The sequence below is a fragment of the Carcharhinus amblyrhynchos genome, chromosome 32 (genome assembly GCF_965287045.1).
Source record: "Carcharhinus amblyrhynchos chromosome 32, sCarAmb.v2.hapA, whole genome shotgun sequence".
NCBI classification, from domain to species: domain Eukaryota; kingdom Metazoa; phylum Chordata; class Chondrichthyes; order Carcharhiniformes; family Carcharhinidae; genus Carcharhinus; species Carcharhinus amblyrhynchos.
Window position 1 is genome coordinate 8,338,413 of NC_137355.1, and position 119,618 is coordinate 8,458,030.

At 48.9% G+C, this 119,618-nt stretch overlaps 2 protein-coding genes across 5 annotated transcripts; both read left to right on the forward strand.

Annotated features, from left to right (window-relative positions):
* Positions 1 to 239: 239 nt before the first annotated feature.
* Positions 240 to 63,519, forward strand: LOC145360736 (GRAM domain-containing protein 2A-like). 3 transcript variants are annotated; one of them, XM_080216118.1, is made up of 12 exons: positions 240 to 348; positions 37,042 to 37,158; positions 41,921 to 41,981; positions 46,197 to 46,269; positions 49,069 to 49,172; positions 51,893 to 51,991; positions 52,960 to 53,031; positions 54,985 to 55,044; positions 56,307 to 56,466; positions 57,297 to 57,390; positions 60,224 to 60,331; positions 62,264 to 63,519. In XM_080216118.1, the coding sequence occupies exons 1-12, from the start codon at positions 335 to 337 to the stop codon at positions 62,265 to 62,267; spliced, it is 966 nt and encodes a 321-aa protein (XP_080072244.1). In that variant the 5' UTR covers positions 240 to 334; the 3' UTR covers positions 62,268 to 63,519. The 3 variants fall into 3 exon arrangements, with proteins under 3 accessions (XP_080072244.1, XP_080072242.1, XP_080072241.1); XM_080216116.1 differs by lacking the exon at positions 240 to 348 and adding an exon at positions 30,993 to 31,071; XM_080216115.1 differs by lacking the exon at positions 240 to 348 and adding an exon at positions 31,081 to 31,562.
* Positions 63,520 to 97,277: 33,758 nt separating this feature from the next.
* On the forward strand, positions 97,278 to 103,791 carry ctxn2 (cortexin 2). Of its 2 annotated transcripts, none has more exons than XM_080216097.1 (2): positions 97,278 to 97,348; positions 102,966 to 103,791. In XM_080216097.1, the coding sequence occupies exon 2, from the start codon at positions 102,977 to 102,979 to the stop codon at positions 103,265 to 103,267; it is 291 nt and encodes a 96-aa protein (XP_080072223.1). In that variant the 5' UTR covers positions 97,278 to 97,348; positions 102,966 to 102,976; the 3' UTR covers positions 103,268 to 103,791. The 2 variants fall into 2 exon arrangements, with proteins under 2 accessions (XP_080072223.1, XP_080072222.1); XM_080216096.1 differs by lacking the exon at positions 97,278 to 97,348 and adding an exon at positions 100,668 to 100,711.
* Positions 103,792 to 119,618: the final 15,827 nt, after the last annotated feature.

The following is a 119,618-nucleotide window of genomic DNA, read 5'->3' on the forward strand; positions in this document are numbered from 1 at the left end:
GTGTGTGTGTGCGTGTGTATGTCTGTGTGTGTGTGTGTGTATGTCTGTGTCTGTGTGTGTATGTCTGTGTCTGTGTGTGTATGTCTGTGTCTGTGTGTGTGTGTGTGTGTATGTCTGTGTGTGTGTGTGTGTATGTCTGTGTCTGTGTGTATGTCTGTGCGTGTGTGTGTAGGAGCAGGGTGGGAGAGGTTCACTGAAGTATGTCTGAATATTTTCTTTAACCACACCCAGCTCCCGCTTCCTACAGCCCTCCCCTCCCCGTGACCGAGCTGTGGTGTCACACCATGCTATCGCTGGACTGACTTGGATCTGTGTGCAAGGTGCTGTAACCAGGATGAGCAGCCACAGGTGAGTAGCTGCCTCCTGCCTGACTTTGTGTATTTTGTGGTATGCCATCCCCACCCCCCGGCTCCCCACTCCCCCCTCTCCCACCGCCCGAGTTTGTCTGTCAGCTGGGCCATTTTCACGCCTCTCCATTCTGCGAACGGTTGCTGAGAGACTGCGGGTGGGGAAGGTAGTTACAGCCAACCTGCAGGGACTGGGAGGAACTTGTTTCAAAAGCACTGTGCCCCTACTCAAACAAACAAGCAATAACTCTTTCCCCACTTTGAACAAACAGAAAGCTCGCAGGCTGTAACCATCCCTACGGCTAAGATTGTTTTTGGTGCCCATGTGTTGGTCAGGCTGTTTTTAAGATGATCTGTCAGAATGTTAATCCGGTCACTGTTTAAAGAAGTTTATTTATTATTGTCACAAGATGGCTTACATTAACACTGCAATGAAGTTACTGTGAAAATCCCCTAGTCGCCACACTCTGGCGCCCGTTCGGGTTCACTGAGGGAGAATTTAGCACCTAACCAGCACGTCTTTTGGACTGTGAGGGGAAACTGGAGCACCTGCAGGAAACCCACGCAGACACGGGGAGAATGTGCAGACTCCGCACAGACAGTGACCCCAAGCTGGGAATCGAACCCGGGTCCCTGGCGCTGAGAGGCGGCAGTGCTAACCCACTGTGCCACCGTGTTGCTTTAAGTGGGAACGTTCCAGGGCACTTGCTGAACATTTTAATCACGGGAAAAGGGCCTGCATTCCGGAACATTCCTTGGGTATGGTGGGGGGAGGGGGTGGGAGGAGTGACTGACCACAGAAAAGGACCTCGGTAAATTCCTGCAACCGTAGAGCTGTCAGCCGCCTCACCGCACTCCGACAGGGGCACCTCGCACTGGGCCCTTTAAGAGGCACTTTAATCGAGAGATTATTCTGTCAGTCAGGAGCAGCTGTATAAGAGCAACATGTGAGTGAACAGAACCTGAACGGTAAACAAGAACACTGACCTTCCACACACAGTGAAGGGTGGCAGCTAATCACTTAAACCCCGCTAACCCGAGAGACTGAATCCCGCTACCCTGAGAGACTGAATCCTACTACCCAGAGAGACTGAATCCCGCTACCTCGAGAGACTGAATCCCGCTACCCCGAGAGACTGAATCCCGCTACCCCGAGAGACTGAATCCCGCTACCCCGAGAGACTGAATCCCGCTACCCCGAGAGACTGAATTCCACTACCCCGAGAGACTGAATCCCGCTACCCCGAGAGACTGAATCCCGCTACCCCGAGAGACTGAATCCCGCTACCCTGAGAGACTGAATCCTGCTACCCAGAGAGACTGAATCCCGCTACCCCGAGAGACTGAATCCCGCTACCCCGAGAGACTGAATCCCGCTACCCCGAGAGACTGAATCCCGCTACCCCGAGAGACTGAATCCCGCTACCCCGAGAGACTGAATCCCGCTACCCCGAGAGACTGAATCCCGCTACCTCGAGAGACTGAATCCCGCTACCCCGAGAGACTGAATCCCGCTACCCCGAGAGACTGAATCCCGCTACTCCGAGAGACTGAATCCCGCTACTCCGAGAGACTAAACCCCACTACCCCGAGAGACTGAATCCCGCTACCCAGAGGGACTGAATCCCGCTACCCAGAGAGACTGAATCCCGCTACCCCGAGAGACTGAATCCCACTACCCCGAGAGACTGAATCCCACTACCCAGAGAGACTGAATCCCACTACCCAGAGGGACTGAATCCCAATATTGAGAGAGACTTTGGAACATGGGAATTCTGACAGATTTGGTCAAAGGGGTATTATTACCCGGCAATCTCTTGGTGAACCTGATAGAAGCCTTTGTTTCTGATGGAATTAGCCTTCTGTCCTGGATGCTGACTGAATGATATCTCGGTTCAAAGGCTGTGTTGCTGGGTTTGAAACAGAGGAATGAATTATACCCCTAAAATATACCCCTGGATCCAGCCGTAAGGAATTCTTTCCATGGAATTGGTTTCCTCCGGGTTCTCCAGTTTCCTCCCACACTCCATAGAATCCCTACAGCGCAGAAAGAGGCCATTCAGCCCATCGAGTCTGCACCGATCACAATCCCACCCAGGCCCTATCCCCATAAGCCCTCATATTTGCCCTGCTGTTCCCCTGACACTAAAGGACAATTTAGCATTGCTAAAAGTCAACCTAACCCGCAGATCTCTGGACTGTGGGAGGGACTGTGGATTGGGTTGCAGTGACAGAGACTTGGTTAAGAGAAGGACAGGACTGGCAGCTGAATATTGCGGGGTGTAAGTGTTTTAGGTGAGACCGGGGAGGGGCTAGAAGAGATGAGGGAGTGGCCATACTGGTTAGGGAGCAGCGGTACAGAGGGTGGACAATTTGCAAGGATCATGTAACAAGACACTGTGGGTAGAGCTCAGAAACAGGAGTCACCATTCTGGGGGTGTACTACAGGCCTCCCAACAGCCCACGGGAAGTGGAGGAACGGGTACGTAAGGAGATTCTGGACAGCTGTAGAAAAAATAGGATTGTTGTAGTGGGAGACTTTCGTTTCCCTCATATAGTGTGGAAATCCCTCAGGGCTGGGGGTCCAGACAGGGAGGAGTTTGTAAAATGTGTCCAGGAAGGTTCTTTGGAACAATATGTTGATAGCCCAACCAGAGAGGGGGCTATACCGGACTTAGTACTGGGGAAGAAGTCCACTCAGATCATCAAAGTTTCAGTGGGGGAACATGTGGCAAACAGTGACCACAATTCTGTAAACTTTCAGATAGTCACGGAAAAGGATGAGTGTTGTCCTATGGTTAAGGTGCTGGATTGGGGGAAGGATAACTACAGCCGGATTAGGCAGGAATTGGTGGCTGTTGATTGGGAGAGGCTGTTCGAGGGTAAATCCACATCTGGCGTGTGGGAGTCTTTTAAGGAGCAGTTAATAGGAGTGAAGGACAGGCATGTGCCTGGAAAAGGAAGGACAGGATTCGAGAGCCGTGGATAACCAGGGAAATTGTGGATCTAGGCAGCTAAAAACAAATGAAGCACTGGAGAAATACAGAGAAAGGAGAAAAGAACTCAAACAGGGAGTGAGAGGGGCAAAAAGGGGTCACAAAATGTCCTTGTTAGACAGGATTAAAGAGAATCCCAAGGCATCTTATTACATATGTTAGGAACAAGAGGGGTTTCAGAGAAAGAGTCAGACCTCTCAAGAACAAAGGAGGGGAATTATGCTTAAAACCCAAGGAAGTAGGTGAGATCCTAAATGAACACTTTGCATCAGTATTCATAAAGGAGAGGGACACATTGATCAGTAGTTTCTCAGAGGGATGTGTAGATCTGTTAGAATAAATCGCAATTACAAGGGAGGAAGCGTTAGTGTTTTAGTGCACAATAAAATGGACAAATCCCCAGGGCCAGATGGCATCTGTCCTAGATTACCGAGAGAGTCAAGGGATGAAATTGCTGGGCCTCTAACAGAAATCTTTGTTTCTTCATTGGACACAAGTGAGGTCCCAGAGGATTGGAGGATAGCAAATGTGGTCCCGTTATTTAAGAAGGGCAGCAAGGATAACCTGGGTAGTTATAGGCCGGTGAGCTTGATATCCATGGTAGGGAAATTGTTGGAGAAGATTCTTAGAGATAGGATCTATATGCATTTAGAACTGAATAGTCTCATTAGCGATAGATAACATGGTTTTGTATGAGGGAGGTCATGCCTTACAAATTTGGTTGAGTTTTTTGAGGAGATGATAAAAATGATGGGTGAGGGGAGGGCCCTGGATGTCGTCTACATGGAGTTTAGTAAAGCATTTGACAAGGTCCCTCATGCAGGCTCTGGTTCAAAAGGTTAAATCTCACAGGATCAAAGGTGAACTAGCTAGGTGGCTACAGAACTGGCTTGGCCATAGCAGACAGAGAGTGGAGGGGTCTGTGACTAGTGGTGTTCCACAGGGCTCTGTACTGGGACCTCTGCTGTCTGTGATATATATATAAATGATTTGGAAGAAGGTGTAGCTGGTCTGATCAGTAAGTTTGCGGATGACACAAAGATTGCTGGAGTTGCTGATAGTGATGAACATTGTCAGACAATACAGCAGGATATAGATAGGCTGGAAAATTGGCAGAGAAATGTCAGATGGAATTTAACCCAGATAAATGCAAAGTGATGCATTTTGGTAGATCTAATGCAGGAGGGAGCTTTACAATAAATGGCAGGAGCATAGACACACAGAGGGATCTGGGGGTGCAAGTCCACAGATCCTTAAAGGTGGCAGCACAGGTGGAAAAGGTGGTGAAGAAGGCATATGGCATGCTTGCCTTTATTGGACAGGGCATAGGGTATAAAAGTTGGCATACGATGTGGCAGTTATATAGAATGTTTGTTAGGTTACATTTGGAATACTGCATCCAGTTCTGGTCTCCGCACTAACAGAAGGATGCGGAGGCTTTGGAGAGAGGGCAGAAAAGGTTTACCAGGATGTTGCCTGGTATGGATGGTGTTAGCTATGAGGAGAGGTTGAATAAACTAGGGTTGTTCTCCCTGGAAAGAGAGAGGTTCAGGGGCGACCTGATAGGAGTTTATAAAATTATGAAGGGCGTAGATAGGGTGAGCAGTTGGAAACTTTTTCCCAGGTCGGAAATGGCAAACACAAGGGGTCACAAGTTCAAAGTAAGGGGTGGGCAAGGTTCCATACAGGTATGTGGGGGACAGAGGGGAGTGGGGGCCTGGAATGCACTACCAAGGTGCTTGAGGCAGACACACTAAGATCATTTAAGACTTATCTAGATAGCCACATGAACAGGCAGGGAATAGAGGGATACAAACGGATGGTCTAGTTAGGAACACGTGATCGGTGCCGGCTCGGAGGGCCGAAGGGCCTGTTCCTGTGCTGTACTGTTCTTTGTTCCTTGTTCTATGTGGGTACAAGGGGGAGAGAATGTGAAAACTCCACACGGACAGTGACCCAAGCTGGGAATTGAACCCGGGTCGCTGTGAGGCAGCAGTGTTAACCACTGTGTCACCGTGCTGCCCCTAAGTGTGCAGGTTGGATGGGTTGGCCATGCTAAATTGCCCCTTAGTGTCAGGGGGACTAGCTAGGGTAAATACATGGGGATAGGATTGTTGTCAGTATAGGCTCGATGGGCTGAATGGCTCCTTCTGCATTGTGTGGATTCAATGATTGTGTGGAATGTGAGTGGTATTGGTCAAGATAATGCTCCTAATTCTCCCCCCCAACCCCCCGAGCTGACTGCCCACTTTTACTGCAGTCCCTGAGGTGTAGGTGCACCCACGGTGCTGAGCGGATACCGAGCTTCACCCTGTAGCTTCACCCTGCCCTCCCCACACCCACACACTATTGGATCTGCTGGAACAAGATCAACCAGATTTTAACTTGTAAAACAGAGGCTGCCAAGCGTTACTGGAGAGTATTTAAATTCCTAAACCATGTCAGATGCTATCTCTAATCCTGTGTCCATTCAACCCAGAGGCTGGGAGTGGCTTTGAGCTTTTTAAAATATCGATATCTGATTTGGATGGGCAGATGAACAGGCGGGGGTGCAGAGGGTTGGTCTAGGGTGTGATCGGCGCAGGCTAGGTGCTCCTGTGCAATGCTGTTCTTTAACCTTTCTCTGTCCATTGAGCAGAAGCAGAACCGGGCTATCCTTATAAACGCTGGGACTAACCAGAGGGAATATTTTGGTTCAGCAACAGTGAAGGGATTTCCAAGTCAGGGTGGTGAGAGGCTCGGAGGGAAATTTCCTAGTGGCGCAGTGGTTAGCACTGCTGCCTCACAGCACCAGGGACCTGGGTTCAATTCCCGTCTCGGTCTGTGTAGGGTTTGCACGTTCTCCCCATGGCTTTCCTCCGTTCCCTTCCACAGCCCAGAGATGTGTGGGTTAGGGTGGATTGGCCGTGCTAAATTGACTCTAGTGTCAGGGGATTAGCAGGGTAAATATGCGGGGTTACGGGGATAGGGTCTGGATGGTACAGACTCGATGGACCGAATGCCTCCTTCCGCACTGTAGGGGATTCTCTGATTCTATGTTCCCCGTGTGTCTGCTGTCCTTGTCCTAGATGGTAAAGGTCACAGGTTTGGAAGGAACAGTTGCAGGAACATTGGTGCAGTGCATCTTGTAGATGGTTTACACTGCTGGCAGTGGAGGGAATGGATGTTTAAGTTGGTAAATGGAGCTTGTTGTTGGAGCTACACCCATCCAGGCAAGTGGGGAGTATTCCATCACACTCCTGAATTAACCCTTGTGGATAGTGGTCAGGCTTTGGGGAGTCAGGAGGTGAGTTACTCTCCGCAGGATTCCCAGCCTCTGATCTGCTCTTGTAGTCACAGTGTTTATTCAGATATTCCAGTCCGGTTTCTGGTCAATGCGCAGATGCTAATATCTCTAAAAAATCTCAACGACAACGCCAGCCTGTGGGTTTAATGGAGGCAGGATTTGAGATAGCACTCAGCTGATTGCCAGGATGTGGTTTAATCATTTGAATATTTCAGTAACCTCTGTTTTAATGTGGAGATGCCGGCGTTGGACTGGGGTAAACACAGTAAGAAGTCTCACAACACCAGGTTAAAGCCCAACAACTTTATTTGATAGTAAACGCCACAAACTTTTGGAACGCTGTTCCTTCGTCACCTAATTTCTGCCCCCCTTCTGTCTGGAGTAGTGGCCACCACACCTCAGGAAGGACATACTGAGGGAGCAGTGCAAGTTCCTCAGAATGAAACTGGAGTGTAAAGGATTAAAATTCACTCAAATTTCCTCGCGTTTAGAAGGTGATCTAACTAGAGATCCTACGACATGACAAGATAGTTGACAGAATAGTTTCTGGCTACGCGGAGAATTTGTTAAGTGTAAAGAAAAGATTAAAACTGAACAAAGACTAGTTTACATATTGTTACAGACATCACTTCCTGTTTTGACTGTGATCTTGCTAGCTGGTCTTCTCTGGTTTTGCATGTTATCAGGGTGTGTTATGTGGTATACTCTCTCTACTCTACCAGCACTTTTGCCTCACTCCATTTATACAAAATACAGCAGGCCATTCGGCCCTCCAAGCCTGTGCCAATCATGATGCCCTAACTAAACTTAATGAAAATCCCCCTGCCCTTACCCAGTCTCTCTATTCCTGCTATCATTTTAGTAATTATTCTTTGGGGCTTTAACATCTTCCCTTAAATGAGGTGCCCAGAACCGAACACAATATTCCACATGTGGCCTGACCAATGATTTGTAAAGATCACTTTCTTGCTTTTATACTTTGTGCCTCTATTTATAAACCCCAGGATCCTTTCAGCCTTTTTAACAACTGTTTCCCTTGGCAGGGAACGATACGCTTGAACCCTGAGATCCTCTGCTCCTGTCCTCCCCTCAGAGTTGTCCCATTGAGCCTGTCCCATTGCCTCTCGCTGTTTCTCCGACCAAAACACATCAACGCACATTTCACTGCACTGGAATTCATCTGCCAGATATCTGCCCACCTGGCCATGCCCCTCTGAAGTCTGTCTGCATCAGCATCACAACTCACTCTCCTCCCTGGCTTAGTATCATCTGCAAGTTGAGAGATTTTGCCCTCTCCCATCTCCAAATCCTTCATATAAATCGGAACAAGCAAGGGTCCCAGACTGACCCCTGGGGAACACCACTTTCAACTCATCTCCAATATGTACTTACCCTCTCATAGAATCTACAGTACAGAAAGAGGCCATTCGGCCCATTGAGTCTGCACTGACCACAATCCCACCCAGGCCCTACCCCCCTATCCCTACATATTTACCCACTAATCCCTCTAACCTACACATCTCAGGACACTAAGGGGCAGTTTAGCAATGGCCAATCAACCTAACCCGCACATCTTTGGAGTGTGGGAGGAAACCAGATCACCTGGGGGAAACCCACGCAGACACGAGGAGAATGTGCAAACTCCACACAGACAGTGACCCGAGCCGGGAATCGAACCTGGCTCACTGGAGCTGTGAAGCAGCAGTGCTGACCACTGTGCTACCGTGACACCACCCTCTGTTTCCTATCTCTTAGCCAAGCTCTAATCCATGCTGCCAAGGATCTATCAATCCCAAACTTTACTAACTTACTCACCAACCTGCCGCAGGGATTTAGATTTTTGGATCATTGGGATAGTTTCTGGGGAAGGATTGATCTGTTGGAGAGGGATGGGTTACATTTGAACTGGAGGGGACTAACATCCTGGAGGGGAGATTTGTTAGAGCCACTCGGGGGGGGGGGGGGGGGGTGGGGTTTAAACTAGTTTGGCGGGGGGGGTGGGATACAAAGCAGTAGGGAGACAGAAGAGAAATTTGAGGACAGCACAGAAGTTAAAGAGAGCACATTAATTAGTAAAGGCAAAGAGCAAAGAACAACCCAGCACGGGAAACAGGCCCTTCGGCCCAACGAGCCTGCGCAGTCTCAGTAATCCTAGTATCAGACAGAGAGTGAGGGAAATCCAGATTAAACTGCATTTATTTCAATGTAAGAGACCTGACGGGCAAGGCAGATGAACTCCGGGCACTGATGGGTACGTGGGACTGGGATATTATAGCAATTCCTGAAACATGGCTAAGGGAGGGACAGGACTGGCAGCTCAATGTTCCAGGGTACAGATGCTATAGGAAAGATAGAACAGGAGGGAAGAGAGGAGGGGGACTTACACTTTTGATTAGGGAAAGCATCACGGCCGTACTGAGAGGGGAAATATCCGAGGGTTCGGATATTTCGGATATCCGAGTTTATATGGGTAGGACTGAAAGGGGGAAATCACTTTGATTAGATTGTACTGTAGGCCCCCAAATAGTCAGTGGGAAATTGAGGAGGAAATTTGTAAGGAGATTACAGATAGCTCCAAGAAAAACAGGGTGGTAATAGTCAGAGATTTTAATTTTCCCAACACTGACTGGGACAGCTATAATATTAGAGGGTAGATTTGGAGAGAAATTTGTTGAGTGTATTCAGGAGGAATTTCTCATTCAGTCCGACCAGGGAGGGGGCAAAATCTGATCTCCTCTTGGGAAATGAGGAAGAGGAGGTGACAGAAATGTTAGTGAGGGATTGCTTTGGGACCAGTGACCATAATTCTGTTAGCGGGATGAATATATGAGGTTACGGGGATAGGGCCTGGGTGGGATTGTAGTTGGTGCAGACTTGATGGGCTGAATGGTCTCTCCTGCAGTGTGGGGATTCTATCAAACCTTTGGTTGTTCAGCTTCCATTTCCAATGGTCTGTTCAGCCGATCCACTGCACCGTGAGCCACAGACCATGCGGGACTCTCGATCTCTGCTGCAAACTAGACTGTCTATCCCTACTCCCGCCTTTCTAATCGGCCTCCTCTTTTCCCAGAGCAGCCTCGGATACCATGGCAGTGTGGCTTTCCCTCGAGACATCCACCCCAGACATTACTCACTTCGTCGGCATCTAACATTTCACACCTGATGTGAACAAAGCTCCAAGGATTCCTGCCTTACCTCGTTCCCTTTCAACCAATGATCACCCACTCTCCTAAACATCCTTACATTCCCTATCGTCTACTCGCCACAATCTATTTGATTTGATTTATTATTATCACATGTACTGGGATACAGTCAGACAAACCATACCATTCATAGAGAAGGAAAGGAGAGGGTGCAGAATGTAGTGTTACAGTCATAGCGAGGGTGTAGAGAAAGATCAACTTAATGCGAGGTAGGTCCATTCAAAAGTCTGAAGAAGCTGTTCTTGAGTCGGTTGGTCCGTGACCTCAGACTTTTGTATCTTTTTCCCGATGGAAGAAGGTGGAAGAGAGACTGTCCGGGGTGCTTGCATTCCTTAATTATACTGACTGCTTTTCCGAGGCAGCGGGAAGTGTAGACAGAGTCAATGGGTGGGAGGCTGGTTTGAGTGATGGACTGGGCTTCATTCATCACCCTTTGTAGTTTCTTGCGGTCTTGGTCAGAGCAGGAGCCCATACCAAGCTGTGATACAACCGGAAAGAATGCTTTCTGTAGTGTATCTGTAGAAGTTGGTGAGAGTCATAGGGATATGCTAAATTTCCTTAACCTCCTGAGAAAGTAGAGGCGTTGGTGGGGCTCTCTTAACTACAGTGTCAGCATGGGGGGACCAGGACAGGTTGTTAGTGATCTGGACACCTACAAACTTGAAGCTCTCGACCATTTCCACTTCATTCCCGTTGATGTGGACAGGGACATGTTCTCCATTATGCTTCCTGAAGTCGATGACAATCTCCTTCACTTTGTTGACATCGAGGGAGAGATTATTGTCTTTGCATCAGTTTGCCAGGTTCTCTATCTCATTCCTGCACTCCTGTGGAGTGACCACCCTCTGGTACGACTGTTCCAGAATCTTCTCGTTCTTTACGATGCACAATGAAGAGAGTCCCTGCTCCAGATCAGCCAGATGTTGTCCAAGGACTGCCAACCTCTGGCACTCCATGCAGATGTGACTGTCCTGGATGTCTTGTGGTTAGTGAGGTTTGCAGTCAGACTTTACCTGAGTTCATTACACAGACACAAAGAGTTTAAAATGCCAAAAAAAACCCACAAGGACTTTTAGCAATCTCCGTGGTTACAAAATGGAATGTTAACTTGATTAAACGATGGCTGTAATCGAACATCATTCCTTTGAATGTTAATTTTGAGTGAAAACATCTGGAATGAAAAGGCAGAGGGAAGGAGCTGGGTAAGATGCTCTTTTGGAGATCAGTGCAGGCTTGATGGGCTGAATGGCCTCTTTCTGCACCTTAGTGATGGTATGGTTCTGTGGTATGGCACTGGAGTGCCAGTGGAGATGATAAACAGCAGCACCCAAGTTTAGTTGGGAAATTTCCCCCTGGTTTTGATGAGGTAATATCTCGGGCAGTTCCTTCCCCGCTGTGATTCCCAGGACTCTGAGCCAGAATCCCACTCTGAGATTTACAGTAAGTATTCAGTGCAGTGCTGAGGGGGAGCTGCGCTGTCAGAGGTGCTGTCTTTTGGGTATGACGTGAAGCCTAGTCTGATGGAGGTAAATAATTCCATGAAGTTGCGTCCTGACCTACACCGCTCCCTCGACCAGAATCGAAACAGAATAATTAGCCACTAATCTCCTTTGATTGCCTCCTCGTTCACTTAAACACCACAGACCACAACTTATTGGCTGTTCGGGGCCTTGGCTTGTTCAGGCCTGTGGTTATAACAAGGTGCTATATCAATGCAAATGTTGTTCTTCTAACTGCGTGGCAACTGGAGGGAGCAATCCAGTGATGTCCTCTTGGGGCAGAAGGCTGCTATGTCCCAGTAATAGGCACATTTTACAATGAAAACAACACTTCAACCGAGTGTTTGATTTGATTTATTTTAGTTTGATTGATTTGATTTATTATTGTCACATGGATTGGGATACGGTCAAAACTATTGTTTCTTGCGCTATACAGATAAAGCATACCGTTCATAGAGAAGGAAAGGAGAGGGTGTAGAATGTAGTGTTACAGTCGCAGCGAGGGCGGAGAGAAAGATCAACTCAATGTGAGGTAGGTCCATTCAAAAGTCTGACAGCAGCAGGGAAGAAGCTGTTCTTGAGTCGGTTGGTATGTGACCTCAGACTTTTGTATCGTTTTCCCGATGGAATAAGGTGGAAGAGAGAATGTCCGGGGTGTGTGGGGTCCTTGATTATGCCGGCTGCTTTTCCAAGGCAGCGGGAAGTGTAGACAGAGTCAATGGATGGGAGGCTGGTTTGCCTGATGGACTGGGCTTCATTCACCACCCTTTGCATTTCCTTGTGGTCTTGGGCAGAGCAGGAGCCCAGACCAAGCTGTGATACAACCAGAAAGAGTGCTTCCCATGGTGTATCTGTAAAAGTTGGTGAGAGTCATAGCTGACATGCCGAATTTCCGTCACCTCCTGAGAAAGTAGAGGTGTTGATGGGCTTTCTTAACTATAGTGTGGACAGCGGGGGGGGGGGGGAACCAGGACAGGTTGTTGGTGATCTGGACACCAAGAAGATTGAAGCTCTCGTCCATTTCTGAGTGGTTAGTTTGGTTTTGAAGACAATGATTGTGACATGGAGGGGGAGTGGAGCTACCTGGGGTATATATACACAAACCAGTGAAGGTGTTTGGGTAGAGTGAGGAAGTGGTTAATAAAGCGTAAGGATGCTGGGCTTTCTAGATAGAGGCGCAGAGGAAGAAGCAGGGAAGTTACGGAAAACGCTGTATAAAATACTGGCTGGGCCTCAAGTGGGGTACAGCATCCAGCTCTGGGTACCAGACTGCAGCCGAGAGAGAGAGAATGGGGAAAAGATTAATAAGATCAGCTCCAGGAGTGAAGAGCTTTCAGTCACAGGGGTAGATTGGAGCGGTTGGAGGAAATTTGATGTATTTAAAATCAGGAGGGGTTTGGATAGAGTAGACACGGGGAGAAACGGCTCCCATCGGTGGAAGGGTCAGGAATCAGTGAGCAGTTTTAGGGTTACTGGTGAAAGGGGCAATGGAGACATGAGGAGAAAGTTTTTCAATCAGTGAGAGGTTGGGATGTGGGAATGTGTTTCCCCAGAGGGTGGCAGGTTCAATCATAGCTTCCCAAATGAAAGATCAGTCATTTATCCCAGGGGAATGTATTTGTCAGAATGTGAGGAAAAGGGAGGGGACTGGGACTGGGAGCCAGCACGAGCACAATGGGCTGAAAGGCCTCCTTCTGTGTAATGGAGATTTACAGCTGGGGAAAAGCCCATTGTGTCTGTGCCGTGCTGTAACCACCCTGTGAATAGACAGCAGTGTTTTTACCACAGTGACGGTGGCACAGTGGGTTAGCACTGCGCCCCCCCCCCCCAGTGCCAGGGACCCAGGTTCAATCCCTGGCTCGGGTCACTGTCTGTGTGGTTAGCCTGCACATTCTCCCCGTGTCTGCGTGGGTTTCCTCCCACAGTCAGAAAGACCTGCTGGTTAGAAGCATTGTCCGTGTTAAATTCTCCCTCAGTGTCCCTGAACAGACTAGGGGATTTTCACAGTAACTTCATTGCAGTGTTAATGTAAGCCTACTTGTGGCACTGATAAATAAACTTCACGTTGTTTCAGTACGGCCAGGGAGGCGAGATTCTGTTTCACCATTTCCTGATCCGCTATGAGCTTTCACCAATCGCTTCACTCACTCTCTATCACATGGTGACAACGAGGAGGAAGTGATGTCAGAGGGTGGACAGACCAGTAAAATTATTGGGAAGAGCAATTTGGGTTTGACACAACGGACAACATCAAAGTATTCACTCTGGGCAGCGCGGACCCTCACAGCGCCAGGTTCGATCCCCCGGCTCGGGTCACTGTCTGTGTGGAGTCTGCACCGTCTTTCAGACTGTGGGAGGAAACTGGAGCAACCAGAGGAAACCCACGCAGACACGGGGAGAATGTGCAGGCTAACCACACAGACAGTGACCCGAGCCAGGGATTGAACCTGGGTCCCTGGCACTGGGGGGGGGGCGGGGGGGGGGTGCAGTGCTAACCCACTGTGCCACCGTCACTGTGATAAAAACACTGCTGTCTATTCACAGGGTGGTTACAGCACGGCACAGACACAATGGGCTTTTTCCGTGCTGTAAATCTCCATTACACAGGAGGAGGCCTTTCAGCCCATTGTGCTCGTGCTGGCTCCCAGTCCCAGTCCCCTCCCTTTTCCTCACATTCTGACAAATACATTCCCCTGGGATAAGTGACTGATCTTTCATTTGGGAAGCTATGATTGAACCTGCCACCCTCTGGGGAAACACATTCCCACATCCCAACCTCTCACTGATTGAAAAACTTTCTCCTCATGTCTCCATTGCCCCTTTCACCAGTAACCCTAAAACCGCTCACTGATTCCTGACCCTTCCACCGATGGGAGCCGTTTCTCCCCGTGTCTACTCTATCCAAAACCCCCCCTGATTTTAAATACCTCGAATCTCCTCTCCACTTTCTCTCCTCTGGGTGCTCCGGTTTCCTCCCACAGTCTGAAAGACCTGCTGGTTAGGGTGCATTGTCCGTGTTAAATTCTCCCTCAGTGTAACCCGAACAGGAGCCGGACGACTAAGGGATTTTCACAGTAACTTCATTGCCGTGACACTAATACTGAAACTTATAGCACCTATTTTACTCTGCACAAAGCGCGATATAAGTGCAGAGAGTTGATGGTGGTTTAGATCCTGTCTTTTCTGACCTCTTACTGCTCTTCAGTAAGTTTCGTTTCTGCTCAGTTGTGATTTATTGCTTTTTAGGGATCTGAATATTTGAGCAATGGTGTGATCGTGCCACACAACGACAAAACAGCGTGTTGCCTGAAGCAGTTTGGATTGTCAGATGTATAAATACATAAACTCATAAACCTCCTTTCAGATTGTTAGAACAGGATGTCCAGACCCAGACTAGTCCACAGCGACTGCTAACAGACAATTAAACCAGCGCACACAGACATAACTTAGTCCAACTTGAAAATGCCAAATTCTGTTCTTATTTCTTTTTAATATTTTGATTTATAGGGTGGAATTCCTACCCCACCACCCCCCCAGTGCCAGGGACCCAGGTTCAATCCCCGGGTGGAATTCCTACCCCCCCCCCCCCCCGCCAGCCTTCCACGGGAGTGGTAGTGGGGAGGAGCTGTGTAAAGATCCATTGATCACTTTGGAGCGAGTGGGGCTGGAAAATCCTGTCCATAATTTACAGTTAAAAATCAAAACTCTAGGGAAAACAGTTGTAGCAGCTGAAGATCAGAGTTTTCTTGGTCGTACAGATGGAAGATGCAATACTGTACTCCAGGGCCACCCACGCTGGGGTTCCACAGAATTCTGAGGCTCCATTGAATACATTCAAGGCTTCTGTGCTAAGTCAGGCTTCTGTGCTAAGTCAGGCTGCTGTGTTTGATTTGATTTGATTTATTGCTGTCTCATGGATGAGTGTACAGTGAGAAGTATTGTTCCTTGCACGCTATACAGACCATATATAGAAAAGGGAAGGAGAGAGTGCAGAATGTAGTGTTACAGTCATAGCTAGGGTGTAGAGAAAGATCAACTTAGTGCCAGATAGCTCCATTTAAAAGTCTGACGGCAGCAGGGAAGAAGCTGTTCTTGAGTCGGTTGGTGCGTGACCTCAGACTTTTGGATCATTTTTTTCCCAACAAAAGAAGGTGGAAGAGAGAATATCCGGGGTGCGTGGGGGTCCTTGATTATGCTGGCTGCTTTGCCGAGGCAGAGGGAAGTGTAGACAGAGTCAATGGATGGGAGGCTGGTTTGTGTGATGGATTGGGCTGCATTCATGACCCTTTGTAGTTCCTTGCGGTCTTGGGCAGAGCAGGAGCCCATACCAAGGTGTGATACAACCAGAAAGAATGCTTTCTATGGTGCATCTGTAAAAGTTGGTGAGAGTCATAACGGACATGCCAAATTTCCTTAGTCTTCTGAGAAAGTAGAGGCGTTGGTGGGGCTTTCTTAACTATAGTGTCGGCATTGAGGGGAGTAAGACAGACTTTTGGTGATCGAGAAAAGCCATCTGGTCCATGAATATCCTTTAGGGAAGGCAATGGCCTGGTGTTATTGCTGGATTATTAATCCAGAAACTTAGCTAATGTTCCGGGTTCGAATCCCACCAAAGCAGATGGTGGAATTCAATTAAAAAAATCTGGAATTAAGAATCTACTGACGACCATTGTCAGAAAAACCCATCTGGTTCACTAATGTCCTTCAGCGAAGGAAACCTGCTGTCCTTACCTGGTCTGGTGTGACTCCAGAGACACAGCAATGTGGTTGACCCTGAAATGTCCTCAGCGATGGGCAATAGATGCTGGTCCAGCCAGCGAAACCCACATCCCATCAACCAATAATAAAACAAATGCAAGCGATAGAAACCACATTTGTTCTTGTACGTTTGCACCTATTTCACAAAAACAATCTATATTAACCCTTCAAAATAATATTTCTCTGTCAGCACGCTTAGGGGAGGGGGCAAATGGCTAGAAAGATTTCAGAACCCTGGGATACAGAGCCTGATAAATTACCCTGTGACATGTTTATATCGGGAATCCACATTACATGTAACATTTTTAAGAAGTTATTGACACAGAGAGATTCTGGTATTAAGGTTGTGCTGTTAGTTGTGATCTAAATGAGCTACTGGGTATTTCTCCATAGGGGGGATGGTGTGTCGGATAATTAACCGGTTTTTCAGTTGCTGTGGCAACCTGCCCTTTCACCACTTGTTTAAAGTTCAAAGTTTATTCATTAGTGTCACAAGTCGGCTTACATTAACACTGCAATGAAGTCACTCCAGTGCCTGTTTGGGTACACTGAGGGAGAATTTAGCACAGCCAATGAACCTAACCAGCACGTCTTTCGGACTGCGGGAGGAAACTGGAGCACCCGGAGGAAACCCACGCAGACACAGGGAGAATGTGCAGTCTCTGCAGAGACAACGAACCGAGCCGGGAATCGAACCGGGTGCCTACTGCTGTGAATCAGTGTTAACCATTGAGCCACTGTGCTGCCCTGGTTGATTCTCAATGTTGGCCAGCCAGCGATGGTCATGTCCCACAAGTGAATGAGAAAAGTTTTAGTGTTGTGGGGGTTCTCACTATTGCTCGTTATTTACTTTCCCCTTCAGCCTCGGGGTTCACATTTTGAAGCTTTTGGCTCCTAAATGGGCTGATCTGAGGAAGGTCGCTCTGCTGGTGGTGTGTAATGTGGAACTGTGTCTAATTCTGGGCACCAATCTTTCAGAAAGATGTTGGAGGGGGTGCAGTGGAGATTGACAGTGGCATGAAGGACATTGGTTATTTAAAGAGTGGCATTGTTCTCCGTACAGGTTAGAGGAGATTTAAGAGAGGCATTCTGGATCGTAAAGAGTTTTGATAAATTGGATGGGAAGAATGGGGCGAGTGGTATATCACTGGTTCTATTAATCCAGAAACTCAGCTAATGTTCTGGGGACCCGGTTCGAATCCCGCCACGGCAGATGGTGGAATTTGAATTCAATAAAAATTGAGAATTAAAAGTCTAATGATGACCATTGTCGATTGTTGGAAAAACCCATCTGGTTTACTCATGTCCTTTAGGGAAGGAAATCTGCCATCCTTACCCGGTCTGGCCTACATATGATTCCAGAGCCTCAGCAATGTGATTACCCTTAAGTGACCTCTGAAAAGGCTAGCAAGGGGTGAATGGACCTACCCTTGCATTAAGTTGGTCTTTCTCTACACCCCAGCTATGACTGTGACACTACATTCTGCACTCTCTCCTTTTCTGTGAATGATATGCTTTGTCTATATAGCACACAAGAAACAGTACTGTATGTTAATACATATGACAATAATAAATCAAATCAAAATTAGGGATGGGCACTAAATGCTGGCCAGCCAGCGACGCCCATGTCCCACAAATGAATAAAAATATCGTATCCACAAGCATTTTTTTTCAAGACTACATTGTTGTAATCTAGAATGCACTGCCCAAAATACTGATGGAAACAGATTCAACAAAAACTTCTAAAAAGAAAATTGGATAAATATTGAGGGAAGCATTTGCAGACCCCAGAGGAAAGAGTGAGGGGGGGGCGTCATTGGATAGTTTGTTCAATAAACCAGTATAGGTAATCCTCAGTCTCTGCTTATGAACAGTTCATGATACAGTGAGAAACACAACATCAATAAACACCTTCCTATGCGCTGTTTAATTCCACAATAAAGATATTTTATAGTAAATTATTGTGGAGTTGGTCTCGTGGCACTGTGTCGTGATGGGATTCGAACCCAGGTCCCCAGAACATTAGCTGAGTTTCTGGATTAATAGACTAGTGATAATGCCACTAAGCCATCATATCTCCATGCTTCCCTGTCTCTGAGCCAGAAGCTCCGGGTTCGAGTCCCACCCCAAGGTTTGACGGCCAAGGAAGGTCCGTTAGTAATGCAGCCAAACAGGTCAATCTGCAAAGTCCTTCCGTGCTACATGCCGTAGCCTGGGGCTACGGACAGTGACGGTAGAAACTCCAGTGTGTTAGTTCCATCGCATGGCCAGGAGTCTCTCCCGCCCTCACAGCCAGCCATTGGAAGGATTTTGCGTTGAGTGGTTTGCCATTTCAGAGGGCAGCTGAGACTTAGCCACATCGCTGTGGCTCTGGAGTCACACGTAGGCCAGACCGGGTAAAGACGGCAGATTTCCTTCCCTAAAGGGAACCAGACAGATTTTTCCCACATCTTAATGGATTCTTAATTCCAGATTTTTTTTATTGAGTTCAAATTCCACCATCTGCCGTGGCGGGATTCAAACCCGGGTCCCCAGAACATTAGCTGAGTTTTTCGACTCATGGTCTGGCGTTAATACCTCTTGGCCATCGGCTCCCATCGATGGAAAGCTCTTTCCCACGGAGTTGGGCTAAGAAGATTGAACACTCTGATCCAATCGCAAAGCAGTGAGGGATGCCATGGGAAAGAGGGTGAGGCATTGTATAATGTTCATTAAACATCCAGTTCTCCTCTGGATTCACTGCATGACTTTACCTACTCTGCGAAAGAACTGTTACACCCTTTGTACAAATGAGCTTTGTCTGCGCCTGGACAAGTTGAATGAAGAATAAATATTATACTTAGAAGCAGGTACTAAATTGTTGAACAGATTTGAACTTTGTCACACTTGTTATGTAAGACGCATTAAGTCATCTATAATCTGCTGAGGCTCTGGATTTACTTTGTGGTTGTAAATTAGTTCAGAACAGCCTGACATCAGGAAAGGTGTTGTAGGTACTCAGATCTCCCTGCGAGGTCACACTGATACCTCCTCAACATCACTCAAATCCTCCTTAACAGCGCGGTGTGTACACCTACACCGCACAGACCACAGCCGTCCAGGAATGCAGCTCACCAACACCTTCACAAGGGCAATTAGGGATGGGCAATAAATGCTGGCCCAGCCACCAATTCCAACATCCAATCCCCACAGTGCAGAAGGAGGCCATTCAGCCCATCGAGTCTGTACCGACCACAATCCCATCCACTACCTATCCCCATAGCCCCCTGTATTTACCCTAGCTAGTTCCCCCTGACACTAAGGGGCAATTTAACATGGCCAATCCCCCTAACCCGCACATCTTTGGTTCACTAGCTTGATCGCCAGGGAGAGGCTGAGGAGACTGGGCCTGTACTGAATGGGGTTTAGAAGAATGAGAGGCAACCTTACTGAGACTTATCGGATTCTCAGGAGTGTCCCCAGGGGAGATGCTGAGAGGTTGTTTTCCCTTGTGGGAGACTCTGGGACCAGAGGGCACAGTCTCAGAGTAAGGGAGTGGTGTATTTCAGAGATGGGGAGGGATTCCTTCTCTCAGAGGAGCCCTTTACCGCAGACAGTGATAGAGCCTGGGTCGTTCAGTATGTTCAAAGCTGAGACAAGTTTTTAATCAGTAAGGGAGTCGAGGTTTATGAGGATAAGGCAGGAAAGTGGAGTTACAGCAGATTGATCATAATCTCATTGAATAGCAGAGCAGATACAATGGGCCGAATGGCCTACTTCCACTCTCATAACTGATGGCTTTCTGTGTAATATCAGTGATTTCTGGCTGAGAATGCCAGAGGCCTTTCAATGCAAGAGTGTGAGTGTGAGTATGTGCGTGTGTGAGAGTGAGAGTGTCTGTGTGACAGTGAGAGTGTCTGTGTGACAGTGAGCGTGTGTGTGTGTGTTTGTGAGAGAGTATCAGTGTGTGTGTGAGTGTGAGAGTGTGTGTGAATGAGTGTGTGTGTGTATGTGAGAGAGAGTGAGTTTGTGAGAGAGTATCAGTGTGAGTGTGTGTGTGTGTGAGTGTGAGAGTGTGTGTGAATGTGTGTGTGTGTGTGTATGTGAGAGAGAGTGAGTTTGTGAGAGAGTATCAGTGTGAGTGTGTGTGTGTGTGAGTGTGAGAGAGCGTGAGTGTGTGTGTGTGAGAGAGAGAGAGTAAGTGTGTGAATGTGTGTGTGTGTGTATGTGAGAGAGAGTGAGTTTGTGAGAGAGTATCAGTGTGAGTGTGTGTGTGTGTGAGTGTGAGAGAGCGTGAGTGTGTGTGTGTGAGAGAGAGAGAGTAAGTGTGTGAATGTGTGTGTGTGTGTATGTGAGAGAGAGTGAGTTTGTGAGAGAGTATCAGTGTGAGTGTGTGTGTGTGTGAGTGTGAGAGAGCGTGAGTGTGTGTGTGTGAGAGAGAGAGAGTAAGTGTGTGAATGTGTGTGTGTGTGTATGTGAGAGAGAGTGAGTTTGTGAGAGAGTATCAGTGTGTGTGTGTGTGAGAGTGTGAGTGTGTGTGTGTGAGAGAGCATGAGTGTGTGTGAATGTGTGTGTGAGAGAGAGAGAGAGAGTAAGTGTGTGAATGTGAGTGTGTGTGTGTGCATGAGTATGTGAGCGAGCATGAGTGTGTGTGTGTGTGTGTGAGACAGTGAATGTGAGTGTTTGTGAAAATGAGTGTGTGAGTGTCTGTGTGACAGTGAGTGTGAGTGTGTGAGAGTGAGTGTGTGTGAGAGACAGTGAGTGTCAGTGTGTGTGTGTATGGGTGTGTGAGAGAGAGTGAGTGTGTGTGTGTGAGAGAGCGTGTATGTGCGAGAGTGAGTGTGTGAGTGTGTGAGTGAGTGTGTGTGTGTGAGAGACAGTGAGTGTCAGTGTGTGTGTGTATGGGTGTGTGAGAGAGAGTGAGTGTGTGTGTGAGAGAGCGTGTATGTGCGAGAGTGAGTGTGTGAGTGTGTGTGTGTGAGAGACAGTGAGTGTCAGTGTGTGTGTGTGTATGGGTGTGTGAGAGAGAGTGAGTGTGTGTGTGTGAGAGAGCGTGTATGTACGAGAGTGAGTGTGTGAGTGTGTGTGTGTGAGTGAGTGTGTGTGTGTGTGTGTGAGAGACAGTGAGTGTCAGTGTGTGTGTGTATGGGTGTGTGAGAGAGAGTGAGTGTGTGTGTGTGAGAGTGAGTGTGTGAGCGTCTGTGTGACACTGAGTGTGTGTGTGCGCGTGCATGTGTGACTCTAGGTTGGGGCCATTAGATCTCAGTTAATTGCGACTCACACGAGAATGTAAAACAGTGGTGTTAGGTATAGAAGCCAGTTGCCAGTGTGATCAGAGCGTGTATGTAATGGAAACGAACTGACGCAATACATTCAGCAGTGTAGAGATAAGCAAGCAGGATAGGGGCAGACTGCCTCCAGGAATTAGCTCTCGCTGGTTAACATGTTCCTATTGGGAGGTATAGACTCCCAGTTTGTCCTTCTTGGAAATGAGTTGAGAATAGTAACCGGCATTCCCAGAAAGGAGGCAGACTCAGTACAAGACTGGGGTGGACACACGGTACCACACTCTGTAACTAACAGCCTAGTATTCAGGTATATAAATCAGCTGGAGCTCAGAATTCATGCCTTTGAATCTGAAGATCCCAAAGGCAGCACGGCTGGCACAGTGCTTAGCACCGCTGCCTCTCAGTGCCAGGGACCCGGGTTCGATTCCCGGCTTGGGTAACTGTGCGGAGTCTGCATGTTGCCCCCGTGTCTGCGTGGGTTTCCTCCGGGTGCTCCGGTTTCCTGCCAGTCAGAAAGACATGGCAGGAGTCGGCCATCTGACCCCTCGAGCCTGCTCTGCTGTTCAATAAAATCATGGCTGATCTTTTTATGGACTCAGCTCCACTCACCCACCCGCTCACCGTAACCTTTAATTCCTTTACTGTTCAAAAATCTACCTATCCTGTGCGTTGGCCGGGCGAACGTCTCCCTCAGTCTCCCCAAACAGGCGCCGGAGTGTAGTGACTCACAGTAACTTCATTGCAGTGTTAATGTAAACCCACTTGTGATACTAATAAAAGAATAGAAATAGCGGAAATATCAAGAGAGGAACTTGGTGCGGAGCTGAGGGAGGTGCAGTGAGGGAGGTGCAGTGAGGGAGGTGCAGTGAGGGAGGTGCAGTGAGGGAGGTGCAGTGAGGGAGGTGCGGAGCTGAGGGAGGTGCAGTGAGGGAGGTGCAGTGAGGGAGGTACGGTACTTAGGGAGGTGCAGTGAGGGAGGTACGGTACTTAGGGAGGTGCAGTGAGGGAGGTGCAGTGAGGGAGGTGCAGTGAGGGAGGTGCGGTACTTAGGGAGGTGCAGTGAGGGAGGTGCAGTGAGGGAGGTGCAGTGAGGGAGGTGCGGTACTTAGGGAGGTGCAGTGAGGGAGGTACGGTACTTAGGGAGGTGCAGTGAGGGAGGTGCAGTGAGGGAGGTGCGGTACTTAGGGAGGTGCAGTGAGGGAGGTGCAGTGAGGGAGGTGCAGTGAGGGAGGTGCGGTACTTAGGGAGGTGCAGTGAGGGAGGTGCAGTGAGGGAGGTGCAGTGAGGGAGGTGCGGTACTTAGGGAGGTGCAGTGAGGGAGGTGCAGTGAGGGGGGTACGGTACTTAGGGAGGTGCAGTGAGGGAGGTGCAGTGAGGGAGGTGCAGTGAGGGGGGTGCAGTGAGGGAGGTGCGGTACTTAGGGAGGTGCAGTGAGGGAGGTACGGTACTTAGGGAGGTGCAGTGAGGGAGGTGCAGTGAGGGAGGTGCAGTGAGGGAGGTGCGGTACTTAGGGAGGTGCAGTGAGGGAGGTGCAGTGAGGGAGGTGCAGTGAGGGAGGTGCGGTACTTAGGGAGGTGCAGTGAGGGAGGTGCAGTGAGGGGGGTACGGTACTTAGGGAGGTGCAGTGAGGGAGGTGCAGTGAGGGAGGTGCAGTGAGGGGGGTACGGTACTTAGGGAGGTGCAGTGAGGGAGGTGCAGTGAGGGAGGTGCGGTACTGAGGGAGGTGCAGTGAGGGAGGTGCGGTACTTAGGGAGGTGCAGTGAGGGAGGTGCAGTGAGGGAGGTGCAGTGAGGGAGGTGCAGTGAGGGAGGTACGGTACTTAGGGAGGTGCAGTGAGGGAGGTGCAGTGAGGGAGGTGCAGTGAGGGAGGTACGGTACTTAGGGAGGTGCAGTGAGGGAGGTGCAGTGAGGGAGGTGCAGTGAGGGAGGTGCGGTACTTAGGGAGGTGCAGTGAGGGAGGTGCAGTGAGGGAGGTGCAGTGAGGGAGGTGCAGTGAGGGAGGTGCAGTGAGGGAGGTGCGGTACTTAGGGAGGTGCAGTGAGGGAGGTGCAGTGAGGGAGGTGCAGTGAGGGAGGTGCGGTACTTAGGGAGGTGCAGTGAGGGAGGTGCAGTGAGGGGGGTGCAGTGAGGGAGGTGCAGTGAGGGAGGTGCGGTACTTAGGGAGGTGCAGTGAGGGAGGTGCAGTGAGGGAGGTGCAGTGAGGGGGGTACGGTACTTAGGGAGGTGCAGTGAGGGAGGTGCAGTGAGGGAGGTGCAGTGAGGGAGGTGCAGTGAGGGAGGTGCGGTACTTAGGGAGGTGCAGTGAGGGAGGTGCAGTGAGGGAGGTGCAGTGAGGGAGGTGCAGTGAGGGAGGTGCGGTACTTAGGGAGGTGCAGTGAGGGAGGTGCAGTGAGGGAGGTGCAGTGAGGGGGGTACGGTACTTAGGGAGGTGCAGTGAGGGAGGTGCAGTGAGGGAGGTGCAGTGAGGGAGGTGCAGTGAGGGAGGTGCGGTACTTAGGGAGGTGCAGTGAGGGAGGTGCAGTGAGGGAGGTGCGGTACTTAGGGAGGTGCAGTGAGGGAGGTGCAGTGAGGGAGGTGCGGTACTTAGGGAGGTGCAGTGAGGGAGGTGCGGTACTTAGGGAGGTGCAGTGAGGGAGGTGCGGTACTTAGGGAGGTGCAGTGAGGGAGGTGCAGTGAGGGAGGTGCGGTACTGAGGGAGGTGCAGTGAGGGAGGTGCGGTACTTAGGGAGGTGCAGTGAGGGAGGTGCAGTGAGGGAGGTGCAGTGAGGGAGGTGCAGTGAGGGAGGTGCAGTGAGGGAGGTGCGGTACTTAGGGAGGTGCAGTGAGGGAGGTGCAGTGAGGGAGGTGCAGTGAGGGAGGTGCAGTGAGGGAGGTGCAGTGAGGGAGGTACGGTACTTAGGGAGGTGCAGTGAGGGAGGTGCAGTGAGGGGGGTGCAGTGAGGGAGGTGCAGTGAGGGAGGTGCGGTACTGAGGGAGGTGCAGTGAGGGAGGTGCGGTACTTAGGGAGGTGCAGTGAGGGAGGTGCAGTGAGGGAGGTGCGGTACTTAGGGAGGTGCAGTGAGGGAGGTGCAGTGAGGGAGGTGCAGTGAGGGAGGTGCGGTACTGAGGGAGGTGCAGTGAGGGAGGTGCAGTGAGGGAGGTGCGGTACTTAGGGAGGTGCAGTGAGGGAGGTGCAGTGAGGGAGGTGCAGTGAGGGAGGTGCGGTACTGAGGGAGGTGCAGTGAGGGAGGTGCAGTGAGGGAGGTGCGGTACTGAGGGAGGTGCAGTGAGGGAGGTGCAGTGAGGGAGGTGCAGTGAGGGAGGTGCGGTACTGAGGGAGGTGCAGTGAGGGAGGTGCAGTGAGGGAGGTGCAGTGAGGGAGGTGCGGTACTTAGGGAGTTGCAGTGAGGGAGGTGCAGTGAGGGAGGTGCAGTGAGGGAGGTGCGGTACTTAGGGAGGTGCAGTGAGGGAGGTGCAGTGAGGGAGGTGCGGTACTTAGGGAGGTGCAGTGAGGGGGGTGCAGTGAGGGAGGTGCGGTACTTAGGGAGGTGCAGTGAGGGAGGTGCAGTGAGGGAGGTGCAGTGAGGGAGGTGCGGTACTTAGGGAGGTGCAGTGAGGGAGGTGCGGTACTTAGGGAGGTGCAGTGAGGGAGGTGCGGTACTTAGGGAGGTGCAGTGAGGGAGGTGAGTGAGGGAGGTGCAGTGAGGGAGGTGCGGTACTTAGGGAGGTGCAGTGAGGGAGGTGCAGTGAGGGAGGTGCAGTGAGGGAGGTGCAGTGAGGGAGGTGCAGTGAGGGAGGTGCGGTGAGGGAGGTGCAGTGAGGGAGGTGCGGTACTTAGGGAGGTGCAGTGAGGGAGGTGCAGTGAGGGAGGTGCGGTACTTAGGGAGGTGCAGTGAGGGAGGTGCAGTGAGGGAGGTACGGTACTTAGGGAGGTGCAGTGAGGGAGGTGCGGTACTTAGGGAGGTGCAGTGAGGGAGGTGAGTGAGGGAGGTGCAGTGAGGGAGGTGCGGTACTTAGGGAGGTGCAGTGAGGGAGGTGCAGTGAGGGAGGTGCAGTGAGGGAGGTGCGGTACTTAGGGAGGTGCAGTGAGGGAGGTGCGGTACTTAGGGAGGTGCAGTGAGGGAGGTGAGTGAGGGAGGTGCAGTGAGGGAGGTGCGGTACTTAGGGAGGTGCAGTGAGGGAGGTGCAGTGAGGGAGGTGCGGTACTTAGGGAGGTGCAGTGAGGGAGGTGCAGTGAGGGAGGTGCGGTACTTAGGGAGGTGCAGTGAGGGGGGTGCAGTGAGGGAGGTGCGGTACTTAGGGAGGTGCAGTGAGGGAGGTGCAGTGAGGGAGGTGCGGTACTTAGGGAGGTGCAGTGAGGGAGGTGCGGTACTTAGGGAGGTGCAGTGAGGGAGGTGCGGTACTTAGGGAGGTGCAGTGAGGGAGGTGAGTGAGGGAGGTGCAGTGAGGGAGGTGCGGTACTTAGGGAGGTGCAGTGAGGGAGGTGCAGTGAGGGAGGTGCAGTGAGGGAGGTGCAGTGAGGGAGGTGCAGTGAGGGAGGTGCGGTGAGGGAGGTGCAGTGAGGGAGGTGCGGTACTTAGGGAGGTGCAGTGAGGGAGGTGCAGTGAGGGAGGTGCGGTACTTAGGGAGGTGCAGTGAGGGAGGTGCAGTGAGGGAGGTACGGTACTTAGGGAGGTGCAGTGAGGGAGGTGCGGTACTTAGGGAGGTGCAGTGAGGGAGGTGAGTGAGGGAGGTGCAGTGAGGGAGGTGCGGTACTTAGGGAGGTGCAGTGAGGGAGGTGCAGTGAGGGAGGTGCAGTGAGGGAGGTGCGGTACTTAGGGAGGTGCAGTGAGGGAGGTGCAGTGAGGGGGGTGCAGTGAGGGAGGTGCGGTACTTAGGGAGGTGCAGTGAGGGAGGTACGGTACTTAGGGAGGTGCAGTGAGGGAGGTGCAGTGAGGGAGGTGCAGTGAGGGAGGTGCGGTACTTAGGGAGGTGCAGTGAGGGAGGTGCAGTGAGGGAGGTGCGGTGAGGGAGGTGCAGTGAGGGAGGTGCGGTACTTAGGGAGGTGCAGTGAGGGAGGTGCAGTGAGGGAGGTACGGTACTTAGGGAGGTGCAGTGAGGGAGGTGCGGTACTTAGGGAGGTGCAGTGAGGGAGGTGAGTGAGGGAGGTGCAGTGAGGGAGGTGCGGTACTTAGGGAGGTGCAGTGAGGGAGGTGCGGTACTTAGGGAGGTGCAGTGAGGGGGGTGCAGTGAGGGAGGTGCGGTACTTAGGGAGGTGCAGTGAGGGAGGTACGGTACTTAGGGAGGTGCAGTGAGGGGGGTGCGGTACTGAGGGAGGTGCAGTGAGGGAGGTACGGTACTTAGGGAGGTGCGTGCTCTCTCAGAGGTGCTGCCTTCCAGATGAAATTGGAAGCTGCCCTCTAAGGCAGATATAAAGTTATCTTGAAGAAGAGCAGAGAGTTCTCCCCCGTATCCTGCCCAATATTTAACCCTCAATCAGCCTCATAAAGATAGGTTATCTGGTCATTATCACACCACTGTTTGTGGGAGCTTGCTGTGCACACATAGAGACATGCTGTCGAAGCTTTTTGCCTTGCACTCATCAGGACAGCTGCAAGAATACCAAATTTCAATGGGCAATTTTTACTGCTGATTGGTTGGCTCATTGGTCTGCTCTGATTGGTCAAAATTTTGCCATGGTAAATGCACCAATGAGCTATTGCCCAAACACTATATAAACTCTATTCCTGACTTTACTTTTATTTATTTATCAGTGTCACAAGTTGATTTCCATTAACACTGCAATGAATTTACTGTGAAAATCCTCTAGTCACCACATCCCGGTGCCTGTTTGGGCACACTGAGGGAGAATTTAGCACGGCCAATGCACCCTAAATAAACAGCACGTCTTTCAGACTGTGGGAGGAAACTGGAGCACCCGGAGAAAACCCACGCAGACACGGCAAGAATGTGCAAACTCCACACAGACAGGGACCCAAGCCGGGAATCGAACCCGGGCTCCTGGCGCTGTGAGGCAGCAGTGTTAACCACCGTGCCAGCCTGGCAAGACTCTGAGGCCGAACCAGTTTGGTCACAGCCTTGGCATCATATCACAAAGAATTTCTGACTGCACAACAGCACCCGTTGTACTGATCAAACAGATTGTGCTCATTGTAAACATCATTTCAGCATCATTTGTAACGTTAACTCGTTTAATATTCCATCACAGACTCTGAACTGTCTATTTAACTCAGCGCTGAAACAAATAGATTCATAGCTTAAGAAGAGAACTTGTATTTATTTAGCATTTCTCTTTATTTAAGGACTTGTTAAAGTGTATCAGGCAATAAATGATTTCTGAAGTAGTCGCTGCAGTAACCTAGAGAAATGAGACAACTAGTTCAACATTCATACATACGCTGGGTCCATCCTGGGGGTTACAGCTGAGGGGAAACTGAACTGAACCCAGCCACATAAATACTGCGGCTACCAGAACAGGTCAGAGGCTGGGAATACTGCGGTGACAAACTCACCTCCTGACTCCCCAAAGCCTGTCCACCATCTACAAGGCACAGGTCAGGAGTGTGGTGGAATACTCCCCACTCGCCTGAATGGGGGCAGACCCAAAAAGCTCGATACCATCCAGGACAGCGCTTGATCAGTATCCTACTCAAATATTTGAAATCATACACCGCAGCAACTTACCAACGCTTCTTTAACCAGCAACTTAAGTTTATTTATTAATGTCACAAGTCGGCTTACATTAACACTGCAATGAAGTTACTGTGTAAATCCCCTAGTCACCACACTCTGGCGCCTGTTCAGGTACACTGAGGGAGAATTTAGCACCTAACCAGCTCATCTTTCGGACTTGGGGGGGCGGGGAGGGTGGAAACCCACGCAGACACGGGGAGAATGTGCAGACTCCACACAGACAGTGACCCAAAGCCGGGAATCGAACCCGGGTCCCTGTGAGGCAGCACTGCTAACCCACTGTGCCACCCTCCACCAGCTCCCGAGAAGGTTCTGGAACAGAGACCCCGAGCTCACCAGGGGGATCTCCCAGTCTGCTTCTCTGATTGGTTCCCTGGGTCATGTGGTCTGGCAGACGGATCCTTAAAGGGACAGTCACCACAGTAGGAAAATCAGAAATAAATATACCAATATTAAAAGAAATGCATTTAGCACAGCACAAACTCTTGAATTAAGTAAATAAGCTGAATAGGTGTCAAGAAAAAGTCTCTCACTGTCCTCTAAAGAACACAGCAAAGAGAAACAGGAGCAGGCCGTTCAGCCCCTCCAATCAACACCACCATTCAACTCGATCATGGCCAATAGAACCATAGAACATTACAGCTCAGAAACAGGCCTTTTGGCCCTTCTTGTCTGTGCTGAACCATTTTTTGCCTCGTCCCACTGACCTGCACTTGGACCATATCCCTCCACACCCCTCTCATCCATGAACCCATCCGAGTTTTCCTTAAATGTTAAAAGTGACCCCGCGTTTACCACTTTATCCAGCAGCTCATTCCACACTCCCACCACTCTCTGAGTGAAGAAGCTCCCCCTAATATTCCCTTTAAACTTTTCACCCTTAACCCATGCCCTCTGGTTTTTTTCTCCCCTCGCCTCAGTGGGAAAAGCCTGCTTGCATTCCCTCTATCTATACCCATCAAAATCTTATACACCTCTATCAAATCTCCCCTCATTCTCCAGGGAATAAAGTCCGAACCTATTCAATCTCTCTCTCTGTAACTCAGCTTCTCAAGTCCTGGCAACATCCTTCTCTGCGCTCTTTCAACCTTATTTACATCCTTCCTGTAACTAGGTGACCAAAACTGTGCACAATACTCTAAATTCAGCCTCACCAATGCTTTATATAACTCGATACTCGATAGATCGTGGCTAATCTTTTATCTACATCAGTGCCATTTACCCACGTGATCCCTGTATCCTTTAATATTTTTAATAGCTCAAAATCTATCCAGCTTGAATACCCTCCGAGGTCAAAAATATAAGAACAGGAATAAGATAGAGGAGCCAAGAGACGCAGGCGAACAAGGATGTGCAAGTTGGCCTAAATGGCCAGGCTAAATTGTCCCCTGGTGTCAGGGGATTAGTGGGGTGAATGTATGGGGTTACAGTGTGGGGCCTGGGTGGGATCGTGGCCAGTACAGACCAAATGGGCCGAATGGCCTCCTGCTCACTGTAGGGATTCTATGATTCAATGAAACCATTGTGGACCATGAAGGAAAAGGTTAGCCAAGCAGAGGGATTTATTTCCAGGGGATTAAACTCGAAAGCAGTGAAGTTAGGTTAAAACAGTTTAAAACTCTTGTGAGGCTGTGGGTAGGAGTAGCATATGCAGCTCTGATCGCAATGTTATAAAAAGGACAAAGGCTCACTGGGGAAAGGCTGGTACCAGAATGGAGAGATTGAGGTTATCAGGGAAGATTAAACAGGCTGGGTCATTTCTATTTAGCACGGGGAAGGAGGCGGCTTTGACAAACACCAGTGGGAGTGGTTCCAATTCGAAAAGCAGAGAGAATATTTGCTGCTGCTGCTGGGAGAATCATCGAATCCCTTCTGTGGAGAAGGAGGCCATTCAGCCCATTGAGTCTGTACTGACCTCAACCCCACCCAGGCCCCATTCCCCACATATTTACCCTGATAACCCCCACACACCAGGATCAATTTGGCACAGCCAATCAACCTAATCCACACATTTTTGCACCCGGAGGAAACCCATGCCGACATGGGGAGAACATGCAGACTCTGCACAGACAGTGACCCAAGCTGGGAATTGAACCCAGGTCCCTGGCGCTGTGAGGCAGCAGTGCTAACCACTGTGTCACTGTGCTACTCGTGTGTGTGAGAGAGAGAGAGAGTGTGTGTGTGTGTGTGTGTGTGTGTGTGTGTGTGTGAGAGAGAGAATGTGTGCATGTACATGTGTGTTTGTGTGTGAGAATGTGTGTGTGTGTGTGAGTGTGTGTGTATGTGAAAGTGTGTGTTTGTGTGTGTAACTGTGTGAGTGTGTGTTGGGGTGTGTGTATGTGAGCGTGTGTTTGTGTGAGTGTCTGCGAGGGTGTGTGTGTGTGTCTGTGTGTGTGTGTTGGGGTGAGTGTGTGCTGGCGTGCATGTGTGTTGGGGTGACTGTATATGTGAGCTTTGGGGTGAGCGTGTGTGAGTGTGTGTTGGGGGTGAGTGTGTGTGTGTGTGAGTGTGTCTTGGGGGGTCAGTGTGTGTTGAATAAGTGTGTGTGAGTGTGTGTTGAGTGAGTGTGTGTGTGTAGCTTGGGGGGTGAGTGTGTGTGTGTGTGTGTCTTGGGGGGGGGGGTGAGTGTGTGTTTGCATTAATTTACAGAGAGATCTGAATGGAATATTATTTGAATCTTTATAAATGCACAACGTCACTGGCTAAATTATTGGGAGGTGGATCGGAACATCACTTCCACAGCACGCTGGTGTGTGTGTGGTGTTCCTCACTGACACCCCCCCACCCCACCCCCACCCCAGCAAAGAGGAAACTCTTTCTAACTTCATCACCTTACAGATAGTGAATAAAAAGCCTCCTCTCTGAGACTCAGTGGGTCCGTCCACCCCACCCCCACCAAGTAGTGAAAGATTCCTTATTCTGTGCACTCTGATTGGAGCGTTGAAGGGACCCGGGGCTCTGGGGGGGGGTGAACACTGGATTGATTGTACAGCAGCGCTGGATCATGTATAATGGGGCCAATTCCCTCCGTTGTTACTCAGAGGTACGCCGAGAGAGAGAGAGAGGGATTTAGCTGCGAGTTCGTAACTGTTACTTGGCTACTGCTGTCCTTGTCGTAACTCGATTCGAGTTGCTTGGTTATTTTGCGCGGGCACTTCTTAAGGAGAGAGCTGCCTTGGTTAAGAAGTGTTTAGTTAACCCCTTCCTGTGCGTGCCAGATGCTGGGGTGAATGTGTGACTGTGTTTCTCGCTGTCTGTGCTGTAAGAGCCGCTGTGATATTGTTAGCCTGGTGAAGTCAGTTTGGAACGATCCGTCTGTGGGGCAGTGTTACAGGAAGGAATGAGTCGGTTTCCTGGTGAACTTTGCGGTGGGCGCAGGCACAGTAAACGCTCACAGAGTGACATTTCTGGCCTCACATGCACCGAACTCATGCAAAACAATGTCTCCTTTAAAAGGATTGCTGAAACGATTGATCCCTTACTGGGAAGTATCGGTGTGTTTACAACACATTCTCTGTGTCCATCAGCACAGGGGTAAGTTACCAGAACTTCTTGGTTGATTCAAAGAATCCCTGCAGTGCAGAAAGAGGTCATTCGGCCCATCGAGTCTGCACTGACCACCCAGACCCTATCCCCGTAACCCCACGCATTTAACCTCCCGAGTCCCTGCTGAAACTAAGGGGCAATTTATCATGGCCAAATCTACCTAACCAGCATCTCCTTCAGACATTGGGAGGAAACCCACGCAGACACGGGGAGAATGTGCAGACTGCACACAGACAGTGACCCAAGCCGGGAATCAAACCTGGGTCCCTGGCACTGTGAGGCAGCAATGTTAACCACTGTGCCACCTGTGATTTGTGATTGATATCAGTCTCTCTAACCAGTCGCAGGACTTACATTTTAATTGTCCGTTTGATTCACAGCAGAATATTACATCTGGTAATTAAGAGGGTAAGTGCAATGTGATAGTGCAGTGTGATTTTTGTTCTCATTTATTCATTTTATGGGATGTGGATGTGGCTGGCTGGGTCATCCATATTTATCTGACCCAGAAAGGGAACAATTTAAAACTGTATGTAGTGAATTGTTGCTCCCTAGTGTGGTAACTAGTGTTGGATTAAAAATGTGGTTGGCTTCGAATCCAACCACTGCCAGCAGGATTTTACCCTGCGGTGAACAGTCCCATGGTTATCCGGACCAGAAATAGAGATACGCTCGAGACACAAATCCCTTCCCAGTAAGGTTCACAGCCCAGGGAGTGATAATTAAAAGTAAATTGCTGTTTGTGACTTTTTTTTAAACAAATGGCAAGTTTAAAGTTTTCATATTTCCCTTTCCTAGCGAGAATAACAGGCGGCAGAGGGAGTGAGAGAGAGAATAACAGGCGTCAGAAGGAGCGATAGGGAGAGAATAACAGGCGTCAGAGGGAGCGAGAGAGAGAATAACAGGCGTCAGAGGGAGTGAGAGAGAGAATAACAGGCATCAGAAGGAGCGAGAGAGAGAATAACAGGCGTCAGAGGGAGCGAGAGAGAGAATAACAGGCGTCAGAGGGAGCGAGAGAGAGAATAACAGGCGTCAGAGGGAGTGAGAGAGAGAATAATAGGCATCAGAAGGAGCGATAGGGAGAGAATAACAGGCGGCAGAGGGAGTGTAGAGAGAATAACAGGCATCAGAGGTAGCGAGAGAGAGAATAACAGGCGGCAGAGGGAGTGGTAGAGAGAATAACGGGCGGCAGAGGGAGTGGTAGAGAGAATAACGGGCGGCAGAGGGAGCGAGAGAGAGAATAACAGGCGGCAGAGGGAGTGGTAGAGAGAATAACAGGCGGCAGAGGGAGTGGTAGAGAGAATAACGGGCGGCAGAGGGAGCGAGAGAGAGAATAACAGGAGTCAGAGGAAGTGAGAGAGAGAATAACAGGCATCAGAAGGAGCGATAGGGAGAGAATAACAGGCGGCAGAGGGAGTGTAGAGAGAATAACAGGCATCAGAGGGAGTGTAGAGAGAATAACAGGCATCAGAGGTAGCGAGAGAGAGAATAACAGGCGGCAGAGGGAGTGGTGGAGAGAATAACAGGCATCAGAGGGAGTGGTAGAGAGAATAACAGGCATCAGAGGGAGTGGTAGAGAGAATAACAGGCAACAGAGGGAGTGGTAGAGAGAATAACAGGCATCAGAGGGAGTGGTAGAGAGAATAACAGGCATCAGAGGGAGTGGTAGAGAGAATAACAGGCGTCAGAGGGAGCGAGAGAGAGAATAACAGGCATCAGAGGGAGTGGTAGAGAGAATAACAGGCAACAGAGGGAGTGGTAGAGAGAATAACAGGCATCAGAGGGAGTGGTAGAGAGAATAACAGGCGTCAGAGGGAGCGAGAGAGAGAATAACAGGCGGCAGAGGGAGTGGTAGAGAGAATAACAGGCGGCAGAGGGATTGTGAAGGATTTGTTGTATACGGTTGGAGCTGTTGAATATGGAGTCTAAGACCTGGGAGTTGGGTACTGCACAGTTCGGAAGTGTCCGCTGCAGTGGGGCTTTCCCTGGGGATATTTGGATATATTTCCAGGTTGTGCCAGGGTTAAAATGGGGGCTGGTCCATGTTGTAACATCAGTTAAATTTGAAGGGAGTGTTTGAGATTTCAGGCAGCTCCTGGCCTGCTGTTTGTTTTGATTCTGTGGATAATCTGCTGTCTGTTTAATGTGAGTGGATTCTCTGTGATGGGAGATCCTGGGTTAAACTGGAAGGGGTTAGACTCTTGTTTTCTGTGAGTGCCTCTCTGCTTTGTGACTCCTGCCACCACAAGTTGATTGCTTAGGTTACCTGAGCCTGTTGTGAGTTAGTGGGTAGGTCTCCCATTTCTATATCAGGTGGTTGTGGGTTCAATTCCTGCTCCAGGAACACAAAGTCCAGGCTAATGCAGCACTGAGCGAGCAACATTAAACTGCCCTAATCCCTTAACTAACTAACTAAAGTAGATTATCATCTTAACAGTTATCTCTCAAATGAACAGCACAGTGGTTAGCAACGGATTAAAGCAAATTACTGCAGATGCTGAAAATCTGAAACCAAAAGGGAAGATGCTGGAAAATCTCAGCAGGTCTGGCAGCATCTGTAAGGAGAGAAAAGAGCTGATGTTTCAACCTTTGTCAAAGCTTTTCTCTCCTTACAGATGCTGCCAGACCTGCTGAGATTTTACAGCATTTTCTCGCAGTGGTTAGTGCTGCTGCCTCACAACGCCAGGGACCCGGGTTCGATTCCCAGCTTGGGTCACTGTCTGTGCTGAGTCTGCACATTCTCCCCATGTCTGCGTGGGTTACCTCCCTCAGTCCGAAAGACGTGCTGGTTAGGGTGCATTGGCCCTGCTAAATTCTCCCTCAGTGTATCCGAACAGGCGCCGGAGTGTGGTGACTAGGGGAATTTCACAGGAACTTCATTGCAGCGTTAATGTAAGCCTTACTTGTGACTAATAAATAAACTTTAAACTCTGGTGCAATTTACACGGGTGATATTTTTTGTTATGTGACTTTATGGTGGATTGACTTTTGTTGCTTGCCCCTTTTAACAAAGTTTTATTGAGTATTGTCCCCCAGGATTAATTCTGGACCATGTGCATTATTTTTATTTTTGTCTAAGAGAGAGTTGACACATTGATTAAGAATGTGAATTAGACCGTATACAGTTAGAGAAGCACTGAGTGAAATTGGAGATTGCAGGAAGGACATTATGTACTTTATTTATAACCACTGACTGAATCAGTTCTATTTCAGTCTGTTGGGAACAGCAAACAGCTCAGTAGCCAGGAGACTGCTAATCTGACCAAGCACTACATGAACTGATTAGTTATCTTTCCAATAAGGAGTACTTCATTTATATTCCATCAATCTGTCTGTAATATTGCAGTGTGGGGCAGCACGGTGGAACAACGGTTAGCGCTGCTGCCTCACAGCGACAGGGACCCGGGTTCGATTCCCGGCTTGGATCACTGTCTGTGTGGAGTTTGCACATTCTCCCCATGTCCGTGTGGGTTTCCTCCCACACTCCAAAGATGTGCGGGTTAGGTTGATTGGTCATGCTAAATTGCCTCTTAGTGTCAGGGGGATCAGCAGGGTAAATATGTGGGGTTACGGGGATAGAGGCTGGCTGGGATTGTGGTTGGTACAGATTTGATGGGCTGAATGGCCTCCTTCTGTACTGTAGGGATTCTATGAAAAGGACAGATACAAAATGAGACACCATCCCTGCTGTCCACAATTCTATACATTGCATTCTGCTCCCTCTGTGTGGGGTGGTTTCGATTCCCAGCTTGGGTTACTGTCTGTGTGGAGTTTGCACATTCTCCCCGTGTCTGCCTGGGTTTCCTCCGGGTGCTCCGGTTTCCTCCCGCAGTCAGAAAGATGTGCTTGTTAGGTGCATTGGCCGTGCTAAATTCTCCCTCGGTGTACCCAAACAGGTGCCAGAGTACAGCTACTAGGGGATTTTCACAGTAACTTCATTGCAGTGTTAATATAAGCCTATTGGTGACACTGATAAATAAACTGTGGGACCCACATCCCTGTAAATTTTGATCAGAGAATCATAATTGAAAGTTACTGAAAAGTACTGCTATGTTTGAACTTGTATTGTTTTGCAGTGTTTTTTTCCCTATGTAAATCAAATGTTCTTTCTTCTATGCGCTATCTTACCTCTAAATAAATGTGACTATTCGTTTTAACCTGAACAAAATACTTTGTGAGTATTTGCCACTCTACTTATCTTTACCTCCTTCAGCCTTACAAGTTTCTGAGATCTTTGCATTCCTTTACCTCTTGTTCATCTCCTGGATTTTTTGCACAGCTTTTAGCCGTCATCCTTTCAGCTACCCAGTCTTAAAGCCTGGAATCTTCTCCCTAAATCGCTCCATCTCTCTCTCTCTCCTTTCCTTTAAGGTTCTCCTCAAAATCCATCTCTTTGATTAACCTTTCGTCCTATTATCTCCCTGTGTGACTCAGTATTAAATTTGGTGGGTAACTCTCATGTGAAGCATCTCGGGGTAGTTTATTTTATTCACTTTTTAACGGGATGTGAGTGTCAGTGGCTGGACCAACATTTTTTTGCCTTTCCCTAACTGCCTTCCGTTTCAGAGGACAGAGAGTCAACCACATTGCTGTGGCTCTGGAGTTACATGTAGGCCAGACTGGGTAAGGATGGCAGATTTCCTTCTCTAAAGGACATGAGTGAACCAGATGGGTTTTTAGCCCATCAGGCTATATGATATAGGAGCAGAGTTAGGCCATTCGGCCCATTGAGTCAGTTCCGCCATTCAATCATGGCCGATAAGTTCCTCAACTCCACTCATTGAATCCCTACATTGCAGAAGGAGGCCACTCGATTCTGTACCGACCACAATCCCACCCAAGCCCTATTCCCATAACCCCACACATCAACCCTGCTAATCCTGCTGACACTAGGGTCAACTTATCGTGGTCAATCAACCTAACCCGCACATCTTTGAACTGTGGGAGGAAACCCACGCAGACACGAGGAGAATGTGCAAACTCAACACAGACAGTGACCTGAGGCTGGAATTGAACCTGGGTCCCTGACACTGTGAGGCAGCAGTGCTAACCACTGCCATCTTTTCCCCATAACCTTTGATCCCCTTACCAATCAAGGACTATGTATCTCTGACTTCCACTCAAAGACCTGATCTCCACACCCGCCTGTGAATAGATTCGCCACCCTCTGGCTGAAGAAACTCCCCCTCATCTCGGTTCTAAAGAGTGCCCTCGGATCCTAGTCTCAGTTGACAATGGTTTTATGGTCATCGTTAGATTTATAATTCCAGATTTTTATTGAATTCAGATTACACCGTCTGTTGTGGTGGGATTCGAACCCAGATCCCCAGGGCTGGGTCTCTGGATTGCTAATCCAGTAATAATCCCACTGTGCCACAGCCACTGCACATTGAAATCCAATATATTAGTGCAAGCTTTTGATTTTGAAAGTGGATGGAATGTCATTTAGATATTTCCGTTGTTACAGATTAAAGTCCCCATCTGAAATGGGACCTCCGCAGAACGATCGCAGTCCCTCGCCCAACCTGGACGTGTTCGAGACCTCGATGGAAGAGGACAGCTTTGAGTCCCGTTTACGCTACAGGTAACTTCCACTGCACTGATCAGTTTCAGTTCTTATTCTGGGACCCAGCTGTTAGAACCAGAGAAAACTTTATATTGGATGTAATGTGACCAATGGGAGGAAGATACAAGGATCAGCTGACCATGGAACCAATTACAGAGGGGTGTAACAGTCAGCTGACCAGCTGATTCACTATAAATAAGGAAATATGTAGAATTGTAGGAAGCTTGGAGTGGCCCAGGATAGGGCTGCAAGTTTGGAGTAAAGATGTTTCTTTATTAAACCCTTCCTTTGATCTATAAGTTGGAGTAAGTTTTGTTGTATTTTCATTAGCTGCATTTTGAAGATTTCCTTCTGAGGGAAACACCAGAGGGTTAGATTGTGTTGGGCAAGTTGTTTAAACTTGGCTTGATAGAAAATTGAGTGGTGATATGATGACGGAGCATTTGTACATTTAGATCTTATAGGAACAAATCAGATGATGAAGGGAAAAGACAAGATAGGAGCAGGGAGGTTGTTTCCATTGGTGGGTGAAACCAGAACTCGGGGGCATGGCATCAAAATAAGGAGAAGCAGATTTAAGACAGAATTGAGGAGGAATTTCTTCACACAAAGGGTTATGAATCTGTGGAATTCCCTGCCCAGCGAAGCAGTTGAGACTACCTCATTGAATGTTTTTAAGGCAAGGATAGATCTTTGAATAGTAAAGGAATTAAAGGGTTATGGTGAGCGGGCAGGGTCCACGAAAAGATCAGCCATGATCTTATTGAATGGCGGAGCAGGCTTGAGGGGCCAGATGGCCAACTCCTACTCCTGCTCCCAGTTCTTATGAGCTATAAGGAGAGACTAGATGGGGTTGGATTGTTTTCTGTCGAGCAGAGAAGGCTGAGGGGGGGGACATGATTGAGGTGTATCAGATTATGAGGGGTATGGACAGGGTGAGTAGGGAGCAGCTGTTCCTCTTGGTTCAGGGATCAATCGCAAGGAGGCATAGTTTTAGAGTGAGGGGCAGGAGGTTCAGAGGCTATTTGAGAAAAAACCTTTTCACTCAGAGGGTCGTGGGCAGACCCCGGACATTCTGTCTTCCACCTTCTTCCATCGGGGAAAAAGATACAAAAGGCTGAGGTCACGTACCAACCGACTCAAGAACAGCTTCTTCCCTGCTGTCACCAGACTCTTGAATGGACCGACCTCACATTAAGTTGATCTTTCTCTACAGCCTCGCTATAACTGTAACATATTCTGCATTCTTTCCTTTCCTTCCCTATGAACGGTATGCTTTGTATAGCGGGCGAGAAACAATACTTTTCACGCTAATCTGTGTGACAATAATAAATCAAACTCAGAGCTCAAATAACCTACCCATGCTTCTAAATCATTGAATCCCTCCAGTGCAGAAGGAGGCCACTCAGCCCATCGAGTTAGCTCTGGTAACAATTCCACCCAGGCCCTATCCCTGTCACCCCACAAATTTACCCCGTTAATCCCTCTAACCTACACACCCTGGGAAACTAAGAGGCAATTTAGCATGGCCAATCAACCTAACCTGCACATCTTTAAAGTGTGGGAGGAAACCGGAGCACCCGGAGGAAACCCACACAAACACGGGGATGTGGGTGTCACTGGCTGGGCATTCGAGAGTCAACCACATCGCTGTGTCTCTGGAGTCACATGTAGGCCAGATCAGGTAAGGACATTAGTGAACCGGATGGGTTTTCCCGACAATCGACCATGGTTTCATGGCCATCTTTGAACTTCCAATTCCAGATTTTTATTAAATTCAAATTTCACCATCTGCCGTGGTGGGATTCGATCCTGGGTCCCCAGAGTATTTCCATGGATCTCTGGATTACTAGCCCAGTGACAGTACCAGCATTGCTTCCACCCCCGGCTCGGGTCACTGTCTGTGTGGAGTTTGCACGTTCTCCCCGTGTCTGCGTGGGTTTCCTCCGGGTGCTCCGGTTTCCTCCATAAGACGTGCTGGTTAGGGTGCACTGGCCGTGCTAAATTCTCCCTCAGTGTACCCAAACAGGCGCCGGAGTGTGGCAACTGGGAGATTTTCACAGTAACTTCATTGCAGTGTTAATGTAAGCCTACTTGTGACCTAATAAATAAACTTTACCCCAATGCCTCCCCATGTGGTGCAGGAACACCCACAGTGCTGTTAGGTTGGGAGTGCCAGGATTTTGACCTTTGACCTCAACCTCCCCCCCCCACCTTATTTGCCTATTTTATCACCCAATGAGGTAAAACGCAGCCTGTTCCAAACATCTTGTTCCACAGAAAGCAAACAGGGTAAATCACAAAGTAAATAGAATGAGTGTTAGCGGAGCTGTGTTGGCAAGGACTGGATTGACGGTGTAGTTCAGGGCAGGTTTGATGTATACGTACAGAAGGGAATGGAGGGGGTGAGGTTGAGGGGGAGGAGGGCAAGAGGTAACTAGTGCTGGACGGGGGCTCGAGTGAGCCAGTAACCGTAACTGTGCTGTCCGCTCTAATGTGACAAGTCTCGAGGGCCACTACGGCACAGGAAGGGACATTGTTTGACCATTCCTGCCCTGGATAACACGGGTGTAGAAGGAGGTTAGCTGACAGATCAGGGAGGTTGTTATAGTCAAAGCCCTGGTACATCAAAAGATGTGGTGAGGCAAGTAAATAAGAAGGCGAATGGAACGTTACCCTTTATTACCAGAGGAATTGAACATAAAAAAAGGATGTTACACAGGGCGTTGGCGAGACCACATCTCCATTACTGTGCGCACTTTTGGTCTCTTTATTTAATGAGAGGATGTAAGTGTGTGGGAGATGGATCAGAGGAGGTTCACTTGTTGTGTATCCTGTGTACGGTTTGTTTCATTTGTGCAAAGACTTCATTTTCAGATATTCCTGCCGATGTAACTAACCGCACTAAGCGTCAAAAATTAACTTGGCCACATTTTGAACTCGGCAAGCGTGCGGGGATCAGCTTGGAAAATTGACTATTCCTCATCAGCCAAAACAAGGTTTTTCACAGCCACGGCTGCAAACTGTTTATGAGAGTTAGAGACACAGTTTGTGCCAAGCGATTTCACCACGAGATAATGGAAAAGTTATAATTCTGTGTACAGCTGTACGTGTTCAGTGCGAGGTTTGGGTCAGGTCTGTGTCAGTATTGGCTTTTGCTAGTATCTCATTCTCTCTCTGTTTTGTTTGTAATGTGCTAATTTTAAATTCTATTCAATGAAAGAAATTCAACGTCCAATGTTAACTTTGTCTATTCTGAGGGATGAACAGACTGGACAACTAGACTGATACAGGAATGAGTTAGTCTTATGAGGCTAGGCTGGACCTGTTGATGACAGGCTGAGGGGCAGGTTCACGAGGACATCCACCCACTCCCTCCCCACCCTCCCGTCCACACCTGGCAAACTTTTACATCTTCACGTTAACCGTGGCCTGGTTAGTTCAATGAGGATGATGGTCTGAGGGCAAAGGTCAGCAGGTCATTGCCAACACCTCAAACCGTCAGACATTGACAAGGTTCAAGGTGAGGTCCTGCCAGTCACTCAAAGACATCATAACATTAAGAAAGAATGTAGAACATCAAATAAACCCATCGTGGAGCTTAACAGAGCAGGAGGCACATGGGAACAGCACTACCCTCCGAGTCATTCACATTCCTGACTGGGAACTTCCTGACAGAGTGGCACAGTGGTTAGCTCTGCTGTCTCACAGTACCAGGGATCCAGGTTCGATTCCCGGCTTGGGTCACTGTCTGCGCAGAGTCTGCACATTCTCCCCATGTCTGTGTGGGTTTTCTCCGGATGCTCCATTCTCCTCCCACAGTCCAAAAGACGTGCTGGTTAGGGTGCATTGGCTGTGCTAAATTCTCCCTCAGTGTACCCGGACAGGCGCCGTATTGTAGCGACTAGGGGATTTTCACAGTAACTTCATTGCAGTGTTAATGTAAACCTTACGCATGACTAGTAAATAAACTTTAAGATTTTTTTACTTTAAATATATTGGCCGTTCCTTCACTGTTGCTGGGTCAAAATCCTGGATCTCCCTCCCTATCAGCACTGTGGGTGTACCTACAACACACGGACTGCTGGGGTTCAAGAAAGCAGCTCACCACCACCTTCTCAAGGGGCAACTAGGGATGGGAACAGACACTGGCCTCTGTCTCCAGGGAAAAGCCCCGGGGGAGGGAATCCCACCCAGGGCCTGTGACAATGAAACACTCCCCAAATCACCAGAGCGCGGAGCCAGCCTTGATTATCTGCTCAAATCTTGGGCTGGGGCTTGAAGCTCGCAGTGCCAGAACCGAGCGCTGACCACTGGACCCGAGAGAACAAACTACCACCAGACTTTTGAATGGACCTACTTCACACTAAGTTGATCTTACTCTAGCTGTGACTGTAACACTACATTCTGCACCCTCTCCTTTCCTTCTCTATGAAGAGTACGCTGTGTCAGTACAGCGCACAAGAAACAATACTTTTCACTTTATACTGATAAATGTGACAATAATAAATCACAAAGGCTGAATTCACAGAATGATTTATTTTAATTTACAGAGAGAAGAATGTACAAATAAAGCACAAACCCAATTTGTTGTGTTGACTGCTCAGCGTAATGTGAAACTCTTTCTGATGTGTAAACCCTCAGCGGTGTACAGCTTGATACAGGTGTACAGGACTCACACAGGCAAATTAAACCCTACTGTCGGAATGAATGAAAAGCAAACATTAGGGACGATGTGTTCCAATTGATTGACTAACGTTCTGCTTTACCTGTTTCTCAGAGACCAGAAGTTAAACGAGTCGCTGAACTCTGAAGACTTCAAGAAGTTTCACCGCGGCTCGGTGAGTACTCGCTCCGATCTCCCACCCTCTCCGAGTAAGAAGCTCCTTCCTGGGTCCCCAACCCTCCTGGTGTGTCCCGCACTCTCTGGGAGCTCGAGCTGACCCACCAGATCACCAGTGTGGGCAATGCCCAGGAGGAAGACCATAGGAACATTTCAAAAAACAGAATTGTGTGTATTTATCAGCCTCAGTTGCTAGGGGATGGCACGGTGACACAGTGGTTAGTGCTGCTGCCTCACAGCGCCAAGGACCCAGGTTCAATTCCCGGCTTGGGTCACTGTGTATGTGGAGTTTGCACATCCTCCCTGTGTCTGCGTGGGTTTTCTCTGGGTGCTCAGGTTTCCTCCCACAATCCAAAATTGGATTAGGTGGATTGGCCATGCTAAATTGCCCCTTAGTGTCCAAAGATATGCAGGTTAGGTGGATTGGCCATGCTAAATTGCCCCTTAGTGTCCAAAGATATGTAGGTTAGGTGGATTGGCCATGCTAAATTGCCCCTTAGTGTCCAAAGATATGTAGGTTAGGTGGATTGGCCATGCTAAATTGCCCCTTAGTGTCCAAAGATATGTAGGTTAGGTGGATTGGCCATGCTAAATTGCCCCTTAGTGTCCAAAGATATGTAGGTTAGGTGGATTGGCCATGCTAAATTGCCCCTTAGTGTCCAAAGATATGCAGGTTAGGTGGATTGGCCATGCTAAATTGCCCCTTAGTGTCCAAAGATATGTAGGTTAGGTGGATTGGCTGTGCTAAATTGCCCCTTAGTGTCCAAAGATATGTAGGTTAGGTGGATTGGCCATGCTAAATTGCCCCTTAGTGTCCAAAGATATGCAGGTTAGGTGGATTGGCCGTGCTAAATTGCCCCTTAGTGTCCAAAGATATGCAGGTTAGGTGGATTGGCCGTGCTAAATTGCCCCTTAGTGTCCAAAGATATGCAGGTTAGGTGGATTGGCCGTGCTAAATTGCCCCTTAGTGTCCAAAGATATGTGGGTTAGGTGGATTGGCCATGCTAAATTGCCCCTTAGTGTCCAAAGATATGTGGGTTAGGTGGATTGGCCGTGCTAAATTGCCCCTTAGTGTCCAAAGATATGCAGGTTAGGTGGATTGGCCATGCTAAATTGCCCCTTAGTGTCCAAAGATTTGTGGGTTATTGCAATTTGCGGGATCGAAAGGTTTATAAAATGTTGAGAGGAATACATAGGGTGGATTCTCAGAGGCTATTTCCCAGGGCTGAAATGGTCACTACGAGAGGACACAGGTTTAAGGTGCTGGGGAGCAGGTACAGAGGAGATGTCAGGGGTAAGTTTTTCACTCAGAGGGTGGTGAGTGAGTGGAATCGGCTGCCATCGGTGGTGGTAGAGGTGAACTCGCTGGGGTCTTTTAAAAGACTTCTGGATGAGCGCATGAGATTTAATGGGATTGGGAGTTATAGATAGTTCTATGGCCTGGTAGGTATGGATATGATCGGCGTAACTTGTGGGCCGAAGGGCCTGTTTGTGCTGTAGTGTTCTGTGTTCTAAATATTTGGGGTTATGAGGATTGGATCTGGTTGGGATGCTGTATCAGAGAGTCAGTGCAGACCCGATGGGCTGAATGGCGCTGTAAGGATTCTGTGATTGTAGAAGATGGAAAAAGCATGTTTAAATGGTTGAAGGAGGAAGGTGATTTGATGAGGCAGAGTTGGCAATCCAAGTTCCTACAGTTACCGTCTGCCAGTGAAAACCTGGGGGTTAAACCTGTGGGCGCCAGTTGGTTCACGTTTCCAGAGAATGCCGGAGCCAAAGAGGGCATTCCGGATATATTACCGTGGGCAGTGTGGACGTCACAGTGAAGTGTTGGATTCCCCTATCACCTTTCTAAAACTCTGGGTGACCCCCCAAGCTGAATATTAACCTTTGACCCTGATGATCCAATCCCAGAGCCTCCAGCGCTCTTGAGAGAATTGGCTGAAGGCGTTTGTTACGGGGTGGATATTTCTATGTTTTCTTTTATTCATTTATTTGGGACATGGGCATCGCTGGCTGGCCACCATTTATTTCCCATCCCTAGTCACCCTGGCACTGAGTGGTTTGCTAGGCCATTTCAGAGTCAACCACATTGCTGTGTCTCTGGAGTCACATGTAGGCCAGACCAGGTGAGGACGGCAGATTTCCTTCCCTTTAGGTGAGCAGCTGAAACGCTGTAGCCCACAAAGGTCAGGGAGTGAGGGCTGGAAAATGGGATTAGAATGGAGAGGTGCTTGATGGCTGGGGCACACATGATGGGCTGAAGGGCCTCTTTCAGTGCTGTTAGACTCTCCAATGCTATAAACATCTGGAATTGTGTATGACCCTCTGAGAAAGCCAGATGTGAGAATGAGTCAGGCGGAAGCAGGTTCCTTGTCTGAGTGGTCACCGGAGAGAGCCCTGGGAAGGTGTCTTACTCTCTGGGGGTGAAAGCTGGGCTCAGCCCCGGGGGGGGAAGCTCAGCCCCGGGGGGGAAGCTCAGTCCGGGGGGGGGGTGGGCTTGGGGGGGGGGGGGGGGGGGCGGGCTTGCGGGGGGGGGGGGAGGCTCAATCCATCTCTCTGGGTCAATTGAGAAAGTGAACTTTCACCCCACGGCCTCCCTGTCTCCACCTGCTGGAGAATCAGAGTTATAACTGTTTGGGTAACCAGTCAGTGACCCTTTCACGTACGATGCTGCCCTTTGACCCCCCCAACACCTTCCAACTTAGAGCTCTCTGACCCGTGACCCTCCCCAATGTTGACCTCTGACTAACACAAAGCATGGACCACAAACCCACCCCCCCACGTACTAGAGTGACCCTGACCCTCTCCATAGTAGGGTGCTGACCTATTACAGAGCACCGGACCATAAACTCACCCTCACACACTTGAGTGACCCCCCCCTACACTCAAGAACGTAGTCATGACCCCTTCTGTCCCCCCCATTCCCACCCCGCCCCACACACACTTGAGAAGATAGTCATGGCCCCTTCTGCACCCCTCATTCCCACTCCAACTCCCTCCAAGATCCCTGAGACTCTAACCCTCTCCCCCACAACCCCTGTCCCTCCCAACTCCTGAACCCCCTGATCAAGAGTGCCTCACCTAACCCACAGATCACGATGTGGGGCAGGATTTTCCAGTCCCGTGCACAATGATGCCTGCCAACAGTGGGTCTGGAAAATCTCAGCTGTAGTAATTGTCACCATCTGCCAAAATATTGTATTTCTGTCCAGCTTCACTCACCAATAATTGATGCCAATGGTCTGGTCTCCTGGATAAAATTACTGAGACGAAATGCCCCATTCACATGTTTATATCATTTTGATGACAGTAGGAGGAACCAATGGGGAGGCCATGGCCTAGTGGTATTATCGCTAGACTGTTAATCCAGAAACTCAGCTAATGTTCTGGGTGACCCGGGTTCGAATCCCACCACGGCAGATGGTGGAATTTGAATACAATAAAAATATCTGGAATTAAGAATCTACTGGTGACCATGAAACCGTTGTCAGAAGAACCCATCTGGTTCACTAATCCCTTTAGGGAAGGAAATCTGCCCTCCCTACCCGGTCTGACCTACATGTGACTCCAGAACCACAGCAATGTTGGCTCTCCATTGCCCTCTGAAATGGCCTAGCAAACCACTCAGTTGTCAAGAAGGCAGCTCACCACCACCTTCTCAAGGGGCAACTAGAGATGGGCAATAAATGCCTAACCAGCCAGCGACACCCATGTCCCACGAATGAATAAAAAGCGGGTGGTGATAGAGAGTTGCTTTTCAGGCCTGAGGCCTGTGACCAGCGATGTGCCACAGGGATCAGTGCTGAATCCACTGTTGTTTGTCATTTATATAAATGAGAATAAAGGAGGCATTGATAGTAAGTTTGCAGAAGACAACAAAACTGGTGGACTGGAAGGAAGGTGGGTTGGCATGGATGGGTTGGGCCAAAGGGCCTGTTTCTCTGCTGTATTGCTCTATGATTCTATTGGCAGGATTTTATGGCCTTGCTCATCCTGAAACCGTAAAGTCAACGGAGCTTCCCGTGTTTCCCTCCCCGCCCGCTCCGATTCCCCTGTTCCCCCCTCGCCTGCTCTGATTCCCGCGTTCCCCCCTTTCCCATTCCGATTCCCGTGGGGGCAGGGTGGTATAAATCCAGCTGATGACTCTATAATATTTGAGCAGATTTATGAAGTTATGAGAGGCGTGAAATAAAATCTTTGTTTATTTCAGACCATAAAGAAACACAATTCTCAATATCACAAACTCTTCAAGGAAGTTCCTGAACAAGAAACATTGAGAAAAGGTGAGTCACTGGGACACAGAGCGGGCCAGTCACTGGGACACAGAGCGGGCCAGTCACTGGGACACAGAGCGGGCCAGTCACTGGGACACAGAGCGGGCCAGTCACTGGGACACAGAGCGGGCCAGTCACTGGGACACAGAGCGGGCCACTCACTGGGACACAGAGCGGGCCACTCACTGGGACACAGAGCGGGCCAGTCACTGGGACACAGAGCGGGCCACTCACTGGGACACAGAGCGGGCCAGTCACTGGGACACAGAGCGGGCCAGTCACTGGGGCACAGAGCGGGCCACTCACCGGGACACAGAGCGGGCCACTCACCGGGACACAGAGCGGGCCACTCACCGGGACACAGAGCGGGCCAGTCACTGGGACACAGAGCGGGCCAGTCACTGGGACACAGAGCGGGCCAGTCACTGGGACACAGAGCGGGCCAGTCACTGGGACACAGAGCGGGCCAGTCACCGGGACACAGAGCGGGCCACTCACTGGGACACAATAAATTTGTTCAAAAGAAATAATGTGCAGACACACATGGGTAGGAATTATTGTTAGCATATTTAAAATAAATTTTGTCCAATGATTACACTGGAAGCTTCCTTAGAAAAAAGACAATCCGACTCTCCGGGTTTATCCATGGTGGAACCTACTGCGGGCGAGAATGGAAAATTTGGCATTCCAGCCAAAACTCCATCTTTCTCTGCACCCTGGCTATGACTGTAACACTACATTCTGCACTCTCTCCTTTCCTTCTCTATGAACGGTATGTATAGCATGCAAGAACCAATACTTTTCACCGTATGCTAATACATGTGACAATAATAAATCAAATCAAATCACAGTAATTCACCTCGGAAAAGTGTCCATTGCAATCCGGAATCTCCCACTTTTCCCACCACATACAATGATCCAAAGTAATTTTCCTGATTTAGTAAGAATTGTTACTGAATCACATACTTGATCCATTCCTATTGGCCACCAGGCTGCTGATATAAACCAATCACACTCACAGCTTGTGGGATGACTTCCATCTCACCCAATCAGGATAGATTCAAACATGTGACCCACAGATGTTCCGCCATCTTTCTAACCCCTGGAATGAAGCACTGTGGGTCTGATTGGAGGGTATATCTGTGTCAGAGTTTCCCACAGGATACCTCTGAATTATCCAGCTGGCTGATCTGAATACCCAGAGGGTATTTTTTAACTTTATTTATGAGATTTGGGCTAGGCCAGCATTTGTTGTCCATCCTTAATTGCCCCTTGAGAAGGTGGTGGTGAGCTGCTGCAGTTCCTGAGGTGTAGGTACACCCACTGTGCTGTTAGGGAGGGAGCTCCAGGATTTTGACCCAGTGACAGTGAAGGAATTATTTCCAAGTCAGGGTGTGGTGTTCCCAGGTACCTGTGCTCTTGCCCTTCTAGATGATAATGGTTTGGAAGGTGCTGTCTAAGGAGCCTTGGTGAGTCACTGCATCTTGTAGCTAGTACATACTGGGCGCCAGTGGTGGAGGGAGTGGATGTTGTAGATGGGGTGCCAATCATACTGGGCTGCTTTGTCCTGGATGGTGTTGAGCTTCCTGAGTGTTGTTGGAGCTGCCCCCATCTAGACACGTGGGGAGAATTCCATCACACTCCTGTCTTGTGCCTTGTAGATGGTGGACAGGCTTGGTGGGACCAGGAGGTGAGTTACTGCAGGATTCCTAGTGTTCTTGTAGCCGCTGTATTTATACGGCTGGGTCCAGTTCAGTTTCTGATCAATTGTAACCCCCAGAGGGTCCAGTGAGGGTAATATCATCGAAGGGGCAATAGTTAGATTTCCTCTGCCAATGCCAGGCACCACTGTGGCATGAATGTCACTTGTCAGCCCAAGCCTGGATATTGTCCAGCTCTTGCTGCATTTGGACATGGACTGTTTCGGTATCTGAGGAGTCGCGAATAGTGCTGAACATTGCACAGTCATCGGTGACCATCCCCGCTTACGATGGGAGAAAGGTCATTGGTGAAGCAGCTGAAGATGGTTGGGCCCAGGTCGCTCCCCTGAGGGACTCCTGCAGAGACGTCCTGGATGGTTGGCCTCCATCTGCCACAACCATCTCCCTTTGTGCCAGGTATGACTCCAGCCAGGGGAGAGTTTGCCCCCCGATACCCATTGACTCCAGTTTTGCTGGGGCTCCTTGATGCCACGCTCAGTCAAATGCTGCCTTGATGTCAAGGGCAGTGACTCTCGCATCATCTCTGGATGTCTATGTTTGAACCAAGGCTGTAATGAGGTCAGGAGCTGAGTGACCCTGGCCGAACACAAACTGGGCGTCACTCAGCAGGTTATTGCTGAACAGGCGCTGCACTGTTGACAATCCCTTCCATCAATTTACTGATGATCGAGAGTGGACTGACTTGGGGGGGTAATTGGCTGAGTTAGATTTGTCTGGCTGTATACAGGGCAACTTCCACATTGCCGGATAGATGCCAGTGTTGTAGCTGTACTGGAAGAGCTTGGTTAGGGGAGAGGCCAGTTCTGGAGCACAGGTCTTCAGGATTATTGCTGGAATACTGTCAGGGCCTTCAGTCAGTGCCACTCAGAGTGAATGGAATTGGTTGAAGACTGGAATCTGTGATGTTGGAGACACTCTGATGTCAAAGTAAGTTACCCAGACACTAATCCTGATGTGAGATAAGAACTGCAGGAACTGTAACTAGGAAAAAGTTCCATAATTCAGCATCGTTCTATCCTGCCTCCAAAAGGGCAAGAACTGTGTGTGTTTAGTGATTTCCTCCTTTTCCCCTGTTCCTCCCGCACAGTTTATTCCTGTGCTTTCCAGAAGGATATCCTGATCCAGGGCCGTCTCTACATCTCCAGCAACTGGCTCTGTTTCTACGCTAACTTCTTTGGAAAAGACATTAAGGTGCGTGACCGCCCGGAATCGCCTCCGGCTCATTCTTATATTTACCGTAGTCAGCTGGGGAACCCGCGGTGGAGGGGCAACTTGGGCGGGGCTGGAAGAGCCCGCCAGCAGAAAGGGCTGGAGAATTCAACCCACGTTCACAACACAGAGACAGGCCGTTCAGCCCATCAAATCCATACTAGCTCACCATAGAACAACCCATGTTGTTCAATCCCACAGGTGGCTATCCAATTTCCTTTCAAAATAGTTCACTCTCTCCACGTCCATCTCCCTTGCTGGTGGTTGGGTTCCTGGTCATTGCCACTCACTGCATTGAAAGGTTCTCCTGACCCCCCCTAACCTCCTCCCCTGCTTTATCATTCCCCGTACCTCCTGCCCAAACTCTTGAATCAGTGCCCGTGTCTTTGTACTGTCAGCTTCTCTGCCTCTAGAGTCATAGAGGTTTACAGTATGGAAACAGGCCCTTCGGCCCAACTTGTCCAGTTTTTACCACTAAGCTAGTCCCAATTGCCCACATTTGGCCCATGTCCCTCTACACCCACCTTACTTATGTACCTGTCCAAACACTTTTTAAAAGACAGAATTGTACCTGCATCTACTACTGCCTCTGGCACCTCAATCCAGACACTCAGCACCGTCTGTGTGAAAAAATTCCCCTTCTGGTCCTTTTTTTATCTCTCCGCTCTCACCTTAAACCTATGCCCTTTACTTTTAGACTCCCCTACCTTTGGGAAAAGATATTGACTATCTAGCTGATCTGTGCCCCTCATTATTTTATAGACCTCCAGAAGGTCACCCCTCAGCCTCCTACACTCCAGAGGAAAAAGTCCCAGTCTATTCAGCCTCTCCTTATAACTTAAACCATCAGGTCCCAGTAACATCCTAGTCTTTCCTACACTCTTCCTAGTTTAATAATATCCTTTCTATAATAGGGTGACCAGAACTGTACACAGTATTCCAAGTGTGGCCTTACCAATGTCTTGTACAACTTCAACAAGACGTCCCAACTCCTGTATTCAATGTTCTGACCGATGAAACCAAGCACGCCGAATGCTGCTTTCACCACCAGCATCTCCCTCGTACATTCCTACCACCACTCCCTCTTGCACCAACCTCCCCCTGCCAGCACCACCCACCCTCTCCCCGCCCCCAGCACCCCGCCCCAGGAGAACAAGCTCAGCTTCTCCGACCTCACTGTGGAACCAAAGTCCCTCATCCCCGGAATCGTTCTGGTAAATTCCACTCCACACCCTCTCAGGTACTCTCCACCGGCTTTTCCATAGTCCCTACGGCAGAGATGGCCTGCCATTGGCCGGTGTCAGAGGCATAGAATAGAATCATAGAATCCCTACAGTGTAGAAAAGGCCGCTCAGCCCATCGAGTCTGTACCGGCTCTCTGACAGAGTATCTTACCCTATCCCCTCAACCCCACACATTTATCCCATTAATCAAACTAACCAACACATCTTGGGACACTAAGGGGGCAATTTAGCATGGCCAATCAACCTAACCCGCACATCTTTGGAGTGTGGGAGGAAACCGGAGCACCCAGAGGAAACCCACGCAGACACGGGGAGAATGTGCAAAGCCCACACAGACAGTGACCCGAGGTCGAAGTTGAACCTGGTTCCCTGGCGCTGGGAGGCAGCAGTGCTAAGCAGTGTGCCGCCCCTTCCAGTCCCGCACCTTCTGCTGGGGAGTGTACCACAGTGGGTCACCATCGTCAGGACTGGAAGATCACGCCAACGGAAAGAGCTGGAAACTTTTGGCCAACTTTCCTAGAATGTGGTGACCAGAACTGGATGCCGAACCAGAGCTTTCTTAAGGTTCAACTCAACTTTGCAGTGCCCTGTAACTCTGTTTATGAAGCTCAAGCCCCCGTATCCTTCAATAATCCACACTCAGAAATTCCTCCCACTCTCTCCACTTCACTGATAGTTACAGAATCCTAAGGGTTAATCACATTGGATGAAAATTTACAACAGGATCATCATAAGGGGGTAAACAGTGAAGAGAAATTATTAATTTCAACAACATTGATCTCATATTACAGATTAATCTGTTGGTTGAAATGTCTGGAGAATGGACAGTAATGAGCTGGCATAGTGGTTAGCACTGCTGTCCAGGGACCCAGGTTCAATTCCAGCCTCGGGTCACTGTCTGTGTGGAGTTTGCACATTCTCCCCGTGTCTGCATGGGTTTCATCTGGGTGCTCCGGTTTCCCCCCACACTCCAAAGATGTGCGGGTTAGGTTGATCGGCCACGCTAAATTAACCCTAGTGTCAGGGGGATTAGCAGGGTAAATATGTGGGATTACGGGAATAAGGCCAGACTCGATGGGCTGAATGGCCTCCTTCTGCACTGTAGGGATTCTATAAGTGGAGATGGACATGGCCACCCCAGGGTGGGATTTTATCATCCTGCCAGCAGGGGCCAGCAGCGCAGGCAGGATGGGAAAATTTGGCCAATCGTCTGCAGATTTTCCAGTCCCGCCCGATGACAGCTGCTGGCGGGACTGGAAAACCCCAGCCGGTATTTTGTCAGCCACGCGCCCATCTTTATTGAGTCATGTTGGTTTCGATAGATCTGAATATGGTCAATACACCGGACAGTGGAAGCTGTTGTCCCGGTTCCTGTTTAATTTCACCCCCCGCAGTCCCTGGGACAGAGACGAGAAATGGCAGAAGGTTTCTAACGGTCGGCGTTTCCAAATCTTTCAGGTGACGGTGGCGGTTACCTCGGTCGTGCTGGTGAAGAAACATCGGACAGGCGGCCTGCTCCCCAATGGCCTCGTCATTCGCACGAGCTCTAATGAGAAGGTGAGGCTGGCACGTGGCTCCTGCCCCACCCCTCGGCCTGGGTTCCAGCCCAGTGCCCACAGGAGCCCACTCAGCGAGACAGAGAGAGAGGCTTTGAGATCCAGTTGAGAAAAGCAGATCCCGAATAAAACCTGGGATCCACAGGGAAGGGTGCGGGTCACTGAAGTTCCTCCAATGTTACGCCTCTGCCCTGCTGGAAGTCTACCTTGAAAGGGGTGGCACGGTGGCACAGTGGTTAGCACGGCTGCCTCACAGCACCAGGGACCCGGGTTCAATTCCCGGCTTGGGTCACTGTGCGGAGTTTGCATGTTCTCCCCGTGTCTGTGTGGGTTTCCTCCGGGTGCTCTGGTTCCCCCCCACAGTCCAAAGATGTGCGGGTTAGGTGGATGGGTCACGCTAAATTGCCCCTAGTATCAGGGGGACAATAGCTAGGGTGAATACATGGGGCAATGGGAATAGGGCCTGGCTGGGATTGCACTATATATTTAAAGTGTGGGAGGAAACCAGAGCACCCGGAGAAAATCACTTTGTTGGAAAGAGTTTCTTAAAATGATGGATTGGCCGTGGGAAACTGCCCCTCAGTGTCCGGGACTGTGTAGGTTAGGGGGATCGGCCATGGTAAATGCATGGGGTTACAGGGATAGGAGAGGATTGTCCTTTCAGAGTTGGTGCAGACTCGATGGGCCGAATGGCCTCTTTCTGCACTATCGGGGTTCTATGATTTTTACACTAGGGACTCCAATCGTGACTCCAGTCTTGGAGGCTCTAAAACTCCGGACTTTCCTCCTTAAAACCTCTTTGCCCAAACACACGGTCTCCTGGACTCATACATCCGGATGTGCCTCGTTGTTGAACGATATTCCTGGATAATGAAGGGCACCGGGATGTTTCACAGCCGATATAACTGGGATGGATGTTGCTGTTTTGATTTGTGAACAAAGTTCTCCTGTGTTTTTGTTTTGCTGCAGTACATTTTTGTGTCCTTTATCTCGAGAGACAGTGTCTATGACGTGTTGAAGCAAGTCTGCTCACACTTACAGGTATGGGTTTTCTGCCTCCCCCATTGCTGGCTGGCTGCTTGCTATCGCAGAGGGACTGACCAGTAAATCTGAGCGCTAAATAAGGAGACAAAACTCAAGAAATCTTCCATCAGATCTCCTTCAGTCTTTGCTCTCTGCCTATCAGTCTGTGATGTGGAGATGCCGGCGTTGGACTGGGGTAAACACAGTAAGAAGTCTCACAACAACCAGGTTAAAGTCCAACAGGTTTATTTGGTAGTAAGTAAACCCTAGCGCCGTTTGCTACCAAATAAACCTGTTGACTTTAACCTGGTTTTGTGAGACTTCTTACTGTCAGTCCATTATCATTGTCCAGTGATCTACTCACTGGCTCCTGACATTGACCGTGTTATCTGAGTGTGGGCCAGTGTCATCCAGAGGGGGTCTTGTGGCACAGTGGGCAGCTTTCCTGTTCCTGAACCAGGAGCCCCAGGTTTGCCCCCTGTAGGCAGGACTTGCGGGCGGCACGGTGGCACACTGGTTAGCGCTGCCGCCTCACAGCGCCAGGCTCCCGGGTTCGATTCCCAGTTTGGGCCACTGTCTGTGTGGGGTCTGCACATTCTCCCCGTGTCTGCGTGGATTCCCTCTGGGTGCTCCAGTTTCCTCCCACAGTCCGAAGATATGTTGGTTAGACGCATTGGCCGTGCTGAATTCTCCCTCAGTGTACCCAAACAGGCACTGGAGTGTGGCGACTAGGGGATTTTCACAGTAACTTCATTGCAGTGTTAATGTAAGCCTGCTGTGACGTTAATAAATAAACTTTAACTTTTTACCGAAGCTGTGTCTTTTCCAACCCTGCCACGGTGGATGTGGTAAACCAGCCAAACTTGTGACACTAATAAATAATAATAATTTTAAGAGAAACATTTGAGAATAGTGACACCTACAGGCCTATCCCTACTTTACAATCCAGCGATTGAATCTTAAAATCAGACAGACAATTCCCCCTCTCTCCCACCATGGGAATTGGACCATTGCAAAGGTCCGTTTACCTCCGGTGGGATTTTCCAATTTTGGGGCGGAAAATTGAGCCCACAGACTTTTAAGTTAATTTTTAAAGTTTATTTATTAGCGTCACAATTAGGCTTACATTAACACCGCAACGAAGTTACTGTGAAAATCCCCTAGTTGCCATACTCGGGTGCCTGTTCGGGTACACTGAGGGAGAATTTAGCCTGGCCAATCCACCTAACCGGCACGACTTTCAGACTGTGGGAGGAAACCGGAGGAAACCCACGCAGACACTGGGAGAATGTGCAGACTCCACACAGACAGAGACCCAAGCCGGGAATCGAACCCGTGTCCCTGGTGCTGTGAGGCAGCAGTGCTAACCACTGTGTTACCGTGCATTTATATATCACACTTTTCACAATCACGGGACGTCTCGCTGCCATTTACAGCCAGCAAAGTCCTTTTTTTGATGTGCCGTCGCTGTTACAATGTAGGAAAAACAGCCAGCTGATCTGAGCACAGCAAGATCCCACACACACACACAGCAATGTGATAAAGCCTGGATCGCTTTGATGTTGATAAATGTATTGGCCGGGACACCCGGGGGAGAATTTCTCAGTTAATCGTTAAAACAGCGGCCATGGGACCCGCCCCACCCCCATGAGGTAGGGGAGGGAGCGGTGGGGGGGTTGGGGGGGGCGGTTTTACCTGATAGATGTTACCTTGCTCAGTGCTGCACTGGAACTTGGTGCTTACCCCGAGAACGGGCCCCGAACGTTTTGAGTAAGTTACAGCTAACGTTCCACTTTCGGATTGTTTGATGCGCCCAATCTGATCTTTAAATAACAAATGCAAGAAATTCTGTGAAGTGTAAGTTTGTGTTGTAAAGTTTCAATCCTGAGCTTTTAGCCAGAGGTGGAGTCCAGCGGTTAGTGTGTACACCCCTTTCTCTTGGGTTTACTGTACCATTTCGTGTCCCTTCAGGACAGCAAGAAGAGTCTGAGTGTGAGCCCGGCCCCAGATACGTGCGATTCTATACCCTTGGTAAGTTCCTTTGGTTCAAGGTTATCTCCATCCTTAACTAGCTTTCCCCCTTCTATCCCCAAGGAACAATCAAGGTGGATGTTGGTGCTGACTCAACAGTAACAACATCCTTTCTGCAGCGCTCAATAGCTTGTCAATTATGTGAGTCCGTTTACTAGTGATGCTTACTGTTCTTGTCTGGTTAATCCTGGGTGTGGACTCAGAGCAAAGTCAGCAAAGCTGTAGAAAGAGCAGTGATGTAGGCTAGTGAGTGGGCTGCATGAGTGACCCTCCTTCATCTCAGTGGGCCTCAAGATTGACTAAGTTCACTAACCATGATCCCCTGAGTAAGATTAAATACATTTAATACACACTGAATATTTCATAATGAGTTATAGAAAATTCTTCATCATTTATTAATAGTCATCAACTTCAAGTGGTAAAAACAAAGGGAATATTGACACTTTGGACACAGAGGGAGCGCATGGCTCTCTCAGTCAGTGTTGTGAGCAATAAGCACACACCTCACTTCACTCACCCTCACTTTATAAGCAAATCACTTCAGCCACACCAGTCGGAAAAAAACTACATGGGGGGAAAATCAGCAGAATGTGGCAACCCCACGCATGGGCAATGGTCAACAAAATGTCTGGTGGGGGCTTCACTCAAAACCCAGGTAGACCGCATGTGCCCCCCCTCCCCCAGGCTGCAGGTTACCCTCCGCTGGGGTAGAAGCGTGGAGTAGACATTTCAAATAAGTGAATAAAACCTGTCATGCACATAGTGTCATCTCTGCATATCTCCCAGATAAAAAAAAGTGACATGGTGGCCCAGTGGTTAGCACTGCTGCCTCACAGTGCCAAAGACCTGGGTTCGATTCCCGGCCTTGGGTCGCTGTCTGTGTAGAGTTTGCACATTCTCCCCATGCCTGCGTGGGTTTCCTCCAGGCACTCCGGTTTCCTCCAGGCGCTCCAGTTTCCTCCAAAGATGTGCAGATTAGGTGGATTGGCCATGCTAAATTGTCCCTTAGTGTCAGGCGGACTAGCTGGGGTAAATGCAAGGGGTTATGTGGGTAGGGCCTGGGTGGGATTGCGGTCAGTGCAGACCTGATGGGCTGAATGGCCTCCTTCTGCGCTGTAGGATTTTACAAAGATAGAGGATAACATTTTCCCTTTGGGAGCCTTATGTTGTTGGGATGTCGGCAGCAAGTTAACTGAACCGCCCCACCCCCAATCCGGCAGAGTTTGTGGTTAAGTGGCTTTGATCTCTCTTTCGTCTCTCAGATAAATTATAGGTTACACGTGGACTGGAAGAGGAAATTAGCCAATGGCTCCTCGTCTTCACTGCCCGAAACAGAGTATCAGTCCCTACTGGGGAACTCCACCAGCAGCTTAAGTTCTCCAGAGGTCGAGAGCTCCAGTTACTGCAGTCAGACCTTTCGAGGTGAGTGACCACATGGGTTACGATGCATGCGTGCGCTTGTACCAACACGCGACTGTGGTCATGTGTGGGATGGATGTGTGTTTAAAATACATGCGTGAGGATGTTAATACGAGTGTGTTTATAAAGTCCCTGTACAACTTTGAACTTGATGATATTGACGATAGAACTAAACTGCAAATTGCATATATATATATGTGTGTATATATATATATATATATATAGAGGAATTAGGAACAGAAATAGGCATTTTTTAATTCATCCGTGGGACATGAGTGTCACTGGCCGGCCAGCATTTATTGCCCATTTCCCTACATATTTACACATCTCAGGACACTAAGGGGCAATTTTTTTGGCATGGCCAATCAACCTAACCCGCACATCTTTGGGCTGTGGGAGAAAACCGGAGCACCTGGAGGAAACCCATGCAGACACGGGGAGAATGTACAAACTCCACACAGACAGTGACCCAAGTCGGGAATCGAACCCAGGTCCCTGGAGCTGTGAAGCAGCAGTGCTAACCACTGTGCTACCGTGCCACCTTCAATCAGCTCCTCCCCTCATCCTTCTAAACTCCAGCGAGTATATAAACCCCCAACTGTTAGGCTTATACTCACAATTATAAATATATTTTATGTTAATGCTGTGTTAGCATTTGTGAAGTATAACTGGAGATTAATTTCAACAAATCCAATTGCAGACAGATCCCAGAAGGTGACAATAATACCGAGATCTGTCGTGTGTTAAAACTGGAGTGTGTAAACCTGGCTCATCGCTGCCTCTCACTCCCCTATCAAACCAGGATTTATCACCTCTTTATTTCCTTCCTTTAGACAGAGTGGTGAAAAAGGAGAAAATACTGGAACTGGATTCCGTGGAGAGAATTAGCAACGTGGAGTATGGTATTCTCAGGATATTAATTGTGATGTGAGTATTGGAGGATGTTACTGACGCCTCTATATTTATTATGGTCAGTATTTAGCAGGGGTGACAAGGGGCTCAGATGCCACCGGTGTGCCAACAAGGGCCTACGCTTCACATTCTGGGAAGACTCATTGACATGAGTGCCAATCAGGCACTTAACCAGGAGAACCTTGTTGGGAGATGTTGTGTGTAGTTTGGTAGGAGTCTTGTATAGTTTTACAGTAAGTGTTAATTAATTATAGAATCCCCACAGTGCAGAAGAAGGCATTCGGCCCATCGAGTCTGCACTGATTCTCTGACAGATTATCCCAGCCAGGCTCTATCCCCTGTAATCCCACACTTTTCTCATGACTAATCCATCTAACCTACACATCTTTGGACACTAAGGGGTAATTTAGCATGGCCAATCCACCTAACCTACATATCTTTGGACACTAAGGGACAATTTAGCATGGCCAATCCACCTAACCTACATATCTTTGGACACTAAGGGACAATTTAGCATGGCCAATCCACCTCTCCTGCACATCTTTGGACACTAAGGGGCAATTTAGCATGGCCAATCCACCTAACCTGCACATCTTTGGACACTAAGGGACAATTTAGCATGACTAATCCATCTAACCTGCACATCTTTGGACACTAAGGGGTAATTTAGCATGGCCAATCCACCTAACCTACACATCTTTGGACTCTAAGGGACAATTTAACATGGCCAATCCACCTAACCTACACGTCTTTGGACTGTGGGAGGAAACCAGAACATCCAGGGGAAACCCACGCAGACACAGGGAGAATGTGCAAACTTCACACCGACAATGACCCGAACCCAGGACTCTGGAGCTGTGAGGCAGTGGTGCTAACCACTGTACCACCCTGATCTTGTACTTACTTGTAATTATATACAGATACAGATATACAGAGCTGCCTCCATGCTTACCTCTACACATGTCTCTGTCCAGTAAAACATTGCCCTGTAGACTTGAGTCGTGTTTCTTTGGGTCATATTGTGGGCGGTTCTGTTCCCAGTCTAACTCTTTCTGTGCCGGAACTTTCTACTCCAGGCCTTCCTCAGGATCGAGGGGATACAGGGAACTCACCATGTGGGAAGCACATAAAGGAAACCCTGTCAGGGACTTCTGGAGGAATTCTTAGTTATCCCAGAATCCCAACAGTGCAGAAGAAGATGCTTCAGCCCATCGAATCTGCGCCAACAACAATTCCAACCAGACCCTATCCTTGTAACCCCATTTACCTTCTCCAATTGCCATAACACTAAGGGTCAATTTCAGCATGGCCAATCCACCTAACTCACACATCTTTCAGACTGTGGGGGGAAGCGAGAGCTCCCGGAGGAAACCCACGCAGACACAAGGAAAATGTGTAAACTCTGCACACTGACCCAAACCGGGAATCGAACCCGGATCCCTGGGGCAATGAGGTAGCGGTGTTAACCCCCGTGCTACCGGGCCGTCCTTAGTGTCTGATCGATGGAGCTAGTGACGTGAGTGGGTGGCTCCCAAGCGCTGTCAGCCAATCAGAGGCTGGCAGCGGTGCCTTGCTCAAGAGCACCACTTGAGGTTACTGCTGGTACTGCACCCACTTGAGGCCCAGGATTGCCAAGGGACCCAGGACACAGTGGGATGGGAGTCGTGCGACGGCGGTGCGGGGGTTAAGGGAGGGGGGGGGAGCAAGTGCCAGTAGTAGCAAGGGCACATGGATGGCTCTCGGTGGGCACCCCCTCAAGTCCCTCGATTAGGAACTTAGGCAAAGATCAGAACCATTCAATCATTTGTTTCCTGGACACCGAGTGGCTGGTAATGTTTCGGTTGTGACCATTCACCTCTGGATCCATCCTTTCTTCCTCTACTTGTCCCAGCACCAACCCTTTTCTCTTGTTCCATCATCCCAATCGTCATTGATTTCCCCCTGTTCCCCACTCCTTACCCCACTGTAACGTTCCATCATCATCGATTTCCCCCCTCACCCCCACCCCTTACCCCACTGTAATGACTTTAGTCCGGCCGTTGAGGTTAGCCGATTGGAACGTGAATTCCCTGATTAATCATAGAATCAGAGAAACCCTACAGTACAGAAAGAGGCCATTCGGCCCATCGAGTCTGCACCGACCACCATCCCGCCCAGGCCCTACCCCCATTTCCCTACATATTTACTCACTAATCCCTCTAACCTACGCATCTCAGGATACTAAGGGGCAATTTTTAGCGTGGCTAATCATCCTAACCCGTACATCTTTGGACTGATGGGCCAATCAGGGAGTCTTGGCCTTTAGGAGTGTTGGTTCCTCTGGCACCCCCCTGGAGTTAGACTGCTGACTGTTAACACTCTGTACTGGCTCCTGTTTCCACAGACTGGTTACATCTACCTCTGTATTTGTTAAAAATCTGTTCCATCTCTTTATCCCCCAGGGCTGACGATGGCCTTGGACCTGAAACGTTAACTCTTTCTCTCTCTCTCTCTACAGACGTTCTCCGACCTGCTGAGTTTTTCCGGCATTTCCTGATCCTATTTCAGATTTCCAGCGCTTGGTGGTGTTTTGTTGTAAATAGGGTCTGTTAGGCAGCATAACCAGGACTGAGGCACACACTCAGCAACTGGATACTTAGATTTTAGGATTTGAACAGCCACTGTGCCCGGTTCTTCACTGAGATGTTTTAAAGTTTACTCCTTTGTAAACTTCCTGAGGTTTATCCGGACTGAGAAACTGTTTAAAGAGGGAAGTTATTAACGTGCTGCTGTGTGGAATATCGAGTTATTATTCATGTTGTTTCAATTCTGTGCATCCCTCAAGCAGAGAATGTTTTTGTTTTTCCAGAGTTATTATCCTGCTGGCCTCCTCGATCTACATGACGTTCCGAGTTTACTCCCTGGAACAGCAGCTGGGACTCCTGGATGCAGCTTCCCAATCCCTAGCCCACAAGAGGTGAGTGTCTGATCCAGAGAAATAATACTGTTACCCGTACCCCATCGCCACATGGATCCGGTGCCGTTCCCATTCTTGAACAATGGGATCCTGTCTCACTCCCGTGTTAAAGTACAAGAAAAGCAATGGACCTAATACCAACTCCTGAAGGATTGCGACTGAATCCCTCTCCCCAATCCTATTATCACTACTCTCCCCTCTCCTTAGCCAATAATATACCAATGTTACTACTATCCCTTTAACATAGTTACATGGAGTAGGAGGAGGCCCTTCGAGCCTGCCCCACCATTCCTTATGGTCATGGCTGATCATCCAAGTCAATAACCTGCTCCCACCTTGCCTCTGAATAAGAACATAAGAAATAGGAGCAGGAGTCGGCCATCTAGCCCTTCGAGCCTGCCCCGCCATTCAATAAGATCATGGCTGATCTGAAGTGGATCAGTTCCACTTTCCCGCTTTCTCCCCATAACCCTTAATTCCCTTGTCTATCAGAAACCTATCTACCCGTGACTTAAATATATTCAGCGAGGCAGCCTCCACCACCTCAACGGGCAGAGAATTCCAGAGATTCACCACCCTTTGAGTGAAGAAGTTCCTCCTCAACTCTGATCTAAACTGACCCCCTCCTTATTTTGAGGCTGTGCCCTCTAGTCCTACTGTCCTTTCTAAGTGGAAAGAATCTCTCTACTTCTATCCTTTGATCTCCTTCGCCCCAATCTAACTCCTTGTTCAAAACATACAACGTTTTGGCCTCGACTGCTTTCCGTGGTAGTGAATTCCACGCTCTCTGGGTGAAGAAATTTCTGCTCATCTCTGTGCCTCAGGACTCCAATCCCTGCCCTCTGACACACTGTTAATCCGGGTCTCGGTGAATTCAGACTTCCCACAGGGTGGTCCCTTCACAGTGAGACGGGGATTGGTATAATTTCTTCTTAATTCAAGATATGTGACAAGTTCTGTGTGATGATGGTCACTAACTTTGTGTCACTCTTAAGGGACAGCAGTTGTGTCGTGCTGTTGTCTGGACCAGTAATCCAGAGGTTCCAGCACATCTTTCGGACTGTGGGAGGAAACCCACGCAGACACGGGGAGAACGTGCAAACTCCACACAGACAGTGACACGAGGCCGGGAATCGAACCCAAGTCTCTGGCGCTGTGAGGCCGCAATGCTAACCCCGGTGCCACTGTGCCACCCCCCCCTCGGTGTGCTGGTTAGGTGCACTGGCCAGGCTAAATTCTCCCGCAGTGCACCCAAACAGGTGCTGGAGTGTGACGACCAGGGGATTTTCACAGTAACTTCATTGCAGTGTTAATGTAAGCCTACTTAAAATTTAAAGTTAATTTATTAGTGTCACCAGTATCTTACATTAACACTGCAATGAAGTCACAGTGAAAATCCCCTAGCCGCCACACTTGTAACGCTAATCAATAAACATAAACTTTAACTTCCACATGGGTAGACATTAGAGTTGTGGGATTGTCACTGGGCTAGTCATCCAGAGACTCCAGGGTTCGAATCCCACCATGGCAGATGGTGATATTTGAATTCAATAAGAATCTGGAATTGAAAGTCTAAAGATGACCATGAAACCATTGTCGGAAAAACCCATCTGGGTCACTAATGTCCTTTAGGGCAGGAAATCTTACCCGGTCTGGCCCACAAGTGACTCCAGAGCCACAGCAATGTGGTTGACCCTTAACTGCCCTCACAGACGGGCAATAACTGCTGACCCTGCCATTGCCCATATCCAATGAACAAATGTAACGAAACACTGAAGTTTAGGATTTGGTGTTTGATTTTATATAATTGTTCACATTCTCTGCTGATCTATCATTCAATTATTAAAATAAATGAGAGCTATATTTGCCTCAATGGTCTTTTTGGATGCCGTTGGCCCACCATCTTGTCTAACACATCTCGCTGTGTTCCAGGTAAAGTATTTCCTCGAAGGTTCGTTGAAGTTGTTTGCTGGCAGTTGGCCGTGAGGTGGACCAGGTGGACTGAGGCTCCAAGATCTCTCTCTCAGCTTTCCTGGATGGAGGGGGGGGCTCTAGACCATCACCAATTTTCCTGTCTGCTGTTAGTGGAGAGACCAAACGTCAGAGAGTTTCCGCTGCGTTGTGTGACATTACCTCGTGTGCAAATCGCGCAGCTCGCCAAACGTCCCAGTTTTTTTGAGACTGAATATCTGAAAATCTTATTCTGAGCTGCAGTCCATTCAAAAGATTCAAAGCGTTTCCGAGTGCATCTCTGCAACCCTGCTCCGAATGCAACGATTGAGCTGAGGATCTGACAACGTGTGGAGCCCGGAGCTTTATCCATTCTTGAATCGATTCGAAATTACGAAGCAGTGTTGCGAACACTTGAATCGGCCGCTGATAATGAAATCAAATCCGGTCTCACTCTCTGGGAATGTGGTTGACTCGACCTGATAGGAGACAGCCTCTCGACCTAGACCTCAATATCACCCTGGTCTGTACTTTATAAGCCTGGATTCCAGCTCCTGATCTCAGTGTTCCTGGAACCTGCACACATTCACACTGACTGACTGCCTCAGTTTATTTATAATCATCAGTTCCCAGCTACTGATCGAATAATATCGCACACTCCAACTTTTGGGAAACTTTTCTGACTAGAAAAAAAAGATGCATTTTTGGATTTTGATACACTTCCAGTGACGAACAGGAGAAACTCTCAATGCCCGTTATTGGTTAAATTGGCACGGGACCCTGCCCTGAGCAGGATTGGCAGCACCACAGGGAAAGGACATTCGGTGGAGAGTGAGAGAGCATCAAGAAAGCTCAGAGGGAGCCATCCCCGGGACAGCATCGCTGGAGGGTATCGAGTGGGATTGGTGAGGAACACTGGGGGGGTGGGAAGTTGGCATGCCAAGGTGATTGTTCTCCGGGTGTGGTGGGCAGAGTTGAATGGTCGGAATGTGAATGCCAAGGCGATGGGATTGAGGAACAGGTACTGGACGGCACCGTTCATGGTGCAAGGTTACACATTTCTGACGATCAGATGTTATCGGCCACGCTACAGATGTGGGGGGTGTGGGCGGAGGGCTATAAACTGGGCTCTCAACATAGAGATGGCCAAATTTGATCATCGCGAGTGATGATTTATTTTGGTAATTTTTCAACAAGTTTGTTGTAATCAGATGCAATAAAGGTGAGATTTATTTGTTGGTGTGGTTTTTCTCATTTTATTCACGCCAATCCTTCCCCATGTTAATTCTGGAATGGGGTAAGGGGGTTTCCCCATTGCCAGTTCTGGAAGAAATGATATCCGGAGGGGTTCATCTCCTTCTGCCTCTCCTTGCCCCTGCAACTACTTCCAGAGTTCCAGCAGCTCTGAAGGGATCATGTCGGATGGTGTTACATTGGGAATTCTGTCAGAAGAGCTATCCAGCAATAGGTTAATTCCCCGTGTCTGCATGGGTTTCCTCCGGGAACTCCGGATTCCTCCCGAAAGACGTGCCGGTTAGGGTGCATTGGCCGTGCTAAATTCTCCCTCAGTGTACCCGAATGGGTGTGGTGACTAGGGCACTTTCACAGTAACTTCATTGCAGTGTTAATGTAAGCCGACTTGTGACACTAAGAAATAAACTTTAAGCACCAACTTGGGGTACCCAAGGAAGAGGCAGAAATATTTCCCCTTGGCCAGTTAAAGCCTCCAGATCCCATTCTCGGAGCGGAAAACATCCCTCTGTGTCACAGAACCATAGAAATTAGAGACAGGAGTAGGCCATTCGGCCCTTCAGCCTGCTCCACGCTCATTATAATCATGGCTGATTATCAAATTGAATACCCTGATCCCCCCCCCCTCCACTTCCTCCCGTATCCCTCGACCCCTTTATCCCTCAATCTTTATTTTCTATGCAGTCTGATCCTGGACAGAATATAAGCTCTAATTTTACAAAGATACCCATTGGGGTTTATATGGAAGGGAGATGGACACAACTGCTTTGTCAGAGGTTGGTACAAATGGAAATGATTTGCCAAAACCTGTCCACCATCTACAAGGCACGAGTCAGGAGTGTGATGGAATACTCCCCACTCGCCTGGATGGGGGCAGCTCCAACAACACTCAAGAAGCTCAACACCATCCAAGACAAAGTAGTCCACTTGGTTTGGCACCCCATCCACAAACACTCACTCCCTCCATCACCGACGCTCAGTACCAGCTACAAGATGCACTGCAGCAATTCACCAGCGATCCTTAGCACCTTCCAAACCCACGACCACTTCCATCTAGAGGGACAAGGGCAGCAGATACATGGGGAACACCACCCCCTGCAAGTTCCCCTCCAAACCACTCACCATCCTGACCTGGAAATATATCGGCCGTTCCTTCACTGTGACTGGGTCAAAATCCTGGAACAGCCTCTCTAACAGCACTGTGGATGTACCTACACCACATGGGCTGCAGTGATTTTTGAGAAGGCAGCCCACCTTCTCAAGGGGCAATTAGGGATGGGTAATAGATGCTGGCCCAGACTATCAAGACTCAGAGTTGCTGAGTACATTTGGGTTTGAAAACGCAATTTATATTAAATCACGATGCAGAAAAATTTTCAGGCTTTTTGCCAGCAGCGCTTTAAGTATCAAAATTTAGTCACCACCACTTCCTGTTTCTGAGGCAAGAGAGTGATTTTCTTTCAAATTGAAGGGGGTAAATTATTAACTTGTTTCTAATGAACTATTAAATTAATAAATAGACACTTCCTGATTGCAAGAAATAAATTCAGGGATAGATTATTAACTCAGTGCAGCCTGGATTCAAACATATGAAGGGTAGAGATCGGGTGAACAGCAGGAAGCTTTTTCCCAGGTCAGAGGTGACGATCACGAGGGGGTCACGGGCTCGAGGTGAGAGGGGTGAGGTTTAACTCCGATATCAGAGGGATGTTTTTTATACAGAGGGTGGTGGGGGGTCTGGAATGCACTGCCAAGCAGGGTGGTGGAGGCGGACACGCTGGGATTGTTTAAGACTTACCTGGATCGTCACAGGAACAGACTGGGAATGGAGGGATACAAACGAATGGTCTCGTTGGACCAATGAGCGGCACAGGCTTGGAGGGCCGAAGGGCCTGTTTCCTGTGCTGTACTGTTCTTTGTTCTTTGTTCTTTCTGAACAGCTGAACCCCAGAGTGATGCCCTGGACTGAGTGTGGCATCAAGGAGCTCCGGCCCAACTAGAATCAGGAGGAATGTTTTGTGTTTGTAGGAGAGGTGGCACGGTGGCACAGCGCTTAGCACTGCTGCCTCACAGCACCAGGAACCCGGTTTGATTCCCACAGTGTCTGTGCAGAGTCTGCACATTCTCCCCATGTCTGCATGGGTTTCCTCCGGGTGCTCCGGTTTCCTCCCACAATCTGAAAGACCTGCTGGTTAGGGTGCATTGGCTGTGCTAAATTCTCCCTCAGTGTAACCCAAACAAGTGTGGCAACTAGGGGATTTTCACAGTAACTTCATTGCAGTGTGAATGTACGCCTTACGTGTGACTAAAAAAATAAACTTCTATAAAAATTGTCTCAACTCTTCTGATCCTGAAACTCTTATTAACGCCTCGAGACTCAGTCATTCTGATTCATTCTAACCTGTGAGATTTCTTACTGATTCTAATTCACTCTGGGCTGGTCTCCCACACTCTACCCTCGATAAGCTTCAGGTCAAAACTCTGTTGCCCATTCCTTAACTCACACCATGTTCCGTTCCCCTACCAGTCCCGTACTCGCTGAGATACCCGTCACAATAAGTACTGATTCTAAATTCTCCTCCTGATTTTCAGATCCCTCCATCCCACCCCCTTCCATCTCCCTACCTCTGTCATCTTCCCCCAGAACTCACCAAGATGTCCACTACGACTCTCACCAACTTTTACCGATGCACCGTCGGGTTGTATCACAGCTTGGTGTGGGCTCCTGCTCTGCCCAAGAGTGCGAGGAACTACAAGAGGCTGTGAACGAAACTCAATCCATCACGCAAACCAGCCTCCCATCCATTCATTCCGTCTACACTTCCCGCTGCCTCAGAAAAGTGTGGGAGGGCCCCACGCGCCCCGGACATTCGCTTTTCCACCTTCTTCTGCCTGGAGAAAGGTACAAAAGTCTGAGGTCACGTATCAACCGACTCAAGAACAGCTTCCTCCCTGCTGCCATCAGACTTTTGAATGGACCTACCTCGCAGTAAGTTAACCTTTCTCTAAACCCTAGCTATGACTGTAACACTACTTCCTGCACTCTCTCCTGCTCTATGAACAGTATGCTTTCTCTGTACAGCATACAAGAAACAATACTTTTCACTGTACCCCAGTACATGTGACAATAATAAATCAATAAGCCTTTTCACTCCTCTCAATCTGGTCCTATTGTGTGATTTTATTCGCTCCACCATTGGTGGCTGGGCCATCAGTTGCCCAGGTACCAAACTCTCTCTGCACACCTCTCTGTTGCAATTTTCCTCCGTTAAGACACTCCTTAAAACCATCTCCTTGGTCTTCTGGACTAATAACACCTTACGTGGCTCAAAGTCATTCTTTGCGCTGGGCAGCACGGTGACACAGTGGTGAGCACTGCTGCCTCACAACGTCAAGGACCTGGGTTCGATTCCCGGCTTGGGTCACTGTCTGCACATTCTCCTCGTGCCTGCGTGGGTTTCCCCCGGGTGCTCCGGTTTCCTCCCACACTCCAAAGGTGTGCGGGTTAGGTGGATCGGCTGTGCTAAGATTGCCCCTTAGGGTCAGGGGAGTGGCAGGGTAAGTATGTGGGGTTATGGGGAGTAGGACCTGGGTGGGACTGTGGTCGGTACAGATCGATGTGCAGGTTAGGTGGATTGGCTGGGCTAAAGTGCCCCATAGGGCGGAATCTTTCCGTGGGAATCGTAACGGGCGGGAGAGGATCACGGAAAGGTCTGTTAACCTCAGGCAGAACTTTCCAACCTGGGGGCGAGTGTGGTTAGAAAATCCAGCCCTTACTCCCAGCATGTGTGGGTTGGGTGGATTGGCCACACTAATCGGGGTTCTGGGGGGGAGGGGAGTCAGCAACTGACAGCCTGGGAATCTGGCACTCCGACTTTATGGAGAAATTACTTACCCCCCCGCTCCCAAACCCCGAGCAGAGTCATTTCCACCTCACATCTTCCCCACTCCTGAGTCACAGGGGGGAGAGATTTCTCTTTATTAATGGTGTGAGTCATCACATTGCTCTGAGGCAGCTGTGAAAATATTGTCAGCTGTTGGGAGAGGAAGTGGGAATGACTTGCATTTATATAACGCCCACCGTAATCTCAGGATGTCTCAAAGAGCCAATGGAGTGCTTTTGTAACGTTGGCGATGCAGCAGCAGCAGCTCGGCACTCAGTAAACACCCAGCACCCATTCGGCAAATCACCGCACCCTGCATCCTTTCTGTGGTACAGTGGGTCAGCGCTGCTGCCTCACGGTGCCAGGGACCCCGGGTTCGATTCCCGGCTCGGGTCTCTGTCTGTGCGGAGTCTGCACGTTCTCCCCGTGTCTGCGTGGGTTTCCTCCGGGTGCTCCCGTTTCCTCTCTCAGTCTGAAAGGCGTGTTGGCGAGGTGCATTGGCCGGGCTAGAATTGCCCCTTCTGCCGGAGTTTCCTGGCCCGCCCACCATGGGAATCGGAGCGGGCGAGAAGCGGACAATGGGAAGGTCCGCTATCCTCGGGGAGTGGTTTATTAGGTTCAGGCCACTGAATTCTAGCCTGTGGCACAACTTAATAGCTTCATAAAACCCCTGCAGTGCAGAAGGAGGCCATTCAGGCCATCCAGCCTGCGCTGACCACAATCCCACCCAGGCCCCAATTCCCACAACCCCACATATTTACCCTGCTAATTCCCCGTGGCACCAAGGGGGTAATTGTGTGGGGTTACCCGGTGAAAACCCACGCAGAGACGGGGAGAACGTGCAAACTCCGCACAGACAGAGACCCAAGGCCGGGAATCGAACCCGGGTCCCTGGCGCTGTGAGGGCCCGAAAATCCCACCCTCCTCACGCGGCTCAGCGTCAACACCCCGGGGTGTCGTGTTGGGTGAACGGCGCTACATAAATCCCAGTTGTTGCTGCCGCGGGGGTTTGGGGGGCTGTTTACCTCTGTGTGGGGATAACGTTCCACTATCTCCTCTCTCTCTCTCTCTCTCTCTCTGAGGGTTAGCGACGATGATGTTAGCTTCAGACACCAGACAGCCACGTGACGCGGTCCAGCCAGCCTGCGGTTGCCATGGTGCGTTGCTAAGACACAAGTGGCCTAGTAGGATGTGCGATTGCTTCAGTTCATTCAGCGGGGGTGGTGTGGCGGGGGTGGTGTGGCGGGGGTGAGGAGGGAGGGGGTGGGAGTCTAAACCTTCGCCCTAGAAGTCCTCAGCTCCTGGGAGTATTTTACCAAAATTTCGGGAGAAATGAGGCTTTGTTCCGAGGTTTAATAACTCAGGTCCCGGGTGTCTCGGCGACACACTTTAGCAGCTTTGGATAAAGGCCGTCACGCGTCGATGAAATGATCTATCCTGGGCTTTTTAACCAGGGCCAGCTCCCAGTGAGCCGGGGGGGGGCCCCCAATGGGGCTATTCAACACTCTCACTCCTCTAAGAGATTATTCCCGTACAATTGTAGAGGCTTTAAAAGAAACATGAGTTGGGATTCTGTTGGTTGGTGGGGGAGAGGACTGCCCCACTCGGATAGAATCCCTACAATGTAGAGGGAGGCCATTCAGCCCATCGAGTCTGCACCGACCACAATCCCACCCAAACCCTATCCCCATAGCCACCACCCCCCCCCCATGTATTTACCCGACCTAGTCCTCCCTAACACTAAGGGGCGATTTAGCACGGCCAATCGATCCTTAGGGGTGAGGGAGGAAGACAGAACACCCGGAGGAAACCCGGGGAGAAGGTGCAGGCTCTGCTCAGTCACCCGAGGCCAGTTTCGAACCCGGTTCCCTGGCGCTGTGAGGCAGCAGTGCTAACCAGTCTGCCACCTTAAGCAATGGCCAGCGAGAGTGTAAAAACTCAATGAACCTTGGATAGAAAAAAATTTAAATTTGTTAGTGTCAAAAGTGGGCTTACGTTAACACTGCAATGAAGTTACTGAGAAAATCCCCTAGTTGCCACACTCCGGCTTCTGTTTGGGTACACTGGGGGAGAATTTAACACGGACAATGCACCCTAACCAGCGCATCTTTCGGACTGTGGGAGGAAACTCAAGCACGTGGTGGAAACCCATGCAGACATGGGGGGAACATGCAGGCTCCACACAGACAGTGACCCAAGCGGGGAATCGAACCCAGGCCCCTGGCACTGTGAGGCGGCAGTACTAACCACTGTGCTGGCAGGGATCCACCCTCTCTATGGTTTTGGTGAGGGAGTCCCGAAGGAATCAAGTGTTCTTCAGGCATTGACATGGCCACCCTTGGACCAGCCCCGTGACCTGAGGCCCCCGGACATCCCGCCTGCCAAGAGGTGCCGGCCAATCAGATTCCGGTGTTTCCCCGTGCCCGGTGGGAATGGTGGCTGAGGGCGGTACCACGGCTACCAGAATCCCGGGATGGTGGTGGGACTCCCAGACCAGGGAGAGCCGAGTGAGGGCGGGATGGGGACTGGTTTTGGCCGTTACGTCCACCCCACCCCTCTGCCCGCTGCTCGGGCATTTGATCAGTACCTGAGGGTGTTCAGTGCCCACCCTTCACCCCCTCCATTCCCACCTGGTGATAAATCCTCAGGGTTTACTGGACACCATCCGGAGGGAAAACCTTTCACTCGCTGAGTCCGTGGGGAATGTGGACCTGTAACCCTAGATCTCTTTATTCTGTAATTCTCCCCAATGCCCAACTGAGGAAGTCCTGGTTCGATCTGTGAAAATGCATCACCTCATATTTGTCTAAACTAAACTCCATCTGCCGTTTGTCAGCCCACTGGCCCAATTGGGCGACATCCCTCCTCCCCTCCCATCCGTCCATTCCAGTCCCGGATTTAATCGGAGGAGGTGTTCCCGCTCTAGGGGCCTCTCCGGCAGTGAGGTTGGTGAGGCCTCCATGATTCCTGCCGCTGGTTATATTAAACCCAGCCAGTCCCGTCTCTTCCACTTCCTTTGAACAGTTTAATTATAAAACTATCGGAGACGTGAGATTATCGACTGGGTGTTTATTCTGTACTCAGGACACTGAAAGAATGGTTTTTAATTTCTATAGCGCCTTTCACTCTCTCAGGACGGCCCAAAGTGCTTTACAGCCGGTGAAACGTGTTTGAAATGTGGTCACTGCCATAACGTAGGAAACACAGTGGCCGATGTGTGCACAGCAAGATCCCACAGGCAGCAATGTGTGAGGATGATCTAATGGTGAGTTTTTGGTGTTGTTAGCTGGGGAATAAATGGGCTGAGGAGCTGAGGAGAACTTTCCAACTCTTCCTCAACATCGTATCAAGGGCTCGTTCTGCTGGGTGGGAGGGATGGGGTCTCAGCCTTCACTTCACACTCAGGTAATGACGGCACCTCTGACAGTGCAGCACTCCCCCAGTACCGCATCGCAGCATCAACCACACACTCACACTCACACACCCTCACACACACACACTCACACACTCACACTCACACTCACACACCCTCACACACTCACACTCACACACCCTCACACTCACACACCCTCACACACTCACACTCACACACCCGCACCTCTGACAGTGCAGCACTCCCCCAGTACCGCATCGCAGCATCAACCACACACTCACACTCACACACCCTCACACACTCACACACACACACCCTCACACACTCACACACCCTCACACACACACACACCCTCACACACACACACACCCTCACACACCCTCACACACTCACACACACACACACACCCTCACACCCTCACACACACACACACCCTCACACACCCTCACACACTCACACACACACACACCCTCACACACTCACACTCACACACACCCTCACACACTCACACCTTCATATACTCGCACTCACACCCTCACACACACACACTCACACTTACACACGCACACACCCTCACACACTCACACTCACACCTTCATATACTCGCACTCACACCCTCACACCCTCACACACACACTCACACCCTCACACACTCACACCCTCACACACACACACTCACACCCTCACACACTCACACACACACACTCACACTTACACACGCACACACCCTCACACACTCACACTCACACCTTCATATACTCGCACTCACACCCTCACACACTCACACCCTCACACACACACTCACACCCTCACACCCTCACACACACACACTCACACCCTCACACACTCACACCCTCACACACACACCCTCACACACACACACTCACACTTACACAGGCACACACCCTCACACTCACACCTTCATATACTCGCACTCACACCCTCACACACACACTCACACCCTCACACCCTCACACACACACACTCACACACTCACACACACTCACACACACACCCTCACACCCTCACACTCACACAGACACCCAGACAGGTGGGTTGCTCACGGTTGGGTAGAAAGTGCTGATTTGAGCAGAATGAGTGTCACGGCATCAGATTCTCTTCGAGGTTTCTGATATCAAACCTTTTAGCAGCTCCGATGGGGAATGTCAGTGAGAGCAGCCATTCACTCACAGACTTGCTGCAGTCAGGGATAACCTTCCTCTCCATCCAGTCACTACCTTTCTATCTGAGAAATCTTTCTCTATCTGTCAGTAACCATACGTGCTGTTTGTGATCATCCCGATCCAGACTGATCTGGATATAAACACACACCTTCTGTAATATCGCTGGTTTGTGAGACCAAGCTGTTTATTGTTTACCTTCCACAAAGATCTTTATTTTTTAAAAAAAATACTTTCTTATCCGATCCGCCCTGTTTTAGTGGACACCCAGGATCCTTTTAAAGGTTTGATGAAAACCATTTTGTTTCTTTACAACATGCAAGGGGACAGTTTAAATGTGGGTGGGGAGTTCCACTATCTCCCCCTCGCAAAAGGCTTTCTCTGTTTGGAACGGCACCAGACACGGGTCCGGGACCCCAAAATCCAACTTCCCCGTCCGTCCCGAGACCGGAACTTCCCTCCGGGGTCAATGGACCTTTTGGCAATCCGTCAAATATTCCAGCAGGTGGGCCTGGAGCATTTACCCCCCACCCTCACATTATTTCCACAGTTCTTAGGGTATATCTGCATCGACGTCACTGACAGAAGGTGTGGGGGGGGGGGCGGTGGGGTCAATTTTCAGTCCTTAATATCATTTCTGTAACACATTCTTCCCCATCACACCCATCCCCCTGGGGTGTTCGCTGTCAGCACTGTCTCAGTGCCTACACCCTGAACTCTTACCCCTGAAGTTTGAACACAATGCCCAGGGCTGACACTGCGTTACAGTCCCGACAGAGTGCCGCACTGTCTTTGGGGCTCAGACGTTATAACGAGTTTTAAGCTTAAGTTTTACATTTATTAGTGGGCTTGCATTAACACTGCAATGAAGTTACAGTGAAAATCCCCTGGTCGTCACAGTCCGGCGCCTGTTTGGGTTACACTGAGGGAGAATTTAGCACGGCCAATGCACCCTAACCAGCACGTCTTTTGGACTGTGGGAGGAAACTGGAGCACCCGGAGGAAACCCACGCAGACACGGGGAGAATGTGCAGGCTCCACACAGACAGTGACCCGAAGTGTTAGAAAAAATTCTTGGAATTATTTTGGGTGGCGAGCTCACCATTTATCCATTAACCAATACACAGATTATCTGACCATAACCTCACTGCTGTTGTGGGATCTTTCTATGCACAGCTCACCACCACCTTTTCAGGGGCGGTTAGGGATGGGCAATAAATGCCGGCCTGACCAGCGACGCCCATGTCACATAAATGATTTATTTTTAAAAAGCTGCATTTCCTAAATTGAAAACGCAGTGTTGGAGGCTGTTCTAAAGTATCTGGTGCAATGGGATTTCCTGAGGATGTGGAAGTCACTATATAAATAAATAAGCCCTCGATTTAGCATGGCCAATCCACCTAACCCACACATTGTGGGACACTAAGGAGCAATTTACCACGGCCAATCCGCCTAACCTCATAGACTCATAGAATCATAGAGTCAAAGAGGTTTACAGCATGGAAACAGGCCATTCGGCCCAAAATGTCCATGCTGCCCTTTTTTTAAACCCCTAAACTAATCCCAATTACCCGCATTTGGCCCATATCCCTCTATACCCACTCTGTACTCGATGGCAGGGGGACAATCTCATTGAAACTTAGAGAATATTGAAGGGCCTGGATAGAGTGGACACGGAGAGGATGTTTCCATTAGTAGGAGAGACCCGGATCCAAGGACACAACCTCAGAGTAAAGAGATAACCCTTTAGAACCGAGACGAGAAGGAATTTCTTCAGCCAGAGGGTGGTGAACGTGTGGAACTCATTGCCACAGAGGAATCATTGAGTGTATTTAAGACAGAGATAGTAGGTTCTTGATTGATAAGGGGGTCAAAGGTTACTGGGAAAAGAATGGGGTTGAGAAACTAATCAGCCATGAGCGAATGGTGGACACGATGGGCCGAATGGCCTAATTCTGCTCCGATATCTCACGGTCTTCATTCTACTTTCATGGATATTGAGAAAATAGAGGATTTTGATGTAGAATAAACTAGCGGATTGGAGTCTTTGTTCTAAAATGGAGAACCTGTCAACATTCAAAGGACATCGATTTAATAAACGTCTCCATAATTAAAAGCAAATCTGTTTCTAACAGCTTGTAGAGGCAGGATATCGGATTGCCACAGTTGTGTTCATGTCACCGATGGGACACTCACAACCTGCCACAACGAAAGGGCAGAAGGTTGCTGCAAATATAAACTATCACGGGTTCCTCCCCGCTGTTCGCTCTCCAACACTCCTGCCAAGCGATGCCTGGCCCCCGTCTCCATTCCCTCTGCTGCAGGTAACGAGTTAGATATCTTCATTTCATATTTAACCCCAACAGCACCATTTACACCGAGGCCACAAAGACTTCCTTTGGGCGCAGAACAAACGGGAGAATCCAGTTCGCCGAAGCTGCCGGTTTTCCCCGGATCAATCCCGGACAATTGATTCAGTTCTTCAATGTCTGGGATCTGCCTAACCACCGTTCCCCAGGTATGAAAGTTGGATGTGTACCTGATAGAAAAATTACATCACATTTTCTTCAGATTGTGTTTGAGGCGTAGATACATTTGTGTTTGATGTTTAAATACAGGTGTATTTGAGGTATACATACAGCTGTGTTTGCAGTACACATACAGTGTATTTGAGGTATAAATACAGCTGTGTTTGCGGTACACATACAGTGTATTTGAGGGATACATACAGCTGTGTTTGCGGTACACATACAGTGTATTTGAGGTATAAATACAGCTGTGTTTGCAGTACACATACAGTGTATTTGAGGGATACATACAGCTGTGTTTGTGGTACACATACAATGTATTTGAGGTATAAATACAGCTGTGTTTGCAGTACGCATACAGTGTATTTGAGGTATAAATACAGCTGTGTTTGCAGTACACATACAGTGTATTTGAGGTATAAATACAGCTGTGTTTGCAGTACACATACAGTGTATTTGAGGTGTACATACAGCTGTGTTTGCAGTGCACATACAGTGTATTTGAGGGATACATACAGCTGTGTTTGCAGTGCACATACAGTGTATTTGAGGGATACATACACCTGTGTTTGCGGTACACATACAGTGTATTTGAGGTATAAATACAGCTGTGTTTGCAGTACACATACAGTGTATTTGAGGTGTACATACAGCTGTGTTTGCAGTGCACATACAGTGTATTTGAGGGATACATACAGCTGTGTTTGTGGTACACATACAATGTATTTGAGGTATAAATACAGCTGTGTTTGCGGTACACATACAGTGTATTTGAGGTGTACATACAGCTGTGTTTGCAGTGCACATACAGTGTATTTGAGGGATACATACAGCTGTGTTTGAGGTACATTTACAGACATTTTTGAGGTGCACATAGAAATGTATTTGAAGAATACACACATTTGTGATTGATGTAAATACAGCTGTGTTGGAGGAACAGATGTGTTTTGGGGTATACATAAGACGCTCAGTAGCAGCAAGTGTGTAACATCTACAAGATGCACTGCAGCGATTCACCAAAGACCCTTAGACAGCACCTTCCAAACCCACGACCACTTCCATCTAGAGGGACAAGAGCAGCAGATACATGGGGAACACCACCACCTGCAAGTTCCCCTCCAAACCACTCACCATCCTGACTTGGAACTAACTATACTGCCCTTCCTTCGCAGTCACTGGGTCAAAATCCTGGAATCCCCTCCCTAACGGCACTGTGGGTCTACCCATATCAAGTGGACTGCAGCGATTCAAGAAGGCAGCTCACCATCACCTTCTCAAGGGGCAACTAGGGATGGGCAATAAATACTGGTCCAGCCAGCGATGCCCATGTCCCACAAATGAATAAAAAGAAACATAGAGCAGTGTTTGAGGCACATCTGCAGGAGTGTTTTGGGGGATATATACAGATGTGTTTAAGGTACACATATTGGAGACTCACAGATGTGTTTGAGATATACATACAGTTGTTTGAACTAAAAATACAGCCGAGTTTCAGGTTCACATACAGATGTGTTTGACGCACATCTGCAGGTGTGTTTGGAGAAGATTTACAGATATTGAGGTACATCTGCAGGTATCTTTTGGGGTATAGATACAGATGTGTTTGAGGTACATCTGCAGGTATCTTTTGGGGTATAGATACAGATGTGTTTGAGGTACATCTGCAGGTATCGTTTGGGGTATAGATACAGATGTGTTTGAGGTACATCTGCTGGTATCTTTTGGGGTATAGATACAGATGTGTTTGAGGTACATCTGCAGGTATCTTTTGGGGTATAGATACAGATGTGTTTGAGGTACATCTGCAGGTATCGTTTGGGGTATAGATACAGATGTGTTTGAGGTACATCTGCTGGTATCTTTTGGGGTATAGATACAGATGTGTTTGAGGTACATCTGCAGGTATCGTTTGGGGTATAGATACAGATGTGTTTGAGGTACATCTGCTGGTATCGTTTGGGGTATAGATACAGATGTGTTTGAGGTACATCTGCTGGTATCGTTTGGGGTATAGATACAGATGTGTTTGAGGTACATCTGCTGGTATCTTTTGGGGTATAGATACAGATGTGTTTGAGGTACATCTGCTGGTATCGTTTGGGGTATAGATACAGATGTGTTTGAGGTGCATCTGCTGGTATCTTTTGGGGTATAGATACAGATGTGTTTGAGGTACATCTGCTGGTATCGTTTGGGGTATAGATACAGATGTGTTTGAGGTACATCTGCTGGTATCTTTTGGGGTATAGATACAGATGTGTTTGAGGTACATCTGCTGGTATCGTTTGGGGTATAGATACAGATGTGTTTGAGGTACATCTGCAGGTACCTTTTGGGGTATAGATATAGATGTGTTTGAGGTGCATCTGCTGGTATCTTTTGGGGTATAGATACAGATGTGTTTGAGGTACATCTGCAGGTATCGTTTGGGGTATAGATACAGATGTGTTTGAGGTGCATCTGCTGGTATCGTTTGGGGTATAGATACAGATGTGTTTGAGGTGCAATGATAAACAGATAAAAAGGCTCTCTTTCCCCCAGCCTGTCCCATAAAATTCTCTTGCCTCATTTTCTACATTTTCTCTCCAGCCACCAGAACCCCTGGGCTGGATTTTCCATGGCCCCCCCCCCCCATTGGGTGTGTTAGTGGCGGGGGTATGTGAAATAGGGGTGGGTGCCCGCTCAGCACCCACATCTGAGCTCACACCCCCCCCCTTAACGCAGTAGGTGACAGTCTACCTGGCATCAGTCAGTCAACCATTCAAACCAATTGGCATGGGCAGTCGGGCGAGGCGGGGATGGTCTTGGTGAGTGTGGGTCAGACATTGACCGTCCCATATGCACAACACTGCCCTCCTCCAAATCAAACATCGTTTGTAGTCCTGGGCCCAACCAACACTGTTCCCCCCCCACCTCCCCCACCACCGCCCCCCCCCCCCCCCAACCAACCCACCACCAACCCAATGCCACACCCCCTGTGTATTAAACCGTGAAATATCACCAAACAACTGCCCAGAACTTAGTACTCTCTGCAAATTATCAGACACTGTCCCGTCAGACAGATCATAAATAAAAATAGCAATGAATCCGTCTCTGTGGGACACCCACTGGGGACGGGTCTCCACAATAATCCCACTCCACCCCTCACCTATGATCTTTCAGCCAGTTTCCAGTCTTAGACCAGACGCTGGAAAGTCTCAGCAGGTCTGGCAGCATCTGGAAGAAGTTGACGTTTGGAGTCGAGATGATCCTTTGTCAAAGTCTACATAACTAACATCTACCTGGTTTCCTTGATCCCAACAATTGTTTTGTCTATTGTTGGTTATCTACAAACTGCCCTGTCGGAGGCTTTTGTTTCATATCAAAGACAGAGTGAGAGAACGCGCTAATTCATGGGATATGGGTGTCACTGGCTGGGCCAACATTTATTGGCCATCCCTGAGGGTGTTTAAGAGTCAGCCACATTGCTGTGGGCTCTGGAGACACATGTAGGCCAGGCTGGATAAGGACGGCAGATTTCCTTCTCTAAAGGACTTAGTGAACCAGATGGGTTTTTAACAACACCCATGGTCATCAGAAGACTATTGACAGAATCCCTACAATGAAGAAAGAGGCCATTCAGCCCATCAATCCTGTACCGATAACAATCCCACCCAGGCCCTATCCCCATAATCTCATGTATTTTCCCTGCTAATCCCTCTGGCACTGAAGGGCAATTTAACATGGCCAATCAACCTAACCTGCACATTGTTGGACTGTGGGAGGAAGTCGGAGCACCTGGAGAAAACCCACTCAGACACGGGGAGAATGTGCAGACTCCACACAGACAGGCACCTAAAGTCAGAATCGAACCCAGGCCCTGACACTGTGAGGCAGCACTGTGCCACCATGCTTTAATTCCAGATTTTCATTAAATTTGAATTTCCCCTCTCTGCTGAGGTGGGATTCGAACCCAGTTCCCCAGAGCATTAGCCTGGCTCGCTCGATCACTAGTCCAGTGACAATACCATGCTGCCACTGTCTCCCCTATTCAGCCAATAAGAGTAAAAGGAAAGGAACATGAAGCAACTTGGTCACAAGATCGCTTTTGCTGAAAGACTCTGCAGATGTTGGAGATTGCAGAGAAGACTTGCTGGCAGTTTCTGGTCAAATAAAAATAAAGAGAAGATTATTAACAAAAGGACATGATAAAAAGAAGAACATGGGACGGAAAGAGGGGAAACAGTTACAATAAAAGCCACCAGTGAACCATTAGCTAGTAAAAATGGTGCAGAGATAAAAGTGAAAGCAATAGGTTAGAAATCGAATTAAACACCGAGGAAACAGGACCTCGATGGGGAAAGGATGAGGGAATATTGCGAGTCGGAATAAATCAACTAGAAAATAAATCTCTGCTAATCTCTGCTGGAAAGGAAATAGGAACAGGATTAGAAAGGATTTGTTTATAAATGTGTCTTTGATATTTCATGGAGAACTTATAGAAATCAGAGAACCCTTACAGTGCTGAAAGAGGCCATTCAGCCCATCAAGTCTGTACCAACCAAAATCCCACCCAGACTCTATCCCCCGGACCCCACGTACTTACTAATCCCTAAACTACACATCCCAGAACACTGAGGGGCAATTTAGCATGGCCAGTGCATCTAATTTACACATCCTCGGAGTGTGGGGGGAAACCGGAGCACCATGAAAACCCATGCAAACATGGGGAGAATGTGCAGACTCTGCACAGACAGTGACCCAAGCCGGGAATTGAACCTGGGTCCCTGGCGCTGTGAACCACTGTGCCACCGTGCCCCACTCTGGGAACAGATCTATTAGTCGGAGCACACATTGTGATTATTCTACACAGTGAAACATGTTCTAATGATGGCCTTTGTTGTTGAGTTTAGATAGAGTTCCCTTTTGGTGAGGATCAGTGGGAACACGGGGGTGGGAGTGGGGTGGGGGGGGGAGTTTTCCCACCCCGCCCGCTGTGGGAACTGTGGCGGGAGGGGGCACACTTCGCAAATCCATTGACCTCAGGTGGGATCTTCCGGTCTTGGGGGCAACTGCAGCCGAAAGCCCCCGTCCATGCACTCCCCCTCCCCTCCCAGGGAGCGTTTCTCCCCCCCCACCCACTCCCCCAGACATGGGGAACTTCCACAACTGATGCCTAGGCATGTCCTGCTGTCCTTGGGGGCTGTATTTACCTGTGTTTACTCCGCTCCGCTGTAAACGTTGGTGAGTGTTGTAGTGGACATGCCAAATTTCCTCAGTCTCCTGAGAAAGTAGAGGTGTTGGTGGCCTTTTTTAACTATAGTGTTGGAACGGGAGGACCAGGACAGGTTGTTGGTGATCTGGGCACCTAAAAGCCTGAAGTTCTCGACCATTTCCCCTTCATCCCCAAATCAAACATTGCAAGTTATTTATTATTGATGAAAAGACTCAATATGACCAGTGAGCAGCCAGTTATTTTGGACGACAGTTGAGTATTGAGTTGGTGAAGGGTGCGGAGGATGTGGGTGAGACCAGAGCATCGTAAACCCTCCATTAGTTCAGATACAGGAATGTCGGCCATTAAATTAATCTGTCAGAACTCAGCAGAGGAACAGGAGGAGCTGAGTCAGCCCCTCGGGGCCTGTTCCAGCATCCAATTAGATTCCCTGTGTCATAGAATCTTTACAGTGCAGAAGGAGTGTCCACTCGGCCCATCAAGTGTACACTGACTCGCTGAAAGAACACTCTACCTAGGCCTACTCCCCTGCCTTAACCCCGTAACCTTGCATGTTCATTCTGCGGGGCAGTACGGTGGCACAGTGGTTAGCACCGCTGTCTCACAGTGCCAGGGACCCGGGTTCGATTACTGGCTCAGGTGACTATCTGTGTGAAATTTGCACATTCTCCCCGTGTCTGCGTGGGTTTCCTCCGGATGCTCCGGTTTCCTCCCACAGTCCAAAGATGTACAAATTAGGTTGATTGGCCATGTTAAATTGCCCCTAGTGTCGGGGGATTAGAAGGATAAATATGTGGGGTTACAGTAATCGGGCCTGGGTGGGATTGGGGTTAGTGCAGACTCAATGGGCTGAATGGCCTCCTGCACTGCAGGGGGTCTATGATTTTCAGATAGCAATCCTTTCGAATACCTCGATCAAAGCTGCCTCCACCTCCCTCTCAGGAAGTTCAATCCAGCCATCCCCTGAGTGTAACATGTTTCCCTCACATCACTTCTGCTCCTTTTGTCCACTAGAATCAAGGCCCTTGACGCACTTGAGACGGAGCAGTTTCTGACCATTTACTCTGTCCGTACCCCTCAGGATCTCAATCAAACCTCCTCTCAGCCTACGAACAAAGAACAACACAGCGCAGGAAACAGGCCCTTTGGCCCTACAAGCCCACGCCGCCCATTTTAACACTCAGCCAGTGCCTCACTCCAATCCTTCTTCTACCTACAACTTTTGTCTACATCTCGTGGACTTCACAATAAAGGGGTGTAAATTTAGGGAATTATATGTGCGCCAGATTAAGGGAGGTCCAATTTAGGGACAATTTATTGACACCAATCAGCCTAAAAGCACGTTTTTGGGGTGTGTGGGAGGAAACCGGAGCACCCAGAGAAAACCCACGCAAGCACGGGGAGAATGTGCAAACTCCCACAGACACCGACCCAAGCCGGAGATCTGACCCGGGTCCCTGTAACTGCACAGCAAACAGTGATAAGTCACTGAGCTGTCGTGTTGCTCGTCAGTTGGTCTAGTTTAAGCGTACACTAACGACGTGAAGCACTAGGCAACTCTCGAAGCAACATCCAAGAGCAGCCCTCGCACGACCCACCGTGTGTATGCCCCTTGTTGGCCAACAAGGCAGACCGAATCGCCTGTGGAGGTAAAAAAGAGACATCAATAAACATACAACAGCCTATACAGACATTAACGGAAGTATACGGAGGTATATGAAGGTAACTGAATCAGAGTGTTTCATTGATGCTGACTGAGGGGCAAATATTGGGCAGGATATTGAGGGGGGATCTCCCTCACACCAGTGCCACAGGATCTGATGCCCACTTGAGGGTCAGAGGATCCAAAGACCCACCGCCTTCGACCATGCGGCACTCCCTTGGCCCCGCAGTGGGAATGCCAGCCGAGATTCTGTGCTCCAGCCTCTGGTGAGGAGGTTGAGTTTGCGGGATCAGGGATGAGATCCCTCCCCTCAGGTGGCAGCTACGCAGGCTGGGATTTTCCGATCTTCCTGAGCGCACACACACACACACACACACACACACACACACACACACACACACACACACACACACCCCCCCCCCCCCCCCCCCCCCCCCCCACTGTTGCCAATGAAAATGGAGAATCTGGCGCTCAGCCAAATCTGCATTCACAGCAGCGGGACTGGAGAATCCAAGCTGCAGGTGAGACTGGAGAATCCCAGCCACTGACGAGGCTGGAGAATCCCAGCCACTGGGGAGACTGGAGAATCCCAGCCACTGGCGAGGCTGGAGAATCCCAGCCACTGGGGAGGCTGGAGAATCCCAGCCGCTGGCGAGGCTGGAGAATTCTGGCCGATACTTGAATATCTATCCCAATCTCAGAGCCCCATTACAAAGAGGGAGGTGTTGTCCACTCAGGACTGGAACATTCCTACCCTCAGCCTGCTGTGTACAACAGGGAAAAGGAGCTTGCATCCCCAGTGCTAACATTGTGGCTGCTTGAGATAACCTGGTGGTCACAGGAATACAGATGATTATTCTGCTTCCAGACTATCAGAGCACTGAGAATGCCAAGCTCAATTAACAGAGAAACAGAGAATGAGATGGAGAGATTATCCAGGGGGAAAATGATCTGTTAAAGGATTGGATTGAATTTGACAATCAATTTTTAAAACCATTGTTTCCATGCTCGGAATCTACATTTGGATATAGCTGTGCTGTTGGTCAGAGGAAACAAAATAGGTGGTTTTAACTAAAAAAGGATTATAAGAAACAAAGACATGTGATTCCTTCAGCTCTGAGGAAGAGTCATACAGAACATCTCCCTCACGTGGTGGCACAGTGGTTAGCACTGCTGCTTCACAGCTCCAGGGGTCAGGGTTCGATTCCTGGATCGGGTCACTGTCTGTGTGGGGTTTGCACATTCTCCCTGTGTCTGCGTGGGTTTCCTCTCACAGTCCAAAGATGTGCAGCTCAGGCGGATTGGCCGTGTTAAACTGCCCCTTAGTGTCTAAAGGATAAATGGTTGATCATTTTGGACTGCCGTGAGGTGAAATTTCTTCACTCCAAGGTTTGTGGGTCTTTGGAATTCTCTACCCCAGAGGGCTGTGAGTGCCCCGGTATTTATATTTAAGGGTAAGATGGATAGATTAGTGGTGAAAACTTGGTGCAGGGACCAGTTTCCACTCTGTAAACCTCTGACTGTAATCAGGTTGGCCTTTCACCTTCCAATTTTCTTCCTGCCCCTAATCTCACACGGATGCAGACCTTCCATAGCTGGTAATTCCCGGAACAGCTCGCTGGTCTGTCCCCAGGGGGTTTATAGCTCCAGGGGGGTACCAATCCTCATCAAGCCTCGCTGACCAGGGGTCTCTCCCGCTCTTACCTGGGAAGATTTTGCAGGTTGACCTGTTTGGCCACGTTACAAACGCACCTTCCTTGGCAGCCAAGTCCTGGGGTGGGATTCGAACCCAGGGGCACTAACCCACTGCACCATAAGGCCTCCCAGCATTTGCTTCCCCCATTCCTAATTGCCCTAAACTGATTGGCTCGCTCAGCAGAAGGCAGTTAAGAGCGAACTGGTTTTATATCGCTCTATAACGATTATAATTGGGACTTGTACCCAGGGAGTGGTGAATCTGTGGGACTCTTTGCCACAGAAGGCTGTGGAGTCCGGGTCATTGAGTAGATTCAAGACAGAGACAGATAGGATCTTGATTGGTAAGGGGGTCAAAGGTTACCTAGAAAAGGCGGGAGAATGGGGTTGATAAACCTACGAGCCATGATTGAATAGCAGAGCAGACTCGATGGGCCGAATGGCCTAATTCTACTCCTATATTTTATGATCTGATGGTCAAAGGGGGTGTAATAACCGTGTGGGACCTTAACCTTCATCTTGACTGAAGATAGTCTGGAGGAAAGGTTTGTTGAAAGGTTTCATAGAATGATAGAATTCTACAGCACAGAAGGAGGCCATTCAGCCCATCGGGTCTGCACTGACCACAATCCCACCCAGGCCCTATCCCTCATAACCCCTCATGTTTACCCTGTTAATCCCCCAACACTAAGGGACAACTTAACACAGCCAATCCACCTCACCAGCACATCTTTCGGACTGTGGGAGGAAACCGGAGCACCTGGAGGAAACCCACACAGACACGGGGAGAATGTGCAAACTCCACACAAACAGTGAGCCAATTCATCAAAGTTTTCTGGAGCATTGTATGGTGGGACCAACGAAAGAAAAATGGAGCATTGTGCAGTGAGGTAGAGTTAATTAGTAAGCATATTGCAAAAGATCCCCCAGGAAAATTCAATTATAATACAGTAAGCTTTCACATTAAGCTTGTAGGCAACATTCTTCATTCTCAGACAAAAATCCTAAACTTAAACAAAGCCAATAACATCAGGATAAGGGGAGAGAGCTGGTTACGGTTGACTGGATAACTTGATTGAAGAGGATGAGAGTAAATAAACATTTACTCTGTGGGGAACATTTAACGAAACAATTCCAAACTGCACAGTGGTTAGCACTGCTGTCTCACAGTGCCAGGGACCCGAGTTCGATTCCCGGCTTGGGTCACTGTCTGTGCGGAGTTTGCACATTCTCCCCGTGTCTGTGTGGGCTTTCTCCGGGTGCTCTGGTTTCCTCCTGCAGCCCAAAAGATGTGCAGGTTAAGTGCTAAATTCTCCCTCAGTGTATCCAGTGTAGGCGCCAGAGTGAGGCGATTAGGGGATTTTTATAGTAACTTAATTGCAGTGTTAATGTAAACCTACTTGTAACACAATAAATAGACTTAAAAAAAAGTTCAACAAATTACAATACGTTGAAAGACAAAAACTCAACAAGAAAGGTATATCTGTGGCGCACATTCAGGAAGTTAAGGATAGTATTAGATTAAGGAAAGAGGTTTATGATGTTCCAAAGAATATTAAATCTGAGAATTGGGAGTGTTGTCGAAAACAGCAAGGGGCACCCAAAAAATTGATAAAAATAGAAAAAATAGAATATGAGGGTAAGCTAGCCAGAGATATAACAACAGATTGTAAGAGCATTTACAAATATATAAAAAAAGGAGGAGAGTAGCTAAAGGAAACCATGATGCCATACAGGCAGAAACAGATAAATTATCATGGACAGAAATGGCAGGGATGTTGATAATATTTGGTGTCTGCTTCACAGTAGAAATTATTTACCAGATTTAGAGAGTTACCAAAAGCCCAATAAGACTGGAGAACTTAAACTTATTAACATCAGTAGAGGAAAATATTGGAGAAATGTGAGGGGGTAAAATCTGACACATCCCCAGGAGCTGATGGCCTCAGTTGTAGAATTCTAAAAGAGAGTTTATTTATTAGTGTCACCAGTAGGCTTACATTAACACTGCAATGAAGTTGCTGTGAAAACCTCATAGTCGCCACACTCTGGTGCCTGTTCGGGTACACTGAGGGAGAACTTAGCACGGCCAATGCACTTAACCAGCATATCTTTCGGACTGTGGGAGGAAATCGGAGAACCCAGAGGAAACCCACTCAGACACAGAACGAATGTGCAGAAACCGAACAAACAGTGAGCCAAGGCCAGAGTTGAACACGGCTCCCTGGTGCTGTGAGGCAGCCATGCTAAACACCGTGCCGCCCATGCAGAGATAGTTGATGTTCTGTTTCTGATTTTTCAACATTCACTGGGTTCTAAAACAGTCCCAATGGACTTGAAGTTAACAAATGTAACTTCAAGAAAGGAGAGAGAGAAAACTGGAGAACTAGAGGCAATATCAGCCAGTGAAATTCTTGAAATCCGTTTCGAAGGAAGTCTTAATGTGTCATTTTGAAAGATTCTATCAGTCAAAGTCAGCGTGCTTTTACAAAGGGAAATTTTGGGAATAAGGTTTTTTTTGAGGATTTAACCAATAGGGTAGACAAAGAGGAATCTTCAGGTTAAAAACTCTTGGAATTCCACAAGGAATTCAATAAGGTGACAGACAAAAGATAAAGGTAAGTTAATGGCTTTTGGAGTTGGGGACAATGTATTAGCACGATGGGGGATTGATCAACAGGCAGGAAGCAGATATGACAGGTAACAGATTCCAACACTGTCATTACGGGTGGCACAGTGGCACAGTGGTTAGCACTGCTGCTTCTCAGTGCCAGGGGCGCAGGTTCGATTCCTGGCTTGGGCGACTGTTCATGCGGAGTCTGTACCTTCTCCCCATGTCTGCGTGGGTTTCCTCTGGCTGCTCAGGTTTCCTCCCACACTCCAAAAGACGTGCAAGCTAGGTTGATTGGCCATGCTCAATTGTCCCTTAGTGTCTGGGGGATAGGCGGGGTGAGTATGTGGGGGTGTGCAGGAATACGGCCTGGGTGGGATAGCTGTCAGTGCAGGCTTGATGGGCCGAATGACCTCTCCCTGCACTGCAGGGATTCTGTGACTTCTATAAACAGGGCATTTTTGGGCTGTGATGAGTTCTACATGGATCAGTGCTGGGATCCCAGCTATTTACAGTCTTTGTAGATGACATGGACAAAGTATGCAAGTTTTGATCTCCATATTTAAGAGAGAATATACTTGTATAAAAGATAATACTGTGAAGATTCCAGGAATAAGAGGACTGTAATGAGAGGCAGAATCAATTAATTCTTTATTCTCTGGAGTTTAAAAGAACGAGAGGTGAATTCATTGAGATGTACAAGATTCTGAAGGGGCTAAGAATCATAGAATCATTACAACACTCTGGTCCATCAAGCTTGCACTGATAACAATCCCACCCAGGCCCAATTCAGCACGGCCAATTAATCTAACCCGCACACCTTTAGACTGTGGGAGGAAACCGGAGCACCCGGAGGAAGCCCATGCAGACACGGGGAGAACATGCAATCTCTACACAGTCACCCAAGGCCAGAACTGAACCCAGCTCCCTGGCGCTGTGAGCCAGCAGTGCTAGCCGCTGCGCCACCATGCCACCCCTGCATCTAATTAATCAGGATTTAATGGATAAATGCGCCCACCACGCTGGTAAACATACTTTAACATGCTGTCAGAAGCTGGGGAGTAAGATTAGTTTTGCATCTCACCATCATCTTCACTCTCTAGTGAAGAGTGACGCTGAGTGCTATCACAGGATGTAAAGGATGGTTACTTTGATCAAACTAGCCTCCACGAAATGTGGCAAAGACAAGACTGAGAAAAGGGAGTCTGGAAAAATGGAGCTGGGAGGTTTACTAGAATATCTATAATTGTTCACAAGTACAGTCAGTAATTACAACAAGCTCACTCAGTTCCCACACTGAGTCAGATCATTTACACCCACAGCAGCTGCACATTATATAAATGCCTTCTTCCTTCAGTGTTTATTGACAGGAATGATGCCTGTGTTGGATTGGGGTGGGCACAGTAAGAAGTCTCACAACAACAGGGTGAAGTCCAACAGGTTTATTTGGAATCACGAGCTTTCGGAGCACTGCTCCTTCAGGATGGACTCACCTGATGAAGGAGCAGCGTTCCAAAAGCTCGTAATGCTCCGGTTTCCTCCCACACCCCAAAGATGTGCTATTAGGCTGATTGGCAGTAATAAATTGTCCCTAAATTAGTTTCCCTCAATGTGGATGGCCATAAAACAATAGATAAGGGTCATGGGCAGAGGGGGGACTGGTGGTGTTAAAATGGCGGCGCGGGCTCATTGGGCCGAAGGGCCTGTTTCCCGGGCTGTTTTTGTTCTTTGTTCTTTGTTCAATGCCCTCCCACCCCCCCCCACCCCATGGATGTGGGCCTCTCCAGCCTCTGATGTTAACCTGCCACCTGCTATTTTGCTTTCAGAGAGTTTGAACTTTGTTCCGCTATTAACACCAGCTTTAGTCTCTAATACTATCATTGCCATTGGCCAGAAGCTCAATTGGTCTCAACACATTAACACAGCGGCTACAAGAGCAGGTCAGAGGCTGGGAATACAGTGGTGAATAATTCATCTCCTGACCCCAACAAAGCCTATCCACCATCTATATAAGGAAAAAGTTGGCACAAGGCACAAGAGGGCAGCACTGTGGCACAGTGATTAGCACTGCTGCTTCACAGCGCCAGTGACCCAGGCTCAATTCCCGGTTTGGCTCACTATCTGTGCGGTGTCTGCACATTCTCCCCATGTCTGCATGGGTTTCCCCTGGGTCCTCCGGTTTCCTCCCACAGTCTGAAAGACATGCTGGTTAGGTGCATTGACCCAAACAGGCACCGGAGTGTAGCGATGAGGGGAATTTCACAGTAACTTCATTGCAGTGTTAATGTAAGCCTAATTTGTGACTAAGAAATAAACTTTAAGTCAGGAGTGTGATGGAATATTCCCTACTTGCCTGGATGGGGGCAGCTCCAACAACACCCAAGAAGCTCAACACCATCCAGGATAAAGCAGCTGCTCGATTGGCACCCCATCCACAAACATCCACTCCCTCCATCACCAACGCTCAGTAGCAGCAGTGTGTACCAGCTACAAGACGCACTGCAGCAATTCACCAGCGATCCTTAGACAGCACCTTCCAAACCCACAACCACTTCCATCTAGAGGGACAAGGGCAGCAGATACATGGGGAACACCACCACCTGCAAGCTCCCCTCCAAACCACTCACCATCCTGACCTGGAAATATATCGCTTTTCCTTCACAGTTGCTGCATCAAAATCCTGGAATTCCCTCCCTAACAGCACTGTGGGTCAACACCACCCCCCCACCCATTTCCCTCGGCACAGAAGCTGCTGCGGCTCTTCAGCATTTTCCACTTGTATTTACCCGCATCACCCAGTCCACTAGTCTCAGAAAGAACTGTGTGTGTCACATTGACACTCAGTGAACCCGGCAATACTGAGAGTCACTATCGACACCATGATGCCCGGATCGATCCCCACCAGTGGCTCAGACACCCGACTGGCTCAGTCTGTGCATCACCTTGTCCTGGAGAGATCGAGGGAGTACAGAAGGAGTAATCATGAGAGATAAACAAAAGCTTTTTTGATTTGATTTTGGTTTGATTTATTATTGTCACATGTATTAGCATAAAGTAAAAAATATTGTTTCTTGCGCGCTATACAGACAAAGCATACCGTTCATAGAGAAGGAAACGAGAGAGTGCAGAATGTAGTGTTACAGTCATAGCTAGGGTGTAGAGACAGATCAACTTAATGCGAGGTAGGTCCATTCAAAGGTCTGACTAAAGTTTGGTAAAAGTGGAAAGTTTTAAGGAGCATCTTAAAGCAGGAGAAAGAAAGAGACAGTGAGACAGAGAGAGAGACAGGGAGGGAGAGAGAGACAGAGAGGGAGAGGCAGAGAGAGAGACACAGAGAGAGAGAGAGAGGGAGAGACAGAGAGAGAGAGAGAGAGAGAGAGACAGAGAGAGAGAGACAGACAGAAAGAGAGAGACAGAGACAGAGAGACAGTGAGAGAGACAGAGAGGGAGAGAGAGACAGGGAGGGAGAGAGAGACAGAGAGGGAGAGACAGAGAGAGAGACACAGAGAGAGAGAGACAGACAGAAAGAGAGAGACAGAGACAGAAAGACAGTGAGAGAGACAGGGAGGGAGAGAAAGACAGAGAGGGAGAGACAGCGAGAGAGAGAGAGAGAGAGAGAGATACAGACAGAGAGAGAGAGAGAGAGACAGAGACAGAGAGAGAGAGAGACAGAGACAGAGAGAGAGAGAGACCCAGGGAGAGAGAGAGAGAGACAGAGAGAGAGTTTTAGGGAGAGACAGCGAGGGAGGAGAGGGGTGGGAATGGGAGGAGCAGTTACTGGGCACTGGGGTAAACATTAGACAGAAATAAAATACATGGAGTGGTGAGAGGTAAATAGCACAAGAATAAAAACTAACAACAGCAAACTTGTGTTTATAGAGTGTCTTCAACATAACAAATTGTACCAATATAATTCTCCATAGTTATACCAAACATAATTTAACAGGAAGATATGTTCGGAGATGTGGGCAGATGATTAAAAGGCTGGGTCGCAGTGCTAGAGATCTTAAAACAGCAATAGGAGCAGGAGTAGGCCATTCAGCCCCTCCAGCCTACCCCATCAGTCAAGAAGATCATTGCTAATCAGATTCTGGTCTTAACTCCACTTTGCTCTCTGACTGAGAGCAACGGCTGCCTCGCTCACACACACACACACACACACACACACTGAGGAGGCTGTTTGCAGTGTGTGGGTGATATTCACACAATCGCTATTCAAGGGAAATGTCAGAACATTACAGCACCGTGGACTAAACCACTCAGCAACTTTCTCTACTGTTACAAATCAGAAGCAAAGGAGGGGGCAGGTGATGGCCTACTGGATACACACCCATACAATAAAATCATAGAATCCCTACAGGAGGCCATTCGGCCCATTGAATTTGCAATCCTACCCAGACCCTATCCCATAACTCTAGACTACTAATCCAGAAACTCAGCTAATGTTCTGGGGACTCGGGTTCGAATCCCGCCAGGGCAGATGGTGGAATTTGAATTCAGTGAAAAAAATCGGGATTAAGAATCTACTGATGACCATGAAACCACTGTTGGAAAAACCCATCTGGTTCACTCATGTCCTTTTGGGAAGGAAATCTGCCGTCCTTACCTGGTCTGGCCTACATGTGACTCCAGAGCCACAGCAATGGGGTTGACTCTTAACCACCCTCAGGCAACTAGGGATGGGTAATAAATACTGGCCCAGCCAGCAATGCAAATAAACTAAAAAAAACAAAACATCAAGAGAAGCCTGGAGTCCACAGCAAATCATCCACTCTTTCAGAATGCTGCTTTCTACAGGGTCAGATTCCTCGAATCCAAATACAACTCGGAAAGCAAGTCAAAGAGACGGGCAGACATCTCTTTCTGTCTCTTTCCTTGACAAAATTATTCAATTAGTCACACTCCTCTTCTGTTTCCCGACAGCCTTTAGTGTCCAAGGATGTGCAGGTTAGGTTAATTGGCCATGGTAAATTGTCCCTTATTGTCAGTAGGAACTAGCAGGGTAAATACACAGGGTTACAGAGATAGGACCTGGGTGGGATTGTTGTTGGTGCAGACTCAATGGGCCGAATGGCCTCCTTCTGTAGGGATTCTATGATTTTATTCTGTGGTGCCATGGGTATGTCTCCAGTTCTTTTCTGAAAATGATCATTTTTCCAACTCGCTTTCAGCTGTTACCCTCAGCCTTTGGCAAAGAGAGGGTTAATTTTAGAAGGAGTGCGGGGCGGGGGTGGTGGTGGCAGGGCGGGTGGGCGGGAGTCGGGGGGGGGGGGTACTGAGCCAACCTGAGTTACAGAGACCTGCAAGGACAGGAGTGGGTCAAGCGGACACCTGCTCTCACCGTTCTATGATTCTGAATGGACTCCAAGGAGACCCAAAAGATGGTGACTCCTTACATGGACCTGGGAAGCAACTGTTCTCCTTGCCTGTTCCATTGCCCAATTCACCCAGAGGCCATGGCCACTGACAACTGTCTCCCAGTAGTGAATATCCACCATTTACACACCTCACATCGCAGCAGAGGTGTGAACATCCAGGAGGTCATTACCCCATTGGCCAGTTCACTGGGTGTACAACTATTATGGGTGTGAGCAAGCCAGTTGTTCAGAGAATCATAGAATCCCTACAGTGCAGAAGGAGGCCATTTGGCCCATTGAGCCTGTACCAATAACAATCCCATCCAGGCACTATCACCGTAACCCCACGTATCTACCCTACTAATTCCCCCTGACAATAAGGGACAATTTAGCATGACTAATCAAGCTAACCTTCACATCTTTGGAGTTTTAGCAATGAGTGCATGCTGATGGAATTAGCTCCAGGATTTCGGAGCTCGTGGCTTTATCCTGTCAAGAATATGTCTGAGATGGCGAAGGTTTCTCCTGCTAGTATATGTTGTGCCATCCCACCTCTATAGGGAAGCATGCTGAGGTGATTCACATTTTGATGCTCTGAGTTGAGTTGCTGTTGTTCTCTTACTCAGGGGGACATAACGGCTGCAGCTTCTGTGGTGTGTGTGTGTGTGTGTGTGTGTGTGTGTGTGTGTGTGTGTGTGTGTGTGTGTGTGTGTGTGTGTGTTGATTTCATCATCAAGTGACAGATTGGTGGTGATTGTGGAGCTGATGTATGTGAAGCTATCAACAACATCCATTGTCAATGCTGATCTATAGCAGTAACATTGTGGACCATGACATTAGTCTTCCTGCTGCTGATGGTCAAAGCAAACACTTTACAGACAAAGATCAAAGAACCCTACAGCACAGGAACAGGCCCTTCAGCCCTCCAAGCCTGTGTCAATCATGATGTCTGCCTAAACTAAAACCATATACACTTACACAGTCCGTATCCTTCCATTCCCATCCTATTCATGTATTAGTCTAGATGCCCCTTAAATGACACTATATCGCACTCGCTCCCACCACCTCCCCAGACAGTGAGTTCCAAACATTCACCACCCTCTGTGTAAAAAACTTGCCTCGCACATCTCCACTAAACTGTTCCCCACGCACCTTAAACCTATGTCCCCGAGTACTTGATTTTTCTACCTTAGGAAAGACCATCTGACTATCCACTCTGTCCGTGCCCCTCATAATCTTGTAAACCTCACATTAGACGAGAGAGAATCTGTTCACTCGCAGTATCAATACTATAAATTATATTGTTTCAACGTTCATAGAATCATAGAATCCCTACAGTGCATAAAGAGGCCATTCAACCCATTGAGTCTGTACCAACAACAATCCCACCCAGGCATTATCCCATAACCTCATGTATTTGCCCTGCTAATCCCTACAGTGACACTAAGGGGCAACTTATCATGGCTGATGCACCTAACTAGCGCATCTTTCAGATTGTGTGAGGAACCGGAGCACCCGGAGGAAACCCACGCAGACACGGGGAGAACATGCAGACTCTGCGCAAACAGTGAGTGACCCAAGCCGGGAATCGAACTCGGGTCCCTGGCACTGTGAGGTAGCAGTACTAACCACCGTGCCACTGTGCCCTCCCCCTGTCACTGGGTGAAAACCAAGATACCTGTTAGGAAGAAGCGGAGGAAACCTGTCCACAGCAGATCTTGCTGGCTCTTTCCCATCCTGTAGTTGAGGAGGCTCCGAGGGTGAGTGGGGAAGTCACCTGGGGGGATATTTGCTTACTGGTCTCCTTGTTCTGGGCACTTTGTGTGGGTGTGAGTGGGAGGGGGTGGAATTTTAACCTGATGTAAGATGGTGAATATTAACTTGGTCTCTCGATTAACAGAAAAGATAACGGTCTCTCCATTTACATCATCATCCAATGTTAAAATTAATGTCAGTGCCTCAGCCAGCCCAGCATTTCTCCACACTGGATGGTGTGAAGCTTTGTGCTGTTGCTCTGTGACAGAGAGTGTCGAATGATTCCACAGTCGCTGCGTTTTACTTATAAATCATCCGCGCTCTTCAAATTACACATTCAGCAGGATAATCCCCACGGCAACGACAAGTTTCCTGTTTAATATTCTGTTTTTAAAGTTTAGTTATTAGTGTCACAAGTAGGCTTACATTAACACTGCAATGCAGTTACGGTGAAAATCCCCTAGTCGCCACACTCCTGTTCGGGTTACACTCAGGGAGAATGTAGCACGGCCAATGCATCCTAAACAGCATGTCTTTCGGACTGTGGGAGGAAACCGGAGAACCCGGATGGAAACCCACCCAGACATGGGGAGAATGTGCAAACTCCATATAGACAGTCGCCCAAGGCTGGAATCGAACCCAGGTCCCTGGTGCTGTGAGGCAGTAGTGCTAACCACTGTGCCACCCCTAAAAGAGATATATTTAAATGCGCCAATAACAGAAAACGCTGGAAAATCTCAGCCGGTTTGACAGCATCTTTGGGTCTAGAATAGAGGCAACATCTCAAGTCAGGATGACCCTTTGTCAGACCTGCTGAGATTTTCCAGCATACGCAGTATTTTGCCTTTATTTATTTAAGTGAGTTCACAAGGAGAGATGAAAGATTGTTGTTTTCTATCGATTACTTCAGCTTTCTCAGTTTCTGGTAAAAAGATCATCAAAAACCTGATGGAGTAAGTTGCTGTAGGAACATAATAATTCAACAACACGAAACACCTTCCACATGACAGCACAGTTCAAAGGGTCACACAAGTATTGGGAGAGTTGATTGGGAATTTGGATGGAGAAGAAGGCTTTGAAATTGGGGGTGGGGGGGGCTATAGTTATAAGGTTGGGCAGCAACGGTGGCACGGATCTTCGCACTGCTGCCTCACAGCGCCAGGGACCCAGGTTCGATTCCAGCCTCGGGTCACTGTCTGTGTGGAGTTTGCACATTCTCTCCATGTCTGCGTGGGTTTCCTCCGGGTGCTCCGGCTTCCTCCCACAATCCAAAATATGCAGGTTAGGTGGATTGGCCATGCTCAGTTGCTGTTTTATGTCCCAAGATTTAGATTTCATAGATTCATACAGTGCAGAAAGAGGCCATTCAGCCCATCGAGTCTGCACCAACCACAATCCCACCCATGCCCTATCCCCGTATCTCTACATATTTACCCACTAACCCCTCTAACCCATGACTCCCGGGACACCAAGGGGCAACTTAGCACGGCCAATCAACCTAACCCACACATCTTTGGACTGTGGGAGGAAACCGGAGCACCCGGAGGAAACCCACGCAGACATGAGGAGAATGTGCAGACTCCACACAGACAGCGACCCGAGCCAGGAATCGAACCCAGGTCCCTGGAGCTGTGAAGCAGCAGTGCTAACCACTGTGCCACTGCGCTGCCCTGTAGATTGGGGGATTGTAGATTTGGAGATTGGGGGATTGTAGATTTGGAGATTGGGGGATTGTAGATTTGGAGATTGGGGGATTGTAGATTTGGAGATTGGGAGATTGTAGATTTGGAGATTGGGGGATTGTAGATTTGTAGTTTGGGGGATTGTAGATTTGGAGATTGGGGGATTGTAGATTTGGAGATTGGGGGATTGTAGATTTGGAGATTGGGGGATTGTAGATTTGTAGTTTGGGGGATTGTAGATTTGGAGATTGGGGGATTGTAGATTTGTAGTTTGGGGGATTGTAGATTTGGAGATTGGGGGATTGTAGATTTGGAGATTGGGGGACTGTAGATTTGTAGTTTGGGGGATGAGTAGGGTTAATATGTGGGGTTATGTGAATAGGGCCTGGGTGGGATTGTGGTCGGTGCAGACTCAATGGGCTGAATGGCCTCCTTCTGCAGTGTCAGGATTCTGTGAGGGACTAGCTGCAGCAGCACATGTTTAATTAGATATCCAGTGGATTAGTGCTTCTAATTTATTTTGGGTTCAATAAACATGACCGCATTATTTTCAAAATGCTTCACTGGGAAAACATCCAGCAAAGGCCTCTCTGATTTCAGAACCAACCTTCACCCAGGCGCTTTGATCTGAGCTCTGATGGAGACTGCAACGATCCATAAGCTTCCCACAACACAAACATATCAATTAGGAGCAGGAATAGGCCATTCGGCCCCTCGGGCCTGCTGTCCCATTCATTAAGATCTGACTGTTTAAATTTTTTTTAAAAAGTCTATTTATTAACGTTGCAAGTAGGCTTACATTAACACTGCAATGAAGATACTGTGAAAATCCCCTTGTCGCCAGACTCCGGCACCTGTTTGGGTTACACTGAAGGAGAATTTAGCACGGCCAATGCACCTAACCAGCACGTCTTTCCAACAGTGGGAGGAAACCGGAGCACCCGGAGGAAGCCCATGCAGACACGGGGAGAATGTGCAGTCTCCACACAGACTGTGAGGCAGCAGTTCTAACCACTGTGCCACCGTGCTGCCACTTTCTGTAGAGAGTTATCTAAATAGGGAGAATGTGTAAGGATATAGGGAAAATGGTACAAAAAGTAATTAGCACTGCTGCCTCACGGTGCTACGGGACCCGGGTTTGATTCGTGGCTTGGGTCACTTGTCTGTGCAGAGTCTGCATGTTCTCCCCGTATCTGCTTGGGTTTCCCCCAGGTGCTCCTCCCACACTCCAAAGATGTGCGGGTTAGATTGATTGGAAATTAACCCTTAGTGTCAGGGGGAACTAGCTCGGGTAAATATGTGGGGTTACAGGATTAGGACTTGGGTGGAATTGTTGTTGTGCAGGCTCAATGGGCTGAATGGCCTCTTTCAGCACTGATTCAGTACTGGCTGTGACAGGATATTGAAGAGACATTCCTTTTCTCTCCCTTTCACGTGTTGTGGGTGCCATTGACAAGGGCAGCATTTGGTGCCCTTTGCTGTGGCTCTGGAGTCACATGTGGGCCAGACTGGGTAAGAACGGCAGATTTCCTTCATTGATTAATGTTCTAAAGAACATTAGTGAACGAGATGAGTTTTTCTGACTGTGATCATCATTAGACTTTTAATTCCAGGTTTTATGAATTGAGTTTAAATTCAGCTGCCCTAGTGGGAATTGAACTCATGATTTCAGGACTTGAGTTTGGGTCCCTGGGTTGCGAGTCCAGTGGCATTACCATTACACCACCATCTCCCCACACGCAGTTGCTGTGAAGTTTCCCTATCTCTAGCTAGTTGGATGGGCATTGGCTGGTGTGCCCGTGATGTGTTGTGAGCTTCGAGATAGTGGTACAAATTTACACATTCAGCTCGCAAGGAACTGTTGTCCACCCAGTGAGAGCTTCAACCTGTTAACAAATGACGGAGGGGAGGAGAAGGCTGAATCACCCCTTGGTGTCCCAAGATGTGTAGGTTGGGTGGATTGGCCATGCTAAATCGCCCCTTAGTATCCAAAGATTTGCAGGTTGGGTGGATTGGCCATGCTAAATCGCCCCTTAGTGTCCAAAGATTTGCAGGTTGGGTGGATTGGCCGTGATAAATTGCTCCTGAGCGTTGGGGGGGATTAGCTGGTTAAATACACGGTCTTACAGGAACAGGGCCTGGCTGGGATTCTGGCTAGTGCAGACTCAAAGGGCCCAATGGCCTTTTTCTGCACTGTAGGGATTTCTATGATTCCAGATTATCCAGTACCTCCTTTTTGGACAGAAGTCCTCACTCTTTTTTAATGTTTAAAATCGTCAGATGGTCGATTTGTCCTAACAGGGTTTTTTTTTGAAACGTTGTCTCCAGCAGGTCCATTCATTTAGTATCAGAATGTCGACATGCCTCCACTCTTATCTTCACTGACCATTGCTTCAATCTCTGTGTCACAAGGAGATAACGCCACGGAAATCTTTGAAAGTCTCAGATCTCACCGAGAGAGTACAGCTGAGGAATTACTAACCCCGAGGGTGCGAATGATGATAAACAGCCAAGCTGCCTGTATGACTCACTCCTGCTGTATTCGTATTCAGAGCTTGACAGGCACCCAAGACTCCAGTGGCATATAAATTAGGCAGCGGGAACCTCCTGGCAGCAACAGTCTGAACATCCTTTCTGGTCGTGGATACATCGACAGGTTTCAACCTGGCATCATTGTGGCGCTCGCCTCGTTGACCTGGCTGGATTTTCCCCCTAGCACCCACCTGCCCCCCCCCAGCTCCACCCCACCAAGGAAGATTCACCAACAGAAAATGAAAGTTCCATTTACTCCTGGAGTATAACTATCGTTAGCAAGACCAGCATCGCTACTGCCCTGAAGAAAGTGAAGATGGACCTCCCTCTTGCAGCCCAGGTGGGAATCTCTGGCTCGCCCCAGCATTTGTTGCCCATCCCTAGTTGCCCCTGAGAAGGTGGCGGTGAGCTGCCTCCTTGAACCGCAGCAGTCCCTCAGGCGTGGTCACACCCTATTGTGATGTGAGTCTACCTTTAAGAGTATTTTTTTAAAATTGATGATCACAGCCTTGGGTGGTGTTATAGTCAGGAGGAGAAAGAAAAACTGTGGGCAGATCCGGGATTTTCATGTTCAGTTTGGGACTGCAGGTTTGAGGTTTTGGGTTTGTAAATCTAGCCGTTTTGTTGTTGTGAAGGGCATGTTGTCTTTCTTTTTTTAAAATAACTTCTACTTTTTAAAAAAGGTCCTGAACAAGAAGTGTTTTCCCTCTCTCCCTGTTGTTTTGAAAATTCTGTTGTTTTCCTGAAGGGTGAAAGTTGGAGCCTGAACCTGAGTCTCTCTGGTATTTTGGGAAGGTGTCTTGTCTTCAAACTGTTCTGAGTCTCAAAACCATTTGACTGCAAAATTCAACTAAAGGCCTCAATCCAATTATCACGTGAGCCTTAGTCTGTGGTGTGTTGAACCTGTTTAAAGGGTTGTTTATGGAGGTTGGTTTAACTGGGACAGCTTATATATCTATATATATATGGAAGGTTATACATTATAGTGGTTGTGCTATCTCTTGCTTGTAATTTATAAACGTTCTTGCTAATTTTCTTACTACACATGTTGACTATATTCTTAAATAAACATTGATAAAAGCTCCCTAGGGGGTCACTTGAATTATACCTGAAGTGAAACATCTCATGCTTATCCCAGCCAAATTCTAGATGCAAAACTTATGATTCAGGTGGTCTTCATGAAACACTTTGGAGTTTCTAACCTGAACCATAACATAGCACTATGAGGACGGGTGTTTATTTTTTATTTGTTTGTGGGACATGGGCGTCGCTGGCTGGTCAGCATTTATTGCCCATCCCTAGTTGCAGTTGAGAGTCAACCATATTGCTGTGGCTCTGGAGTCACATGTAGGCCAGACCAAGTGAGGATGGCCGATTTCCTTTCCTAAAGGACATGAGTGGACCAGATGGGTTTTTCCGACAATAGTTTCATGGTCATCAGTAGATTCTTAAATCCAGATTTTTTAAATTGAATTCAAATTCCACCATTGCTGTGGGTGGGATTCGAACCCTGGTCCCCAGAACATTAGCTGAGTTTCTGGATTAATGGTCTAGCGATAATACCACTCAGCCATCCCATAATTCCAGGAGTTCCAGGATTTTGACCCAGCGACAGTGAAGGGATAACAATCTGGTTTTTGTCCCAAATTTCCTGCTGCTGTTTCCCATCCAACTGATGAGGTCCAAGCTCAGGATAAACAATTTCCACCCATCAGTCAGTCAGTCGGCAACTTTCCTTTTTAAATAATTTCAGGAGATATTGGCTTCACCGGCAAGGCCAACATTTATTACCCTTGAGAAGCTGGTGGGGAGCTGCCCTCTTGTCTGTGCGGTGTAGATATAGGTATAACAAAGACTAAGAATGTAAGATAATTAGCAAAAGAATTGGATGAAATATCTAGAATTGTGTAAGCAGAAGATTGTTGGGACAGGGGAATCAATGATAGAAACAGATTTCAGTTTAACTTTTAAACAGGAATGGATAAAAATTTTAAAAAGCCAATCTTAAAAGGCACAGTGGCACAGTGGTTAGCACTGCTGTCTCACAGTGCCAGGGACCTGGGTTCAAATCCGGCCTCGGGTAACTAACTGTATGGAGTCCGCACATTCTCCCCATGTCTACATGGGTTTTCTCAGGGTGCTCTGATTCCCTCCCACAATCCAAAGATCATAAAATTCCCACAGTGCAGAAATTTGGCCCATTGAGTCTGCACCAATAACAATCCTACCCAGGCCCTATCCTCATAACCCCACTTATTTACCCCACTAATCCCTCTAACCTATGCATCCCGGGACAATAAGGGGCAATTTATCGTGGCAAATCAGCCTAACCTGCACATCTTTGGAGTGTGGGAGGAAACCAGGGCACCCGGAGGAAACACACACAAACTCCACACAATCAACTGAGGCCAGAATCGAACCTGGTTCCCTGGCACTGTGAGGCAGCAGTGCTAACCACTGTGCCACCGTGCTGCCTTAGGGACCTTATCCCTCACCTTGGCAAAGATGGACCATACCTTCCAGTGACAGAACTGTAACAATCTCTGTCCCCAGGGTAGGGGGGTCCAAAACAAGAGGGCATTGTTTAAGGTGAGAGGGGAAAGATTTAACAGGGACCCGAGTGGCAACTTATTCACACAGGGGGTGGTGCGTGTACAGAATGAGCTGCCAGAGGCGGTGATAGAGGTGGGTACAATTACAACATTGTAAAGACATTTAGGGTACATGGATGGGAAAAGCTCAGAGGGCCAAGAACAGGCAAATGAGGGAGGTGATGGTCCAGTGGTATTATCACCAGACTAGTAACCCAGAAGCTCAGCTAATGTCCTGGGGACCTGGATTCAAATCCTGCCCTGGTAGATGGTAGAATTTGATTCAGTGAGAAAAATCTGGAATTAGGAATCTACTGATGACCACGAAACCATTGTTGGAAAAACCCATCTGGTTCACTCATGTCCTTTAGGGAAGGAAATCCGCTGTCCTTACCCGGTCTGGCCTACACGTGACTCCAGAGCCACAGCAATGTAGCTGATGCTCGACTGCCCCCTGGACAAGGATAAGTAGGGATGGGCAATAAATGCTGCCCAGCCAGCAACACACACGTATCACAAATTAATTTTTAAGAAGTTGTTTGGGAAACTTTGTCAGCTTGGATGAGTTGGGCCGAAGGGCCTGTTTCCATGTCGTATGGCCGGAATTTCACTGCTCCATCAGCCATGGGATTCGGAGCAGGCGAGGGGCGGACTATAGGAAGGTGCACTGCCCTGGGGTGGGATTTTACGGTTTGGGATCAGCGAGGTGGTAATATCCCGCCCGATATCTCTATGACTGTCAGTGCTGACACTGAGTAAGTTTAAAGTTTATTTATTATTGCCACAGGTAGGTTTACATTAACACTGCAATGAAGTTACTGTGAAAATCTGTATTATTTTTCAGTGACTATGGGAATGGGAGAGGTGTGTGTATGTGAGGGGGGGGGTGTGGGGAGGTGTCTTTGGAGAGGGAGGGGGTCTCAGTCAGGCGGTTAATGTTAGGCACCAGCCCCCCCGCAGGCTCATCCACAGATGGTAAAGCTGCTGAAAGTTGCCTGGTGCAGCACCGAGAGAGAGGGGGAGGAGGTTAAAGTCCCACATGGGCAGTGCCCACTGAAGTTAGCTGGTCTCAGATGCCCTCGCATCAGAGGGTAGCATTGGCACCGGTGGAGGTGAGTGTGTGTGTGTCGGATGGAGTCAGTGGGCAGGGGGAAGGCAGACAGATAGCAACAGGCTTTCCAGGCAAGCTCAGACAGAGAGACAGAGAGAGAGAGAGAGAGACAGAGAGGCAGAGAGAGAGAGGCAGAGAGAGACAGACAGACAGAGAGACAGAGGGAGAGAGACAGACAGACAGAGAGACAGAGGGAGAGAGACAGACAGACAGAGAGACAGGCAGAGACAGAGAGAGAAAGAGACAGAGAGAGAAAGAGACAGAGAGACTGAGACTGAGAGACAGAGAGAGACAGACAGAGAGAGAGAGACACACAGAGTGACACAGAGACAGAGAGAGAACACAGAGAGACAGACATAAAGGGAGAGACAGAGACACAGAGAGTGACAAACAGAGAGACAGAGACACAGACAGACAGTCTGTGCTGCTCCCGGTGCCAGTCCCGGTGGAGCCGCCGGCTTTGCCCAGCCCCGGGCTGTAGCTGCCCGCTCCCCCTGGCAGTGCCAGCCCGGGATGGGGCAGCTCCGCCCCGGGCATCGCCGCCGATCCGCCCGGGGAAGGGGAGAGGATCCCGGCTCCAAACTTCACTGCGGAGCAGCGAGAGGCTGGGATCCGGGATCGGGAATCCGGGATCGGGAATCCGGGATCCGGGATCGGGAATCCGGGATCGGGAATCTGGGATCCGGGATCGGGAATCCGGGATCCGGGATCGGGAATCCGGGATCGGGAATCTGGGATCCGGGATCGGGAATCCGGGATCGGGAATCCGGGGATCCGGGATCGGGATCCGGGATCGGGATGAGTAACAGGTGGGTGTGAAGCTGCTTCCTGCTGACTGGATCCACCCGGAATCCGGACAAGTTTCTGCTTCCCGGATTCCCGAATCAGATCACATTCCCGCTCCACCCAAATCCCAACATCCCATCCACCCAATCCCCACCCCCCGATCCCCACCCCCCACCCCCCCATCCCCACCCCTACACTCCATCCCCATCCCCACACCCCCCCATCCTCACCCCCACACCCCCCCATCCTCACCCCCACACCCCCCCCGTCCTCACCCCCACACCCCCCCATCCTCACCCCCACACCCCCCCCGTCCTCACCCCTACACTCCATCCCCATCCCCATCCCCACACCCCCCCATCCTCACCCCTACACTCCATCCCCATCCCCACCCCCACACCCCCCCATCCTCACCCCTACACTCCATCCCCATCCCCACCCCCACACCACCCCATCCTCACCCCCCCACCCCCTCATCCTCACCCCCCCACCCCCTCATCCTCACCCCCACACCCCCTCATCCTCACCCCCACACCTCCCCATCCTCATCCCACAGACCCTTCCCCACACCCCCATTCCCATACCCCCCAACCCCACCCTCACGCCCTACCCCCCCACTCCCACAGTCCCTCCCCAATCCGGCCCCTTGCCCACTCCGGCCCCTTCTCCTGCCCGATCCTTGCCCTCTTTCCCTTCTCCTCTCCCTTTCCTGTGCCGATCCTGCCTCCCCCCTCTCTGCTGTTCAGATGTTCCTCGGTGGTGGGTGCCAGTTGGAGTTGCTGTGAGTTGTCTGACTCCCTTTCACAGCTGGAGTTGAGTTTGTGCTCTGTAACTGTCAGCTTGCCTGGTTGGGGAGTCCTTTCACTCTGCGGTGAGGACACTAACTGTTCACCTCTGGGACCCCTCGTTATCTTTTATCTTTCCTGAAGTTAGTGGGTTTGGACGGTGCTGCCCTAAGGAGCCTTGGGGAGTTACTGCAGTGCACCTTGTAGACGGTACACACGGCTGTCAGTGTGTGTGAAGGGAGTGAATGTTTATAATGTGGTGCCAATCCAGCGGGGCTGCTTTGTCCTGGGTGGTGTCGAGCTTCCTGAGTGTGGTTGGAGCCACACCCATCCAGGCAAGTGGGGAATATTCCATCACACTCCTGTAGATGGAGGACAGGCTTGGGGAAGTCAGGAGGTGCAGTATTCCCAGCCTGTTGCTGGTTCCAAAAGAGAAAATGCTGGAAAATCTCATCAGGTCTGGCTGCGTCCGTAAGGAGAGAAAGAGCTGATGTTTCGAATCCAGATGACCCTTAGTCGAAGTATTTTCTCTTTTGGTTTCGGATTCCAGCGTATGCAGTCATTCACTTTTATCCAGTGTGTATATGGTTAGTCCAGTTGAGTTTCGGGTCAATGGGAACCCCCAGGATGTTGAGAGCATTCTTGTTTGGCATTGATTTTAATTTTTTTTGGTGTTGCCTTCAGGTCTATCTGTGATGATTCTGACTGCTGGAAGACAGGACACATTAGATCGTGCCACAATGAACAATAACCATTATAATAACTCCTTGGCCATTGGTGCTGGAAACTCCGGTAACTCCTACCCACTCACCCTGGAACAGAAAACCGCCTTTGCTTTCGTGGGCATCTTATTCATCTTCCTGGGCCTGCTCATCGTGCGATGTTTCCGAATCCTCCTCGACCCTTACAGCAGCATGCCATCTTCGACGTGGGCAGACGGGATGGACGGGCTGGAGAAGGGGACCTTCGAGTACGCCTTGGCATGAGGTGCCCTGTGCCACCCCTCCTCGACGCTGGGATGTAAGTGCATGGAGTTCGAATGGAGGTACCGGAAGACCCGTGGACACATGTTGGCACGATCCAACAGTCCATGGGCTTGGCACCTGCTTGGTTGACTCTCATACAGATTTATTGGTAATCAGATGCAGTCTGGCATTGAAATATACAGCACTGAATGTGTAATAACGGGAGCTTCCTATTGAATTTGTTAGATGGCTGTAAACCTTGATTTAGTTCAGGAGATAAGGTTAATTCTAGGTTGTCAGAATTCATTACTGAATAGGTGAAGTTTGATAAATTACACTAGCGTTTAGGATGATTGTATTTTAGTATGTGAAATTAGACCTGCATTCTCGATCCGAGAGCCTGAGTGACGTTGTCAGTATATATGCGTGACTACTGTAGCAGGTTCGATTCTGCTCCTTACCTTCTCCATCCAAATAAAAGCGTTAAAGACTAACTGTAATGCAGCATATTATGTGTGCAGGTGAATGTGAATCTATCAGTCAGATACGTGTAATTCAGATGTAGATCTTTGGTCTTCAATAAACTTAATGTTACTCTACACTTCTGGATTTGCATAATCTATTGATTTTGATTTGATTTATTATTGTCATATGCATTAGCATACAGTGAAGAGTATCATTTCTTGTGCGCTATACAGACAAAGCATACCGTTCATAGAGAAGGAAAGGAGAGCATGCAAAATGTAGTGTTACAGTCATAGTTGGGGTGTAGAGAAAGATCAACTTAATATAAGGTAAGAGCATTCAAAAGTCTGACAGCAGCAGGGAAGAAACTGTTCTTGAGTCGGTTAGTACGTGACCTCAGATTTTTGTATCTTTTTCCCGATGGAAGAAGGTGGAAGAGAGAATGTCCGGGGTGTGTGGGGTCCTTAATTATGTTGGCTGCTTTGCCTCTTTTTTACTAATAGTACGGCCCCTCAATCTTTGCGATAGCTGAATTTCCTTTAGTCTATTAATTGTTTTGTACAGAATTAAATTGGGAGTGAAACAGAAATCGATATTAACTCATTTGAACATGGTGGCACAGTGGTTAGCACTGCTGCCTCACAGCATCAGGGACCCGGGTTCAATTCCAGCCTTGGGTGACTGTGTGGAGTTTGCATGTTCTCCCCATGTCTGCATGGATTTCCTCCGGGTGCTCCGGTTTCTGTCCACACTCCAAAGATGTGCAGGTTAGGCGGATTGGCCGTGCTAAATTGGCCCTTCGAGTCCCAAGATGTGTAGATTAGATGGATTAGTCATGTATGGGACATGTGTGGGGTTACAGGGACAGGGTGGGGGAGAGGGCCTGAGTGAGATAATCTATCAGAGAGTCGGTTGCCAAATAGCCTCTTCTGCACTGTAGGGATTCTATGAACACTCGGAGTTTACTGATGACAAATTGTGCTTTGCAAGTTATTAGTTAGCGAATGATGTTAACTATAAAAATCATTAGCCAGGACCAGCCAGTTAAAAGTAAACCAAAAAGGCAAAGCAATGTAAAATTGTGCAGGCCTTTAGAAATCCAACCTTTGGGGGATTTTCAGGATCCAAAACACCTCTGAGCAAATGTGAGAATTTGCTAATGAGTCCAGGACATTGCGAATTGTGAAACTTGGGCTGGTTCCCACCTTGGGAAAAGAAGCCTTCAATGTGACCTTGGATTATCCCTGAGTGAAGTTCCAGCAGAAACAGATTATTGATCTCACAGCTAGTTGTGGGATCCTGCTGTGTACAAATTGGCTGCTGGCTCACTTTGAGAGCAAGGCGTCTCAAAGGTGCGAGAGGCGCATTCCCTCTTTGTAAAAATAGAGACCAAGCATAGACTGGGTGATCGCTTTTCTGGGCACCTTTGGTCTGTGCTTCTGGTTACTTGCCATTTTAACACACGATCCTGCTCCCATGTGTCTGTCCTTGGCCTGCTGCAGTGTAAAAAGTCTGACAACACCAGGTTTAAGTCCCACTGATTTACTTGATAGTAAACTCACTAGCTTTCGGGTTAGTCCCTTCGTCAGGTGAATCGCTGTGTTTACCCCAGTCCAATGCCGGCATATCCACATCATGACAGCTGCAGTGTTCCAGTGAAGCCCAATGCAAACTGGAATCTCATCTTCCAGCGAGACACTTCCCAGCCTTCCAGTTTCAACATCAAATTCAACAACTTCAGATGATTAGCTCTACCCTGCCTCCACCCCTTTTGTTTTAAGTTTACTTAATTTTTAACTGTTCTCTACCTTTTATTCCATTATTGTCTTTAATTTTCTTCCCCCCCTACTTTTTCCCCTTATTTTATCCTCCCTTTCCTTACCTTTTCACCCCCCCTTGCTTCCCCTCTCTCCCTTTTTCTCAATTTTACCTCTCTCCCCCTCCCCTCACACCTCTATCTGTCACAGTTTACCCTCTGATTTCAGCTTCTCTGCCGTTTGGCCGTTCACACCTTCTATTCTCTCTACGGGCTGCCATTAGCAGCCTTTCCCCCTGTTTTTGTGGCTATGGTAAGTAGTCTCACAACACCAGGTTAAAGTCCAACAGGTTTATTTGGCAGCACAAGCTTTCGGAGCGCAGCTCCTTCATCAGGTGAGTGAGGAAGTGTGTTCACAAACAGGGTATATACAGACACAAACTCAATTTACAAAATAATAGTTGGAATGCGAGTCTTTACAGGTAATCAAGTCTTAAAGGTACAGACAATGTGAGTGGAGAGAGGGTTAAGCACAGGTTAAACAGGTGTGTATTGTCTCCAGACAGGACAGTTAGTGAGATTTTGCAAGTCCAGGCAAGTGTGGATATGACTGATCTCTCATTCCCTCCCCCTGCACTATAAATATCTCCCACTTTCTGTGCCTTTTTTGCTTTGACAAAGGGTCATCTGGACTCGAACCGTCATCTCTTTTCCCTCCTTACAGATGCTGCCAGACCTGCTGAGATTTTCCAGCATTTTCTCTTTTGGTTTCAAGTTTCCTCTTTGTCCTGACATAGCGCAAATTTAGGGATTATTTGATCCTTTGCGTTAAGGAATTTGAAAAATGGAGATTTTTTGTTTCTAAGCAGCAAATTAAAAGTGAATAATGATCAGTAAGTTATCAGACACAATCAATGGAACCAGCAGTTGAACCAGGAGACAGCTCTGATTTTGAAGTATTAGAATGGGAGGAATTTATATTTTATCAGCTCAAATCAAAGAGCGTTTCTCTGTATCTGAAATTCTTTCCTGTGAGGAGACATATCAAAGCACTCTCTTTACAATGAATCCATTGATATAATTCTTAAGTTTAAGTTTATTTATTGGTGTCACGAGTAGGCTTACATTAACACTGCAATGAAACAATGAGGTGGCACAGTGGTTAGCATTGTTGTCTCACAGTGTCAGGGACCCAAGTTCGATTCCTCACTTTGTGTGGAGTCTGCACATTCTCCCCGTGTCTGCATGGGTTTCCTCTGGGCGCTCCAGTTTCCTCCCACAGACCAAAAGGCGTGATGCTTAGATGCATTGACCGAACAGGCGCTGGAGTGTGGCGACTACGGGAATTTCACAGTAGCTTCATTGCAGTGTTAATGTAAGCCTCACTTGTAATACTAATAAATAAACTTGTAAAAAGTTACTGTGAAAATCCCTTAGTCGCCACATTCCAGCACCTGTTCAGATACACTGAAGGAGAATTTAGCAAGTGCATTACAACCATTGTTATTCCACTTATTTATCATTTATCATTGCCAAGTGGTATTGTCACTAGACTGTTAACCCAGAAATTCAGCTAATGTTCTGGAGACCCGGGTTCAAATCCCCCATGGCAGATGGTAGAATTTGACTTCAATTAAAAAAACCTGGAATTAAGGGTCTACTGGTGACCTTGAAACCATTGCCAAACGTTGGAAAAATCCCATTTGGTTCCCTTTAGGGAAGGAAATCTGCCATCCTTACCCCCCCGGTCTGGCCTACATGTGACTCCAGAGTCACAGCAATGTGGTTGACTCTCAACTGCCCTCAAACTGGGGATGGGCAATAAATACTGGCCCAGCCAGCGACACCCGTGTCCGATGAATGGATCAATAAAAGGAATTGGGCATCATTATGTTCAACCTCAGCAGTCCATTCGCACAACTTGCTTTAGTGGGATAATGATGGTGGCATCACTCACCCCCCACATCATAGCAACATCACTGTGTCCCCATCTCCATATTCTACCCGTCTGGCAATCCCTTCCGAGGCCTGAATTCCCCTATCTGGATCGCTGGGGCTCTGAGCTCCCAAGTCCTTGGGTTTATCGGCCAAAGGGTGAGTCTTACTTGCTTAGCCAGTTCCAGTTTGGTTTGAGGCACTTTCTAATTATCAATACAGGTAAAGGGCTTGCTCGTTGTTTCGCGTGGTCACGGTTTACAACTCCAGCATTTTAATTCATTTCCGTGTCCTGTTTTAAAACTTATGTGAGTAGCTGTTTGCCTTAAAAACCCAGCACTGAGAGTCCTTACAGTGCAGAAGGAGGCCATTCAGCCCATCAAGTCTGCACCAAACGCAATCCCACCCAGGCCCGATTCCCACGTCCCCACATATTTATCCTAGTCAGTCCCCCTGACACTAGGGGCATCAACCTAGCCCACACACCTTTGGACTGTGGGAGGAAACTGGAGCACCCGGAGGAAACCCACACAGACATGGAGAGAATGTGCAAACTCCACGCAGACAGTGACCCAAGCCAGGAATTGAACCCAGGTCCCTGGCACTGTGAGGAAGCAGTGCTAACCACTGTGTCACTGTGCCGCCCCACTATATGAGACGTGATGACCAATTTGTACCCAGCAAGATTTGATTTGATTTGATTTATTATTGTCACACATATTAGTATACAGTGAAAAGTATTGTTTCTTGCGCACTTTACAGACAAAGCATACTATTCATAGAGAAGGAAAGGAGCGAGTGCAGAATGTAGTGTTACAGTCATAGCTAGGGCGTAGATTAAGATCAATGCAATGTCAGGTAGCTCCATTCAAAAGTCTGATAGCAGCAGGGAAGAAGCTGTTCTTGAGTCGGTTGGTCCGTGACCTCAGACTTTTGTATCGTTTTCCTGATGGAAGAAGGTGGAAGAGAGAACGTCCGGGGTGCTATGTCTATGTCATGGCTATGTCTTTCATTTGGGGTCCTTAATTATGCTGGCTGCTTTGTCGAGGCAGTGGGAAGTGTAGACAGAGTCAGTGATGGGAGGCTGGTTTGAGTGATGGACTGGTCTACATTCATGACCTTTTGTCGTTCCTTGTGGTTTTGGGCAGAGCAGGAGCCCATACCAAGCTGTGATACAACCAGAAAGAATGCTTTCTATGGTGCATCTGTAAAAGTCGTTAAGAGTCATAGCGGACATGCTAAATTTCCTTAGCCTCCTGAGAAAATAGAGGCGTTGAAGTGCTTTCTTACTAAAGTGTCAGCACAGAGGGACCAGGACAAGTGTTGGTGATCTGGACACCCAGAAATTTGAAGCTCTCAACCATTTCTACTTCATTCATGTTGATGTAGACAGGGGCAGCTCCTCCACTACGCTCCCTGAAGTTGATGGCTATGTCTTTCATTTTGTTGACATTGAGGGAGAGATTATTGTCTTTGTATCAGATTCTCTCTCTTGTTTACGCTCACTCAGGGACAGAGAGGGCCTGAGTTCCATGGTTTGTTAGAATGATGACACTTCTTAGAACATAGAACACTACAGCACAAACAGGCCCTTCGGCCCACGAGTTGCGCCGATCACATCAACACCTACCAATCTATAGACCTATCTATAACTCCCAATCCCATTAAATTCCATATACTCATCCAGAAGTCTTTTAAAAGACCCCAGCGAGTTCGCCTCCACCACCACTGACGGCAGCCGATTCCATTCACTCACCACCCTCTGAGTGAGAAACTTACCCCTAACATCACTTCTGTACTTCCCTCCCCGCACCTTAAATCTGTGTCCTCTCGTGTCCTCTTCTTATAAATGGGATAGCAAGATAGTGAAAAATAGCACAGTGGAGCCTGGGTCTTTACTCACTTATAGATTTTTGTCCTGAGCAAGAGACAGGAAGGGAAATAAATTTATATATACCTCTGTCAGTCTGGCTACTTTCTAAAATTATTTTTTTTCTGAATGACCAATTGCTGAACAAAGAAAATGGTTCCAGTTGATGACATGCTGGCTTCTGGAAGTTTCTGAGCAGTCTGAAAACAAATAAAGGATGACACTTCTCACAATGTAACACTCCTTGCATCGTATAAAAGTTCCAGCCAAGTTAACACAAAGGCTGAGTAGACAAGGTGAGTGACCCAGCCAGCTATGGGTAAAGGCGGCTGTTTATGACTCCTAATTTCCAATGTGGGATTAACAGCCCCACCATCACCCCCTCCAAAACATAATGGGTTTCAACTGAGGGGTCCCAGTGGCAGGAAAACCCAACCCGCAATCGTTCTGTCTCACAGCTGAGACTTGTACTGTCTGAATTCCTTTAATTATACAGGATGGCATGGTGGCACAGTGGTTAGCACTGTTGCCTCACAGCATCAGGGACCTGGGTTCGATTCCCGGCCTCAGGTCACTGTCTGTGTGGAGTTTGCACGTTCTCCCCATGCCTGCGTGGGTTTCCTCCGGGTGCTCTGGTTTCCCAAAGGTGTGCTGGTTAGGGGGATTGGCCATGCTAAATTGACCCTTAGTGTCAGGGGGATTAGCAGGAGAAATGTATGTGGAGAGGGCCTGGGTGGGATCGTTGTCGGTGCAGACTCGATGGGCCGAATGGCCTCCTTCTGCACTGTAGGGATTCTAGGATTCTATACAGCTTTCAGATTTTATCTTCAGTCACTATCTGACCTCAGAAGAGAAGAAGGACTCTGTACAAGCAGCCTGTCTCTGTTGACCATTTCACTGGGAACAGCAGAGAGGGCTTTGCCCAGGAAAACTGCCTGACCCACATCTGCACTCTGAACAGCTGGAACACTAAACATCTGCATTGGCATCTGTTACTGTACGTAGATTGTATTCAGATGGTGGGTATTAACTTGGGCTCTCAGCTCAGCTCAAAGCTACGTGAACTTTTACAGATGCACCATACAGAGCATCCTTCCTGGTTGTATCACAGCTTGGTATGGGCTCCTGCTCTGTAGACTCTGTCTACGCTTCCCTCTGCCTCGGGAAAGCAGCGAGCATAATTAAGGACCCCACGCACCCCGGACATTCTCTCTTCCACCTTCTTCCGTCAGGAAAAAGATACAAAAGTCTGAGGTCACGGACCGACCAACTCGAGAACAGCTTCTTCCCTGCTGCCATCAGACTTTTGAATGGACCCAAGTTGCACTAAGTTGATCTTTCTCTACACCCTCGCTGCGGTTATAACACTACACACTGCACAGTCTCCTTTCCTTCTCTATGAACAGTATGCTTTGCCTGTACAACACGCAAGATGCAATATTTTTCTCAGTATACTAATACGTGACAATAATAAATCAAATCAAGTTAAGCACCCATCAGCTGGAAAAGCAGATCTAACAATGCAGCACTCCCTCAGTTCCACAAAGCACTTGAGGCAAAGGGGGTCACAGGGTATGGGGGGTGGGGGGGGGGGGGGGGGCGGGGAGGATAAAGCTATTGAGTTGGATGATCAACCATGATCACAATGGAGCAATCTTGAGGGGCCAAATGGCCTCCTCCTTCCCCTATTTTATTTGGTTCTATGTAGAAGTGCCAGCTCAAAATATACACGCAAGTTTATTCATTATTAGTGACAAATAGGCTGACATTAACACTGCAGTGAAGTTACTGCCAAAATCCCCTAGTCGCAACACTCTGGCGCCTGTTTGGATACACTGAGGAAGAACTTAGCACCTAACTTTCGGACTATGGGAAGAAACCGGAGCACCCGGAGGAAACCCACACAGACACAGGGAAAGTGTGCAAACTCCACAGACAATAAAAAAAATTAGGACTGCCCCCTGTCAATTAGGGGTGCCCCCTGTCAATTAGGGGTGCCCCCTGTCAATTAGGAGTGTCCCCTGTCAATTAGGAGTGCCCTCTGACAATTAGGAGTGCCCTCTATCAATTAGGAGTGTCCCCTGTCAATTAGGAGTGTCCCTGTCAATTAGGAGTGTCCCTGTCAATTAGGAGTGTCCCCCTGTCAATTAGGAGTGCCCCTGTCAATTAGGAGTGCCCCCTGTCAATTAGGAGTGTCCCCTGTCAATTAGGAGTGCCCTCTGACAATTAGGAGTGCCCCCTATCAATTAGGAGTGCCCTCTGACAATTAGGAGTGCCCCCTGTCAATTAGGAGTGCCCCCTGTCAATTAGGAGTGCCGCTATCAATTAGGAGTGCCCCCTGTCAATTAGGAGTGTCCCCTGTCAATTAGGAGTGCCCTCTGACAATTAGGAGTGCCCCCTGTCAATTAGGAGTGCCCTCTGACAATTAGGAGTGCCCTCTATCAATTAGGAGTGTCCCCTGTCAATTAGGAGTGCCCCCTGTCAATTAGGAGTGCCGCTATCAATTAGGAGTGCCCCCTGTCAATTAGGAGTGCCCTCTGACAATTAGGAGTGCCCCCTATCAATTAGGAGTGTCCCCTGTCAATTAGGAGTGCCCCCTGTCAATTAGGAGTGTCCCCTGTCAATTAGGAGTGCCCTCTGACAATTAGGAGTGCCCCCTATCAATTAGGAGTGCCCCCTATCAATTAGGAGTGTCCCCTGTCAATTAGGAGTGCCCCCTGTCAATTAGGAGTGCCCCCTATCAATTAGGAGTGCCCTCTGACAATTAGGAGTGCCCTCTATCAATTAGGAGTGTCCCCTGTCAATTAGGAGTGCCCCCTGTCAATTAGGAGTGCCCCCTATCAATTAGGAGTGCCCTCTGACAATTAGGAGTGCCCTCTATCAATTAAGAGTGCCCTCTATCAATTAGGAGTGCCCCCTGTCAATTAGGAGTGCCCCCTATCAATTAGGAGTGTCCCCTATCAATTAGGAGTGCCCTCTGACAATTAGGAGTGCCCTCTATCAATTAGGAGTGCCCTCTATCAATTAGGAGTGTCCCCTGTCAATTAGGACTGTCCCCTGTCAATTAGGAGTGTCCCCTGTCAATTAGGGGTGCCCCCTGTCAATTAGGAGTGTCCCCTGTCAATTAGGGGTGCCCCCTGTCAATTAGGGGTGTCCCCTGTCGATTAGGGGTGCCCCGTCTCAATTAGGAGTGTCCCTGTCAATTAGGAGTGTCCCCTGTCAATTAGGGGCGCCCCCTGTCAATTAGGAGTGCCCTCTGTCAATTAGGAGTGCCCCCTGTCAATTAGGAGTGCCCCCTGTCAATTAGGAGTGCCCTCTGTCAATTAGGAGTGTCCCTGTTAATTAGGGGTGCCCCCTGACAATTAGGGGTGCCCCTGTCAATTAGGAGTGTCCCTGTTAATTAGGGGTGCCCCCTGACAATTAGGGGTGCCCCTGTCAATTAGGAGTGCCCCCTGTCAATTAGGAGTGTCCCTGTTAATTAGGGGTGCCCCCTGACAATTAGGGGTGCCCCTGTCAATTAGGAGTGTCCCTGTTAATTAGGGGTGCCCCCTGACAATTAGGGGTGCCCCTGTCAATTAGGGGTGCCCCCTGTCAATTAGGAGTGCCCCTGTCAATTAGGAGTGCCCCTGTCAATTAGGGGTGCCCCCTGTCAATTAGGGGTGTCCCCTGACAATTAGGAGTGTCCCTGTTAATTAGGGGTGCCCCCTGACAATTAGGGGTGCCCCTGTCAATTAGGAGTGCCCCCTGTCAATTAGGAGTGCCCCTGTCAATTAGGGGTGCCCCTGTCAATTAGGAGTGTCCCTGTTAATTAGGGGTGCCCCCTGACAATTACGGGTGCCCCTGTCAATTAGGAGTGTCCCTGTTAATTAGGGGTGCCCCCCTGACAATTAGGGGTGCCCCTGTCAATTAGGGGTGCCCCCTGTCAATTAGGAGTGCCCCTGTCAATTAGGAGTGTCCCTGTCAATTAGGAGTGCCCCCCTGTCAATTAGGGGTGTCCCCTGTCAATTAGGGGTGCCCCTGACAATTAGGAGTGTCCCTGTTAATTAGGGGTGCCCCCTGACAATTAGGGGTGCCCCTGTTAATTAGGAGTACCCCCCTGTCAATTAGGAGTGCCCCTGTCAATTAGGAGTGCCCCCCTGTCAATTAGGAGTGCCCCTGTCAATTAGGAGTGCCCCCCTGACAATTAGGGGTGCCCCTGTCAATTAGGGGTGCCCCTGTCAATTAGGAGTGCCCCCCTGTCAATTAGGAGTGCCCCTGTCAATTAGGAGTGCCCCCCTGTCAATTAGGAGTGCCCCCTGTCAATTAGGGGTGCCCCTGACAATTAGGAGTGCCCCTGTCAATTAGGAGTGCCCCCCTGTCAATTAGGGGTGTCCCCTGTCAATTAGGGGTGCCCCTGACAATTAGGAGTGCCCCCTGTCAATTAGGAGTGCCCCTGTCAATTAGGAGTGTCCCCTGTCAATTAGGGGTGCCCCCTATCAATTGGGGGGTGCCCCTGTCAATTACGAGTGCCCCCTGTCAATTAGGAGTGCCCCCTGTCAATTAGGGTTGCCCCTGTCAATTACGAGTGCCCCCTGTCAATTAGGAGTGCCCCCTGTCAATTAGGGTTGCCCCCTGTCAATTAGGGTAGCCCCCTGTCAATTAGGAGTGTCCCCTGTCAAGTAGGAGTGCCCCGTGTCAATTACGGGTGCCCTTATCAATTTGGGGTGCGCCCTGTCAATTAGGGGTGCCCCCTGTCAATTAGGTGGTGCCCCCTGTCAATTAGGGGGTGCCCCCATTCGATTAGGGGTGCCCCTGTCAATTAGAGGTGCCCCATATCAATTGGGGGGTGCCCGCTGTCAATTAGGGGTGTCCCCTGTCAATTAGGGGTGCCCACTGTCAATTAGGGGTGCCCACTGTCAATTAGGGGTGCCCCTATCAATTAGGAGTGCCCCTTGTCAATTAGGGGTGCCCCCTATCAATTGGGGGGTGCTCGCTGTCAATTAGGAGTGTCCCTGTCAATTAGGGGTGCCCCTATCAATTAGGGGTGCCCCTATCAATTAGGAGTGCCCCCTGTCAATTAGGTGGTGCCCCCTGTCAATTAGGGGGTGCCCCCATTCGATTAGGGGTGCCCCTGTCAATTAGAGGTGCCCCATATCAATTGGGGGGTGCCCGCTGTCAATTAGGGTTGCCCCCTGTCAATTAGGGGTGCCCACTGTCAATTAGGAGTGCCCCCTGTCAATTGGGGGAGGCTCGCTGTCAATTAGGGGTGCCCCTATCAATTAGGAGTGCGCCCTGTCGATTAGGGGTGCTCCCTGTCGATTAGGGGGGGTGCCCCCTGTCAATTAGGGGTGCCCCCTGTCGATTAGGGGTGCTCCCTGTCGATTAGGGGGGGTGCCCCCTGTCAATTAGGGGTGCCTGACATGAGGCCTGAATTGAACCCAGGTCCCTAGCGCTGATGAGGCAGCAGTGCGAACCATTGTGTCACTGCGCTGCCTGTAAGTCTCTGGAGTGGGGAATTGAACCCTGACTCAGAGGGAGTTGTCGCCACTCAGCCACGGGAGGTAGCCTCCTGGACAATATTAGTGGAAAGGTTTGACCTTTTGTCAGGCCTCGTGGTCACTTTCGGGGCGTACGGCCCCACAGCGAGTTCAATTTCACAACTTGGATTTATATTCACAAACTCTGGGTCACGACGGCTGAACATTGATGTTACAAACATTGGGGCTTTGATATCTCATTGGTGGTGGACCTTTGACACAATGTCACCTGGCCGGCACTGTTAGGGCACAGAGGATGTCAAAGTTACAGTGATGAGATCTTGCTGTAGTAGAACGGTAACAAAAGACTGCGGCAGAACAATGAGGGCAGTGACCACAGAGAGAAATAAAACCTCACACTGAACAAAGACAGAGCTCGATGCAATTAAACCCCATTTTAAATCGAGGGACACGTATGCTGTTCTCCACTGTCACTGAATGTCCACTCATCATTCACCCAAAGACAATAAGGAGACCAATTGCCCCATGGAAACAGCGCAGTAAATCATTGCAATTGCTCCCATCGCAGTGGGTGGCACAGTAGTTAGCACGGCTGCCTCACAGCACCAGGGACCAGGGCTGAATTCTGGCCTCGGGTCACTGTGTGGACTTTGCACATTCTCCCCGTGTCCGCCTGGGTTTCCTCCAGGTGCTCCGGTTTCTTCCCACAGTCCAAAGATGTGCAGGTTAGGTGCATTACCCGCGCTAAATTGCCCCTTAGAGTCGGGGGACTAGCTAGGGCAAATGCATGGGGTTATGGGAATAGGGCCTGGGTGGGATTGTTGTCGGTGTAGGCTCGATGGGCTGAATGGCCTCCTTCTGCACTTTAGGGGTTCTATGAGTTTACCCATACCATTCTAATAAACAATACAGGAATGTACAGAATGTTCAGATGGTGCATTGATCCATTCCAGTGTTTGTATCTGACACTGACACATTTTGAATGAACTTTCCAAAAATAGGCTGTACACAAGGGAAACAGAGCACATCCCAGAGGGAAACGGAATGTCAGCAGTCTGTAGGCATCAGTGAGGCTAGGATAAGGTGGGGTCTTGTGCATTATGTCTTTTCTTCATGTCGGACACAGATTTCCAATCCTCTGGGATCCAGTCAGCATTCAATTCCTTTACAAGGCTGGAATCCTGGAGGATCATTCCGTAGCACCTTGGTCACTGGGTCACTTGGTCACTGGGAAAGGGAGGATTTGGGAGGGGGAGGCATTGGGCAGTGAGGGATTTTCTGCCCTCGCAGGAGGCAAGAAAGGACCTGTTTGGGTACACTGAGGGACAATTTAGCACGGCCAATCCACCTAACCAGGACGTCTTGACTGTGGGAGGAAACCGGAGGAGACCCACGCAGGTGTGTGAATTCAGTGGGTTAGTATTGGGACCGAGTACCCAAAACCTTCCCCCTTCCAGCAGCAGGAAGCCCCATGTTGAAACTTCCTGCCTCACCTCCACTCAGGGACAATGAATGGTGGCACAGTTGTTAGCATTGCTACCTCACAGCGCCAGGGACCCGGGTTCGATTCCCGGCGTGGGACACTGTCTGTGTGGAGTTTGCACATTCTCCCCATGTCTGCACGGGTTTCTTCTAGGTGCTCCGGTTTCCTCCCACAGTCCAAAAGACGTGCTGGTTACTTGCAGGCACCAGAGTGTGATGACTAGGGGATTTCTCAGTAACTTCACTGCAGTGTTAATGTAAGCCTACTTGTGGCATTAATAAATAAACTTTAACTAATCCTCTCCCCTATTTTCGCAGTTCCACATGAGCTTGCCAATATGCTGCCCCTGTAACTGGTAAAATTCTGTGGGCTGCCAGCGGGGTGGTTGGGGGTTACAGGGGTTTGGAGGTTACAGGGGTTTGGGGGTTACAGGGGTTTGGGGTGGGGGGATGGTGGTCCCTCGACCTGCATTAATCTGTATGATCAACAGCAGTGCTAACCACTGTGCCACCGTGCCATCTGAATGTTGTCTCTAAGAGAGAGAGAGAGAGAGAGCTGTCCACTTTGTTCATCTCTTTCAGCACACATTTGCCTTTTTTCTTTTTCAAATATTTATCCGCTTTTCTACTCAAAGTTTTTCTGGATTTTACTCCCACCCTTGTTTCGGGTGAGATATAACAATCCTGCAATTCAAAACAAAATCCTAACTTCTCCCTTTGTTATTTTCGTTACCAGTTAAAGTAGCAGAATTATTCCAATCTGCTTTGGGATAAATATTGTTCTTTCATCCCTGGATTTATTTTGCTCTTTCGTTCCATGTTACAACAGTAGCTACATTTCAAAAATATTTAATTGGCTGTAAAGTGTCTTGGGACATCTCCAGGCTGTGAAATATGCTCAATAAACGCAAGCCTCTCTCCTTTTCTTTCCACCTTGACAGTTTATGTGTAATGGGAGCTTTTAATTGCCCAGTTATTGAGAAATTTAATGGTGGGCAGCCAAGTGTTGAGGTGCTGTGTCTGTGAGAGAGAAATCTTTTTGTTAAGTTCAGTGCTTACCAATTACCTGAGGTGGCAGTGGGTCTCCTTGTGGATAAACACATCTGGTCAATTATAATTAAAACAATCTGACATTTATGTTGATTAGCCAGCTTCCTGCTGTGTATAACTCACTGTTCATGCCAAGTGTTAGGAGAGAGAATCTGGCACAATTTGGATTTGGCAAGGTTGATTGGGCACTAATTTTTGAGAGAACGTTCAGATTACACATGGAAGATGCATAAAGGCATCACTGAGAAAAGTAACCATATATGGGTGGCATGGTGGCACAGTGGTTAGTGCTGCTGCCTCACAGTGCCAAAGACCTGGGTTCAATTCCAGCCTTGGGTGACTGTCTGTGTGGAATTTGCACCTTCTCCCCATGTCTGTGTGGGTTTCCTCCTAAAAAAACACAGGTTAGGTGGACTGGCCGTGCTAAATTACTCTTTAGTATAGTAAAGTTTTATTAGTGTCACAAGTATGCTTACATTAACATTGCAATGAAGTTACTGTGGAAGCCCCTAGTTGCCACACTCTGGCGCCTGTTTGGGTACACTGAGGGGGGAATTTAGCATGACCGATGCACGTCTTTCAGACTGTGGAGAAAACCGGAGTACCCGGAGGAACCCACGCAGACACGGGGAGAACGTGCAGACTCCATACAGACAGTGACCCAAGCCGCGAATTGAACCAGGGTCCCTGGCACTGTGAGGCAGCAGTGCTAACCACCGTGCCTTAGTGTCCCAAGATATGTAGGTTGGGAAGGTTAGTGGGATAAATGTGCAGGGTTATGGGGATAGGGTGGGCATGGGTCTGGGGATGATGCTCTGTCAGAGAAACGGTGTAGACTCGATGGGCAGAATGGCCTCCTTCTGCACTATTGTGATTCTATGATTCTGTGTCTTTTAGAATAAACAAGGTAAAATTAAACCAAAATTATTTAACAGTGAAATACAACAACAAATTAAACCAAAACAAAACCATTTTACCAGCTTTTTCTTCATTCATTCAAGGGGCTGGATGTTGCTGGATGTTGCTGGCTGGGCCAACATATATTGACCATCCCCTCACTGCCCTGGAGAAGGTGGTGAGATGCCTTATTGAGCCATTGCCGTTCGCATGGTGTAGGTACACCCACAGTGCTGTTAAGGAGGGAGTTCCAGGATTTTTGGCTCAATGACAGTGAAGGAATGGCCGATATATTTCCCAGTCAGGATGGTGACTGGCTACCAGGAAATGGGGGGGGGGGGGGGGGGGGGGGGGGGGGTGGTGGTGCGAGGGTGCGGGTGGTGGTGGCTGGCGGTGGAGTTCTGTCAAGTGTTGAGAGTGATTACAAGATTCAATCAGGGGACCACAAGGTTGTGGTGGCAGTGATAGCGAGGCCTTCCTTTGGTTGTGTGAGGAGTCACAGGTGGCGGAAAGCTTTGCGAGATCCCACGGGACATACTCAAAGAAAATCCCATGGAATTATTTCAGGGTTGTTTTTTTCACCACCGAGGTAGATGTTGTGACAGATGTAAGGCTGAAACCGAGCAAGTTGATGAATATTTTGGGTTAAATTCCAAAGGCAGTTGTTCCAAATCCGCTCGGGAAAAGCAAAAGTTGGCCACTGAGTCTCGGCCTTAAGGGGACTATCCCTGATTGGTTATCCCAGATTGGTTCTTGATCAATAAGGGGATCAGGAGTTACGGCGGCGGGGGGGGGGGGGGGGGACAGGAGAATGGGGATGAGAATCATATCAGCCATGATTGAATGGTGGGGCAGACTCAGTAGGCCGAATGGCCTAGTTCTGCTCCTCTATCTTATGGTCTTGTGGACTGAAGGGAAGCTCATGGCAATGTTAGAAATACAGGCCCCATTAAGAATAAATCCAGGGTGGGATTTCCCAATCCTTCCCACCACCAGGATTTTCCAGTCCCGCTGAAGGCGAGTTTCCCCCCACCCCATGCCGGGATGGGGAAGCCATGCAAAACGCTGTGGACATCAGCGGGAGCCGAGGATCCTGCCAGGGGCTAATTGTTTTAAAAAAGTTTATTCCTTTCTCAGAATTAGAAAGCTAGTGTTCAGAGTGGACTGGACAAATCCTCAATCCATCTGCAAACAAAAAAGCAAGTCAAATTCAAACTGAATCCAATTCATGGTCCCCACAAAAAGAGACATACCAGACCCAAACTGACAAGAACAGGCATTGTACTTGATCCATGCTTGATCTTAGCCCCTTGCACTGCCCATGGGAAAGTTTAGAACCTCTTACCCCAGGCCTTGCTTCAGAGTGAGCTGAGAGCAGACGATGCCCGTTGAAGTTTGTAGTTAAGAGCTAAGGTGTTCCCAGTCAGGAAGCGCCTTCAG

Coding starts and splice junctions, on each gene's coding strand:
- LOC145360736 (XM_080216115.1), top strand. CDS start 31,369: ATGAGTCGGTTTCCTGGTGAACTTTGCGGTGGGCGCAGGCACAGTAAA. Junction 46,270..49,068: donor ACAAGAAACATTGAGAAAAG/GTGAGTCACTGG, acceptor CCTCCCGCACAG/TTTATTCCTGTGCTTTCCAG. Junction 55,045..56,306: donor CGTGCGATTCTATACCCTTG/GTAAGTTCCTTT, acceptor TTCGTCTCTCAG/ATAAATTATAGGTTACACGT.
- ctxn2 (XM_080216097.1), top strand. CDS start 102,977: ATGATTCTGACTGCTGGAAGACAGGACACATTAGATCGTGCCACAATG.